General features: G+C 37.5%; 1 protein-coding gene across 1 annotated transcript; it reads left to right on the top strand.

The window, feature by feature from the left end:
- Window positions 1–13,674: 13,674 nt before the first annotated feature.
- Window positions 13,675–120,244, top strand: DNAJC1 (DnaJ heat shock protein family (Hsp40) member C1). Its single transcript, XM_054273810.1, has 12 exons — window positions 13,675–13,839; window positions 49,468–49,569; window positions 50,300–50,346; window positions 56,464–56,629; window positions 57,509–57,606; window positions 58,668–58,761; window positions 68,078–68,168; window positions 78,100–78,266; window positions 104,991–105,110; window positions 117,888–117,936; window positions 118,404–118,864; window positions 120,028–120,244. The coding sequence occupies exons 1-12, from the start codon at window positions 13,675–13,677 to the stop codon at window positions 120,094–120,096; spliced, it is 1,629 nt and encodes a 542-aa protein (XP_054129785.1). The 3' UTR covers window positions 120,097–120,244.
- Window positions 120,245–121,896: the final 1,652 nt, after the last annotated feature.

Consider the following 121,896-nt stretch of genomic DNA (forward strand, 5'->3'; position numbering starts at 1 on the left):
ATTTTAGTCAGGGGGGTAAAAAGAGATGGTAGCCTTTATTAACAGACAGGCATGTGCATCTTTTAGAGTTTGTGCTTTACACTCATCCTAAATACCTTCCCAAGCAGTCTCAGCATTCTCTCTTGGATGGGAGAGTGACTTCCATCAGCTACATGATCCCAGGATGGAGCTCTCTGGCACAACTTTGATACTGTGTCTCTTGCTCCAAGACATAAATTGTCTGCCTAACTCTGTTTGGGTATGAGTGACATTCAACCACATCTCAAAGACAAGGATACAGATAAGCTACCTCTCCTCTGTTACTTCTCTATTCCATTTCATTATGTTCTGCCTTCACTTTATGTTTTTGCTTTCTGGACTTGTGTTTTTCTTCATAATTTGCATTATTATCTAGTATCTGACTTTTCCAGTCCTAAAAAAGATACAGTGTTTCATTTTTAAGCCACTGCAAGTATTAGATTTTCTAAATTTTGCCTTGCCTAGGCTTGCAGTTCACATTTCCCACAGCACAACTCCTATGAGATGAGCTTTGCTTGTTTGTATTCAATATAATTAGAATTTCATTTCAGAAGTATTTCTGGGACTTCAAATATAGTATAGCTTGTGTATGGTGTCCAAATGTAAATCATATGTAGTCTTTTCAAAGTGATAATCCAGTCTTTGCTCTTGCAAAATTTCTGCTACAATTGATTCTTTCTAGCTCTTCTTTGTCTTTCTCCAGCTGTTATCCACAGACTTTTGCAGAATTGTTTTACTACACAAAATAAAATTAAATATAATGGATTTGCCCAGGGGCTGCTTGGGTCTCTGTTTAATTTCAAGCCTTTGTGCAGTCTTCTCTGGCACCTCTTGCAGATCTACTGACTTTATTTTGTGGACTTCTCTACAGAGCCTTCAGTTCAGTTTTGTTTCACAATTGCATCTCTTTATGGATTTACAGTTTAATACATACAAAGCATCACACATCTCCTTTTGAATTTCTTAGAGTAAACCAATCCCTCTGCAGCTTTACCTTTCTGTAACTGAAGAAAACTCTTCATTTATTTAGTGCTGTGGAACAGCTGTCTTGCTCTTTCTCACCTGCACACAGGCTATTGGTCTAATCTGGTGCATCTGAGCCCAGGATGTTTTAGGCCACTTTTTAATCTTCTCAGGAATAGAAAAAAGTTGTTCTGCTTTGCTCAGTTCTCTAGGTTTTTTTCTGGAAAGTCAGATGCATAGTGCAGTTTTTACTGGTTTCTCTAAGACATCCTTTACTCTCTATGAGCTACAAATCAGGACTCAGAGGTACCATAAATCATTATCATAACTAAAGAGAAACTCATGCTGGGGAAAGATCCACATGCTTTACTCCATCAGGTGCTCAGCACTGACTGAGTGTAGGAAAAGCTAATTCAGACCAAAATTCTTCTTAAAGTGCCTTTTACTGTGAGTGTTATTTAATGTTCAGAGGTGTTATGTACTTAAGACTGTCTCTGAAGTTAAATGAGGAAGGAATGAAATGGTATATTTATAAAAGACCAAGATTAAAAATTGGCTTGTAATGCCTTACTATTTAGAAGTTCTTACATCTAGTTAAGTTATTCAATGTTGTTTTTCATGGAGATATTCCAGAAAACTGCTTTCAGTTCTGGAATGACTGATCTCTTTCTAATTGAGTGAAACTTGGCAAGCCTCAGATCGACAAGAAACACAAAGAGTGCAGGTAAAAAACATTACTATAAAAAGATTTAATGAAATACTGTGTTTCTAAAATCATAATAGCTGAGAAACCACCATTTTGTTTTACTTACTGTGAAAAGGCAAAATGTAACCAGAAAACAGTAAGATCCAATTTGCTTATTCCACAGCTACAGAATCTTCTTTCCAAAATAAATCTTTATGCTGCTTCTTTCTCCTTCTAACAAATGTTTTTGTCTCTTACTGGCAAAACTGAAAACAGAAAGAAAGACAATAGTTTGTGAAGAGTCTTTTCACTTGGGAAATACTACTTTATGGTAACTGTAGTATGATCTGTCATAACTCCAAATGTAACAGGCTAGTACAAAAAGAAAGCAACAATGGTAAGTGCCTCCCTGGGTGTTTCATGGTAATTACAGCTCTCTGGCTGAGAGAGCTGATGGCTAAAGGCAATTTAGACATATAAACTGACCAGTCTGATTCCCTTCCTTTTAGGCTGAGATCACTCTATTAACAGGCATGTAGATTGATGGTGTATCCAGGATTTTCTGGAGTGGGGTGCAGTTTCAGGAGACAGCCTTCAAAAATATGGGTAAAAGAGTGATAGAATCAACCACAAGGCATAATTAAACAATAGTCAGGAGAGCATCATGATCACTGTTTTACAGTGACTTTGACTGCCATTGCTATTTTGTACAGTCCTTAATATGGAGGATTTGGTGTGTCTGTATATGGTGTTGTCCTGTACTCATTGTTGTTAATGTTCACTGAATATTCTTTTCCATAAGACAAATATGTTTTTTAATGTAAATTAACAGGCTGTTATCTTCAACAGTGAGCTATGGAGCAACAACAGCAGTAGGTTTCTGATTACAACAGTATTTAATATTTTCTATGAAGACACACAGAAATTCCAGCTCAGGAGGGACCTATTACTGCACTTGTGCCTCTTTCTGGATTGGTTTTGTTTTCAATATTCCTGTACTTTAAAATGACTGCAGAGATGATGGGATTTTGGCACTGCAGGAAGTACTGTAGTTATGGAGGTACTGTCATTTTGGTGAATTTTAGTCCTGTGCCCAGTGGGAACAGGAAAAGCAGTGTGGAGAATGGGGGCAGAATTTGCTACTGGGCCTGAACATGGCACACAGCTGTGGCAAGTTCACTTGCTTGTAATTGCAGAAAGGCCTAGGCTACATTTTTAATACTCCAGGGAAACCGGACAACACTAACAATCACATATGTACCCAAAGGGGTAAGTAAAAATTACTCAAAATCAAAAGAGAGATGAGAAACCCCCACAGTTAATATTTTTAAACATAAAACCTAATTATTTTTTACCTTTTGTGTTTCAATGTACTACATTCTTCAATGTTAAATTTCAGAAAAATACAAGGACTGGTTACATCCTTTTCCTGCCAGCAGCTACAGCATCCAGAGGGCTCTTCATTGCCTGTCAGGTCTCCAGAGGGCAGATGATCACAGATGCACCTCCTGTTCCACTGACCTCTTTTGGCTTGTTTTTGATGTCCAGAGTACTTGATCCATTCTGCTGACAGGACAGGCTGAGTTTGCCCCAAAGTCCTCTAAAGAAAAAGGTAACTTGTTAAGGGAAAGTTGGGAAAGTTGGAATGTATGACTCTTGGCTAAAACTCATCTATTATGACTAGCCTTTGGAAAGTTACCTAGCACTTGTTCCCAAGCTGCATGGTCTAAATCAGTTTTTTTTTCTCCTGGAAAAGTCAGCAGGAGTGGTTGTTGGCACATTACAGGAGCAGGCAGGAGGGGCCCCAGCTCTGGGTGTTGCTCTGCAGGTGCATGTGCCAGAGCAGGACAGATATGCTCAGGTTCCTTCTCCAAGGCTGAGGCTGGCGGGGATGCTGGAGCAGAGGCTGGAGCAGCAGCAGGGGAACACAGAGAATCTGGTGTGGGTGGGAGTGGGAGAGAGAGGGCTGGACAAAGCAGCAGGAAGGGGCTGCATGGCTGCAGGGAGCTGCTGGTGGGTTTTAAGGCTGAAGGACAGGCAGAATGGCAGTTCCTGTGCCCTCAGGAGCTCCCTGCAGACAAACCTCACACCACACAGTGCAGGGAAGGGCAGGTGTCATGCCTTTCCTCAGCCAGAGGACATCCCTTGGAACATGTAGCATCCAGCATAAAAGTTCTGCATCTTGTATGATGGCCACGTGCAACCAGCCCCAGCACAGCAGCTCAGTTTCTGGCTTCTCCTGCTGTGTGTTTGATTTGCTGTGCCTGCACAGAGTGCCCATGCACTGCTGGCAGCTGGGACACTGTGCCCATGCACTGCTGCCAGCTGGGACAGTGTGCACATGCACTGCTGGCAGCTGGGACACTGTGCACATGCACTGCTGCCAGCTGGGACAGTGAGCACATGCACTGCTGGCAGCTGACTGTGCACATGCACTGCTGGCAGCTGGGACAGTGTGCACATGCACTGCAGCCATCTGGGACACTGTGCCCATGCACTGCTGGCAGCTGGGACACTGTGCCCATGCACTGCTGCCAGCTGGGACAGTTGCACATGCACTGCTGGCAGCTGGGACACTGTGCCCATGCACTGCTGCCAGCTGGGACACTGTGCACATGCACTGCTGTCAGCTGACACTCTGTGCCCATGCACTGCTGCCAGCTGGGACACTGTGCACATGCACTGCTGGAAGCTGGGACACTGTGCACATGCACTACTGGCAGCTGGGACAGTGTGCACATGCACTGCTGTCAGCTGGGACACTGTGCCCATGCACTGCTGTCAGCTGGACCCTCCTGCTTTACCCCGACCATCTCCCAGCCCTGGGCTCCACAGGACTGCAGTCAGTGATGCCTGGTGGCATAAATGATCTGTCACTGACATGTGATGCAAGTTTGTCCCTCATGGAGAATTCCTTCTGCCCTTTCCTCTAACGTGCTGCTAGAATAAATCACTGATTCAGCTTAAATGGTGCTTAAGTGATATAAAGGAGCCCTTGGCTGGCCTGTAGACAGAGGTAAAAGCACTTGGATCTAGCACTGATTAAAATTCCGCTAGCCTAGTGTTTGTTTACTGTTTAAAAAATATTTTGCAACAAAAGAAAAGATGAAAAATATCATTTGACTATAAATGCAAATCAGGGATAAGTGGAATAAGGACAAGTGGGCTGTTCTTTGACATTAATATTTATATTCAAGGATATCCTACATGCATGCAAGGGACATCAAATTCCTTTTTATTTGCAGGATAGAAGAGAGTTTTGAAGCTTGCATTATGGTTCAAGAAAGGAGAGAGTATTTGCTTGGCCTCTGCAACACAAGGGAACAAATTAGTGGATCTGTAATTTAACCACTTCCATTAGCACAGCTTTTAAGGATGGTTGCTTTTCCCAGTTTTCATAGATTTGATGTTGGGAAGATTGCCATACCATTGGTGAGATGCTAAATAGGGGTTTTTTGTCTTGTAACTTTTTGATACTTTGTGTTGAAGGTGTAACTCATTAGAACTCCTTACATAACAGTGGATCCAGACAATACCATTGTGTAGGTTCCTACTCTGCGCTCTGCAAGCCTCCTCCTGCTCCTACCAGTGACCAGAAATATGTACCAAGAGCATCCATTAAGTGATTTCTTCCTGTACATGCCACATGGAGGAGAAGTCAATATTTATACCTCTCACTTGATAGAATTCATTAAATATATTTTGCTAAATAACACTCTATATTACATATTCCTTGTCTAATATTTGCCCACAGAAGTATTTGTTATGTGAGTTGAATGCCTAGTTAAGACCTAAATGAGTACAATATATTTAATATTTATTTGCTAGCACAATACAGCAGATACAGGGGAGGTGAGAAAGAATGCAAATAGTGGAGGAAGAAAAAGTGATTTCAGGGCACAGACAGAACATGAAATATTTCTACATGACTGCAGTGATTCTGAAAAAAAGTAAACAGTGAGAGAAGCTCAGTAATTTAGGTTTTAGAATTTAAAAGTAAAAAATTTTAAGAAAAAAATAATGTTTAAGGAGTTTGTAAATGACTATTAACAGCAGTCCTGCTTTATCTAAAAATGTGTTGCTTCAAGAGAGCTCTAGAAATGAGCCACTTCTCATCAGATCTGGACCATCTGGGTTCTCCATATTTAGGGCACCTTTTGTCTTCAATGACAGGTTCTTGGTATGAGAAATCTTTATTTTTACTTTTCTATTGTTTTAGTCTGTGATGTTGTGAATAAAACTCACACCACAGCAAAATCTAGTCACAACAAGGACAACAAAATCCCCATGGGGGTGAGAGCTGTTAAAGCTCTGTTAAAGACTACTTACTAGAGAAATTGTATTGGCTAATGGGATTTTGTGAGAAATTACATTGCAGAATTTTGGCAAAGAAAGCGCTTTAGACGGTAATTTGTTTTTCTGAAAATAATGTTTGGTAATAAGAGTAACATGCCCGGCTCTATTTTCTGAAATGTATTCCTTGAGAGCAAATGGAAATCACAACTGTGTAGGCAGAGGAAGGGTTTTGGCCATTTATGTGATTTGAAGAAATCACAAATATAATCCACCAGCAGCAAGATGCTGTGGCATGTTTAACACTGAACTTTTAATTTAATAAAAGCAAGTGAATCATGAAGTAAATATATCTTTACTTGACGTGATACAAATGTAAGAAAAGCTGCACCAGACATTATAATGCCTTATTTTAGCAGATATGTGTTTGCATCTGTAGCTGTGGGCAGGATTTCAAAGCTGCCCTTTGGTGAATATAACCATGGAATAATCAAACCTCATTTCTTTATATTGGTTTCTACCAATGTACTTTTTCTGCTGTATAGTTGTGATTATTTAATCCAGACTGGTCTTCCTAGGAATTACTTTTCTGTATCTGTATATACTGGAATTTTGTGGATGAGAACTCAATGGATTTTTTTTTTTTCAGTCACAATTAAGTTCACTGTTAAATTTAAAGGGGAATTTTAAGAATTTTAATAGGATCTTTCTTAAAAAGACACTTGTATGCACACATCATAATAATGGTCTTCCTATATTTAGTTCTGCTGGTCTTGCACTGTGTGATCAGAGTATGACTACTTTGTTGATGCAATCCTGAAGTGTGAAAAATATTTTAACTTGAAATTTTACTTTATTTTATGAAGGAAATATTTTCAACATCCTGAGCAAATTTCAAAGCATTATCCTCAATTTTGAACAGGACAGCAATCTACCATCTAAAAAACCCCTATAGTAAGGAAACAGCAGTTTTGAGTAAATAGTGTATTCTATGTTCATCCATCACAGCTTTCAGTTTCCTCTCCAAATGGACTCAATCATTTTATTGAAAAGATATCCCACAAACCAAATGCTGTCCATGATTAATTCCTACATGAGTTTGCTGTAACAGGCTCTTCTGTTACACTGCTGGCATGTTGTGCTGCTGGTTGCACAGACTCTCTATGCATGGTCATACTGGTTTATTTTATGGTGGTTTTGGTTTTGGATTTACCTGGTTCTCTTTATTTTCTCCAATATTTTATGGTGCTAGCTCCTTTCTTGGGAGGGCTCCTTAGGAAATGTCACTAACATACATAGCTACCACATTAATAAATGGGAAATTAGCGTTATGTACTGACAAATGGAATTGTATGATCTTCACAGAAAAAAATCCAGGTGATTTTAAACGTTTTTATCATTTGCAAAATCAAATTCTATTTGAAATTATTCCTAACATCAGCTCATCTCTGGCAAAGTAACAAATAAGAGGGACCAAGCAGAAACAAAACAGTGCTGACAGAATTGAGCAGGGAATTAAAATCAGCTGAAATAGAATGATCCTGTGACAAGTGTTATGATAGTGTGTACAATGCTGAGTTGTTTGTTACCTGGTTTAGTGCCTAGATGGTTGACATTTCTTTCTGCCCAAGACACAGCACCACGTTCTGTGTCCCTGACAGAGGCACAGAACGTGCACAGAGCAGCGCTCATGTCACAGCCATCTTGTAGCATCTCTTCTGGTCTTCCAGCTTGCTCTCTCTCCCAACAATTATCTTAACCTTAGAGCACTCAAAGTTGGCAAAAATGGTAAAGATGTCCCTCTGATGTATTTTTAGGTCTGCACACTTTTTTGTTTTTAATCACTTCTGCAATTACTGTGAAGGAGAAAAGGACCTTGAAAGGGTCACACATGTATAAAACCAATATAAAAACGTTCCCTCTGGAGAAATAGTTCTTTGCCCCCTGGTGGTGAATTAATTTTGAAAAATATTACAAAACACTTTTAGGAAAATTCACTTGAAATGAAAAATAAATGCTAATTGCTTCATTGAATACAAGTAATAATACACTGCTAAGCAACACTTAATGTATCAAACATAATTAGAAAAAATCCTATGAGCAAGCTCCATCAATCTTTGATAGTCACTGTAGAATAGATTTAAAATAGTTTGAAAACTGCATGAAACCTTCAATACTTTAAAATAATGTCTTTTATTTTGCTTTTTTTGGGGGGGAGGTTAACACAAATGTCTTAGGAATGTAATGTAGTCTTGAGAATCCCTAATTTCCACCATTCTTACTGGAAATGAACAATGGAAATTATATTCATCCAAACAGCATCTTTACATTTGCCCATCTCTGTATGTTGTCCATACATTGAGAGCTCCCATTCTGTGCCACTAGAATAACATTCCCTGAATAAAACTTTTAAAATAGCATTACATATTTCTCAAAGTTGTCTAGGGATTTTCTGCTTGCATATGCTGAGCATATCCATCTGGGAATAGACTACCAGCATGTCATTCTTGGAATAGCAATAACAAAATTAACACTGGTAGTCACCCACTTGCAATTTTAGCCACAGATAATTTTGAAAAGTATCAAGAACATGCTGTTTAAAAATATGCCATTAGCCTTCTAATCACTGATTTTGTTCTATCTTTTAATTATTGCGCCTCCAAAACTTCTCCTTGAGAGTGCTTACCCATGTTGATGTTCTTCTTCAGAAAAAATATATATTAAAATTTAATGACAGACTACTGTCATATCATGCAGCAAAACATTATACATTTATGCTGGGAAAAGGCCATTATTAATGATCAGGGCTTTCATATCTTGGCTTTACACTATTAAGATATGGCTCCTAAGGATATGGCTCATATGGAGATGATCTGAGTGTTATTACCATATCTTGTATGATGGTAATGCGGCTTCAGGTAGTTTTAGAGTTTGGAAAACAGCATCAAAGGTATGGCATGCCCAGTAGTCACTATTGGGTTTTGGCACTAATGATGTAACATGAAGAAAAAGAAAAAAACTAAGAGTAATGTAGCTAAAAGAGACGGCTGAGCTGCCCAGACCCAGCACAAATGTGCAATTTCCTAAATAATATTCTTTCATGTTTGATGGACTGCAATAGCTTTCTGTTTTTAGCTCCGTTGCTTTTGCTTCTCTTCCCATTCCCACATTTCTTTCTCATTGCTTTGGCTTATTTCTGACCTAAGGTATCAGCTGGTGCACACAAACAGCGTATTCCTTACAAAGCTTTCCGTGGGCAGGGTTGCTATAAAGTGGTCCTGTCCCTACTGTCCTTCTTTTCCCACTGCCACACTGGATGTCATCTTCTCTCCGTCTCCATTCCATTCGCCTGGTCGCGTGGCTAAACGCTAAACTGCGTCTGCAAAACGCTCTGACTTCAGGAAAAAAGTCCTTAAAAAGGCAATAGCCCGGCCAGTTGCCTATGGGTTCGGAGCGCTGCGGCACCGCTCGGAGCAGGGCTGCTGCTGCTGCTGCTGCTGCTGCTGCTGCTGCTGCTGCTGCCGCCCCGCCGCTTCGGCAGCACAGCCGCCTTCTCTTCCGGGGCGGCGTTCCTGCCAGCTGGGATGTGACAATTCCTGCCAGCTGGGATGTGACAATTCCTGCCTGCGCTCTGCCCTGCTCTGCCCTGCTGCGGGGGGAGCCGCTCCGGCTCCGGTTGTACTGCGGGTTTTTGGCCAGCGGAAAAGCCGCTTTAAGCGGGGCTGTTTCCTGCCTGCTCTGCCCCCTCGTTCTGGCTCGCTGTCCCCGTGATTGTGCGAGTGCAGCTGTTCGTGGGTTGGGCTGTGAACTGGATCACTGAAACATCTGAGTCTTTCTGTGCGGGCGTACGTGCGTGCGCGCGAGCAGTTTTGTGCTGTGTTTTTGGGGTTCTTGGGTTTTGGTTTTGTTTTTCAAAGCTGGATCATCTCACCCATTTGACTTCTAACGTGGCCCGCACGAGTTGAACGAGCGCGGCCGAGGAGGCAGCGAGCAGAGGCGCAGAGGTGGGAGGCAGCGCCTGGGCTGGGAGGAAGGCGCAGGGAACTCCTGAGCCAGCTTTGTGAGCAGAGAGAGGTACCCTGTGCCCTGTGACTGCACAAAACCATGCCCAAAACCGTGCCCAAAACCATGCCCAAAACCATGCCGAGCACCTACGCTAACCAGCCGGAAGAGAGAACTGGAATAGACCGTAGAGCAGTCAGACTCTCCAATTGCTGGAGATAAGGCTTTATCTTTAGGAAGAAAAGGGGTGGTCCCTTAATAAGATCTTTCCCCCAGACGTCTGCTATTCATCTGAGACACCGAGATCGCAGGCTCTTCAGCTATTCACAATATGATCGTGTGAATCCTACTGGGCTCATGAGGCATGTTGGTCTTTCAGTGCTGTTAAAAACGCTAATAATAACTTGTTCACGCCTTGGGCCTTGGGTGCTGCTGTCAATTCGTGTCAGAACAGAGATTTATTTAAACAAATTATTTCTGTAAATGCTCCTTTCCCTTATGCTTTGTAAAGTAGAGCTTCATGACCAAGCAGACCTGTTTCAGTGACACCTGTCTGCCTGTGCAGGCAAATTTGGGGCACAGAAAGGAAATGCTCTCCTTGCCTTCATAGCACTCTGCATCCTTCAGTGAAAGGAGCTGCCCAGCTGCAGAGCTACACACAGGATTAAAAACTCAACTCTGATCTTCTAGCAATTTAAATGTCACGGCTGAGTCACAGGAAAAAAATACTAATACCTCCCAGCAGGAATAATTTTAGACAATGATGAAAAAGCCATGTGTAATCTTTTACTTTCCACTCTACCTTTGTGTCAGAGTTTGCAATAGTGAGATTTAAATCTTCTTCACCAGTCTCCCAACTCAACTGCCTGTGATGTCTCACATGTAGTTGCAGACTCATAGAGAGGCCAAGCATTGCTGAATTTTATTATGTTTGTTCTATAGTTAAAATATTTCTCTGAAGGCAAGAGATGACTGACTTGTATTTTAACTGATTTTTTTTTTTTTATATTGGGGAGGCCTAATGTGACTTTAATTGAAGTGCTGGAGAAGGGGGAAGTACTCTTCATTACTCTCATGACTTTAAAGAAGAAAACTGGAGGAGATTTCATTATTATAAAAGTACTTATAGCATTTTAATAGTATTTTCAGCATTTTCTTCCCAAAATTTCAGTATTTATGCTTGGAGTACAGAACCATTTTAATGGAAACATTTAAACTAATCTCATAGTGTAGAGTTTCTTAAAAATTCCTTTTGGAGATGTTCTGTGCAGGATTAGGCCTTCTGTTACAATGGTTTAAGGAGCAGAATAAAAATGAGTTTCAAATTTCTCCCATTGTTAAAACCAATTGGAATAATTTAACTGTGCTAACTTAAATTAAGAGATCTCTTAAATATGTATTTTAGATAATCATAATCCCATTAACATTAGCACATTTTTTTCCCTATTATTCTTTCCAAATTCACATTCCTCTTGACTAAAAAAACCATAATTTATCTGAAGAATTCTCAGGTATTTCTTTCAAAATATGCATTATCTGCTGTGTTCTCAGAAGCACTGGTGCCACAAGCCACCTGCAATTTGTGATCAGTGTTAGGACAGGTTTCCCTGGTCTCAGTAGTATGGAATAAGTGACTTGTTTTTATCAGGTTTTTTGAAGGCTTTTTTAACAATTTCAGCAAGAGCAGCCAGAGGTGGGTTTTGAAAGGAGTGATTTTTCATAACAAATTTCAAATGCCAAAAAATAAGATCAAAATAACAAATGCTTCTCTTCAAGGTTCATCATCACACAACATCAACTTCACTAAGGAGGCTTAGAAGCTAATGAGGCAAGAGCAAGTAGATATGAAAAATACAGAACAAGGAAAGGAGAATTTGGAAGTATCTGTTAAGGGGAATGAAATATCACTAATCTCACATTTTAAAAAATCTTCCACCTGGTATAGAAATAATGCTACCTTATTGAACTCTTTATTTGCCCCTGGTTTCTGAGGATACTTTGCATTTTTAAACTTTGTTCTACCACCATATGAGTAGGTAATGTTTTGAATCCAAAGGTGGTATTTTTGTGCAATAAACCTTGAGACTTGAAAGGAAGGATAATGTAAATATACATTATTTACAGGGCAACAAATTTACACTGTGGATACTGGCAGGCAAAACGGAACAGATTACCAAATAAGGATGTGGGAAGAAATTTTTCTATACCAGGTTCAGTTGCTCCAGCCAAACAAAGCAGCTGATAAATTAACTAGCTCATGACTTTGTCATTCTCTAAAAAAGGACTTTTTATTTTGGCTTTGTGATCAAGTGGGAAGAACCTTTTTTAAGATTATAAAAACGAACAGTTAAGTGCCCCTTTTTGTGAAGGGTAAGTTAAAAGGGTCTATATAAGGCACTGCTGGCTAAATTATATTTCCTGCCAAATGGGTTTAGGACTCTCTTCAGAAAGCAGAGCCGGAGGCAGAATTGTGATCCTAAAAGCCCAGTGGGCATACATATGGGATATGGAAACATGAGTTTAAATATCAATCTAATTAATATTTAAATAGTTTATACAAAGGGGAACAGTTTCAATAGTAGAGAATATCTAAGACTACTCTATACTTTATGAGTTGGAAAATTGATAATGGTTGTGTTGGTTCAGCTCCTTACTCAGAACTGAGCAGAGTGTACTATAAAGCCACATCCTGGTATTCCCATGGAGCATCCAAGGAAGCACTCTACTGTACAGTGGTTCTCTAAATGGTAGCTTAGGTGAATTCAGGTGCAGATAAGATTGGCATCTGGGATTTTTTTTCTTAAATTGCAAACCCTATTTTTTAAAATTTAGTTCATTAATATTTTTCAGATGAGTGAATCTCTCTTTTCTTAAAAAGATTCCCAGAGTGAGTTATTAGCCAGGCCTGGTTTCGAGAGAGACGAAACAGATGGGGTGTGCCGAGGAGTCTGCCCGTGCCAGAGAAAAGTGATTTAATGCTGATAATTTGTGTTGTTCGGCCATTAAGTTTCCATCTCATTTCTCATCTAGCGTCCTAGGTGAAACATTTCATATTCATTTAAGCTGGGAAAGAACGAAAGGTTCGGGGACAACACCTTAAAAATCGGGCTGATACTGAGAGCAGGGTGGAGCGATTTTAGGGTACAGTGGGTTACAGGAATCACACATGCCCTTAATGAAGACAGAAAATCGAAACACGATTTAGACCGTGGGGGGGCCTCACGGGCACCGCTGGCCCCGCAGGCACCGGGGCTCCACGGCCACGGCGGCAGCCGCGAGGGACCGGAGCCCTCCCCATATGTGTTCCTGTGTCCCTGTCCCCGTCCCTGTGTCCCTGTCCCTGTGTCCCTGTCCCCGTGTCCGTCCCAGCCGTTCCCGGCGGGACGGGGGAAGGGCGGGGCGGGGCGTCCGCGCGCACAGAGCTCGCGCCAGGAGCCGCTCGCGCCCTTCCCCCTCCGGCCTCTCCATTGCGCGAGCGCCGGCGGTTGCCGGGGCGAGTGACGTCACGAGCCGCGGAGGCGGCGATTGGCCGGGCGGGGAGCGCCCTCCCCTCACCCCTCCCCCGCCGTGGGACCGCCGCTGCCGGGGCCGGGCCGGGCCTCGCGCGTCCCCTCTCAGCGGAGCGGCCGCCGCGGCGAGCGCGGCCTCCCCGGAGCCCCCCGGCACGTCCCCGCTCCGCCCGCGCTCCGGTGCCGCCACCGCAGGCGGGGGTCATGGCCCGCCTGCGGCCCACCCCGCGCCCTCGGCTGCTGCCGCTCCTGGCGCTGCTGGCGCTGCTTGCGCCCCGCGCCCGCGCCTGGGACAGCGGCGACCTGGAGCTCTTCGACCTGGTGGAGGAGGTGCCGCGGAACTTCTACGACTTCCTGGGGGTGCAGCAGGTGAGCGAGGGACCGAGCACGCCCGTCGCCCCCTGCCCTAGCCCGTTCCCCGTTCCCGCCGCTCACCGGTGCCCCTGAGCCCAGCGCAGCTGCCCGGCTCCCCCGCTGGCCCTCGGCCCTCGCCTGGCGCTGTCACCCTGCTCTGCCCTGGCCCCGGGCAACGCGCCTGTCCCTTGCCAGCCTCCCCCCTCCCGCTGCGAGGGTACTGCTCTGCTGCTTCTCCTTCCTGCCCCACCAGAAATCAGTCACCCTCTCCCACACCTTTGTGTGCTCCTGCTGCCTGTTGCTTTTCTGAACGTATCTCATTTTCTCCAAATGCATCTACAGCCAGACAAAAGTAGCTTCTGGGGTTTTCACACTTCCATTCATATCGTCGGCATGGCAGTTTCTCACGTTTTTCTCCTCCTGCATAGCTGCTATGTCCTCATCTTAAGATTGTGCATCACCATGTGTTGCGGCTCGTATTTTCTCTCACCGGTGCCATGTGGTAGACTGTGACCCTTTGCTGTGTTAATGGCTTGTAGATGGTTATATTTGTTTACTTTCCATGTACCTTGGTTATTGTGTGTGGTTTTCACCCCTCTCTGATAAGTAACACCTAACATTAGAATTTATTATGCACCTTCAATTAATTTTTCATGCCAGTGTGGTCAAGACAGGAACTCCTGTTAGGAACAGTTTTATCCCATGGTTTGTGTGTACATCTTGGATGTGGTGGCTGGTTTCATTGCTGCTTGGCATCTTCATCTTGTATCACTTCTCTGGGCTCCCTTATGATGCCCTTTCTTTTTTCTAGATGCTCTGCTCTATGTGTGACTCTACATGCACCTTAGCCACTTATTTTACTTTCTTCCAATCAGTGTTTTTTTTCTCAATAATGAAATACACAATTCTTTATATGCTGCTACTTCACGCAGAATCTCTAAAAGACATTTTGCCCTTTCTCTGTCTCCTAGTGCATTCTGTTCCCCTAATAACTTCTCTCTCCAGTGCTGCATTCTGGGGATTGATCCTATTTAAATGGCTTCCCTGCCAACCTTGAAGTTTATTCTGATGTAGTTCTTGTTTTGGGAGTAATGACTGTATTTTCATTACTAAGGTGCATTTCACTAAGGCGGTGTCTAAAAAGAGAGGGAAGATGTCTGCAATGTATAAGTGTCCAGTTTTGGGAACTGCTGGCTGTGGTTGCTCTGATTCTGTTTTATCTCTTTCTTTCCTTGAGTCCTTCTTAAGCACCCAGTGTTAAATACTATGGAATACCATCACTGTACAACCCAGCAAGCACTGCTATTCATGTTTCATTTTCAAGACCCTAAAAATCTAAGTGTTAATTCTCAAAGAAAACTTTAGTGTTAGATAATGTAGATATGCAAAACTTAGTTTCTGTTAGTGATGTTCAGGTCTGATATGCAACTCTTTGTTAACATCTTCCACAGTCCTTTCTTCTAGGGCCAAATCTCTACCTTGCCATGTATGTTTAGCAAAATGTTAATTTTAACAAGCAAATATTCTTCTAGTTCACATTTTTACTCCTAGTCATAATGGCAAACTTGTATCACTTGCAGTGTGGGAGCAAGGAAAAAGTTGGTGGGAGTGCAACACAAATGAAACAGAGTTTTTTGGAGGTTTTTTGTTTAAAGTGTACTTTTGTTTAAAGAGGTCACTCATCTTGTCATTATAGCCAAGACTGGAAATGTACACATGCAGCAGAGTAAACCTGTGAGTGGAATAATGGAGTATGCAGTGTTGGGAGTTGAGCTTCTACAGGAATCTGTAAGATTGGAAAATGCCGTGTGGATTTACAGGTTCTGTCACACTGTATCCTTGGTTCCTGCTGCTTGCTTCTCCAGCTCTGTGTCTGAACTTACCACAGAATCATAACCTCTTGACAAATCTGATGTAATAATAATTTCATTAATCACTTCAATATAGCCAGTTTAAAACCAACAAAGGAATCAGGACCAAATAGTATTCATCTAAAAACTCAGATGGAGCAGCAGAATTAAAGCAGAGGCTATGCAGACTCAGTAATATGATGACCAGTTACCTGAGAATGAGAACACAGAAATGTGATGTTAACATCTTGGAAAAATTCCAGGAAGATCTGAGGAGCTACAAGCTTGTATGGTGGACAAATGAATGGGTCAAGTTAATGTTACAGTTCTTACAGCTTTTAATAGTTGATACCTTCATGAAAATTATATGCTTTGGATAAATTAACTTTGCATCAGTTGAACCTGTGGCTCTTCTTCCCAAAATATGCTTTTGATTACAACTTGTTAAAATGGCTTCAAGGGAATTATTTGTTCCTCTACTTTTTTGACTTGTGGCCAGGAAGGCACTACAAGCCTCTGAGTGTCTTTTGAAATTTGTGATACAGTTCTTAGATACAAAGGATCTGATCAAATTTTTAGATAACAGTTGTTTGTGAAGATGTATTGAATGCATGAGCTGTACTGCTGGGATTGAGCTGTGTGGAGCTGTGTGTTGTGTGTCAGGACAAGGAAGGTCTGCATGAGGCTTTGGCTTCCACTGGTGGTCATGTGAGGGAAGGGTGGGGTGGAAGTTCTGCTGGGCCTGTGCATTGCAGGGAAACAAACTCTCTGAGAGCTCTTGGGGGTACTGGAAGAGGCCCTGGGAGCTCAGGTGCTTGAGGGAGAGGTAACAAGCAGGACTTGCTGTCCAGCATGGTGGATAAGTATGTAACCTGAAAAATGTTGAGAGGGATATTTTCTTCAATATTGGCTTATGCCTTTCTTATGGCACATGAGCTTCCTATTGAACCAGGCTCTAATGTGTTCGTGTGCCTTTACTGTAGAGAGCTGAGAGTGTTATATCCACTGCAGGATGATGACTTTGGTAGATGATGCTGCAGCATGAAGTCAGAACTGTGTGTACAGAGCCTGATTTTGGTCTGAAGCCTGTGAGACGCTGGTATGTGAGCAACTCCACGAAAATGCATGACATGAAAACCAAGGAGTTGGATATCTCTGGCTGTGGGAAACCACAACCTCTGCAGATGAGCTGGATGTGTTGGGCTAACAGGCTGCTTTCAAGAATGCTGGAACAGATGAGCTGTTGTGTACTGTGTCAAGTAGCAGGGTCTGACAGGGTTGTGTCTGTAGAATGCAATGTTTGCAATGTTTGGTGCTGTGGAACTGATGGCTGTACTGTTTACATTTTGGGGATTTTTTTTTTTTTCTTGTTGAACTAACTCCAGGCTGGCTGCATAGACTCAATGCCTGTTTGTGTTGAAACATGCTGTTTGCACTCTTGATTTCACACCTTGTGGTTCAGTTCTCTCTGAAAGGAATCCTGTTCATCCACTCCAGGACTGCTTCATGATATGCAGTCAGCAGGTACAATAAAGCACTTTGATTTACACGTGCACTCCTGGGCTGCACTAAAAGTGTGAGGTAGCTGCACCTTTAAGACTACAGGTTCTAGTAAATTGCTGACATTGAATTGTACCTCTTGGCATTGCTCTGTAAGCCAACATATTCATGAAGGCATCAACTACAGCAAACTGTGTGGCTTTTATGGTATTATCAAGTGTTACTGGAGATGGAAGAAAACTCTCAGTAAGATTTCCACATGGTCTGTTTTATGCAAATGCATCGACTGAGGCATGCAATGCATACATTACCACAGTTCAAAAGTTGTGAATTTGTATGTTATATAAATAAAGTTCGTGGACATATATTCAGTAACCTATTTTTCAGAAATAATGGTGATCTCAGAAGTTGTCAGTGTTGTTTTGTCTGGTCCTGCCGTAGTTCTTTCTGGCTTTGAATGGGTTACTGTCCAGAAAAAAATCTACATTAAACTATTTTTCTTATAGAACTTCTGAGGAACTTTGAGTACATAGGTTGGTCCTTTTGAGTGGGAAGAAACAGCTCTCTCTCCTGTGTATCTGTCCAAGGAATACTCTTAAGTCCTCCCCAAGAACAGCCTACCTGTACCCATGCAGTTCTGTCTTTCCTGGCAGGCAAAGTGCACAGAACTAGAGCAAGGAAGGAGGGAAATAAGGAGGGGTAGCCCAGAAACTCAGTAGTCTGTTTGTTCTTCCCAATGACAAGCTGCATTGCTCTCCATAGACATATTTTGGTTGCTCTTCCACCACTTCAGACTGTTCTCCTTCCTGCTGCTTTTTGAGGTTACAGTATGTGGGTGCACTGTTGCAAAAATCATGGAGTGTGCATCATCTGCAAACGATTTAGCAAAAATCAATAGTTCAGTCTTCCAAGCAATGGAAGTATTTGATCAAGTAAGACAAAACTTCACTTGCATGTGATTATACTGTCACTTCTTCAGATGATTTTGTCAAAACTATGAGCTGTAAACTATTCTTGCTTTGCTTTGTAAGATTATTTTATCTTGCATGACAAATAGGATATTCACTGTGACCTTCAAAAGTGTGCTGTGAAATGTCATGGAGCCATGTAGCACCTTGGTGCCTCACTCATTTCTGACAAAAAAAAAGTTGTGATTAAACATCATGTCTAATGGTCTCAGCCTGTTCTGAGATTGCTTTCTGCTCTTGTTCAAGGGATGTGTTGAGGAGATCTAAATTGGAAGGCATGAGATTGAAATGCACTGTCAATTGCAACATAAGAATTCTCAGTTAGATGAAGTGTTTCCAAGTTTCCAAAAATAATTAACTTCCATAATACACAACTGGGTGATAGTAGTAGCAGACCTTTATTTGAATACTGAGGGATTTTAGAAATTCCTGAAATTGTATTTCTTTTAAGCCCATGAATGTGCTGTCAGCATTGAGGCAGTAAAATGTCCATTGCACTGGTTCAAACAAAAGTATAATCAGAAAATCCAGTTTTGTTTCTGGTGGCTTTAGCTGTAATGTCAGTTCATTCTATAAAAGTAATTGTGTGGTTTTTCTTAGTGCGTTACTGGGACATAGCTTTGCATCCCTTTATGGTTAAAATCTTCCTTTCTGAATATGTTACTTGTAAGTTATACATAGAACTGAGATTTTCAGCAGCTCTGGAAACTCTGCTTGTCCCAGAAGATGTAAATTATTAAGGTTGTGTGAAGTCATCATTGATATTATTCACTTGGATCCTGTAGAACAAAGTTGTTTCAATTTTGAGTAGTTTAATGGCTTCTAAGAGTCACCATAGACAAGTGCTAATGATAACTGCAGCATTTGTAACTGGGGATGGTGCAGGGTACAGGTTTCTGTGTGTTTTGGGATTTTTTTTAAATTGCTGAATTTAGAGGTAAACTGCTGGTAATGTATTCTGTTCTGTAAATGCCCTGCCCTTATCTTTTTGTTCAGTGTTGTTGCATATAAAAGTGATTGAAACATCTAGACATGTAAAGCTTGTATTTTCCATAAAAATGGGTTTTCTGCATTGTTGTCTATTAAATTTCTACTTGGATGTTGTCCAAGAATTTTTTTTCTTTCATTGTTGTCTCCTTTTTTCAAGACACAAAAGTGCTTTGGAATCTACCAGTTTAAGTAGTTTTAAAGACACTTAGTCTTAACTTTTCCTGACAATTCATTCATGTAGTACTCTCCTGATTTCTTTCAGGTTATCTTTTTCTTCTTTTTTGCTGTTTAGAAGAATATACAGCAGTAGGAAATTGTTATGTTTGGGAACCCAAGGGAGCTGACAGTATTCAAAGTGCAGTAAAAAGGATAAAACAAGCAGTCTTGAATTGGTTTGGTTTTGGGTTTTTTTTCTGTCTGTAGCAGCAATAATGTTTCAGCTCTTTCTCTCTATACTTCTTGTTTCACTAATCCTTTAAGGATGTATCCATAATAGTTTGATCTTCCAATTGCAGAAGTAAAAAATGTTTTTAGTTTTTTTTTTTCCCCAAGTAGTTCTGTGTTTGAGCTGTAATTCATTGAAGGGATTGACCAATTCTTAGTGTAGGAGAGTGGGTAACCTGTGCTGGAGGCCTTTGGTGCTTGCAAAAGGCTCTGCATCTTATGGTGGCTCAAAATTCATCTCCTTTGCTGAAGTTCTAGGTATGTGCCCATGTTGGGAACTGACACAGCTATGTAATTGATCTAACATGGAATTTTGTAAACAACTTCCCAGTGGGCCTTTTACTGCTTGACTGCTGTGGATTGATGTGGATATGATGACTTTAGTCATCATATTTGTCTGTAAAGCTGTGTAAAAAAAAAAGAAATCATAGAGGCAGCCCTAATTTCATTCTGTTGAATGATAAAGCTTTTATGCTCCATCTACAGTCATTTTACAATTAAGATTAACATGGTTTTCTAATCAGATCTAGAGAAAACTGTAGCTTCAAGGGAGATATTTGGAGGTATCTGTGGTGCTATTTTAACTTTAAGTATGTGGTAAAATTTAAAAAATAAAATGAGAATTCAGCATATAAGATGTTCCTTAATTGGTTTGGTGCTTCTTGTGCTCTCAGCAGAGCCGGTAACAAAGAGTCTGTGGTGCTGTTGTGCAGCTGGGCCAGTGAGAATGAGAGTATAAGTGATAACAGAGGGGTTTATTTTGTCTCTAAGAATGGGTCTGATACACATTAATTTCCTCCTTTTATTCATTTTAATATCTGAAATGTTTTGGTTTTCCACAGAATCCTGGTGGGCTAACAAAATTCATGCAGCATATGAAAATCTGCAGGTTTGCTTTTGATTTGCTTCTTAGTCTTTGTGCTTTTGCTTAGCTAGCGGCTGTGCAGGTTAGAAATTTGCTTCTCTTTTGGTTTTTTTCCCTTGCAGTGTAAAATTGTTGGGTTTCCCTAAATTATGAGATTTGGGGATTCTGGGTTTCTTTTGTTTATTGTTTGTATGTCAGTCTTGTTTGGATGTTACTGACTCTGTATAAAAGTGATTTGTAAACAGTCTCACATAGGTGATAATGTGTTGTACACACGGTATGTGTTACAGCCCTGCAAACAGTAACAGTTTGAAGCAGGATTCTGTATTCCTGGGCTCTCATCTGAGGCTTTGCTTAAGTGCAGGTTTCCTAAATGACCTGGTTGCAGGCCTTGCAAACTATTCTTACTGATGTCACATGTGGGGTGAGAGGTGAAGAAAGTTCATATGCAATCTCTGATAGATGGGAAATTCATCCTTATCAGTGTTAATCTGGAAAATTTGTGGAAGAAACCAGACGATGCATAGGAGCTGTTGAAATAAAATTGCTTGGTAATCCTTGTATGACTGAAGAGAGAAGGAAGAACTAGAGGGGTCTTTCCACATGGGCTGTAATTCTGAAATGCTGCTGTCTGCAGTACTGTAAAGTACTTGTTGAAGGAAGCATTCAGTGCTGATGAAGACATGAGAAAGCTGTGAAATAGCCTTACTGCACTGATTTGGGTTGAATAGCTTCTCTTTTGAGGGACAATGATTGTTTAGACCTACCCATAAAACTATTGCAAATGATTTTTTTAGTGTGATTGATCAATGCTTTATTATGTTTTATTTATTTATTTAGCCTAAATTGGTTTTATCAAATTGATCAGTTTTAATTCAGTTTTATCAGACTGATTTAGGGTAGCTTTTGTATTCAATAATCACCATTTCAAACTCAGTAATTTCTGTAGTGTTCTTCTGTGGGATATAAATGCTGTGATGGGAGGATGAGAGTTGGTATGCCATTTAACTTTGTGACAGTCTAGGTCATATTATGCTTTACTGGATGTTGTGTCTAAGAGTGGCTGCTAAAATGTTATACTACAAAAAAGTCTGTAAAATTTAATCCTACATGGAAGCCTCTTCCCATTTCCTATTAAGATTTTTATTAAAGCTTATTCAATTAATGCATTTCTTTCAATTGATTAAAAACTTGAAATAGATGTGTTTTCCAGTCTGAGTCTACCTATTTATTGAATAAAATTTATTTCTTCTGTCAAGGTATAACTTGTGTGGCTTGTAGTTTCTGTTTTACTTCTAATTTTCTATTTCTTCTTTAAAAGCCTTTCCACACTCCAAGCTAAGTCAGCAACATTCAAAACAAAGCAAAAAGTTCAAATGTTGGCTTGTGTCTGTTGAGAATGGAGTGTTCATAGTTGAAGTACAGATTGAGGGGATCAACCAATCAGTTGGTTTTTGCAGCTTTCGATGGTGAAAGAACGAACTTCTTCTGTGTAAAAATTGTGTACTGTATTTGAAAAATAATTGTAGCTGATTTATATTTATTGTCACTTCCATGGTACAGAGTTGCCATGCTGGAGGGCACCATTACTCCATGTAGTAAATATTTTTGGTCTTTGAGTTTTCTGTTTGAGTAATACTCGGTGCTTAATTAGAAAGTAGTTGTGTAAGTTTTTTGTTTTGTTTTAAAGGAAAACTAGTTGTTAAACTAGTTGTTAAACTAGCTGTCTGCTAGAGAGATAGACTTAATCTATTTCTGACTTAAGAATTTCATCAATCATGATGAGTTTGGCCTTTCATACACTTACCTCTCTTACCTACAAACAGATATGATCTGTAGACGCCTTAATTTTCTGGAGGAGATGCAGACCTCTGTTTAGTGACCATAGAATAAAGGACAATAGCTGTTATATTAGTTAAAAAATAATGTGATTTTTAGTGCACTTGAGAGTACTAAACAGCCTTGCCTTATCTGGCAGTAGTCTGGACTTGTCTTGAGCAATGCACCCTGATGGTCAGTGGGGGCCTGCTTCCATCCCACAGTGTGGGTTTTGTCTCCAGTTAGGGCATCCCTCCATTCAGCCATAAGCTCCTTGGATACCTTGAAGGAATGCAGTCAATGTGCTGTCTGGTTTCTACTCTTGTTTCTTATTTTTTATGCACTTCTGTATTATCCTTGCACTTCTTTCTTTAATAAAAGCAATGAAACCAGTGGCAATAGATGGTGTCACTGGGGAGCACATGTGAACATAACCATGTTTTGCAGTCCATTTGCCCCCTGTACCTTTCAGCTGCCACAGGATTGGATTAACAATGTTCAGAGTGCATTCCTGGTGGTACCTTTCAGTCTGGTGCTGTGCAGTGGATTTGTAGGACTGTCAGCAGTGTCTTGGATCACTTAGTGATTTATACTTGCCAGCTGCAAGCTCTGCTCTGTGTAGGAAAGGTGTAGTTTAAGGCAGCACTCTTAGCTGCACTGAATCTTATCTCTCCCTTTTTTGCTAGATCACTTGGTTTGGTATTCTCTTGCTTGTGTCTGGTACCTACCCAAAACATTTGGCATCACTGCATGCTTGGCTCTTGAGGTTGTCTTTGAAAATGCTGAATGAAGCCAGTGGCAGCACCAATCCCCCAGCAGGAGACCTTTCAGCTGCCTTTTCTCTGCCCTGAAGACTGGCCACTAGACCTTGCTTTTTGTACCCTGTTCATTAATTTTCTTTTTGTAAGACTTTTTCCTTCTAGCTTGTGTAAAGTTAGTGACTTTAATAGCCTTTGGTATGGAACCTTGTCAAAAGCTTTTTCAAAATTGTCAGGTCCCTGGTGGCATTTTCTTTGCAGCACTGGCTTATCTTCCTCACCTGCAGGTGTGCAGTTTTTTATATACATTTATTTCAGCAGCCTCAGGTGATAGCTATGGTCCTGACTTATTAGCATGTGGTTTGCCTGTTTGGGGTAATATGTCTAATATATATTTCAAGTTGAATTCTCTTCTTTTGACCTGCCAGGAACACAATTGGTGTGAGAATCTCCTGAACACCTCCAACAGAGAAGATTCATTAAGTGAATTATGAAATTACTTGTCTGTAGCTTTGTTCCTAAATGAAACTCTTCATAGTTTTGTCATCAAGCAGTCTCTAACATCTTGGTTTTGATTACATCTGAAGAAATAAAAGGGTTTTGAAAATAAAATAAATTGACACTCTAGTTTGCTTGGACAAATACAGAAGTCCTCAGTAACATGCTGGAAAGAAGTAGCAAAGCATTTTCTTAGCATTGCATTCCATGAATTCTAATGGAACTGGCACAGAAATCCACCACGTTGCTGCTGTGGTTATTTATTGTTGGAAGGAAGAATAACTGCTGTTGTGCCATTTTTCCTGTTTGATTAACTGCTCCACAGGAATGATTGAGCACATTTTCATAGGAACCCAGGCTTTTAACTGAGATATCCATAGGGAGTTCAGGAACATCATCTGCTTCTGGTCACTTTGCTTTGGTTACTGGTTTCGGCTCTGTAGCATCAGTCATGGACAGTAATTCCCATTTCAGGCAGCAAGACAGAGGGTTTGGGCTTGTGTTACTACTGGAGTTAAGACTTGAGCAGAGTTGGTTTGCATCCTCTCATCCCTCCCTCCTTTTTGACTCACAGTGACTTTATACCATAGTAAATCTGTGGATTTATTATTTCTGCAGCAAAGTTCTTAATGTGATGTACTTAAGTATATTGTTTTGGAAACATTAAGAATATTTTAATCCAGTTATTTTAATTCTTGTGGTACCACTTACTTGCTATGTCTTTGCTTATTCCTACTGGTTTTAGGCAAGATTTTGGTATTGCATAAATCACAGTGAAGACTTCAATTTTGTTTTCTATTGGGTGTTGGCATTGTGAAGAGAAACATGATAGGGTTTTATGAAACACCCTCACTTCCAGAAGTTTTTAAAAGGTAGAGACTTGCTGAAATAACTTTTGCAGCAGGGAACTTGTTTGAAATAGAGGAGCTTTAATTGAACATTCTAAAGCTAAAAGTTGTATCAGATAAAGGGTGTTGAATTTCAAATTTTCAGTACAGTTCTTTATTGTATAATCAATTTTCTTATTCTTCTAAATAGAGTTGATCTGTTTATTGTTCAAGGACATAATAAAGTCATAGTTCTAGGTCCTATTTAAAGGAATTAAACCCTGTCTCTAATCCTGAGTGTTGCTTCCATGCTGTGCATGCACCTTGACCATCATCAAGAAATGAGAATTTAGGGTAGACTGTGCTGTTTGCCAGCATCTGCATGTCTGATGTGGTACATTGAGAAGTCAAGTTTGGGAACACAAGGAAACAGTATCTAGAAAAGAGTGTGGGATAATGAAAGATGAAATCAGACTGTTTTCTGGGAACAGTGGTTTTGTAGGTGCAGTGTACTGGGTGCAGAGTTTGGATGGAGGTTTTGTAGCAGAGGTGTTGGTGGTAAATACTTCCTGTTTTAAGTTCCATTTGGGATTGTCTCTCTAGGCTGCAGTTTGTTTTGGTGTGACAGCAAATTGCAATATATAGTTAGCTTTATCTTGATTTTTATGTAAAACTGTAATATTTAATTCTCTCAGTCTCTGAAGATGTATGTTTGAGTGGATTGTTTTTACATTCAAAATGTTTAGGTAATACTATATTCTCCAATAAAAAGGGATAGAGTTGGAGAGAAATCCATTTGAATTGAAAATCATCCCTAACAATAAAGTACTTTAATTTTGATGTTATATTTCCTATTTTAAATCCTGTCTGCACAAAACTTTTGTCAGCATTCATTTCATAATACCTGAAGTCTAAAAAGTAAGTTGGGACACCTGTTTAAAAAGTGCCCTTGCATAGGTTGGCATTGTGCATTGCAGAATGTTGACTTCCCTTGTAAATGTATTTGTGAAAACAAACACTGCTTAACACTGAATATGGATATCCACGTTTGCTTTCTAAGAAAAATTCTTTCATTTGTCTTCTGTGTGTTTGACTTCCTCAAAGTTAAGATTTTTAACACAAAAATATTTTTTTTTTGGAAAAGAAAATATGACTGATATTGAGATAACTGTTAGCAGGTGCATATCTCCTTAAATTTCTGACCAAAAGGAAGCAGAAGGCTGTGAAATGTGTCTTCACTTGTGGAATATGTAAGATGCATTCCTGTAGCTTCTGGGGTCTTTTCCAACAGATTAACTCAAAGACACTGTCATTGAATTAATGGTATCCCATTATTATCAGGGTATTGCTTATCCTGTCTGCTGTCATGAGATATGAGAGCCTTACATGACAGCTGCTTAGACGTGATTGGATTGATACTATGGCCAGGAAAGGCAGTACTGGACTGGGTTGCTTTCTGAAATTGATTTCTCAGTCAAGATAGAATTGTATCTTGATCAAGTATTCAATATTTTGCAATTCAGCTAAGACAAATATACAAACTATTTCCCATTCAGTTACAAGGGTAGAACTTGTCATACAGCCAAACACCCTCCCCACCCCCAATGCACGCCGGGGCTGCTCGTGCAGTCTGAGTGTTTGGCTGCAAGGCTGAAAGGAGTGCACGTCCTGTAGCCATTGCCATGCCTCACCTGGGTATGAGATTCACAGCAGAGTTCAGTAAGATGACTTTTTTACTGTTCTTGAGGGCTAGCTTGCTCAACCAGAGGTTCCTCTTGGACTCTTCATTGCCAAAGGGTGGATGGATAAAAAGATTCACATATCAAAAAATTATCAGTGTTCCTTCTGACAGCTCCCCCCCTCAATCTATTAGCGGATTTAGGCATGAAGGTAAGAATGGCTAAAAAGATGGAGTCTTGTGCGAGTTGACAAAGGTGAAAAATAACAAACTGTCATGATAAAAATCTTTTTTTTTGTCCAGTTAAACAGTGAAACCTGTACTGCCAGTTAAAGATGAGATGGTATGAAGTGGTGGTAAAAAGAAAACTTAAGACTTCATGAACATTGATCTCACAGATACTCTAAAAACATGGAAAAATCCAATGAAATGTGAAAATTAACAGATCTTTCCCCCTGCTTAACTGTTGTGTTTTGTTTTTTTTGTGTGTGTGACTGAATTAATACAAAAGCCATTAGCTTGTGTGCCAGGCTATGGTAAGTGTAATACAGATGAGTTTTCAGTCTAGAAAAGGCTGTTCTGCTTCTCAGCCCAAGGCTTGTGCTCTGGGATTTTGGTAGTAACAGATTCATATATTGGCAGTAGGTACCTTGAAAACAGGATTAGTTTGCCCTAGGATTCTGTCTTGCAATGACTTGGTTAAGGAAAAGCATAGTTGCAAGAGATGAATGAGTGCTCTAGGTGAGCTGTACTAGTGTAAAATCTGTCAGTTCCCCTGATGCACAGTGCAGGGGGGCACTTTGCTGAGCCCAGCACTCTGGCAAGAGGAAGGAGAGCAGAAGAACAGAGTGAGCCAGCATGTGCTTGGGATAGCCAGCTGCTCCAGGGAAGTTTCTTATGCTCAGTCTTACTGGCTGCCTAACAGGCTTGAGGCCTTCTGTATTAAATTTTTAAAATAATTATCTAATTGGTGGTTTTAGCAAGAATTATTGCATGTGCTCTGGTATAACTGCTCTAAAATTGTGTTTCTTTTCAAGCATCAGGAAAAGTGCTGCAGTTTCTAATATGGCCCAAGAAAAGGAGATAATCTTCAAGAGATTCATTGCTGATCTTTTGATGACATTTTGAAGTTGCATCTTGCTTATTATGCTGTCCTTTGTTTTCTTTGTTTAAGTTGAACCTTGGTGGTTTTATTTGGATAAAGTATGGACACCTATCCCATGTTCTGACAAAGCCTGGTTCAGATGGTATTTTGGATGAGTTGAGCTTAAATTTTTAGGCCACAGCCTTTCTTCTAGAGTCCCAATGATAGTAGCATCTTGACAGAGAGGAGCAAAGGCAAGTGTTCTTCTGTTAGCACTAGGATAACACCTGGAGCCCCAGAAAGGAAGATGATGTTTCCTTGTAGACCTCCTGCGTGTTTTGTTTCAGTTGAGCGTTGTTATGTTCTTTACCCAGAAAAGATGCAAACAAAACTTCAAAATTACCTACGCTGATAATTTTTCATTTCTTCAGTTTCTTATTTCTTTCTAGACATTGTAACAGATCTGCCTACAAGGACTTGATTTTCTAGATTAATGTTTGGCAACAGGTTTACAGTTTTTGCTGCCATTAGCTTGCTGGACTTCCCGGTGGTTTTCTTGTTGTTGTTTTGATTTTATCCTTTTTTTGCATCATTTTTCCCCCAAATGAAATCCCTTTCTTCAAACTGTTAATCCTGGAATGATGATGAAGTACGAGACAGTTAAGTAAATGGTTTCTTGTTCTTTGGGATGCCCAAAGGCGTTTTTCAGCCAGCCAGTTGGGAGTGTTTGTTCAATGAGGGCGGTGTCCGGGCTCCCTGCTGGCCGCAGCTGAGAGCTGCTGTGCTGCTCTGATGCCTGAGTGCAGTTACAGCTTTGTGGGTGCATCCAGGAACCTTCTGCAATGCACTTCTGGAGCTAATAACTGCTCTCTGTTCTTTGAGGGCATTTTCCATGGCTTCTGTGCTAGTTGCTTCTTGGTTTTCTTTCACTCTAATTTTTAGAGGCTGCAAGAATGAGCAGTCTGACAGTCCTCTCTGTTCTGCTTGGGTTATACTCTACTTTGCCTTCTGAGTTAATTTCCCTTTTTTATTTGTCCTCTTATTAAGAACTAGTTATCAATCAGGGGTGCTTTAGAGGGAAATCTGTAACTTTTAAAGCACCCTTTCTCTGGTTACTTTTCTTATCAATGTGTTTGACTCTTCCGAGATATCTGCAGTCAGTTCAAACTACATGTAATCATGTTTGGGAGGAAAAACTAAGGGTCTTTTTAATGTCCAATGTCTTCTGTTTGTCACTCCTAATCTTTAAGGTCATCTTTTTTCTTTACTGTGTGGTTGGTTGGTTTGTTTTTAAATGTATTCCTGCTGCCATCAGATTTTACTCTGGCTTTCACTGCTCATCATAAATTCAGTCTGCCCTTTCAGCTTGGGAGCTAAAGTGGTTGCATGCAACCTGGTTAACTTACATTTCAATTACTTCAGGAACACCCTCTTTGTCTAATCCCTATGCTTTCTGTAAGTGACTGGCTAAAATTGGTTTTGGCTTTTCAGTTGGACCTGGAGATGAATTGCCAAGCAACAGGCACTTAGTGTTGCCTTGATATTAAAGCTACATATGCCTTTAGGCTGCATGTTACAGTTGCCCTGTATATTCCCATTTTTATTTTAATCCTTACATAGTTTGGCATTGTTGGTAGTGTTTTTTTATTTATTTGGGTTTTGTCTTTGCCAGTTCACTGATTTCTGTTCAGTTTTTAGTCTCTTCTTCTTCATGTAATTCCTGAAGATCCATTTTCACTTCTGCCTGCCAGAATCAGTTCTATCCCTCCTTTCCCAACACTGTAGAAGAAATAATTGTCCTAACTTTCCCAGTATATACTTTTTTAATTTGTGGCTTTTAAAAGTTATTCTTAAATAAATACTTGATATGTTCTAAATTTCACTATGTAGGTGTTGTACCAATTATTATTTTGAAGGAGGATTTTTTTACAACTGTGTTTGAAAATTTCTGGTCTAGAAATGAAGTGTCTTTGGATGAGCAGGCTGGGTTCCAGGGACAAGCAAACACAGAAGTCAGATCTTTCAGACTGACCTCTTCCAGCTGGAAAGTTTGACTGTCTGGAGGTTGCTTTTTAAATGACACAGATTTAGCAGACTGCCTTGTGTGAACCTTCTTTTCAGCAGAGCTCGTTCTGCTCAGTTAGAAGTAGGTAAGTGGCCACCCAGTACTTACACAGATCAGGTTGAAACTGTGGACTGCTGGACAGAGGATTTGGTAGAATTAATCAAAAAAAAATTTACCAATGAAGTAATGATAAGGCATAGAATATCTCTGCTGTCAAAACTGTTGTTGGTTTTGTTTTTTTTTCCCCTGTTCATTATTCCTTTTTCTGTTTTTAAATTTCTGTGACAGAAGTTGAATTCCTAAGCTCCATTGCATGTGCTGGTCACTGTTTTGTCTAACAGGACAACACCAAGATGTCTTTGTACTTTACCTTCTGCTATGGGCAAAATAACCCAATTGGAATAACTGCTGGGAAGAAAATGTAGTGAGATAAGATTGTGTGCATGCAGGAGCACACAGAAGCTGTTAGTGCAGTGACGCTGGGTGTGCACTGGGAGCTTTATTGCAGTGCTGTTCCTTGGTATTCCACCAAGGTCATGGTGGAGACCCTGTGGGCTTTCTGTAACTCAGAGCACTCCATGTGGGAGTGATGGGCAGCCATGGGAGCAGTTGTACCATAAGTCACCGAGGGGTTGAAATTGAAATAATCAAGGTCTTGCAGCCTGGCTCCGTTCTGCTGTTACTTTGTTAGTTCTTTTTCCTGTTTATTTTATCTGGACAAACCCTCCCAGTTTTTTGGTGTGTTGTGTGCTTGTCTCCCAGTAGGTCACTTGTGATTGTAGAGCATTAAGGCTTCTCCTGACATAACAAATGTCCACAGTTGATTACAGCTGTGGAGCACAAAGAGACTGACATAGCTGCATACTTGCTGCATTAGACACTGCTGGAGACATGAGCTGCTGTTTCACTCTCTCTTTTGAGATGCTGCCAATAGGCAACACAAAGTCTGAGGAGATGTTTGTGCTGTTCCTGCTAATTATGTTATGAAATGCTTCCTAATTGCCAAATTAAATATTATTAGTGTCAAGCATTACATATATTATTCCTTTTAAAGAAATAAATTCTTTTATTGTGAATCCTTTCTTTCTTTTTCAAAATCTAGTGTTGGGGAATATGGATATCGATTTTTATTCTGTACAATTTGAAGTAAAAATAAAGCTTACAAAAAGAGATCTGAAACCATTGCTGAATTTATTGTGTGAGGCACTATAGTGCTCTGGGGTAGATATACCAGAACTTCAATGAGAAGAACCATAAAGATTGTCAGTATTCAGTAATTATAGTTATCTCTCTACCATACTGATCATTTAATCTGATGATTGAGATTTTACATTTTTAAGTTCAGTTTGGGTTTCTTACCACTTGATGGCAGTGAAGGAGCTAGTGTTGCCGGGCAAAGGTTCAGGGCAAGAACCATTATGAATAACAAAAGAGGAGGTACAAAGGAAGCCTCTGACATTTAATATTGTTCACATTTCTAGGTGATATTACATATACCACAAATGACAGTAGATGGAGAAAAGCCTCTAGATGGAGCTTCAGTACTTTCAATGGGGGAGAGATTTTTATACTCAAGTGGCTTCCTCCTATTTATAATAATTGTTTCTAACAACAACTTTTCCATTTAGACCTGGAATGATACCAGACATTATCAATAAGTAATGTCAGTGCTTCTGCTGTTATAAGCATACTACTTGAAGAACATGCAATTCTGGAATTTTTCTCACACCTTCTGTTCAAATCCTACAACTTCTCAAGATTCTTAATAATTCCCAGGTATTGTTAGAAATGTGTTTTGTAGATTAAGGATCAACGTAATTATTCAAGATTTTTTAAAAAGAAGATAGTTGGATTTCACCGGTAACCAAAAAGAGAAACTTGAAAAATACTGTTCACTGGAAACTGCCCTGCAATATTTACTGCTGTGCATGGTCTAGCCCATTGAAGAGGTGTTTGTTGTAACATTACATATTACAATGCACGGATGTGTGTTTGAGGCTCTTTATTAGTGAAGGTTCTTTTGCACTTCCTACACCCATGTACACCTCTTGCCAAGCTGGTATGGGGAAATGAACCATATAATGGCCCTGCTGTAGTAATTGGCTCCACATGGGTGGACTCTAGAGCACAGACAAAACCTTATTTGAAGTAATTGGTGCTTTGTGTAGGTACAAGGGTCTGTACATGCAGATTTATTTTGGATCCTGGGTCAAACCTTGGCATTAGTAAAGGTTTCAATTTCATGCAGTGTCTTTGACGTGTAAGTGATTTTGAATGAGTATCAAAAACATCCATGCAGATGCAACTTGACTGAACTTTTTTGTTAAAATACACATAGCTAATATTTTGCAGTTATATTTTTGATGGGATGATAAGTAAAGAACTTGGTTTGTTAAGTTTTCTATGTGAGCAGCCTGTTACTAATTAAAGAGAATGTCAAAAAGCAAACTCTAAATTTGCATAATTATCAAATATTTTAATCATTATCAGCATTATTCTAGCTCTATAATAGTATTATATAAACTCACAGTTAAAAATAAGTTAAAATTGCCAGAGCTATCAAATATTTATTTTGGTTTCAGATGCCATTCTTATTTTTAAAAGGCATTAAAACATGTTATTCTTCATAATTAGTATTATTCCTCATATTAATGTTAGCAATTCAAATTGATGGACTGCTGCACTGGTTAAGTGCAGTGGCAGCCAGAGCAAACTTACTTGTGAAAATTCAAGTTTATTTTATCAAATAAGTACCAAATAAAAATTCTGTCAAGTGGTAGAAAGAAAAGGTTAGAAGATGGAGTCAAAGATAGTGAGTATTTAGAATGATGGTTTTAGTCAGGGGAGACTCCTTTGCTGGAAATGCCCTTGTGAGACTGTAGCATTTCATCTCTGGCATTAGTTTGTTGTGTGGCATAAAATGGTGTTGGAATGGGTTTCTTGTCAGTGCTGTTTTCAGTAAGATTTGTTAGAAAACAATGTAATTTTACTCCATTACAAGATATGGCTGCATTTATTTAATGTCATTGGAAAATCTTAGCTACTGTGGTGCAATACAATTTTATGATAAGGTGGTGCAAGCTTTTCTAGCTGCAACTGTTCAGTTTGGGGGAATCTGAAATTTGAAAGATACAAGAAAATTATAGCAGCATTTGAAACATGAAATCTGTTTTAAGAGGTTAATGTTGACCTTACTCTGTTTTGCTTGCCAGGATGAACAGCATAAATGCCAAAAATCAGATATGGGAAGAATGCATCTATTTGTGCAAAATAAATTTTATATTTCTAGGTGATTGTTAAGAATTTTAGCAAATGTAACTTAAAAAAAAATCTGGTTGGTTGGTTTGGGTTTTTTTCATCCTAGAGATAAACTTATCTAGCTGATGAGCAACTTATCCAGGGGTGCATGTTATATGACTGCATACAATTGTTAAATATTGTGTGGAAGAAATCACATTTCATAAAAGGGGGAAAAAAGGCTGTGAGTATAATGCAACTCTGGTGCTTCCTAGAGGGTAACTAGTTTGTGCTAAATAGTTTCTATATTAATCAGTGCAGTAGTGGCAATTCCCCAGAAGCAATGTGTTACTTTTATTTCTCCTTATCTGGTAAAGAGTTGCCAATAATAGTAAAGGTCTCAATTTCTAGGTTTTATCTCTGTGGAAGTCAGCAAATTCATATTGATCTTTTAAAAATCCTCTGGCCTTTTTCTGTTACTGTGCTAACACTTGGGATAATTTTTGCCCTGAAACTGTCTCTTAGTTATATCTTTATATTAACTTTATCATTAAAACTTTGAGGTTTGTTGATGGCATTTTTATTTATCCTTGACTGCTGAGCAAATCCCAAATGGTCACTTCCTGTGTGGAAGTCAGTTCTTGGAAAAGGCATAAAATGGAACAAATTACCAACCAGTATCTGGAGTTAATAGCCTTGAATATTCCTATGTTTACTCTGATGTGTATTTTGAACAAAAAATTAATGCCCTTTATGTAGGCAATACTTCACTTTGTAATTTAGAAATAAAAATGCCTTACCAGAACTAAAGATGATTGTGAAGTTCATTTTCACATTTACTTGCTTTTTAATAGTGATAGAGGAAATTCACTATTCAAAGCCACTGAATTACTGAAAATAATCAGAAATTTCCCTTCAATGAAGAGACCTTCTAAACAATTCTAATTTATATTAACAATTATAGAATTCTATAACAATTCTTTGTTATAATTGTAGAATAATAGAAAAAATTATAGAGCTGGTTATAGACAACTGTGTAATGACTAACATTTATTGAAGTGATTAGTGAGAACAGAATAAATATGAAGAATTGAAAATTGCTCGTATAATTAACTCTGTTTTATTTTGCCATAAGACAGCATTTCGGAATTTGAACTTCTGTTGCAATTTATTTATGTGGTGAACAGCAAGTTTTTTGTTGATGTGCCCTTATTCAATACTCATATTTCAGACTCAGCTAAAGATTTCTGTAGGCTCATTTCATAAAGAAAGCAAAATTTTTCAGTTTATAGATATGAGTCTGACTTGAGATCTGTAAATATCATTGAATTAAAGTTCAGCATGCTTGACAGTTTGGGAGCAAAATTCCATCAGTATTTAGGCAGCAGTAGCATTTAACTCCCATGTAAGTATATGCGTGAGTCCTAATATTCCTGAAAACTTGTGTAGCTGGAATTTCAGTATTTAAAACAATGTTGGTTTAATTGCATACAAGTTTTGATTGCCCCATGTGGGAATAGTATGGTTCTATATTTTAAGTTATTATTTTATATAGTGCAGGGAAACTGCATCAGTTATAAAATACATGAAATATTTTATCAAAAATATTACTACAATACTTAGAGTCCTGTGAACTTTTTAAAGGGAAGGCTTGGATTAGTCATATTTGTTCAGCTTAATGGAATTTGTCTTCCAGGGTATATAAAGCTTTTCAACTCTCAGTCAAATATTTTACATTTAATGTGATAAATAGAGATAGAAGCGATATAAAGTATTGCAAGTATGTATTGTATTGATACATGCTAACAACGCCATTCACATAAGTAAAACGGTTCTGGATTATTTATAACTTCTGAAAATGTGCCTCACAAATTATATTTCAGTAAGATTCCAAATAATTTGGTTAAAAAATTGTTGCAGTTATTTGTGATCTAAAAGTAGACATCTCCATTTGTTTTTCTGAGTACCCTCTCATGTAGGGAACTTCTGTTGAATTATTAAGGAGGAACTTCGTTGTACCATAAGAGAATTAGTAATTAAAACACTTTACCACTTTCTCATGTGGCTGCCATTATTTTTAGAATCTCATTATTTTCACTATACTTGAGAGATTTTGGAAGGTGCTGGGACTTGGGCTGCTTTGTCATAGGTGATAAAAATACCTAAGCCTTGCAGAAAGTGCTTGGTAAATACTTCTGAGTCTTTTGAGACAAAAAGTTCATTTTCCTGTAGGAGAGTCATCAGTTGCATGGACATTTTCAGACCTGTCTGTTTGCACCCAGGCTCATCTGCTTTAAACACATGCAGTCTCCTTTCCTTTCCTAATTGATGCACTTGCTGTACCAGTTTCTCCAAACCCTTTTACAATGATATTCTGTGTCTGTGAAGACACCAGTACTACTGTACATCTCACAGAAATGTTCCACTTATAAGGAAAAATCCATTTATGTTCTATTTGTGTCAAGATCTGTAATTTGAAATAGGCAAGTTGTTAACTAGCCAGATTGTTCTGCAGTTTAGTGGAGCCTGTTAGAATCAAAATGATGCTTCAGAGAGCTGGGGTTTATTTGAAGGGAGGAGGGAAAACCCTGCTTGTGAGTTAGTATTATATTGCATTGGATATGCAAATTTTTATTCCTTTCTGAATCTGCTCGTTTCTCTATCTTTTTGTACTGCAGCCATGTACCTTAATATCACTTTTAAAAGAACTAGGAACAAATTTCTAGGGCTGCATGCTCTAAAATTAGGGAATGTCAGTTTTCAGAATGTTTCAAATCTTAATTTGGTTTCTTTGTGCTTGTTCATTGTGATGATTTTTAATTCACTACATTATATTCTACAGGGTCTTTACTTATTCAGGCTCAGGGAGAGATCTGGCCCCAGTGCAGCTTCAGGCTTATGTATTGAAAGAGACTGTTGTCTGTAAAAACTGTTTAACCTGTAGATGTTGAGGGTATGTAGAGAGTGGGGGAGAAGATTGCGGGGGAAATGGTTTCATGGGTAAGCCAGTCAGACGAAAAGTGCCCTTGAGGATTGAATTCTGTTCCTCTTTCTGCCACAGAATTCCTATGTGATGCTCTGCAAGTCGTTTAAACGAAACTTTTCCCAAGTGGTGACTAATTGATTTGAGTGCTCTGCAATTCTGGTTGCATAATTTGAGGTACTAGGGCCTTATATGCAGAAATGCTGAGGGTTTGCAGCTGCAGCTGAAGTCGATTAAAGTCTGTGCCCTGAATGTATGAAATGTTGTTTGATACCGAGCACTTGGAAAAATCATATCTGAGATTACTGATGATTTTACCTTAATCTGTGCCTCATTTTATGATATATTAAAAAACGTAAGTAAAGTCCACTTGTCTCTTAAGAGACTACAGTGGTGAATAACATTGATGAACTCTGATGCCATCAAGATGGGCTTCAAAACAAATAGCCACAGCTTCCAAACATGTCTGAACAGCATGCAGCTCCGAGCAGATGAGGCCACACATGAATAAATGTGTGGAGAAAAATCCTGAATGGCTGCTCGCTGGGTAAGCACTCATCTTCTGCGTGTGGCATAGAGGCAGAGTGGCAGGAGTAACAACAGATTAAAGTTCCTTTTCAGGGAATCACTGAGTTCTTGTTTGGAATATTCATTATTGTTTGTAGGATGTATTCTCTTTATCATATTTCTGTTATCTACTGATTTTTAAATGGTAAGTTTACATTTTAGACAGAAGTAAATTCAAATTAACCTCTTATCTTTTGGCAGTCTCATAATTTTCTAAACCATACATTCTCTTACTGCTTACAGAGTTTCATACTTTCTCTTGATTCAAAGAACAAAAACAGAATTTGACCAAATATTTTTATCCTTTAGGTCTGTTTGCTCTTTGTTGACATTGCCACAGGGTATTCAGCTTCCACTGCTGGCATCTGCTTAAAGTTGGCTCAGGGTCTGTGTGGTACTGATTGGAAGAGGGGAGCTAGATGAGGAAACAGATTAATTTTAGTACTTTCTTCCTTCTTTCTGGTTTCTTCACTTTGAAGTAAATATTTCTGTTATGTTGTCCTGTGGTACTTACTGGGACAGATTTTTTTCAGAGCTGGTTTTGCAGTATTTCTGCCACCACTGTTTTGTGCTTGGGTTTTCTTCCTTCCAAAAAAGACAAGTTATGAGAAGAAGAAATTGCATCTGTTGGGGAAAAAACCTCTCCATGTATTAGATTCCATGGCTGGGATTATGACGCAGAGGGAAATGCAGTTTTGGCATATTATTGTTACTTGCAGGATTGTCAGTAACAGAATGCTTATTTCTGTAGGAGCTGTGCACTTGCAGTCCTTTCCTCTTCCCCTGTGTGAAAAGTTACCTACTAATTATATTTTTATTTGTATGATGATTTTTCTTTTAGCCTTGACTTCGTTACTTGAAAACCTGGATGAGAACCCATGTTAAGATTTATCCTTGCTTCATTTAAATCTTATCTTATGCATTTGAAATATTCTCCATTTCCCAGTGTTTCTACTTGAGGCAGCAGGACCAGAGTTTTATCTCCCAACTTTCACTGTTATCTTTGATGCTGATAATCCTGTAATCCCACGTTGAGAGGCAAGTAATGAATTGGTAGTAGCCACTATCTTCTGCAGTCAGTTGGCTGAAACAGATTTCTGGTAGCACAGTTAATGGGATGCAACCTGTGCCAAGTTTTTATTGCTGCTCACTCAACTGCTGATTCTTCTTTTCCACAGGCATAGAAAAAGGCATACTTTTCCTCTTTATTTTGTTCTTTTTGCCTTTTGCAGTGTTTGTATTGCTACCAGCTCTGCTCACCCAACCAACTTTGTAGGTCCTGCAGTTGGCTCTCTTTTGTGCTCTGTAATCCTGTCAGCCTGAGGAGGTATACTTGAAAGACAGGTGTCAGAAGAAAATTCCTCTTATCTGTTACTTCTGCTTATGATGGCAGGGAAATGAAAATGGAAATGGAGGAAGCAAGAGATTTCTTCAGTAGTTCAGTTTCAACTCTGCTTTCGTGCTTTGAGGACAGGTCTCTATGGGTGGAGGACACATGATGGGAGGCAAATACAATCCATACAGCTGCTACCTGTGAATATCAGTGGCTGAAAAACTGGCCTTGCATTAGCTCCTTTAGTTGTTTTTCTCTTAGGAAGCAGGGAGCATTTCCCAGTCTGTTTCAGTCATGACTTCAGGGTAAGTGTTGAGTATGGGCTGTTACTGTGCCTTTCTCAGTGCTCTGAAGGTGGTGATGAACTATCCAGCTTATCAGCACAAAAGGCTTGTTTTTGCTGAATTATTTTTGTGCATAAGGAGAGAAACAGGCACGTCCATGTGGTTGATAGCCACTGCCTTTTGTAGTGGTGAGGCTGTTGGGTGTTGCCCTCATCTGACTGAAGAATGCTTAAAGCAGATCAGAAGTGTTTCCTTCACTCGTCTTCTCTGCTTCTCTTCCCTGTGCAGACCTGTGCTCTGTCTCTTGTCTTGTCTGTGTTTCAGTGTGTGCTTCGGCTCTTGCAGACCAAAAGAGGAGGAAATTTATGAATCAGCATGAATTACCCCCCTCCTTCCCTGATGCAAAAATGCCCCCAAAGTACTGTAAGAGAAGAGCAATAACTGCTTGCAGGGAGTGGCTTTATGAAAAGCAGGGAAGGGATCTTTCTGCTCCTTGCTTGGACCTGTGTGGTTCGGTTAAAACATTTTGATTTGAAAAACACAGAGGGCAATTCAGGGAACAGCATGCCACTGTGTGTAACAGTATCTGCCCACAGCTGCCATAAATCTTGAGAGGTAATTATCTTCCTTAAGGATTATTTGGCTCATTCTCACTAGAAATAATGTCAGATAAGCATTTTTAGAGACCATAATACCAGTTTTCCTTACAAAATTGCTACTGAATGGGAAAGGCTGTCTTCGAGTCAGTCCCGTCGTAAGTAGTTGCATTTATGTGGCTTTTCACATATGTCCGCAATTTTTAAATTTTAACATTATTTAGGCTTCAGTTGCTTACAAATTAATTTTATGTGTGAATTTTAATTAATGATTTCTAATGTTGAACTTGATTTCTTTATCTGTGTACCTTTGGACATCAGCTCCCTAATTTATAGCTCATAGAGGTTCTGGCAGATTTTGCCAATAACGCTTTGCGATGGTCGTTTCCCCTTCCTCCTACCCTGACCCTTGATCAGATTTGCAATATTTTATGCCATCAAACTGGGAGCTGAAGTGATCAGACAATGCTTATGATTTCAGCTCCTTTTTTTAGTAGGGTGAAAACATTTAGCAACGTGGTGGGCTACACTTACAGTAATCTGTTAAGCTTATTGGAGTTTTACTGAGATGCTTTAAAAGTTTTAGGATGGGATGTGCCTTACATGCAAAAATCCTGCTGATGCTGGCATCTGAACTGAAGACAGTGATGGAGGGCATTCCTATATTCTTTCAAGGAGGCTATGTACTAACTCAGCAGTGAATTACTATATAGGTAGTGGCATGTTACAACCTCCCTGAGGTCTTCTGAGTCCCGAGGTAGTAATAGCTCATTAAAATGGTAGTTAATGAGTATAAAGGGATCATTATACGATCTCCTACATGATGGGTAGGGCTAAATCCTAACTAGCTCAGTAGAAAGTATTCTGAATAAAGAAGGAAAGAATTTGACAAATGCTGCTGGTAGTTCTTTATAAACCTAGTTATTTAAAACAATGTTTTTGAGAAACATACGCAGAGAAATAATTTTTGAATAAATTAATACCTTTTTAGAAATGTCTTTTAGGGCTTTCAGACGCATTACTATTAGTATTTTTAATCTTTGATTAAAAATATGCAGCATTTTGCCACTTCTGATCAGTTGGGTTTGAAGTTAAAAAAAAAAGAGAAAAAATATTTTACCTTATGACTGCTTACATTTGATGTTTTTTTAAGATCACAGAATATTCTGAGTTGGAAGGGCCCCTCAAGGATCAAGTCCAAATCTTAAATGAATGGCCCATAGCTCAGGATTTGTAGACCTTTTCTGTTTTACATGCCAAAAATAAAAAGTGAAACAGTTTTGCCTTGTGGTAGGTGAGTGGCATTCCCCAAATATGGTTTTATTCATGGAAAATAGAATCACCTCACCCATGATGTGGTATTTTCTATTTTTTTTTTTTTTTCATTTAGCAATGGTTATTTTCTGGAAAAAGGTGCTAAGAATTTATTCAAACTGGACAATGTGGATTTTGCACCGTGAGATGAAAAACTACTTGATCTCAGTAAATTCTTCATGTCTTTTTTTAGACTCTAGGATGATAAACAAACAGATGAAAAATTGTGGACTCAGGTACACCTGGATCTCTCAGCTCAGGTTCAGTGGACAGAGCTATTGCTAAGTGTCCTTAACCTAAGAAAAATAACATTGCTTCTACAAAATGAGCCCTTCAGTAATATTATAGGAAAAGTAGGGTGGAAGCAAATATGAAATGTATTAAGTAAAAAAATATAAATATATTGTAAACATATATAATATTTGGAGAGAGAAGCTCCTGCTTTCTGTCTTAAATGAATGAATTATGCCTGCTCTTCATGGATGTGGTTTACTACAGCAGCTCTACCCTATCCTAATTTATGTGGTTTTGTTGCAGCATTTAAGGATGTATTTATAATAACCCAGATACAGAATATTTTTAAAGGAACAGTTAAATTAATTTTTTTAAAAAAAGTTTTACTTGTGGAAATTTCTGCTTGTTTTTCTTGTTCAGCTTAGTCCTTATTTTCATCTGACATTGTCAAGGAATCTCGCTTATCATATCTGTTCATATCTGTATTACCATCTTTCAAGGTTAAAGCTGGTAATGGATGTAAAAGTATTCTAAACTTAAATTATATGGATGCCTTACTTGTGATCATCTGCTACGGGATGACTTTCTTAGTTTGGAGCAGCTGCTGTGTAACAGGACAAATAAGCCTAATGCCTAGTGGTGCAAATCATGGAGTGGGGTCCCATGGGTTTTCACAGCTAAGAAGTGTTTCCTGCCGCCCCTTTTGATTTGCCACTCCTTTCGAAGCCCTTTTAGGTTCTGTGAAATTTCATGGACTCTTCCGGCATGAACATCTGTCATCTTCAGTGTGACAAGAATATTGTCTTTCAGCTAGGACCTTTTAAACTACATAAACAGATGCAGTAAATCCAGTCGGTATATTTTCAGTGTAATTATTAAATTGATCATCAAAAGGGTATTTAAATTCTAAAATATAAGACTGTTAGTGACCTACTGTACCCTGCTGTGACAGAGCTGGTTAAATCGAAGTCCTGCCTGATAAATGTATGCAAGACTTGTTTGTGAAGGAGACTTCAGCAGTCTGTTCCAGTGATATGCTGGTGTTGCTTATGGGATGTTTTCCTGGTACCTGACTTGAATCTTCCTGTGCTGCCAGCTGACTGATAGTGCTTAGCCCCGGGTAGATCAGACAAAGCAATAATTAAAGTTTTCCTTTAAAGCTACCTTTTGCATATTTAAATATGTTATTTTCTTGTGCCAGCTGCCTTTTCTGTAAGCTTAAGTCACTCTTGTTCTTTTGGCTTTTCACTGTTCTATTCTTCTAGACCTCTTATTAGTAAGATTTCTTTGTTTATCATCTGAACATGTTCCTGGCTGTCTTTAATTGTATTGTTTGAACTGGGTGCAGCAATCTGCTGAGGTCTTACAATTGCTGTGTGACATGGCACGGCTGCTTGTTGCCATACTGCTCATGTCACAGTGCTGTGCAGCACAGAAAGGCAGCATCGTGCCTCTGACTCACCCTCAGCTTGTGATTTACTCATCATTTCTGCCTAACTGCTTTCTTCTATCCTGTGTTTTTGTCGTTGATGAATTCTGTCCAGATGTAGACCATTAGTCTTTCATTCAGGAAATAATGTCATATTTTTTAACAGCAATTCTCCGATTTGTCCAGATCTTTTAAAACTCTAGAACTCAGTTCTCTTTGACTGCATCGTGTAGGTTTTTCAGGTTAGTGTTAACTACCCGGTTAATCATGATTCTGTAATTCACTTGCCAGTTAAAATACTGACTGTGAGCTTGGGACACAGGCTTCATAAAATCCTTTTTGATACACCTTTTCATTTTTTACTGTTAGGGCCTTTGAATATTTAAGGTATTATTTATTTTTATTTTCTTTCCATTTTGTTTTGCGCAAGAGAAAGCTGTATGATACCCATGTTTTTGTTTAAAATAAGGTTGTACATTAAAAACATTACTAAAATCAGTGTAGAAAAATGGTCACGCTATTTTTTCCAAACTTATTTAACTCTCTTTTTAAAATGCTTCATGGAGTTGAGCAGCAATTACAAATATAAATTAGAGCATTGTATAAACGTTAAGGGCTGCTGCTGGGGACGTAAGGTTTTTGCACCTTTGTTTTTAAACTACTATGTGTATATATGTGAAAATGTATACGATGGATCTATCTGGGTGTATGGGCATATATATTGGTGTCCTTCACTGCTGATAAGCTGAAGAAGTTGCTAATAAATAGTTAATGTTTATTCTATAAATTAATACCTGTGGGGATTATTCACCTTGTGAGTGTTGTTGATGCATAAGATAATGGGTATATTTTTGAAAACTTTTGTGTTGAAGGTAATTGTGCTTTGTTTGCTTCTTGTATGGCATTATGTTTTCATTCATACCTCCTATATCCTGTCCCTCAAATGCTCTTTCTTCATTTTTTGGCCATCAGAAGGAGGGTAATAAACACCTTTGATAAAAATATGAAAAGTTTCAGCAATTGAAGTTGCAGACACAGAAGTGACAGTAACTGTTTAGGTGACACAGGAATTTGGTAATTCAAAGCTTAAACAATTTTAGGGGGGTTATAATTTATTTTTTAAATAGGTATTTAGTTGTCACTAAGATCTTAGTGTGTAGTTGTTAGAAATCTCCCTGCAAAATTTACCCTTGAACTGAAATCAGGGAAGAGTTTTTTGGGAAGATGTCTAGGTGTGTCAGAGTGTATGGGTCAGTTCTGGTGCAAGGGTGTAATGAGAACAGGAATAGCAAAAGGAGGAAGAGGTAAAGGTGTGGTAGGGATGTAGCCTTGCTGATTTTCTAATTTTCTTTAATTCCTTACCCTAAGAAAAGAAGCTGGAAACGTTCTGAAGCAGAAATGTACCAAGAACACTATATAAACAGTCAAATAGCAGCATATTTTTGGCATTACATCATGGGAAGGGTTGGAACTTGTCAGATGCAACACCCTAAAATCTTTGCTCATGCTCCACAGTGGTGAATGGGGACTGCATGCAGCTGTCCTTGGGTCCAGTGTCACCTCTTGTCAATCAAGGGGCTGTGCTATCTGAGAGCAAAGGCATTGAGCATGAAATGCACTGCAGGAGACACCACATTTTGCTTTCCCTGCCAACCTGGGCTGCAAAAGCAATAGTCTTTCTTTGGAGCAACTTAATTCCTCTGAAAGTGTTGCAGGATCAGGAATTTTGTAGGTAATGTTTTTATGTGAGAGCTGTAGGCTGGAAATCTCAGATGTAATAGGCAGATTTTTAAGAGAACTCACTAAAAACAACTTTCTTTAGTCTATAAGGTATATGCACACATGTATATATAAATATATACAACTATCTATATTATAAAAATATGTAATACATGTAACTGTGTAAACAATAATTTCATGTATCAAATAGAATAAAAATAAATATGTAATAGTGTTCCTAGAAAAGCATGTGAAATAAATAAAGATTGTCTACTAATTCCTTCATTTTGAGCTATCAGAATAGAAAACTAAATGCAAATAAAATACAGCAGTAGGAAGACTCTATCCATTGTGAATTTGAAGAATAATTCTAAAGTGGTTGAGAGTTGATGAGTGTTCTCTGCATCTCAGAGACAAAGTCTCTATTAAAATATATACTTATGGTTGTACATGACACTGTTCTCTTGGACAGTGTAATTTTTCCTAAGTAATTAGTTTCTGAAAATATGCAGAAGGTAAAATAGTTGAAAGGAAGAAAAGAATTATATATAAATACTGTTGTTCAAGTTGGTGAAGAAAACCTAAGCCCATATAATTGTGCACATATGCTGAGGAGAGCACTTTTTTAGGTTTCTCAAGCATGAGGCAGCAGAATTTTCATTCATTTGGCATGCTAGGCTGAAAACAGAGTCTTCTTTCATTTGACACACTCCCCTGGAAACAAACATGCCAGTGAAGGGATTGTGCCAGTTATCAGAAGCTTACAGGAATACATTGTGCTGGTTTGTATTCATTTTCATTTCATGAATTGCTTTAAAACTTAGCAGAATAAAAAAACATTAAAACACCTTTTTAGCATTATTTTTAGTTCCTATGTATTTCCCTGCTGTGCTGTCATTCAGTTTAAATCAATGGAATGTTGTGAGACACATGGCTGGGTTTGCAGCAGAGCACATCTCTCCTCCTCCCTGCGTATGCTCAGAGTATTCATCTGTAGACAAGCAGCAAATTTGAGTTTTACCCATTTTACATCCTTGGAAAAGATGAGTGTCTTAGAAAGAAGTTCAGTAAAAATAAAGGGTAATTGAACAAAGGTTATGCAGCGAGAAATTTAAGCCAAAACTCAGCTGGTATCTATTAACTATGAAAGTTCACAGATAATATTTGGTCTTCTGGGAGACACTTGTTTTCCTTTCCTAGAGTTATATTCTTCAGGATTGCCAGCAGGTCCTTCCCACCTCTGGAATTTTCTACAAGATTCTATTTCCCTCATAAATGTTTTTCCACATGCAGACTTGGCAAAATCAGGTGTACTTCTTGGAACTAATCTGGTCACGGGAGCTTAAATTAAGACCAGGTTGCAGTAAGTATGTGTGAAGTAAATCTGGGAGTGGTATTGAGGGTCTGTGTCAGCCTGTGCTAAAGCAAAGAGGGGTAAGGAATGAGGAAAAAGGGTCTTGGCTATGTGGTTTCCATCCTAAGAGTTACCTGGGGAGGGGTTGTGGAGTCTCAGCTGTGGCTGTTCTGTCTCCGTGTGTTAATGAGGCACTAAGGAGGCAATCACCCACCCGAGTTCCTTGGTGCTGCCTAAGGAGTGACGACAGTGGGTGTTTCATCGTTGACCTGCAGTCACGTTTGTTTGTTCTCTGACACTTAGGGATACTCGTTTTCTGTGGACTTCACATGAACACAAACAAATAGATAGTATCAGTGTTGACACAATGTTTAATAGATGGTGGTAGCTTCTGTCCAGTGATCTGTGCCTGCATGTTGGTGAGTTTTGTGGGACAGGCTGTACATCCTGCAGTTTGAAATCATAGCTGAAAAACAGGTGATTGTAACTTTACAAAGTGTACTTTGTTTCCTCCTATTCTGCTTCAGCTTGTATGGCTGATGCTCACCAGAAGAAAAGTGGTGACTTATACCCTCTCTTCTACACAGAAGTACTGAATGAAATATTTTTATCAAAGAAACCCAATACATTTGAATTGCTCTAGAATTAAAAAAAAAAAAAAAAGAAAAGAAAATTAGAAAATCCAAACACCAAAGCTTCATAGGTTTGATTTATAGTTTGGGAAGGCTGAAAAAGGCCTGCCTGCACTGATGTTGCTAACAAGTTCAGACTCGAAATACAGTCAGCTGGTGCTCTACACAGTTGTCACTTTTTGCCAAATAGCTTCAGTAACATGGCTGTGGAAAATTCCACACAGTCATTCAGTGGCAGTGCAATGACATAGACATACTGATGTCATTTTCCTTTCACCCATTAACTGGTGATTGGACAAACTGCAAGTGAATAGAAATGTGATTTCTATCTGCATAGTTGGTTCTGGGACCATGAGCCTTCCATTGCTAATAAAGATACTGCCACCTATTTGAAGACATTGGCAGACATATTTAAAACCCAAGATGAATTGAGCACATTTAGTGCGTTAGAAGCAGTTGCTAAATTGTGAGTAACTAAGTCTTGTTGTATAACTGCATTGCACTCAAGGGAACAATTTAGGTTTTGAATTGTGTATGTTGGTAAGTGAAAACTATGTAGACATTGATTATTTTTTCCCCTTGACCTAATCACTGTTTGCCTATGGCAATATCTGATATGTTATGTGTTCACCAAGAATTGTCTTGGGAACACAATGAGGCTTTTTTTTAGCTTCATTAGTAATCATAGTTACATTAGGAATGGAAGGCAATGGAGTAATATGCTTGTATTGTGTACTACATCAGTTGGTTGATTTATTGTAAAGGTGGACATGAACTCTGTGGGACTCTGAATTTGTATTGGCAGAGGAGGAGACCAGATTTAAAACTTTGTGCATCTTGAACAGGAATTTAATTTTAAAAGAATGGAAGACAAATGTGCATTTATATATTTTATTTTTTTGTTGTGAAAAATTCCTTTCTGTGTTCCTACTTATATATTTGTAGTATGAGAGAACTTTCCTTGGTAATACTAGAGAATTTGGACATGATGCTGACTAAAATGAAATTTAGTAATGTGTTTTTCATTGTCAGAATTCAACAAGCTGCCAAAAGTACATCATAAACAGGGAGAAGAATGTTTCTTCTTTTGTCCCACTCTTTGAATCTGACATGTATTGCCCTTTAGACAAAAATGTGAAAGTCCAGCAGAAACCTTCAGAAATGTGTTTGACTTTTGACATTCTGTTGATTTATTTAAATGTTAATTGTGTTTCTATGCTAACATACTTGTTTGAAATATAAGGGATTATAAAATAAATGTACAAGATTTAACTTTTAAGTTCTGCCTAGAGGTCATGTAACTAGGCACATGGACACTCTATTTGATCAAATGTTGGGCATTAAAAAATGAACACTTGCGTATTTCCATGCATAAGAAGCCATACTATGGCCTACCTAAGTGTAGACTTGCTGTTTTGTATTTCTGAGAACCGATTGTAGCACAAAACAAAGAGATGTTCAACCTTGGAACCATGATGGGACAATATTGCTTTGGAAGGATATTTATCAGGAAATAAGGTGGTTCTCATGATGTTTGTATCCACCTGAGGGTGACAGTGTGACAGGCTTATTTCCAACAATTGGTGGCAAAACTTGCAAACTTGAAGCAGTGTTGAAGAAATCAGTGAATCAGCAGCACTTGCTGTCTGTGACATTATCAGCTCCTTCTGCTATTAACTGAGGTGCCTCTACAGGTTTTGCTTTTCCCTCCTTAGATGTAACTGAGGTTGAGATTTCTCTAGCAAACAAAGCAACCTAACATGTTGGTTCTTTTAAACAAGCAAAACCTTAGTGTGGTCATGGCTTTCTCTAGTCTCCGGACTTCTGTTGTAATATGTAAAATAATGTCTTAGTCTGCAGAGAACACCAACTCTTAACTCTGTGTCTAAAAGCTTTAGCTTTTATGGAAATGTTACTGAAGATGGCCAGCAGAGTCAGGTCTCTCAGAGCAGCTGGCATCAATGTGGGAGGTGTTTCTTTATTGGTTGGAAAGAATCATTCTTTATAACTTATTTAAAGTCACACACTGGTAGGAAGGAACTTGTGTGGAGATGAGTCGTTTCTCAGAAACTAATGACTTTTGTTCAGGGCGGGTTCTAGAGGATCGGGAACTCTGCCTGAAGATGCCTGACAGTACCTATAGGTAGCATTAATTGGCAAAATATTTCAAATATACAATGGTCCTCTGTGTTGTGTTTGGGGGTATTGTGGGGAATGGGTTAGCAGGCAGGCTTACTGCTTTAGAAATGAATATGTGCCAGGTGTAATGAAATAATTGACAATAATATCCCATTATTTAATTTTTGTTGATATTATAATATGCTCTTCAACCCTTTAGAGGCTTAATTACAATAAGCTGATATGTTGATAAAGATCACTTTCATGGTTTAGATAAAACCATGGCCAGTAAAATATTTCCTGGTTTTTTATTTGCTATAGTAGTGTTTAAATAATTATATTTTGTTTGAAGACAAGCCCATGTTGTTTATGAAGTGGCTGACTGGGTTGGTAGATGAGGGGAAACAAAACAATCTCTGCATTATTTCTGGGAACTAACATGTACCATCTGGTTTTATAAATTTCTAAATTTGTAAGTTTATACACTTATTTCAACTTCTCAAGGTGAAACAACCTAAATATTTTAGCAACTTTATAATTTCAGAGTTGTCTTGGTATCTTTTGCTTTGCTTAAGCATTGAACAGATAAAATACCTTTTATCTTGAGCTCTTACACAAACAATCCTACTGCTCCCAAATAAAACAAAAATTTCAATTCTTCAGATACAACTGAAAACACTGTAACTTCTTTTTTGCTTGTTTGGTGTTTGAAGTAATTGGAAGAATATTGCAGAACAGCCTTTAATATGTTATATTAGGTTTTTAACTGATAAAGCATAATCATGAGTTGTTAATCATGGGTGCTCCAAAAATAATACCCAGCATATCTAAATGTGTGGTAGAGAAGGAATAAGTTGTAGTTTATCCAAAATACAAATCTAGACGTACTCATTTGTCAAGGTTATCATAGTCTCAATCTCTAATTTATAAAAGATATTTTTGCATCTCATTTTCCCATGTATTTCATATAATTCTATTAAGTCCACATCCCAAGAATTTAATAATTCTTTGAACTTAGAATAGATATGTAGTCACTATCTCTTCCTTCCCTTTAGCTGAGAGTTAAAAGTAAACCTGTGAAACAATGGCAATATGAAACAACTCATTGGCAGTAATCAAGCTGGAAGCAAGTTGCTTTTTGAGCAGAGGAATTCTGCTTCAGTGTGCACATGCCTTGGAAGTAGATTTGAAAATGGAAAAATTTAAAAATGGATGTGTGGTATTTTCAGGAGAAATCTTCTTTCAGTAGTAAAAACATTTTCCTTTGACAGAGAAGAGACTATGGAAACTTTGGTCTTTTATTAGGGGAAAACATGAACTTCCTTAAAGATATTTTCTGTGCTGTATTTTCACAAATTCTGCATTTTCCCCTGCTTTTCTCCCTCCCCTAGTTCAGTCTTTTTCTATTATTCACTCTGGGCCCAAACTTGTACACAGCATTTTAATAGCCTGATATTAAAAAACCAAAATTAAAGTAATGATATATAATAAAAAGCCTAGCAGACTAATTACAGTATTGAATTAATTATTATCTTATTTCACTTGGTTATATGGCCAATTCAGGTCTGGGTTTTTAATCCCTGTTTATACTGTAATTTTGAGAGAGAGAATATACTTAGGAATAAAGGAGAAAATACTTCGGAATAGCATATATAAAATCAAGAAATAAAAATTGTCAGATAAGCAGTTGATTTCTCAACTGTTGCCTTGGACATGTTAGCAGTAAAATGCAAGTAGTTCTGTTTAAATGTTGTGCTTTGTGTATCTTCTGGTGAGGATTACACCTATATGATATAGAATACAGCACTTGGTATCTTCATTTCTGGCTATCTTAGCAGCATGTACTAAATAGCAGCCATTATTCAGAAATTTGCATTTGTGCAGCTTAGTGGGTACATCATTCTGTGTTTAATTTTATTTTTTTCCCAAAATGCGTGCAATTCTTGTAATGGTTAAGGTATAGATTGATGTCAGTGCTACAGTATAGCTCCAAGACTGCAATTTAAAGCTACTTTAGAAAAATACAATTCTTTAGACATGGTGAAGCTGAAGTTGAATGGAAGTCCTATTAGGAGTGAATTGCATGTAAATATTAATAAGGGAAGAGTTCCTAGCAAGTCCTGAGTTTGGGAAATTGAGCATGATAATTTGCTGAAATTATGTCTGTCTTGAAGATATGCAGATGCAATAATTTTCAGTTTTCAGTTGAACTTTTAAATGGTGCAGAAGGTGCCTGGGCTAGGTTTTAAGCAAGGAAGTGTTTGCAAGTATTGGCAAATGTCGTTGTAATGGATGTATGGTAATGAAAGGAGTTAAGATGAAAGATGAATTGGACTGAATGGCTGTTAAGTCATTTAGGCTGGGCTGGTTGCAGGTTTGGTTGTTAGATGTCTCAAATTACGTTGCCTTAGTTCCTACACTTGGTTGGCTGCCTACAGATCTTCAAAAAGTTCAGGGAATTGTTTTCTCACAATTTGCTTTGTTTTCCTCTTTTTCAGGATGCTTCATCCGCAGACATTCGGAAAGCGTATCGAAAGCTTTCTCTGGTTCTGCACCCAGACAAGAATAAAGATGAAAATGCAGAAATACAGTTTAGGCAAGTAAGTAAAATGTGTGGCAATGAAACTTCTAGGGGAAAATAGAATTTTTATGTCGATGTTGTTTTAGTAAGGACAGTGGTACACCTTGGAAATTAGTAAGTTAAACATTGAATTACAGTTTTGCTGATGTAGCTAGACTAAAACCAAGTACACTTTTTTGGAATTAACTGTTTCAATAACTTGTATTTCATATTTACCTATATATTAAAAATAATTTGAACATAATGCTTATACACTTAGGAGCTAAATATGTTTTGCACTTCCAAAAGGAGTGGGGAAAATTTCTGATCAGTTCTCAACACAAGTCCTAGATAGGCATAATTTAATGAAAATAATTCATTTTAGTTATTTTTGAATATTTGTGGAGTGAAATAACATGACTTTGTAATTAGCTCTACCTTTAAAAATATACCTCGGGCTGAACTCAGCTTACTTGATTTTAGTGAGATCTTCAGGATCTTCTAACTGAGACAAGGCTTAGTTTGACAGATGTGAGGATGGGGATAAAGTCTTGTATAAGGGTTGCTTGTTTCTGTCTGATGACATTTGTATATGAATATACTTTTGCACACTGAGTTTGCCTCTTAGTGGTGTAGGGAAAAGTGAAAACTAGCCAAGACCATTTGTTGGCAAATGTAGAAATGATACTACTGTTCAAAATTTATAAATTCAGTCATAAAGTAAAATCTTTCTGTGTTTTCTTTTTTGGTGTGGTGTTTGTTTGTTTTAGTTGGTGGCCATCTATGAGGTTTTAAAGGATGAAGAAAGGAGGCAGAGGTGAGTTAAATTGCACAGGTTTTTAAATAAAGCATTCATACCAGTGCTGTATTCAAGCTCTGTTTGACTTAGTTGTAACACTTCAGATTATTCTTTTGCATAATTTCAGTTAGTAAAATCTATGTAATTGTTTAATTAAAGATTGTATATGGCTTAAATGGCAAAATAGTGTTTTTGCATGGCATACTGTTTTTTCTCCTTTAAAATCAGTACTTGAAAACTTTGAAAGCTAGCTGTTATTTCAAGCAATTTTAAAAAATACTTAACAGCCATATCAGCTTTTTTGCTCAGTTGTCAATTTTTAAAAACTGTGATTAAGAAATATTGGCCATTTATTCAAATGTCAGTAATACCTCCCTGTATCAGTAAAAGGCCTGTTGCCTGATATTTAGGGATTATTTTCTTTGTATGCTGTCTTCAGCATTGTTTTCTGTTGCTTAGTTCATAGTTTTTTTTGGTTTTTTTTTTTCAGATGTAATAGTGGAAGCTTTTAAATATTTTTTAATAAATGCTAGTTGTCCTTGCTGGTTCAGGAGCTGTTCCAGCAGTACCTGAAGGGTAGGATAAAGAACTGGAAACCTGGGGCTAATTTACTTTCTGGAAGATTATTTTGAACTCTTTTTCCTGTTTTTAAACAAATAGGAGTTTCAACCAATGATTATCAGAGAAACTGATACACTGAAAGACTTTTGCTTTTGGGTTGGTGTTTTAGTAGATCATCTTTCAGCTTACAAGTCTTTAAACGGGGTTTTATGAGACATTTCTTGAAGGGATTTTGGCTTTGTAGATGTCTTGGCAGGAGTCCAGGGTTTATAGTACAGATTATCTACTTTTTTGATAATCCCCCTTTCAAGTGTCATGAAAATATACTTCATGGAAGCACTTCTGGAAATTTGTGGGGTTTTTTATTGCATCCTTCTAAAGAGAATTTAATTGTGAAGTTACACTTAACAAAAGTTTAAAAAATGTTAGCTAAATGATTTCAGGCCACTAAAAGTGAATTATCCCCCAGCTCTTCCCAACTTTTTGTTAGTAGCATTGTTGGCATGCACTTCAGATTGTTGTTTCTCTGAAACTTAGTTCCATCATGGAACTTGTAGGAATTTCCTTGCAGCTGTAATAGAAGCTTTTTGCACGAAACTGTGATGCAGAAGCTTGCAAAAACTATGGCTTAAGCCTTGCATACATTACAAACGTGACTAACTTACTCAAATATTGTTAATTAGTGCATCAGTGATTAAAAGAAAAGTTAAAGCAGCAGCAGATTGTTCTGTCTTAGATTGATTTGTCACTAACTTATTTTGTAAATAGACAATGTCTTATTTTTCTTGCTCAATGTGGATGTATGGTTGATACTGATTTTATAGTTGAATTAATAGAAATGTGGTGGATTAAGCAGTGTTTACTTCTGGAGAATTTTCTGTAAATAATATGCAGAGTTTAGAAATAACCTGTAGAGCAGAGCTGTATGGTCTCATTGCTTGCAAAGCCCTGTATTGATCAGGTTTATTGCACAGTGTAATGATAATCTCTCAGCTGAGCATGTAAATGGAGGGTGGCCTGTAAGGCGTTGTTGTAGCACGTTTCTAATACAGGTCTTCAGCAAGTGTGATAGGAGCTGCTCTCCCTGTTGTATTGGTTCTGGTGTAAGGCAACTCGAGCCTTACTTGCAGCTGCACAGCAAAGGAAAGGGTGGGAGTTGCTACTCTTTGGAATCTTTGTACTTTAAATGTTGATATTTGGTTTGAATTGCGTGAGGCGATGGGCAGAGTGGGATAGGCTCAGAGCTGGCTCAGGGCCCTGCACTGGGCAGAAGCCACTGGAGCCTCATGCTGGCACTTGGGTGGGAATCCCTTCCCTGCCCCTGAATGCTTTGGGACAGGGTTTGTACCACTGAGAGGAGAGCCAGCTGCAGGCTCCTGCTCTGTGCAGTGAAGGCAGCTGTACCTGGCTCTTACTGTTCCTCTCGAAGGTGGTGTAATCATTCCTGGTGAGTGTGCAGGGAGTGGAGCCAGCAAGAGCAAGAATAAGGTCCTGCACTGTACAGGGGAGTGATGAACTCATTTTGAAACAATAAAACCCCTTCTCCGTGAATGTCATTCTTGGTGAAAGTCAGAGGTGTTGTTCGTCTGTGTCACAACAGAAACAGTGTTTAAAAAGCAGATCTGTTGGCCAGCTACACGTAATTATTTTTCTAAAGCCTTTGCATTTTCTTATTTATCAGTGAATTGTTACTTTATCTGATGGCAGAAGCCTTTGTTAAAATATTACAGTTACTCTACTGACAGTGATATGACTGGGCTTTAAAACATGGTTTTCTTTTTGGAGAAAGTCATTTAGTTGCTCATGAAATATACCAGTATCATTATTAGTACTGCATAGTATGGTAATACTGCCATGTTAGGACTTATCTCCTACACACTTTTGAATGAAACATGATCAAAGCATTCAAATATTCTGACACTAAACATACATGCAGCATCATTTAATGTAGCACTGTTTACCATTAAATTACCAAATTAAACATTATTAAATTAAACATATATGCAGCAGAACACAATATTTTATGTTTTGTATACATGCACCAGTGTGAAATTCTACAGAAAATTTTATCTTTAGGGTATGTAGAGATGGGTGCATTTCCTGCCATACACTTCACCTTTAGGGCATTTGTTGGTAAATCAATTTGACAGTGATAAATTTTATTAGCCTTTGATTATCTTAGTTTATGAAAAATAATTTCATGCGCTTTGGTTAATTGTAATTAGATGTAAAAAAAATCTTAGGTCTTAATTTCATTGTTTGTTACCTTTTTAAGGAGCTTTTTTTACCTACCAGGCCTGTCCTCTGTAACAATGTTGGCTTGATTACAGGAAACAAAACATTTGCAAAGAGATCAAAATACACTTGTGTAGAGTAAGAAAGGTGTCTATCTTAGTTCTCATTAATAATTAAATATCTGTATTTGTAGGTATAATTGTTCTGGCTGATGTTGTGCTGGATGTCTTTGACAGCTTGAGGAAAATAGGCCTCCCAAAATAAAAACCACCAGGGCAATCTTTCTGTAGTTCAGAATGGTCCTCATTAATTCAAGGTTATAGTATATAAACTATATCAGATCTCTGAAATTATTTGAAATATGAAATGCAGTGGCTCTCTTAAAGGGAAAAGTAAATTATAATTACATTAAGATGGATGATACTGTAATTAGTTACTACAGTTAATGGATTTTTTTACTTGCAATGTAATTGATTCACAAAGAACTCTAAAAAGTATTTTATGAAATAAAATAGAAAAAAAAGAAATGTTAATCATCTTGCAATTTGTTACTTTTAGTACAGGACTACCAAGTCTTTCATAGACTGCTGAGTTTTAAAATAAATACTCAGCATGGTTTTAAATGGGGAATGTGTTTGGCTTTCTATTTCTGTACCGGTGCTTTGGGGTTTTTGTAGCTTGTTGACTGCTACATTTCAGAGACAACTGGTAGGCATACTCATATGGGAAAATTTGCTGTATTCTGTGTGCATATGTTTGTGAAAGATATCCTGCAAATTATCTTTTCTTTTCAGCTTGTTTTTTTTCCTACATAGAGTTACAATTAATATAGGTTGCCAAAAGAATGCTTTGTAATTAAATTCCAAATGTAGTTCTTGATGCACACGGATTATCTGTCTTTCATAGTTAATATAAGTGTCTATACAGGAAATCTTTAATGAGCAACTTACCTTTAATTGAATCGCATTTGAAATTTGAAAATTAAGATTTAAAAATTATGGGAGCTACTGAGTTTCAGTAGGATCATTTTCCAGTTGAAAACCTAAAAATCATTGATATCTTTATTTTTCAAATACAGAGCTTAATTACTATTGAAAGCAGTGATTTATCTTTTAACAGTATATATTCTAAAAAGTGGCTTATAATAGAAGTGATCTTCCCTTAAAATGGCCAGTCGTGTGAGCCATAATGCTCATTGATAGTAAAATCAATAGAGCATTGATTCCGAGCCTTAATCCGTGCGGGCTGTTGTTCACAGCAGCCACGTAGCCTGGTAAATACCCAGGGCTGTTTAAAGCACTTAATGCAAGAGGCTCTGCTGTCTTCATTTATTTTTTCTTAACAGATAATTTATAACAGAACATGGTTGCCAAATGTTAGTTTGAAACCTTGGTTTACATATTACTGCATTGTTACCATCAGTATATATGGACTTTATTTCATCGGTAGCCACTTTTTCAGTGCATCAATTAACAACCCTTAGTACATAAGAAAGCAACTGCTTAATAAATGTATATCGAATTAGGTTGTACATGTATTTCTCTGAAGATTTCACAGGAAGAACATCTTATGTAAAACCTTGTTATCAACCTAATTTGTTTTAAAGATGGTTCTGTTTCTAAAATATTCTCTTCTATTATCATTAAAGTCTTGCAAATGTCGTAATATTTTTAAAGGCTAAAACAGTTATTTCTTAAACAAAAGTTAAGTAGAAATTTTAATTTTAAAATAACATCATAAGCAAATTTTCTGAGCAGAGTTTGTATTAAGGTGTCAGTAGTTAATTTGTTTTGACTTACTGGGAAAGGGAAGAAGTTATTAGTTCAAATTTTACAATATTAGATCTTAACTTTAGTATTCTCATTGTTTTAATGGAAGATAGAATTTTGTAATATGAATTTTACTTCTTGTATCATTCAGAACACAGCAGAATCTTGAGGTGTTAAATCTTTTATGCAGACATAATGGTGCCAACTTGAACAAATGTTTTATCAGAAGTTAGCTTTTCAGATATGCACTATAGTAAGGTATATTTTTTTAATTGAAAATCACTGCTTCTCTTTCTGCTTAAAATGAATTTGCTTTTGGAAATAATTTTTTTAGTACATCTCCAAGGTATCAATTTAATAACTATCAAAGTAGCTAGTGCAGTTGTTGCATTTAAATTGATTTACATGTCAAGACTGGCAGTTTAGCAGCTGCGCTATTATTCCTGGATTGGTCAATTTACTTGAGAAAAACCTACTACTGAGTTCTACTGACCTGCATGACAATATAGGCCCTATTTCTATTCCTGTAATTAGGCCTGCGACTAACTCAGAATATTTTTAATTAAAATATTTTGGTCAATGTGTTGCACCAAATTAGGCCTTTCAGTGCAGATTTAATTCTGGAAATGGTGTGATTAGAATATGTAATGAGTTGTGTTCAATTTAAGATTAACAGGTTGTGCATCTTGAACATACAGATTTATGAGTTTACTGTAGAGATTTTTTGTTTGAAACTTTATTCTGAAGAGTTAATTAAAAAAATTGATTTGCATGTTTGTGGTTTATTTTTAAATTGTTAAAATACTGCAAATAAAACACCTCAGACATTTCAAGATACTTCAAGACATTTGTGTGAAGGAAAAGAGATTGTCATAAAATAGTTTCTGTGCAGTTGGTAGGGTTAGTAATTAAAAAGTTTTAAAATAGATTAATTTTTCAAGACAATGTTTCAAATAGAAAATAAAAAACTGGTGAACTTTGTTTTCAAACATCAATATCAAGCCTCTAATTTAAGCTCTTATCTTACAAAGAAGGTATGATAAGTCTGGCGTGTTTTTACCTAATGGATTTTGTGGTACTGAAGGACAAAAACAAAAAGCAGAGATGCTTCTCCCCTCCCCCCAGCACTTGTGCATTTAATTTGTAAAAGAAAAAAGGGTTTCTAATGTTTGAGACATTTGTTCTTGGCTACCTATTTAGTTGTTCATGGGTTATTACTTACTTCGATCACGGAGACGTGCCCACTGATTACGGAGCGCGTAGAACACATTTCTGGAAGTCTCTTACTTCAAAAGTGAATGAACTTGGGAGGGGAGGGGGGAAAGGGTTACAGGAACATTGGAATTTTTTTTTTCCCTGTGCCCCAGTGTTTGGAGCCTGTTTGTTTCCACATGCAAGCCTATCTGCTGACAAAACAAGGCATTACTCTCTTAAAAAAAAATTTACTAAATGATCTTTTGTGTGTGTATTATTCAAGCACTCTGTGGATTATCTTTTGTTTTATAATTGGATGGTTTGGCTTATTTCATTTTTAGCTCTCCATGAAAGCCTGTTATGTTTGCTACTGTAGGTATGATGATATTCTGATCAATGGACTACCAGATTGGCGACAGCCTGTGTTCTACTACAGGCGGGTGAGAAAAATGAGCAATGCTGAGCTGGCATTACTCTTGTTCATTATACTCACAGTGGGTCATTATGCTGTGGTGTGGTCAATCTACCTGGAAAAACAGCTGGTAAGTATTGGTAATAAATCAAACTTGCTTCAATTATTAGTACTGAATTTCCTGTGGAAGTTCGCATATATAGATAGATACCTCTGCCACTTGCCCTGGTTTTAATTTGGACTTTTCATATTTTAAAAATATTATATTTAAAATGATAATAATTACAGAAGGAGATATTCAGTATTTCAGAAATGGTAATCTAAAAACTACTTAATTTTTCTAGAATTGGTAATAAATTGCAAGAGCTGGTCCTGGGTTTTTATCTGGTAGGAAGAAGAGAAAAACTCTATAATTTGTTGATGGAGAATCATATGCTACTGTAGTCATATCTAAGATTTAACAGTAAACAGGCTTTATTTGTTTAAAAGTCATATTTGATTTGCCTTTGTTCTAAGCTAAATGCTTTTTTGTTTTGGGTTTTTTTTAATAGGGTGGTAATTGGTAAGCAGTATAAATCACATTTTTTTAAATAGTTTTATTTTTTGTCATATAAAAGTCTGTTGCACTTAGTAGACTAAGAAAAAAAACTTACCATAACTTGAGAAATATTCATACATTAGCATCTATTTACTTTTTTTTTTATTTTCCACTGCATTATTGAAGTTGATGAATGAGAAAGGAGGCAAGTTGAATGCTTTCTGCTCTTAGAAAACTTTGATTGCTATGGAGATACACATGAGTGACAGAACTGGACTTCATGTGTGTTTAAAGACTGGATACCATGGCAACAGTTATTGTTAAGATAGATCATTTTACTTAATCATGTAGGACCCCAGATACATTTGCATAAATGCTACTCTAGTGTTTACCCTTCACAGAAGAGTCCCAGTAACATTTGTGGTTTACATGCTAATGATAACCTGTAACCGTAGTTCTTTCTACATCAAGGATGAACTGCTTAGCAGAAAAAAGAGGGAAAAGAAGAAAAAAACAGGCAGCAGGAGTACAGATGAAGCCAAACTTGCTGCTCTAGACAAAAATGAAAGGTGGGAAAGAACTCTCTCGTTTTGTGCATTTTAAAACGTTCTGTCAGCTACTGATTCCGTTCTCTTATTTTCTTTTTGCATATTTGAAATACTCTGTGAGAAAAACAACTGTATTTGTAGTAACAGCCATTGCTGATGTAAAGTGTGCCAGTGTAGATGTGTTTTCAAGTTTGGATTTGTAAATAAACACATGGTGTTTATTCAGCAGGTCAATAATCATTGAAAGATTAAGACTGCATTAAAGGCTTCTCTGTTATAAAAAGGGTATTCTTTTTACAGGTTGATTTTAGGAGATTTTAGAACTTTTTGCCTCGTTAAGGGTTTTTGCCTTTGATTACAGTTAACAAATTTCAATTTATTTGAGCTTCAATTTATTCCTTTCCAAGCAAGGAGTTCTTATGGGGTTTTGTCTGATGCTTGTCTGATTAAATGCTTTTTATCTGATTAACTTAAAAATGAGTGTGTTGGTAAAAGCTTCTAACACATTGTTTGTCAAGGAACACATAAGGAAATAGTGACTTTCAGGACACTCCAAAAGATACCACTATTTCTTCTATTGATTCATAGAAAGAAATAAAGGGTTTAAATAGTTCACACAGCAGGGGCATGAACTGGATCAATGAGGGATGGAGATCAGAGACCATTCTGCCTGTCGTCTTTCTTGATGACATCAGTGAGTAATGCTCCAGTGAACTGCAAATGACATTAATTTTTATGTATTGTTTTGTTTATGCTACAGTCTTCATATCTGGTTGTCAGCACCCGTGAACACTTGGTTGAAGCTTGAGTGGTTTTTTGGTTTGGTTTTTTATTTAAACTGAAGTGATTATGTGGCTTATGAATTTGTTTTCTTGAAGAAAAGTCCTTTTAGAAGATCAAAATAGAGAAATTATTCTAAGTTAGCTGTTAGATATTTTGAATTAAATGTTTAAAATGTATCTTTATTATTATGTAGTCAGACATTTTATGGGAGTTGACGAGAGCTTAAAGGATAATGGGAAAGTTCTGGCTTTGAGATTGTGTGGCAATAATGAAAAACCTACCATTTTATTTGACTGCAGGGTACTGGACAAACCACAGTGGCATGACTTACTTCCATGCAAGCTGGGAATATGGTTCTGTCTCACAGTGAAAGCTTTACCTCAGTTATTCCAGGTAACAGTAATGATGTTAAATTGTGTTACTTAATTTTTCTTGATGGTGTTATTATGCATAATCAGATGTGTAGCACTTGTTCTTAATTAATTTTTTGGCTCAAACGCATAGCATATATATACATATATATATATATATATATATATATATATATATATATATAAAGAAATTACTCTTTGGAGGCAAATTTGATATCAAAAGTTCATGGAAATATGAATGTATTTTAAATGCATATTAAGCTTAACGAGCTAGGGAAGCAGTTTCTGTTAGGCAAAACTACAGAATAAATGATGGGAGAGGGTTGAGGGGGAGATGGATATATATCCATCTAATTAGGAATACCAATATTTAAGTGATGTTAACAAAAGTACTTTAATCTCAAATCAGCAAATGCTGTGCTTTCATAGCAAATTTTAATATGCCATTTAAATTTGGGATAACAGTGAAATTACTTTTTTTAATGGAGTTTCTTTCTTTAATTCATTGGATAATGATACAAATTGATACCTGAAATTGCTGAAGTAAAATAAAGGTATGGTTGTCATTTAGAAACATCAATGTGGCAGCCTTGCTCATAGTTATTGTGTTTTAATCAAATACTATCAACAGTAAAATCTAGCTGGCATTCAACCAATGGAAGTATTGTCAGATTAGTTACCAGAATAACTTTTTTAATATCACTTGCTCTTTCTTGGCATCTTCCTTAAATACAGTATTTTGTTTTTAATACCTTTGTCACTGGTAATAAGGATCAGGCAATGTGAGATGGATTTTTCTTTGATTTACAGAAATATTGAGTATTGTTTTAAAAGTATAAGTAGTACAAATGGCATCAGTATTTAGGGTTTGTCTCTGTTCAAGCTAAAAAAGACTATAGTTATACTTCCTACTCTCTTATTTAAACCCTTCTAAAAGTTACAAATACAATAATACCTGGTCTTCCAGCATCCATTTTTATAGCTTTTAACTTTTCCTACAAACAGAGGCAAAGTTAATCTCTCTCTCGCTCTTAAAATTTTCATCGGAACTTTGGGGCTGTTTTATTAAAAAACCCTTTATTTTTACAAGTTTGTAAAGCAAGTTGATTATGCTTAATCAACTGTTGTGTCCAAATTAAGCTTTGATGTTTGTTGCTCATCAAGGTGAGTCAGATAGAAAATAATTAGGATCAGCAAACTTTGTTGCTGCATTTTTGAAACTTTATTCATAATTATAGTACTTCTCCTTTTGCTTTAATTGCAAAATTTTTTAAAAATCACACAATATAGTAAGATTAGTGAATAATTGAAAATTAGAACTTTTTATGGCTTATTATAATTTTTATTATATTAAAATAGTGTTATGTCAGTATAGTAGGTTTCAGGTTTGTTCAAAAAGCAGCCCCTATGCCTGTCAGAATTGGCAGAAAATAAATAGAACAAAATGATATTTCATGCTTTGTTGGACTTAGCCCTTGTTTGGATTCCTATTCCATTGACATAATAGTAGGGAAAAAAGCTGTCCAGTAACTCCTGGAATATTTGAGACCATTAAGCAGGAATTTGGTAGCAGGGAAAGCATGTTGTAGAGGAATTCAGAGCAGGAAGGCTTTGAAGCAAAGAGGAAGGAGAGAGACAGGGGTTCTAGAGTAAAATGGCCCATATAGAAATGACACTACTGCTGAACTGCAGGGTTTGTTTTGTTGTTGTTTAATGTGACCTACTAGTTACATGAGTTAAAATGTACCAAACTATAAATAATCTTCAATGTTAAAACTATTCAGGACTTCAGGTGACTGAAATAAATTATTCTGGCTTATTATTTATTAATTAGTTAACAATGCTTAAAGAAGTATCACCTTTTCTGAAGAGCATAAGAGCAGCTGGAGCTATGTTCTGAAATGACAGTTGAAAAGATATCTGGTGTGTTGTAACCACCTTGACAGAGAGACCTCTGGGTTCTTTTTGATTTTGATGTATATTTAACATTTTGGCAAGATCTGCCTTAATGACCAACATGGAGCTAAAAGTTATCTGTACTTGTAAGATTATACCCTGGTACAGAGGTCCTGTTTTAAATCTGAGTGCTTTATTCTTCAGTAATACACAGGCTTGAGATTTCAGGGTACTTAATACTTTTAATAAAAGTAAAATCACTAAGGCAGAAGATGAAGGATCCTACAGATACTGAGTAGTGTTACATGTCATGTTGCAAGTGGTTGACATCAGGATGGATGCCACAGATTTTAGTTGTTTATTGTTTTAATCTAAATTATTTCTCCAGTCATTTAAGAGCCAACAAATAATTTTCAAAATCTGTCATTCAGTTGCAACAAATCCAATTGTAGATGAATTTGTGAAAATGCATCCATATTTAAAGGAACCATGTTTGGGACAGAAAAGGGGAAAAGTTAGCAATGCTTTTAGGTGAATGTTGCTCTGCCACTGAGTTTTTCAAAGCCCTGCCAGTAAAACAGCTGAACTGTTTCCTCAAACTAACAAAACAGAAGCACATGCCTGTAACAGACACAAGTTCTTCCTCAGAGGAGACTTTATTAAAAAAATCCCAAAACTAATCAAACATAACAGCATAACAACAATAGCAACAAATAAAACTTTTTAGCCCTTCTTGTATTGATTTTTTTTTTTTTTTTGCCTAGCATCCATCTCTCCCCCTATTAGTTAATGTGAATATTCTTCTTGCAACAGCTGTGTCTGAGGATTCAGGCTGCTGAGCTTCTGCTCATGCCTGGCTCTCATTTATCCAATTGAGTGTCTTTCTCCTACTTCCCTTCCTCCTTCAAAATGTCAGATTTCAGAAGGAGGCACTTAAAATAATTAAGGTGGGCCTTCACTAAAGAAAAATGCTTTGTTTGCATGCCCTTGTGATGGCCTATGCCATTTTATTGTAGCCTGCATTTTATGTCAAGAAATTGGAAGAAAAATGTGTGAGGGGAGGATGAGAGAAACTAAGAAAATGAGCAGGTTTTTTAAACTGTTGAAAATTGTATTTTGAGAGAAACTACATAGATTTTTATATCCACACACTGAGTTTAGTTAAATTTAGGAGTGAAAACAGCATTTTAAAGTTTGTTTGAAGAACCGAAGAGAGAAAAATACATAAAATGTATCATAAATCAAATATGTGTGCTGTGAAGGAAACATTAAGTGGAGTATAAATTACATTGCCTATTACCAAGTTTAATTCTTATAATGTAGGATAAGAAAAAGAATGAAAATTGTTTCTAAGGCCGTCTTGGCTAATGCTTTTATGAGAATGAAAAAAACAATGTATTTAAAAAAAAAGAGAGATCAAAAACCCCCAAAAACTCAATTAAAATGCTTGTTGAAACAGAAATTTCTTCTTGGAATGAAATAAACCAGCTACATGTGGTGTGCAAGAATTTCAGTTCAAATTGTGTATGTAATACAGTTGTGTTAAGTGTACGTATGTTTTGAGGGAGAGCTGCCATAAGTAAATTGCAGTTTATTCCAAAAGCAGCTGACTAGAGGATGGGTTATTTTGGATGTCTGGACATATAGCTTTAGAAAAGTGGTCTTTTTGAAAAATGTTTTTAATTATTCTTCACAAAATTTTTCCTTCAGAAAACAGAAGATAGGCATGTTTCTTAGTGGTCCTGCCGACTTTACTTCCACACTGGTGTGGTGAAGTTTAGCAGTGAATGTCTTTATTTTTACACTGACTGAATTGTGAGCCTGCTGTTGTCCTGAGGGTAATGGAGCAGAAAGCATTTTTATTTGTTTCAACAGAAATGATTTCTTGTTAAGAAAATAAAGTTTCCTTCTTCTATTGTAATCCTGTAGGTGCAGAGCACACACCCTCACAGTGAGCTGGTGGGAGAACTGGTGGCTCACCAGTAATGAGAAGCCAGTTTGAGCTCAGTACATAGTTGCACTGGATATTATAACCTAGTGAGATTATCAACAAAGCTTTCAATTACAATTGAAACTTGTGTTTATAAAGACCTTTGTGTAGCTCAAAGTGAATTAAAACAAAAAAGCCAGTAATTTATTTTTATGTAGACTACCAGATGGTAATTACTGTAGCAGATTTAGTAGTCTGGAATAGATTCAAACTAGTGACCCAGAGGTGTTTAATTTCTTGGCATTTTTTCCTCAGGTTTTCTTTTAATCCATGATCACAATTCAACACCTGTTTAGAGATGGTTCAGCTTTGGCCTTAAACGGATTGGCAATGTGTCATTAAACTCAAGAAGCTTTGCCAGCAGGGCATCTCCTTTGGCAAGTTAGCTTCCAAGCAAGATTTGATTAGGTCAGCAAATGTATTTGTGAGTTGTTTCTGTCTTCACATGTAGTCGACTTTATATGAAATTGTGTGAGATTAAAACAAAATCTATTGCATTTAATAACATATGCCTTAAAAAAAAAAATTATTCAAGTCAGTAAGGTTAAATATCTCTCTATTTCCCAGCTTTACTGGGTTTTGAGGGTTTTGACATGTTCCAATTTACTGTAGAGCACCAGTGTTGGTATAATTTGTGGGGAGCGAGCAATTGCAGGATGTGTGGCACGAGTGATTGCCCATTTGCTCTGTTTCTTGCTATTTCACAGCTGTTGGGAGAACCAAAGTAAGGATGAAGCTCTTGACCCTGAGGTCAATTAGAAGCTTAGAAGCAGGTCAGAGGAGAGTGGATGATGAAACAAGTATTCTGGATATATGCAAGTGAGCAAAAATAATATGTGTCTAACAGGGTACTGCTTGAGGCTCTGGAGGAAGAATGTGCTGCAAAAATACTAAAAGTTTTAAATAAATGTAAGAGAGTGAAGAAATTTTATTTTAATTGCCTGCTGTGCTGTGGCAACTTCTTTATATCACTGAAAGTCCACGTCCTACCACATGAGCTGGTGTGTAGGAGGCAATACTGGCTCTCAATTATTGCTGCTGGTCTGCTGCGGTATGAGGCTTCATGGGGTGTGAAATGGGTCCCAGAGAGGCCTTGCAGCACTGACCACTGTTTCCCCTTCTGGCTGCCTTTGTCTCCCCACTGGGCACATGGAGTTCCCAGCAGAGCCTGCAGTGGCACAGCCAGCTGCTGGTCACACGGTGCCACAACTGCCCACGGCTGCACACAGCTGAGGAGCCTCCCCACACCTGGGATCATTCTGCAGGCAAAGCAGGGTTTTTTGATTATAAAGGAGGAAGTAATGCAATTCCTATTTGTTTATTGGATTGCCTTTGGGCAAAAAGGTAAAAATGCCAAAGAAAAGTATAAATGATAATGTTCAACTCTTTTTAAAGCATTATTTCTTACCATAACACATTAATATCACTAGTACAGAATCCTATCCAAAGAGAATTTTTGCTTTGGTGTAATGGCTGGAATTTTTATTGCATAGAAATAGTAAATTGAAGGAGGGCTGGTGGAGTAAATTTAATTTAAATCTCTTTTTCTCTCTTTTCAATACAAATTGCTTATAATAATACTGTGCTCAAAAAGAAAAAAAATTTGGTTCAATAGCTCCATTAAAGTATTTTTTTATGTAATAAAAATTAGTCCAAAGAAAATTATTTCAGTATACTGACTTTAAGTATGCTTGTGAGAAATTTTTTTTTCAGTTAAGTGTGCATTTTGTTTGTATCAGTCTCATACCCAAATAACTAAAATGTGAACTATTTCTATCACAAAATCTGAAATTAAGATTCTCATACAGCAAATTGTTTCAAATTGTTTGCTTCTTTTTCCTAATCTCCAGTTTCTTTTGAAGTAGACCAGAAAGCCAGGAGAACTTAATATTTACTGGAGAGGAAAATACCCAAACAACAAAAACCCAAAAACCACAAAGCAAACAAACCAACAAAGCCTCGTCACCCTCCCCAAAAATCAAGGAGAAACCAAAATGACTGAATCTTACTCAGAATGGAAGTTTTTACTTATAGAATTAGTACAGTTTGAATAAACACTGTATCTTTTGATTTAAAAGCAACAAACAAAAAAACACCTAAAACCCCAACCAAGACCTCAAACCCTAAAACAAACAAATGAAAGAAACCCTTCAAAGTTCAGAATCAGCAATTTCTGTATTTCTGCATAACTCAGGCTCAGCTTTGGACGATCTCAATTTAATAACATGAGATGATACTGATATAAAGGGAGAAACTATATTTTCAAGAATTTTTCCGTATTCTTCATTCTTATTTGTGATTAAATATGACAGTAATCACAGGACTTTCCTATATGTGACAGTTTGAATATAATTTCGAAAAATAGCAGAATTTTGCATTTCAAATACATTCTTTTTTTCATTCTGTTCTTTTTTGGAAAGTATATATATAATAAACTAGCATATATCAGCCCTCTTCATGTTATACTGCTTTAGTGATGAGAAGAAATAATGTATTTTTTTTGGTGAGATTTTTGAAAATGTCTTAAACTCCTGCAAATGAGAACATATTTCTGATTAGGTGAGATGGAGTTTTAGTTAGAGCTTTGTATTTGTTTCTCTTTTCTCTGTATCTTTCCACCCCAGGAGTACGAAATTATTACTTTTCTTACCTGTATAATGTCTTGAAGGTGAAGTATACATTAATGTTAAATGTTGATGTTTTGAGATACAAAATTGTTACTGAATCATGGGGAAGGAATATTAGATTGGAAGAGACTATATCTGTATTGTCAGTGTCTTTAGGGCCCTAAAATGCTTGTATTGGGACAAAATGACTGCTTATATATATCTCTTCGGAAAAGTAAAAAATCTGAGCATAAATCTATTTTGAAATACTTACACTACCAAAACTGAATATTCTTGAAAATTAATATTCCTGTTTAGACTCATTGAAAGCTAATGAAGTATGAATTGAAAGGGGCTTATTCACATTAAGGCAGAACTTTTCTTCAAAGAACTTCCTATGTTAAATGTTTTTCCAGTGGTTTTTCATTTTGACCTATAAGGTCTAATTCACATAAAATTTGTGTCTGTGATTACAGTCTTTACTCAGGTATGCCTTTTAATTGTTTACAACCTGTAGAGCCATTCTTATTTTTATGGGATGAATTTGATTTTCAAATCTTCAAAATCCATTTTGAGTTAAGTTTTTTGTTATTTTTTTTCCTTTGCTTTTCTTTATATGTATACATTTGCGTATGCTTCAAAGTGTGTACTTTCCCCTTTTTTTGTTATTGTAGTCACAGCCATAATGATCTTACTGATAAGATAAAAGACTGATGCTGCCTTTGTTACCTGCATATTACTCCATTTGTAGTGATAATCCATTCTATATCTATAAAGCAACAATTCCACCATATTTCATTTACGTGCTTCTGACTAGTTTTCTTTGTTGTTCAGCTATTGTGTCTCATTTTCATCTGAGCCACATTTCCAATTGTTCTGTGATTGACATGCTGGAGAGATTGACAGTTACCCCCTAGTGCCTGCTGTCTGGAGATCCCACAAGCAATAATGGATTTTACACCAGAATTTAGCATCAAATATTGGCTTTCAGTGTCAAATGGGTTAAATTTAAATGCCAGTTAATTGTAGCCATTTTGAAATCATAGCCTTAAACAAAAGTGGTTTTTGGATATCCATAAGTCTGAGTCCTGTGTATGCCACGCAACCCAAATGTCTCAAACTCAGCAGAAATGAACTATTGCATTTATGGCTGTTTCTGTTTCTTAACTTTTTGAGTGGGCCAAACCTTGACAGTACCAGGAAAGTTTTCAGTGTGGTAGGGAATTCTTATTTCAGGTAAACCAAAAAGAGAGCCAGTGCTGATACTAATTTTGTGATTCAAATATGTCTCTGTTAATGCTAATCCTGCTTTAACTACACCTTTTTTTAGCCACAAATCTACTTCAAAAAAAAAACAAAAACGTTTTTTTCCAATCCTAAAAGTATTAGCCTGTGAAACAGTCTCTTCTGTTATGTTCCACAAGCAAAAAGTTATGTAAACCTTTAAAATTATTTTTGTGCAGAGATTTCCTACATAAAACTGGCAAAAAACCCCAATACTTGCTATTTCCTGTTCCCAGGAAAAAAAAAAAAAAGAAAAGAAAAAAAATAATGAGAGGTGTTTTGGAAGGAGGTGGAACTTTACTGAACTTTTGTGGGAATTTGTCAGAGTTGGTCTTCAAGCATCTTGACCTTATCAATGAGATATCTCCAAACCACTACAAAGTTCTGCTCAGAGCTTGGTCATGATTCCTGTCATGTGCTCTCCTTCAAGTAGCTTTGAAAGGGTAGATGCAAGTGTAACATAAAGAAAAACTTTGCAGGGAGAGTGGGATGATTTCTACCATTAGGGTCAGTGATAATGACTGCTTAGCTCAGATTTTTCTTTTCAAGATTTCTTAAGGAGTCTTTTTCATGTTGATGATATCAGGTTTTGTTTAAAAATAGTTGAAATTATAAAAAAATGTTTACTACCATTTTACAATACATTCTGCATTCAAATTTAAGTTACCCTTTATCTGTAAAAAGCGGTACTGTTAGTGTAATAATACCAAAAATTATTTTTGGGTAAAAAGATCTAAGATTAGTTCTATCTAATACTATAATTAATATTTGTGTAATACAATAGACATTCTGCGTGTTTGATAAAGATAAATAACAATTTCTCTATTTCAGCTTTTCTATTATGGATTCCTTGTTTTTGAACGAGTATAGAACCCTCTTAAACTGGTGAGAGTAAGGAAACTTTTCAGCAATCTGGTTGTTCATATTGGAAAGCTTTCAACAGAAATCTATAATAACTCATTCATCAGATTTTGGAAAGGTGTACATTATTGTGGTGTATGTGTGACAGGACTTCTAGTTTTATGTGTATATTTGCTTTATAGATTTCAGATTAGAATCTAATCCTTGGAGGAAAAAAAAAGTATATTTTCAACACTTTAATAGCAATGTAGAAGTTGTTGTAAAAAAAAAGGGGGGGGGGACAAGTTGGCACATGCAGTTAGTGTTACCTTAATGAGTTCGCATTAAGGTGATTGCTGCACAGCACTTGCCTTTGTCCCTGCACACACTACTCTAATTAAAAACATCTTTTTCTGCCTTGAACTTCCAGATTGCTGATTTGAGCAAAGTGGGTGCATGCTCTCTGCAAAGCTGAGGTAGTTTCTCCAACCATTTTGCTTTTCAGGTTGTCAATGAGCATCAGAGTCTATAATATCAACGCTATTACATTTGAACCTTTATTACCCAAATTCTATGTTTTAGACTGAAAATTGCTGTAACTCAAGGAAACAAATATATCTTAATTTTTTTTTTCTGTGAGGTTAAGTGAGAACTTAAAACAGAGCCATTGCAATTACTTGTTTGTATAAGGATGCTAATGCCATTGCAACGTTTTCTTAAAGGATGCCAGACAATTATATGTAGAATATAAAGAAACAAAAATGAAGGAGAAAGAAGATGCCCTGGCTAAGGCTGAACTTGAAACACTTCAGAGTGAGTTTTTACCACTGTCTTAATAAACAAAGATGTAATACAATATACCTTCTACATTGGATGTATATGAACACTTTTCTAATCTTCTAAAATACATGCTTTATATATTTCTCTACTGCTGTTAATGTTAAATAAGCTTTTAATTTTGTGGCTGATTTTGCAGAAGGCTGCTGGTTTGCTCCTATAGAAACATACAACTCAGGTGATCAGTTAGATTATAGCAAGAAGAACATACCTTGCTAGAAATGTTGCTTTATGGGAGGGGAAGATAGCAAATGTACTGGACATTTTCAGAAGTGACCTCCTGGGTTTTTGAGCATTTTTCTATTCTCATTGTTTGTAAATTTTTTTTTAAATAATGTGTTTAATAATTCTTTTGTTTATTTTGAGTTGATGTTTGTGATAGAAAGTGACAATTATTTGAATTTCCAAAAGGATGGATGCAGACTTCAGAGGTGGATTTGTGCTATTGTTCAAATAAATATTTAAAGTTTTTATACTCTTATAAAATAAAAGACCAGAGAAGGCAATTAACATTTTCTTTAATGAAGCATTCAGAATAATTATAGGTGGCTTTTCCTTTTCTTCTTTCAGTTATTTGCTTTTCACAATGATTAAACCTACCCTCTTCTGAAGACAGTTTTAACAGTTTTTTGTCTGTGTTTGTATATGCATGCTTGCTTTATTTACTGTACTTAAGTGCATGCTTTTAAGTTCCTTTATTCTGACAAGTGCATTGAGTGCTTTGTGATAATTTAGTAGCTTGGAGTAAGACTCAGCCTTTAGGTACTTAAAATACAGCTGCATTATTTATATTTACAAAGTAGCTAAATTTTGTAGAATCAGCGAAGAGATCCAGTTCCAGCAATAATTCCCAACTTATCAGTAGCTGAATCTATTTTGGGAAAATGGATAACATTCAGCATCTCAGTGAGCATCATGGACCCTGGCCAAATCGAGCAAAATAGTGCATATAATGCTTGTTAGGAAGGCCTGCCATGATGTTCGAGATACCTACCACAAAATGGGTCCTTGAAAAGGGTCTTGACTCCGGTTATTAAAAACTTGTTAAATTGTCAGATAGTAATGTATTACCATTGTTCAAAATAGCTGGCATGCATTCCTCATTGAAACCTGGGAACTACTGTGAGTTTAAAAAGGACTAGTTCTTGAAAACAAAAGTGCAAATGAAAGTGTAACATTATTAACATCATATTGTGCACGTTCCTGTGTGTCACTGAAAGGCCACATGTGAAGTTTTAAGTATTTCCCTGCTGCCAGGTGTGTTGTGAGAGTCACTTTTTTAATTGTTACCTCCATTAGCAGTGCCCATCCGTGAGAGGCACAAGTTTGGCCTTCCAAGTCACCCCTGACCTCTCCTAAAAGCACCACCCTGTCCCCTGTCACGCTGCTGGGTGCCCCACGGCGTGACTGCCATGTCTGCCAGGGGACCCAGTGTCACTGGTGTGACTGCCATGTCTGCCAGGTGACCCAGTGTCACTGGTGTGCGTGACTGCCATGTCTGCCAACTGACCCAGTGTCACTGGTGTGACTGCCATGTCTGCCAGGTGACCCAGTGTCACTGGTGTGCGTGACTGCCATGTCTGCCAGGTGACCCAGTGTCACTGGTGTGACTGCCATGTCTGCCAACTGACCCAGTGTCACTGGTGTGACTGCCATGTATGCCAGGTGACCCAGTGTCACTGGTGTGGCTGCCATGTCTGCCAGGGGACCCAGTGTCACTGGTGTGAGCAGGGGCCAGGCCTCACTGGTGTCACTGGCATCCTGCCCTCCCCTTGTAGGCTTGCTGGCAGGGAGCAGGCAGGATTGAGAATCACCACCTGTAATCAGCAGAGTTTGAGATTTGGCATGGAATTATTTGGTCAGCCATAGCAGTGCTATAGCTGGGCAGCAGAATGAGCTGTCGGTTACTTTTTTTTCTAATAAGTAAGATTCCCAAGAGAGAAACAAGAGATGCATCCATGTTACTGTAGGCAAAAAAAAATTACATCGTTTTTAACTGAAGCTTGCAAAGCATCTGCTAAATTTGCTTATTTCATTATGTTGCTCTGCATTGTCATATCACAATTAGCATAGAAAGGTTATAAATCACCAAATGTGCATTTTGTTTGCCCCCATTCTTCTTAATTTTAGACACTATCTCTGGGATGCGAGGTCATAATAAAGGTTCTGTCTATTTAATTGAGTAAACATATATCTCATGCTGATTAGCAATAGCTGTTTTACAGTGCTTGGTTTTTTTCATGCCCTGACTGCTGGTTTGCCCCCTTGTCTGTCTGCTTTCCTGCTGAAACTGTGCAGTATTCTATAGGCAGCTTGAACTAAAACCAGAGTAAGGAAGAAAATGTAGTTTGCTGAACAGGACAGAGAGGACAGTATTGAGATGTCATTTAAGTTCTATTTTTGGGAAGGAGTGTGAAAAAATAATTTCTTGGTAAGTTAATATTATGCACTTTTGTTTTATTTTTCTGGCACTTTTGCAGTGTTTCTTATCACTTCTCAATCCATCCAAAACTGTCATTACTATCTTAATAAAATATAGCAACTTTACCTTACAAAAATAGAGCAACTTATAATACAGTCTTAGGTTTCTAGGAAATAGGGTGTTGTAGGAATTACAGGGATCTGTATATTTTAGACACAAAAGTAGAAATTGTTTGCATTACACTTTCTGATGCATTTTTCACATTTAGATGGAAGAACACAAAGTTTTATTTTTAAATGGAATTCCTTTAATTAATAAACCTTCTTCCAACTTTTCCCTCTTCTGTGGTGCCACGTGTGTGATCCCTGCATCAGGGAGTGGTTCTCTCTCTCCCAATGGATAGCCCTGTTCCTCATAGTCATGGCATGCAAAGTACAGTAGGTGTCAGCTGCACTGAATAGCATTATTAAACTGAGATGACATAGGCATACAATCTGGATAGATCACTCAGTTTTTAAATTTAAATTGCAAGGTTTGAGTAGTTATCAGGACAAATTCTAGCAGCTCTCAAGCTGTTTTTGCATGGAGTACTTCTTTCAATTATGTCCATTTTGGGGGAAACACATCTATTTTTCTTTCTTTATACTTAGCCTTGGCAGTTCTCTTACTTTTCTTCTGAGTTTGTTTTCCCTGACATTCAGCAGGAAAACTTAAATTTATTTTTAAAATATGTCTTTTTAAGAAAAGGGTGCCTGCTAAGTATTGCAGGTGAACTCTTCACTGGCATCCCAGTTAGGAAATATATTTGCATTGTAAACCCAGAATTCTTGCCATGATGTACAAGGCATCTGGAACAATCTATGGCAGGAAACTGTTTTGTTTCTAGTTCTAAACCATGTTGAATGGTATGTGGGGTTTTCTGCTTTTTTCTTACCCCCATCTTTCAAACTTTAACTCAAGTACGAAATGACAAGCCCTGTGGCTGCTTGATGAGCTGCCTTTCTGTGTCAGGCTTTTATGATGTGGTAGTCTCTCCACAGAGTCTTACAGCACCCTTACCCAAGTGCCTGCCACCAAACATCCAGAGCTGTAATGAAACCTTTAATGCATTTGATTAGGTTTGGTTAGGCTTGGTTGGTCACCCTTTTCTGACAGCTTGGAATGCAGCATGCTGCTTGCATAGCTTTGTATATTGTTTCATGAAACCTAGGGATAGGAAACATCATTAGGTCATTTAGTACAATGGGTTTATTTCAGACTCTTACAGGTGAAAATCAGTGGAAAATACTGATTCTCCTGACTTGTCTTACTGGACTTGTACCAATGGTGCACTTCAGCATTGCACTTCCTTGTTACTCAAGATACAGCACTGATCAGTAAACTTTGAGATGCCTTTTGTTCTTCATGAGTTGTTCAGATAATTAATTTTGCTATTGTATAGTTATATCCTAACTTCAGTATGAATTTCTCCAGATTTGGCTTTCAGTTGTACATTACTACCTTGTCTGTGCCTAAAAAAAATTTATTTATGTGCAGGTTTTCTTAACATAAAGCCTTTCTTGATCCCTTGATTTCTGTGGATCTTCTGTACTTGATCTAGTTTTGCACTGTATCTAGAAGTATTAGACCCTGGGTTTGTTATCTTCTGATTATGAAATCATGTTTCTTCTGTGGTTATTACAGAATCACAGGTTGTGTTATTTCCTATTGCTCTGATTGCTCATTTCAGGTTGCTTGTTCATCATAAGTGCAAGCCCTGATATCAGAAGTTCCTTGCCCAAAGTCCCTTCTAAGTACAGATGTGGCATAAGGCCCTCAACTGTGTAATTTTCAAAAACACTTTTGATTTGATTGGTCCCAGACTACCAGCCAGTCCATGTTCCTACTTCTTGTGCTTTCCTCTTCACTGTGAACCGTTTGGAATAAATTTGTAGAATCTAGCACTCTGCTGAAGGTTACTCTCCTTCCAAAGAATTGATAAATATATTGGATAATTGTGTTTAGTATTAATCTCTGCCAAAATGCAGTGTTGACATGGCTGCTGAGTAATGATTTGCTGACAGGCAGGTTCAGAGAAAATTAATTTATGCAATGCACGCTTTTTTGGTTGGTGTGGGTGTGAATGTTCTGATCACTTAATTGTTACCTCTGAAGCCTAATTATGGCAAACTATGTATCATCCATTTCACTGATTGTTTTGGCAGGCCTGCTGAAAGAATTTTGAACTTTTAAGCTTGTGTATTTCTCCCAGTTGTTTCAACTAGGCTTGTGTGATACCTCTCCCCACAAAACTTGCTTTAGACTTTATGGAAAATATTCTGCAAAAATACAGTGCATGAGGTCCATTTGAGAGAGGCATGCATGCTTCATTGTATGTTTGTTGGAAGGCAAATTAATGCTCAAATATTGGAGCCTTGTTTCTAACCCTTTTATATTTTGGGGGAATTGGAAGGTTTGGGAAGGGTAGATCTTCAGAAAAAAAGATAGAAGTCATCAAAAGCTGTAGCTTGAGAAGTCTTTTGTAGCTGAGGATGCATTCATCCCTGAGCATGTCTTCAGTCAGTTTGCTCAAAAATAAACTAGCTTGCATGTCCCAGTACAGAAGATGGATATATCTGTCTATAATTCTTGATATGTTCATATAATCCCATTGACTTTGAGTGTAGAAATGTGTACCTTTTTTTAAGCATATGTGTGTTTGCCCTGTATTTACATTGATATTGAACATAATTTGCTCCATTTTCTCAATATACTGTCAAAACTTTAGTACAATTTTTTTCCCAGACTTCTGGGTTCTTTGTGTTTTGTCTGACTGTGTTACTGTATGTATAAGTGAATTTTTCTCTTGTCATGTTTTCAACAAATTTTAATGTTACAAATGCTTTGGTTGTCTTTCATAGTTGCATAGGTAAGTGAACTGTGTTGAAAAACAGAGATCTCAGTGCAGTATCTTACTGATTTGCCCAAAAGATGTTTGCTGTCTGCCTTTTTGTGTGGTCATATTTCTTGCTTACTAATGCATGAGGTATCAAGCAGTTTGTCCCTCTGATTTTCAAGATATCACTGTCTTTTTTTGACTGTATTTTCTGTGAATTCTTTCTCATGCTTAAGCTTAGAAGCCTTACAGAGAGCTACAATTTGATGTGTCAAAATTTCTTTGCAGAAGTTCAGTGCTTAGTTTTGGTTTTATTTCTTCCTTTGTGAAGCAGTTGCTTTTTTTTGTGGAAAAATTCTCTGAGTTCTTTATTTTGAGATCAGCTAATGTGTATAATCAATATAATTTTTTCTGAAAACTTCAAAATGCAGGACCTCTGATACTTGTTATGGGAAAAGGATCACTGTTTTATTACATGGCACTTGATCCATAAAGTCTAGCAGATTCCTTATCTGACAGTATCTTAATGCATGATGTATCTTAAATAACCATTAGCTAGATACTATTAATTCTGCCAGTGATAAAATTGATGTAGTAACAAGATGGAAGAACTAATGAGGAAGTGTCTGATTATGTGCAAGTGATTCATTAGACTTCAAAACTCTGATCATGGCACCATAAACTAGTAAAATGTAGAGCCAGTAGAAGAATAGCATTGGAGGCCTTTAGAAAGATAAAATTTTGTACTTTAGGAGAGTTAACTAATTATCTGTAATGTCTGGGGATCCCAGTGATAGGTCTGTTTATATGCTGTTCAAACATAGGGGATGTAACTGCATTTCTCTTTTTTAAACTCTTAAGTTTTTAACTACACATTCGATTTTATTCTTCTGATAAAGAACTTGATAGTTCTTAGTAGGTGGAAAATACTTGTAGAAAATTAGATTTTTGCAGTATGAATTCAGGAAATTATAAAACAAAATCCCTTCTGGTAAAAAAGACTAGAACTCTGTAAAAGTTATGAGTCATGTAAAATACTGATCAATTGACATTGGACTGGTAGATATCAAACAATTTCCATTATGTTTATGATCTTGGATTCCATATGCACAAAAACCAAATTCCATTTGTTTTTTTAAATTCTGTTTAATAGACTAAAAAAGTTACTACACTGTAATTTGGCAATTAAAGTACATTATCTTCCCAGAAAATAGTAATGAGAGTAAGTTTTTAATTTACCCTGTTGAAGTCAGACTCTGTTTTACCAAGATTGTTTTGTCTCCCCTGTGTTTAGTTGCATGAGTGCCAGTAACTCTGGTTATAGTGAAGATTTGCTGGATATGGGTGCCACTGTGGTCTGACTGGGTCTCCAGCAGATACTGAGCTCACTGTCACAGAATTGAGAGGAACCTAGGAAATCTTTACTGTATGTTTCTCCTGCATTTTGATTAGGTTTGTGTGTAACAATATTAAAACAATATTTGAGACTGGAGGAAAAAAATGTCTTTTTAAAGCCTGTTCTGTTATAGTAGATGGCCTAAAACCAGCAGCATTAGAAAATGACACTAAATATTAAGGGTACACTTGTGTTTCAAAACTCGGAATCACAGCTGCAGTTGTCACTGCTGTCAGCATGATCAAACACATCCTTACTTTAGGTCCTGGTGGTGGGCAGCTGCACCAACTTCCTGGCTGTCTGTCAGGCCTCAGCAGATCCAGGATTCAGCTGTCTAGGCATCATCAGTATTTGGAAAACCTGATCCATATTCTCTTCAGGGCAAAGTGCCTGGTCACGTCGGAAGTGTCTTTTAGGCTGCCAACTGGATTGCTGATAGTGAAAAGATAACATGAAGAAGGGAGGTTTTCTTCCTGAGTATCTCCTGTGGACTTCTGTTGTTTGGCTGAAGTAGTTCCAGTGCTCTGTTTTGCTTTCTCAATATTCACCTGAAAGAGCGCCAGGGCTTGGCTGCCTTAATTTGAGGCTTCATGCCCCTAAACATAACTTCTGAAATTCCTCTGTCTAAAATACTTTAAGATATTACCATTGAACTGCTTTTATGTTCTTTCCTGTTCTAAAAAGTGGCTTTGAAAATTCTGAGGTGAAACTGTTCTTGATAGGTTATTGGGAGCCCTGTGTCAAAGGTGCTGTGACTTCAATTTTATTTATTTATTTTTTTAATTCAATATGACAGCCATTGTGGTATCAAGAGATATGCTGAACTCCTTCATCTTTCTGTATATGCATGGGAGACAGTAGAGATAAGGTTTTTTTAATTCTGGCTGAGTGCTTGTTTGAGGTTGTACAGCCATCTTCTCTAGGTGGGATTTCTCATTCCTTTGATAGTCAGCAAACAGCAGGGTGTCTTATCTATGTTAGGTCTTCCTCTGTCACTTAACTGCCTGAAGAAAGCCTAGATACTGTCTTTGATACCTCATTTTAAAGTGGAGCACAGTATTCTCTGGAAGTAGTTACAGAATTACTTCCAAAACTACAGCAAGGGTGTAGATGACCTATTCCAAGCTATGCTCTTCATTTTTAAATGTTGGTTAGAAGCATTCAGGCTTTAACTATTTGCATATTTTGATGGGGAAAATTAATAAGCAATAGGTGATGGGGTGCAAGATTCAGGAAAAGCCAACTGTCATGGGTTGTCTCCACTGTTGACTAATTCCAAGTGAACACATAGAGTGTACTTGATTATTTTGAGGGATTGAAATAAGGTGGTGAAAATTGTCATTGAAGTTAACTTCCTAGAGTATTTTTGCTGGTATCAGTGTTTGCAATGAAGAGATGGTAAACCATTGTTACTTATCCATACAAATCTTAACAGATTCTAGAAGCTGTTAAGTAAAATGAGAGTATATTGGATTAAAATGAGATAATATTTAATATATGTGATTTGATTATAAAAATTACCTTTTGAAATAAACAAAAAATTGTACCTGTGTTGTCTTTACTAATATCTGCATAGTGAGACAAATGCTGCTTTTACACTTCTGGATTTTCACTTAATTTTGAGGAGTATCTGTCATTTCATTATATTTTCTACACATCTCTGTAGAAGGCTGCTAAAAAAATCCAAATTTTAACTTAATATTTCATATATTGAAATTTGACAGGTAAAGTTAAAGATTCTTTATGAAAAAAGGTCTCTGAACAATGTACAGGGAAACTCTGAAGAGTGAAATGTTTAAAAGCTCATTTGTCATCCTGTTAACTTTCAAGATCTGTATGACTTTTCTGTTCATTTTGGACTTGGAACAGTTGTCTATCCCTTTGTTGTTTTCTTAAATACTCAGTTCCTAGGGTTTGTCAAATCTGTGGAGTCTTTTCACTGCGCTGTTTCTGCACGTATACTATTAGGAAAAGAAATTCTGCTTCAGAGTCTGCTTCAGAGTCTGCAGGGAATAGTCTTCTGTCCTCTTTAGGAATTTTTTCAAGGTTTCCATGAAAAACAGATTTTTCTCCTCTGAAGAATTAGGGCATGGTTAAAAAGGCAGATAAGCTGATCAGACAAGTGTGGTTCTTCTTTTCCTTACCCACCACCTTTAAATGACTTGGACCTTTTTCTATTTGTATGAGTATTAAGAGCAGTTTTCTACTTGCTTAGTAAATTGAAGTAGCTTGCTGAGTGATTGGGTGGTTGTAGAAACACAGTAGGAGGGAGAGGAGCACAAAGTTATGCAGTGGAGAGTGAAAAGGGGAATCAAGTGTAGAACTTCCTTCTTGGTTGCAGTGGAGTATTAAATCAGCTCTTTCAGTTTAGGAACATTTAGTCATTGTCAATACAGCATATTTTGAAAACAAGAGGAAAAACCAGAAGAGTCCCACTGGGCACACCTGAGGTTTCTGGGTGCTTTCTGAGTGTTCAAGCATCTTTCTGCTCCTCATCTTGTTCTTCCTAAGGTTCTGTCAATTGTCCATTTTAAATCTTGCTTTTGAGATCATTTTATATAGTGGAGGCATTTTTAGGTGCTGAGTTTAGGTTATTGTGGTCCTTCCTTCCTTTCTTTCCCATAAGTTTGCTGCTCTCATTTAATACCATTTGAAGGGCAGAGAGAGCAGAAAACAGTAATAATCAGTGTTAGAAATGAGGTCCAACATTTAAATCTTCTTAAATGTGTAAGTGCTAGAACAGAGCTATTTGTGGTTTGAGAAATCTGAGAATAGAGAAGCCATCTGTTGACTCAGAAGCTTCTACTTAGCATAGCTGACCATAAAGTAGTACAGAATTGTCTAAAATTCACCTTTCTAACTCTGCCAATTTCTCTGAAGCTGGCTGGACTTCAGAATCTTTTAACAGCTCCTGTGCTTTTGCCTGTACTAATCTTCTTTGCCAAGTGGTGTAGCAGTAACGAGAGCTAACTCATCTGGCCCTTTCCAGCATAGTTCAGATGGAAGAGGAACTAAGTGGGTGCATTGCCATTTACTTCTAATAAAAATAAAATTATTATGCAAAACTCTGATTCTCTTTTTAACAAAGAAATTGAAGGCACTTCCTCAGTGGAAATTTTAAGATAGGATTAAGAAATGGGGAGCTAAACCTGCTTCTGAATTATGCCTGCAGTACTAGTAGCATTACTTTTTCTTATTTTTTACTTTTGTATAGAAGAGAAGAAGCCTAAAGTCAAGAAACCAAAATTGGAATTCCCTGTATACACAGCCCTGGAATCAAGTGGGTATATACCATCTTATGATCATGGAGCTTCAATCGAAGAGATTGAGGAACAGATGGATGATTGGTTGGGAGGCAGGAACAGAACCCAGAAAAAGAAGGTAGGTTCAAAATCTTTCATGTTGTTATATATTTTAAATGTTGATTCATTTGCTTGCCTCTCAGGAAAACAGAATATTTTGTGTATACCACCTCAATATTCATATACCATTTAAGTGTGGAGAGGTATTAATTGTCTGACAGAGATATAACAGAAAAAATTATATTAATGTTCAGTGTAATTTGTGTAATGATACTGGAAATGTTGTTATAATAAGATGTCGATGATTAAGCCATATGAAAGCTCTCTTTGGTTTCTAATATAAATACTATTCTTGTTCACTGGAAATTAGTAGAACATAATGCTGTCAAGTTGTATGAGGCTTGGTTCTTTCTCTTAATTGCAGTTAATAACATTTTGCTTGCAAAGAATAGATTTTTCTCTGTTAAAAGGAAAAAGAGGAAACCTTCTCTTTGTAAAATGCAGTTGTATTGTCTTTTGATTGTAGAACCGATTACGTACTTTGTGTATTTTGTCTGATGCATGGAACAGTTCTAACAATTCAATTTAGGCCTATTGTTAAGGTTCTTTCTACTCAGAGATAAGGGTTCTTAGTGGCAGTTAGTATAATTGTGTTCTGGTAAGTTTTAGTGAATCATACTAACTTGAAAATGTATAATCTTCACGTTGGAACTGAGAATAACCGTTGTAAATGAGTCTGCTGTCTTGGAAAGTCTGCCTTCCTTGGAAAACAGGTGAGGAGGGTGTGTTTGAAGCAAAGTTGGGTTGCTTACATGCTTGATCATCTACATCCCCAAACTCATCTTCTCCTCTGACACAAATTGAGTCTGTCTTTGAATTTCCATGAAATGCAGAAATTGAATAAGACTGGGCCTATTCCATCTATAAATTTATACTTCCTCACAAAATATATAGAAGTTGTGTCTTCAGAGACACTGCTAGGAGAACTGGTTGTAGGTCCTTCCAGATGTTTTCAACAAAACCAACTTGCTTTTCTACACTTTTATCTGGATGTTCAGTATTGCATCTCATTGCTTTGATAAATTAGTGTCCTTTTCTAAGCATTCTGTTACAAAAGGGGTTAACCTTTTAGGGACAACCAGGCAGTTTGTAGGTATGCTGTCTGGGTAAAATGTTTCACCGGAACAAACTATGATTCTGCTTCCTTTGCTTGACAGCTAATATGTTATCACGATGCAACATCAACATTTAATACAGCTGTGGAGGAAAACAGATTTATAAACTGCAAAAAGAAATGGAGAATATATGTCACTGGCTCCAGAAGCCTATAGAAGCCATTTGTATCTAATAGGAGAAGGGCTGTGTCATATGATTTGTAATAAGCTCACTGGGAAAATGATTGTACCACAAGTGAATTGTTCCTAACTGTCATTTGACACATTTTCCATTTCAGAAATACATATTGTTCATCACATCATGGATGTGAACTGGGTCAGCATCCCTTTTCTGCCTCTAGCACGGACGTGAAACCAAGCGGTCTGTAACGTCCCCCTCTCAGTTCTGCTTGCTTTAGGAGAAAGTTACTCTGTCATAAATCATTTTGCTATCAGACCTTTTCGTGTGTCATTCTTCACTCATAAGGAAGCCTGTTAGCTTCTTTATTCTGTTGTCTTCTGTGGTAGCTCAGGGATGTGGACTGTGTACCAGACAACATCAAAGGAGCTTGATAAAGTAGTACGTTACTTTGTCATCCTTCCAGGAGTAAGAAGTGGAGTTGCTTTCCCTGCTATTGGCATCCCAAATGTAGACAATTGCAGTAATTGAGTATTGCTCATCAACTGCTCTGCACTGTTGATATTTGTACTTTAGAGGTGCCTGCAATCCATGAAGTAGTGTTTTTGAAATACTGTACTGTGCAAAGTGCCTAATTTGACAGAAAGATTAGATTATGTTCAGTTCTTAGGTAATTTATTCTTTCCTTGTGATTTATTCTTTTCCGTTACTGCTTCCGTAGGATTTAAGAATTGAAGTAAATAAAGAATAGGCTATAGAGAAGAGCAGTTTCCTTATTAGGCATTGTAAAATGATCTGCCAAGGGAAGGAGAAAGAGAAATGTTTTCCCTTTTTTTTCCATAAGGTTACATAGCTGGAGGAAGACGTGCTTATAGCATTGTAAAGTTATTCTGCCCAAATTTCAGAATGCACTGAGCTTATGTCCATAAGGAGCTAATCTTGCCATGTTGTTACTTTTTCGTTAGAAACGAAAATGAAATTAAATAATAAAAGAAGGCAAACTGTTGGGAGGTAGTCAGATAATATCAGTATTGCAGAACAGAGAGGTAATTTTTCTGTATTTCTGTGTAGCAGTGATCCATCCACCTTTAGTAACTTTTTTGTATGGTTTTAATTATACTTAAAAAAAAAAAGAATACTTAACAGAAGGACTAGGTCAACAGTAAAAATAAATTAGGAAAATCATATTTATGAGGGAAGGTTAAATAGTTGGAATTTTAGATCACAGAAAAGGGGGACTGTGTGGGAATAATGGGATACAATGCTTTTCCAGTCCATTCTGTTTTTGTTTTAGGTAAAATTATAATAATTTACTATGACCTACCTTTCATAAATTCAGAGAGAAAGAAATACTCAATTTGCTTTGCAGCCAGGATGCTTAAATTCAGATTTGGGAACACATGTAGGTGGAGGCACATACCAAGAGCATGTTACCTATATCATTTATGAAACCTTTCCATCTATCCTGTTCTTGAACTTGATCTGTTGGAAATAGTGTGAGCTGACTCAGTTGTATTTGAGAGCATGGAAATGAAGTAATGGGACTCTAGAGGGGATTTTTTTTGCTATATGGAAAATCATATGCTTGCCTAGGACTAAATGGCATATTCATATAGTGCTGGCTATACTATTCATGCAAACTGCATATGACTGAGAACCTGGGAGGAATTGCTAAAAGCTCTTCTCATGCTGATCAACAAAACTCTTCAAAGCAAAACAAGTGAAGTTTATTTCTAAGATTCTTTTTATTTTATAACTGAATGTTGGTGGTTTCTGAGAAGGTGATCTGCAAGATCTGACAGGTTGTTGAGATCTTAGTTCACTTAGCAAAAGTTTCTGATTTTTTTTTTCCTGTATCTCACTAAAAGGTGATTGGAAAATTTGTTCTATATATGCTTATTAGTCATTAAGGGAAATTTAGAGGGAATGGACTTCCTTTGAGATGTACTATTTTGTAGCCTGAATAAGTTGTTAAGCGACTAGTTAGTAACCATTTAACCCTTTACTTCCCTGTTGAGGAACCTATTATGTGGAACTGGAAGAAAGAAAAGGAACTTCCTAGAGGACATATTTCATTACATCTGATCTTGTTCAGTCATTTCTGCAAATATTCCTGCAAGAATTTATGTCTTCACTGTTTTTGGAATCATGCTATTGATGAATCATTTCTCTCAGTGGGATTTCCCTCATACTTTGTTCTGATTTGATTTTATGTGATTCGTAACACATGTTGTTTTCATGAGCGTTCATTGCTTATGTGAAGAATATTGTTGTTGCATGAAAATCTTGGCCCTTAAGAAATCATTGGGAGATTTATCATTGTCTTGAGTGGGACCAGGATTATAATTCCTTTTGGTTTACAGATTCCTCATAGTCTCCACTGGAATCTCAATTTCGTATCATTATTTCACTCATTCATCTGTGAAGATAGAGTTCCAAGTTCTGTCTCAATGACTGGTGAATACTTTTGACCTTTTGATATTTGCTTGCTCTGTAAAGAGGAGATAAAGGTGGAGAAAGACAGTGCCTGATCCCTTCCAGCTGGACCAGATGTATGGATAGAAAATGATGTTTCTCATTATTTTTGTTTTTCATGTTATCTGCAGCACTTCTTGGCATTTGGGTGTTTTTGATACTGCAGGAGCACCTGGCTTGATTTTACTAAAGCAGGAGTAGTAAAAACTTTTTGTGCACATAGCATACAACACTTGCATTTGATATACTGTTAACCTTTTAATTAAGATTATTTAAAATACTGTGAAATAAAAGTATACGTAAGTATACTTTTATTAAGTATACTTTTGTATAAGTATACTTTTATACACAAGCATTGTTTTTATACAGGTTATTGTAGATGCTGGAAACATGGTAGTTACCATTTTTCCTAATTATTGAACTGTAGACTGTGATCATTCTGGTGCTGAGCTCCTTTCTGGTTAAAATGCATTTTGTGCCTTTGTTTTTCTGAGCCTGGGCCATCAAAGCACTGTGTTTCAGATATAGGGTATTGATAACTGAGTGAGCTTTTTAATCATGAAGGTTTTATTTGAAAGCTGGCTGTGGAACAGTGATGTAAGTGTAAATGTACAGAAGAGATCGCTCTGCTTTCTAACATTAAAAGGCAAAATTCTGTACAAATACTAAATTAATATTTTGTTAGCTTAAAACGTATAGATTTGACAATTAAGTCTTAGTCATTTTATAACCTTGTACATTTTGTAATTGCCAGCTAGCCTGCCACCTGCTCTCTTCTGCCTTGGATCTTCCCACATCTGTGCTGCTTTGAAATTTGAGTATGCTTTTTCATTAGTAGCAAATAATGTGGTTCTTGTTCTAATCAGATGTCATATGACAGATTACCTGAATACAGTTTCCAGGCTTTTAAAAAATGTTAATTTCTTAAGCAAGCAGTTTGTATCTTAGCAGGATTAAGGTGCTGTGTAAACCAGATGTTTTAATAAATTGGTCTTTGAGGGGAAGGGTTATTCTGTTCTGGTGTGCAGCCTGAGGTCATCTAGTTTTGAAATAATTTATTTTCTTTTTCTAAGCAATGAAGCAAATATGCTACTTGAGAAGTGTCTGTGTTCCAATGTTCTTTTATTCTTGGGACAGGTACAAATAAGCAGCTAACAGTCTGAAATTCCTCAGAGTGCGAGCTACTGGGCCTTAATCCTGCCTCAGAAGGATTGCTGTAGGTCCAGAAAGTAAATCCCTCTGTGTTCCCAGTGAATTTAAGCCTCTGTATTGAGACTGCCAGCAACCATACATGTTAGTGTCAGTTATGAAGCTATTCACTGGAGTAGTCTAAGTTCATAATACATTTTAACCTGAGCTCCAAATTCTCATCAAATGGTGATGACTTTGAGTTGCTATTGATCTGGGCCATATTGAATTTAGTAACCCTGAGGTGAAAATCTCAGTATTCTATTACCAAACTCTTAAAAATGTAGTGTTACTGAAAAAGTGCTTAATTTAAAAAAAAATGAAATCTGCATTAGAGTGTTACTGAAAGTGTTAAGAGTTCAGACTTTCCTGGGGTTTTTTATGCTTAGTGTCACTGCAAATATTGCAGACTCAGCCTGAGCTGACTTGTGCTCCAGACCCTTCCCCAGCTCCATTGCCTTTCTCTGGACTCTCTTCAGCACCTCAACGTCATATTGGAATTGGGGGGAACAGAATTGAACCCAGAATTCAAGGTGGCCTCACCGGTGCTGAGTGAGGATGATCAGGGGGATGATCTCTGCCCTGGCCCTGCTGCCACTCCATTGCTGAGCCAGGCCAGGATGCCATTGGCCTCGTGGCCACCTGGGCACTCTGTGCCTCATGTTCAGCTGCTGTTGAGCAGCACCCCCAGCACCTTTCCCTCCAGGCATCTTGGCAGCCACTCTGCGCAGGCTGGAGCTGCAGGGCTTGTTGTGAGGCAGGGGCAGGAGCAGGCCCAGGCCCTTGGCCTTGTTGGGCCTCAGAGCTCTGGGCTCTCCCCATCAGCGCAGCCTGTGCAGATCCCCCTGCAGAGCCTTGCTGCCCTCCAGCAGCTCAACACTCCCAGCCAGCTCAGTGTGTCTGCAGGGCCTGAGGGTGCCCTGGATCCCCTCCTGTGGATCATTGACAGAGACATTGAACAGAGCTGTGGCAGCACTGAGCCCTGGGCAGCACTGCTGGCTGCAGTTCCATTCAGCAGCAGCCTCTGGGCCCGGCCATGCCAACAGCTTCCCACCCATGCAACAGAGCCCCAGGCAAGCCCTGAGCAGCCAGTTCCTGCAGGAGATGCTGTGGGCAATGGTGGCAAAGGCTTTCCTGAAGTCCAGGTGGGCACATCCACAGCCTTTCACCCATCCACTGAGTGGTCATCTTATCACAGAAAAGGAGATGAGGTCAGTCAAACAGGACCTGCCTTTCACAAACCTGTGCTGGCTGGGCCTGATCCCCTGGCTGTCCTGCACATATACATGATGGTACTCCAGAGGATCTGCTCCATGGCCTTCCCAGGGAGAGTGTGGAGAAGGCATCCTTTTGTTACACTTCATGTTGGTGATATAGAGAACAGGATATACCAATAAAATAGCTTGACACCTTGGTTATTCTAAAATGTTTATGTATTTACATATTAGTGATTCTATTCCTCTTTCTTTTCCTCTTTGCTAGCCACCAACTCAGCCAGCCTAATGAACAGAAGAAAACAACCAGAAAGATTTTTTCAATTTTTCAAGCATTATAACTGCCAGCCAAGTTTTTGTTGGTTTTTCTGGGTAATTTGTTTGTTCCTTTATGTGACTGTTGAACCAGAGCAGTCTGTTTCTAGGAAATTAATGTATTTAGCATATTTCTATGCAGTTGGTGTAGTTTTTATTTTGTTTAGAAACAATAAATTTATTTACTTTTATGTACTCCTTGAGTCATCTTTCCTTAAATGGGACAATAACCTTCTTTTCAGGCTTCTATCTTGAGTATTTAAGCCTCTAAGTACTTCACTTTGGACTTGAATAGCTTTAAGGAGAGAATAAGTGTGATTCTAAAAAAAAATAATTTTTAATTATTGAGTTTTCCTTGGAGAGGATGACCCATATATTTAAATCTAGAATAAGGCTTGTCTGCTTTTGAGCTGTGAATATCAAATCATTAGGGTCAGGAATCTAATTTAATCTGCAGTATTAAACATGCAAGGCTTTTTAGTCCTCAGGTTTTCTTAAGGAAGAATAAAATGATAGGATGATATATTCTTTAACTAGCAACTCAAGTTGGTGATGTCAATGTTATGGCAAATATACATCAAAGAACAAATGATATTTGTAAATACATAATGAAGTAATTAATTTATCCTAGCGTTGGATTCAGAGAAGATATTTTTTATGACTGAGAGAAATGCCACAAGTAGTAAGCATTAAACCAAGAGTTACAGAGTTTTGCCTGAAATAGGTCATGAATGTGTAAAGACTATGAATAAACACAAACTGAATAGCTGCTGTATAAGTATGTGTAATTTATGTATTTTCTTTTTTTGCCTTTCTCTCTTTGACCTTTAGTTAGGTTAGGTTAACAAAGCACAGGAGACTTTATTTCTTTATTTGTTCTTGTATATATAGAAAGTAATGGTGTGTTGTTAGACTATACATAATTCAATAATATCCTGCTTTCAATAATACCATGCTCAGGCTAGCTAGAACTGCAAGCAACAAAGTCATGCTATGAACATTTAAAGATAATATTCAAATTTATCTAAATTATATAGAGAAATTCTTTTATGTGACAGCCAGAAAAAGAAGGGGGTTTGGAAATGGTATGTTTCACAGCACAACCAAAATTAAGTCTAGATTGCAAAGGAAACAAAGAGCCAAAATATATATTTCCCTAAGGACATTTCCTAAAGATAGTAACAATGTGTTATATAAACACTTATGCACTAGTTAAAACATAAATCAACCATGCATATGTGTTGAATTAAGGCCATACAGTTGACATTTGCCTGATATTTCCTGATTTTGATTGAGTTGTTAAAACTTTCCTTCTAATTAAATATAGTAGCATGGATTCTTGTCTTATACAGACAAGAAGAGTAATACACTGATTTCAACACCGTGCTATAGATGTTGTGGTGTCAAATTTTAGCTTTCAGTAGTATTCGAACTGAATCTCTGTTCCAGAAGAAGTGATTGATGTGACTTACTGCCATAATTCAGTCTGACTAGTTTCACACATGTACTTTCCGTATGTAGTCCTCAGGTTGTGAGTCTGTCTGTTGAAAACTACCAAAGAGCTCCAGTTAATTGTGCTAAGTATTAACCTGTGGGGAAAACACACAGTGTTTTTAAAATGCAGCTCTGTTTCTGCACTGGGCAGTACTATAATCTCAGTTCAGGCACCTGCCTGGGTCAGGTTAGGGCTGGATAGCTTTTGGCATTAACTTTTTTAGCTCTGGTTGGACTTGTTAATGTGCCTCAGGTCTTGAATCCTGTTGCACTTCTGAGATTATATGGTAGTTGTCTATCACAGAAAAACATGGCAATTGACAGAAGAGAAACCTCATTCCTGTGAGGAGAAACTGGAAATTGATCTTGCCCAGTCCATCCTTGAAGATCTGACTTTAATCATTGTTGGTGTCTCTTCTGTCCTGAAGGTCATGTCCATTTTACATACATTTGCAAGAAATTGTGCTGTGGTTCTGTAATGAATACTTTTTTGTTTTCCTCTCAGCCTGGGAGAGATGTAGAAAAATATCTGCTGTGATTGCTCTGATTTAGTCCAGTTGGAGTCAGGGGGTGCTGGACATCCTAGTTTCCTAGGTAGAGTTCCTCACTACTTCCCAAAACAAAGCCACTCCTAGCTCAACTACAAAAGGAAGAGTAAAGAAGCAGAAAGGAGTAAGTGCACATATCAGGGATAGGAGCTGGAAAAAGATGTGAAAGCTGGTTAATCACTGTAACCTTGCCCCATTTGCCTGCCCATCCAAGAGAAAGGAGAGAACAATTCAACAATCCCAGTATCCTCACAATTTTGGCAACAAATGAGAGGCAAGGATGTTAAATATCCCTGAAATGAGATTTTGCAGGAACCACAACTTAGAGATCAGAAAGAATTTGCAGTGTATAGCACTGACTTCTGTAGTTCAATTCACTGCTGCTCTTTTTGGCTTTTTAACATGAATTTGAAAAGTGCAAACTGTTGCAAAATACTTACTTACTTTTCTTCATATGATTTTAGTTATCTTTAAGTTGGAGAAAGAAGTTAGCTTCAAATAAAACCATAGTGATGTTTCTGTATAATATTTTCCAGACAAACCAATTAAAATCTGGTTAGATTCAGCATCTTACCTTCTTTCGCAGTGTATAGGCTGCTGCTTTCCTTTCCTTTTCTTCCTGGGGCCATGACTATAATGAGGTTTGGTCAAATTTATTTATAGAAATTACCTAGAAACTATAATCTATGGTAAACTCCAATTACTAAAAATAAACTGAACAGTGGGAGAGATTTGGCTTTTGTTGTTGTTGTAAAGATAAATATGTAATCCTGCCTTGCCAAGGAGCAATTTAATGCTTCTGACATAAGCTTTTTGTCACTTCAGAATTTTCAGAGAATCTCAATCCAGTTAATTAGCCATTTTCTGTATGGGTTTCTTCAGGCAGGATGCAATCTCGAAAAGATCACCTTTAGTCTTCAGACTCTCAGTTCAGCACACTTGAGCATGCAATTGCATTCCATTTAAAGGAATGGGAGTTGTGTTCATAACCATTCTTCTGAAATGCTACTGGATAATATGTTACTTACCCAAACCTGTGAAAGAGGAGAGCACTCTTAAACTTGGCACAGTATGAGAAATGGTACACTGTAGTGGGGTTATATTATGTTGATGGCATTTTCTGTCATTTCCAAAATGCAGATTTTTTTCATACAGTGACTTGAGATGCAAATTGTGAAGGAGGGGATGTTCCTGCATCATTTGCAGTTGAGTATTATGGAAAGCTTGTGGTTTTTTGCAATCCCCAGACTTTCCCAAAGTAAGCATGCATTAACAATGTGCATTTACCTGATGTGTTGTATAGCATCAAATTTTTTTACACAAACCTCTTTAGGGAACATCAGCAGTCTGACCATCCAAAGTTCTCTTGGTGGTCTTCTTTTTAAGCATAAAGTTAACTGTGTGCCTGGGTTTGAGTTTTTTTAAGAAACATACAAACAAGAACGTGAAAAACATAATACTTCCATTTTTACTGTTTACTAAGTGATATTTGTAATTTACATTGGAAATGTGATTTGGAATAGGTTTAGAAAGAAAATATATCAGCAGAGGATCTAAGTTTGTAACTTGTAGTGTATGAGTGTGTTTGAGGTTTTTTCAATGATGCTGGTCTCAATGACTGGGTATATACCAGTACATGCAATATATCACTGCCTTGGATCTTTTTTTATTGTCCTTGGTTGGAAAACTTGCCTGGTAATGGGAAAGTGAGTGCAGGAAGAATGAGACTGACGTTAATGGTACATTTTCAAGTGGCCACAAATTATGGGAAGGAAAATCTATCCATATGAAAAAAAGGCTACCTTTGATTTTTAATTAGCCCAAACTTTGTGGTTATATTTGGGAATTTGACAGGCAGGTTCACTGTTTACATGTTTTAACTAGTTTTACTTGTGTTTCCCTTATTCTCAATTACATGTATTTCATGACAATTAACAATTTTGAATTTTGGGAGGTTTTTGGAAGTGCTCTTCTTGAGGTTGTTATCAAAGATCTTTGGATATCTTGTCCCTTTGTAGAAGGGTGCTGAATTTTTCCTTTGGGTTTTAGCATACCAATAGACTTGAGTCATACTTATACTGTGGAATCCAGTACTATATGTCTACACACTTTGGGGATGCAAGTACCTCTTGCATTTAAGTTAAAAATTAAGAGATCAGAATATTCAGGCTGGTTTGGGCATTAGAGCAAGATAGCACTGCTAGTAAAAGAATTTAGTTGAATTTTTTGTGAAAGAAAGAACATTATTTAGACATTATCTGTGGTAGTATACTTCAGAGGGAGACAGTTAAAACGATATTTGAAAGAAGTCAAGGGACACAAAAACCCCCTGTTTTTGGATAAGCTATTTAAAATGAATGAAGGTAGGAGAAATATGTTGCCAGCAACAGAGCAATGTAAAAAAAAACCCAGAAAACAAACAAATCCAAATGTTATTGAAGTAAGATCTTTATCTTATGATAAATTGTGCCAGGAAGCCTGACAGAAAAGCTGGACAAAGGATAGAAGAGGGAGAGGAGGACAGCACTGCAGAGCAGTCAGCAGGATTAGCTGTGTAATAGTACCTTGGTTATTATGACACCATCCCAGGACAGTTTAGTGTATTGAATGGTATTTAAATACTATATGGTAATGTTGTCAGAACACCCATAACATGTCATGTTGTACTGAAGTTGATAAAGTAAGAGTATACAGCCTGATGCTGTAAGATATTTGACACTTTTGTGAATCAGATAATAACCTTGCATTAAAAACAGTCCTTATTAGTAAGGACTAATCATATGCTTTAATGTATGTGCATGCCCTTGGGCTTGTCTTCTCCTGTGAATTTAGCATGGCTAAAGACTTTTAATGTGTCAAGTAATTATGAAATGAGTTGCCACATGTGATCTGTTGAGACTTATTACCCAATGCACTTATTGAAGTTTATGAAATTTACAGAATTCTCCTGAAGAATTCATTGACCTATGTACTATAGAAGATTTTCAATTTCATGTTTTCTATCAAATGAAAATACTTTTCAAACTGCATTTAAGAATCCAAATAGAGTGGTGTTTGAGAGAGAATGAAATGAAAAACATTCATTCCCTTTCTTTTGGAATTTGTCTCCACATTAATGTATCACAGGCCAAACCTAATTACCTATTCAACCTATATTTTATTTGATCTACATGCCTGAGTGTCCTACAATCAAATTTACTGAAGAGCTTCTCACTTTTTTCTGCATTAAAACAATTGCCTTGAAGCAGCTAACAATTAAAAAATAAATGAGTTAACACTTTCTGCTAAGTGCTACCATTTAAGTTGTAATATGCAATTAAAAACTACATTTTAATTTCTGTTCAATTACATTGACTTAAATAGTAATTTTAGTGTTATACTTATGAACCATTTAATTGTGACATTTTTCCTCTGGCATGCATGATGCAAAAGTAGATTTGATTTTGAGAATGTGGAAAGAAGTAACCCTTTCTGTGGGATCTCAGCCTCTCAGGACTGAGGTGCAGAGTGACCGAGACCACCCCTGGGGGGCTCGGGAGTCCTGGAATGTTGCCAGAAATGTCTGGTGGCTGGATGTTGATCCTACACAGGAGACGACATCTGTATGAGGATAGGAGGATTTCACTGGGGTGAATGGTGAAGGGATAAGTTAATTGGAGTGTGAGATACAGGGTTTAAGATTTTTGTACAGGGGGGTCTAAAGAAGTAAGATGGAGGAATTGGGGCGTGCCCTTCTCCTTCTTCTTCTTCTTCTTCTTGGCCTCCATCTTCTGTGGTGATGTTGGCACTTTAAGATTGTTCTTTACTAAAAGTGCACTAGTTAATAAGGGTAGAGGGTATTGGAGAAAAATGATAAATATTGTATACGTAACTCCAAGTATAAAGATAAGTGACCGCCCCGGGGGCTTTCAGTGTGTGCCCATAGCTGACAGCTGAGCAGAACTCTGTCAGGCCAAGAGAAAATCTTTTAGATAAGCAATTAATAAACACCGAGACGGAGAAAAGATCTGAAGTCCCTTCTCATCCTTTGGAGCGCGGGCTGTCCAAGGCCACCCCGGGCCTTTCCAGACCATCTAAACAGCCGGGAATCCGACACTTTTCCCTCCTCATGGTTGCTGTAATGACAAAAAGAAAAAGACAGAATTACCTGGGCGTTGTGTAAATATGATGGAACAATTTAATTTCAAAAGCCATATAAATATGTTGGAATTCAAATTAATTTTCATGTTTTTAAAAACTATCTATTTAATAGAAGGAATACTCAGATTGCTTTATGGTAATATAGATGGGCATTTGAAACATCCATGCATGTACTTGGTCATGTTAACAGCTATAGGGTAGAGGAAGCTTTGTGTTAAGTCTAAACCCAAAGCCTGGCAGAACCTGAAGTGTGAAAAATTGCATTGTAGAGCAGTGGCCTTTTTCAGGTGTGTATTGCTAGAGACAGATGCTTTATTTCTCTGGCTTTAGCTCCTTCTTTTAAAAAGAAAACTATCTATGAGTTGATGCACTGCGAACAGCTAGTTAACACATTTTTATGTTAGTGCCAGAGAGAACTTGCTATGGAACAAGGTCCTCATCAGAATTTTCTTTTTCCCCTCTGAACCTTCCAAGTCCTTTTAGCATGCTGAAAATCACATTGAAGCATTTTCTTATGTCCAGAATAAACTTCTGGTAAATACTAAGCCAAGTGCTCATGTTCCTCTTCTGTGATGTGTTACTCTGTTCTGTTCAGGTTACTGGCTGTAGGGATGTGAACATAATCAGAAAATTCTGATTAAGCAAAACAAAACCTGGCCTAAAAAGATGTTATATTTTCTCAAATGAGATTCTGTGACTCTGGAAGGACCTTTTTTCCATTTGATAGTATCTTCTGTGGTTTTGATCTCTGAATAACCGTGGAAGTTTATAGTGACCCTTCTACCAGTAAACCTGGTTCTATATCACTTGCAGTTGAGGAGTTTCCAGCTTATGTATAAATTGAAAGTATCATGCGCTTTATTTAATGCCGTCCCAATTATATTACCAGATTCATAAAGTTCTTAAGATACGCTGGTCTTTGCAAAGAACCAGGATTTTAGAGTATCATTTCTTCTTGTGTTCAATCCTGTTTCATGAAAAATTGTGTCTTAGGACTGAGATGGACCTGAAGACATGTAGTTGTATTTCTTTCTGTTACACAAGTCCAGGTATTGTCATGAACTGTGTCCCAATTAGATGCTGTGGTGAGGACACAGCAGCTTCACCACCAAGAAGGGCTCTTAGTGTCATTTAAAGAGACTGTTGCTGGTGAGGGTATCACAGAACAGTGTTGTGTGTTTGGAATCCTATTTCCCACTTATGATACACTCCAAACCATGTGCTGCTACTTGATCTCTCCCCCTCTCCCTGTGATGGGCTGCAGAGGAGAATTGGAGGCACAAAAATATAAAGATCATGGGTTGAGATAGGAGCAATTTACTGGAAACAGCAATGAGATAAGAAAGAACAGCAAGAGTAGTAATGATAGTTTACAGGAAAAGGTGAAGATTCTCATGTCATTGCTCAACTCCCACAGAAACCCCCTGGCAATACCTGACCTCTGTCCCTGGCACCCATAAGGGAGCCCTTCCCTAGAAGATGGCACGAGGTGGTACAGAACAACCTCTGGGTCCTAACTGTGCTTCCTTCTGGCTACTGCAAAAATTAACCCTGTTCTGGCCAGAACCAGAACAGTCTTTCAGTTCCAGTCCCAACCTCATAACTTAGTGTCTTCAAACAGCAGTGTCGTTGTGACTGGTGGATCTGCTTAAGAAAGGAGAAAGAGTACAATGTAAGAAAACTGTGTTGAATTTTAAGAAGTATAACTTAGAGAAATATTTTATTTTTTCTTAACAATTTCCTAATTGATAAATAACTTGCACCTTCACCCAAATTCAGCTGTTCTAAGGGCTTTGTGGCTCAGGATACAAGAGTGGTTGCAAATGTGAGTGTCCTTCTGAACATCAGGAATGCTCTCTTATTGTGAGAGTGGCAGACCACTGGCACAGGTAGCCCAGAGAGGTTGTGGAGTCTCCCTCCTTGGAGACAGACATTAAAAAACTCTCTGGTCATGATCCATTGCAGCTGGCTCTAGTGGACCTGCTTGAGGCAAGTGTTGACCTCCAGAGGTGCCTTCCAACCTCAGCTGCTTTGCAGTTCTGTACTGTATTAAGTGGTGTGTATTTACTCATGGACTTTATTCCTAGTCTCAAACACTTCCAGGGTGATGCCAGTTTTAATTGACTGTAAGAAAGTATTCAGAGAGAAACATTCATCAGATATAAGTGATGTCTTGTATCTTCCTGATCAAGTAAAACTGAAATAGAAGTGATTCTTCCAAACAGCGCTAGTTAAAGAAAACCAGGGGTAGAAAGTTCATTAGTTAATTTAGGCTTCTATTTGAGGACTGTGTAGGGAGTAATTGTTCTCTAACTTTAAATTAAGACAGTTATAGTCCAGCAACTTCTTTTTTGGTTGTGTGTCCTTTTCATATGTGCTCATTTTATCTGCGTTTTACAGAATTGTAATTTTTATCTGTAATTTCTTTGAACCTTTGTGATCATGGAAGGGCTTCAGCATAGAAGTCAACTAGTATGTTCTGCCACTTAAAAGGGGTGACAATAACATTTTTAGGATATAGGCATCCATGGAAGATTTTCCTTTTTTATAAGGTAGTAAGTAAAAAAAAAAAAAAGAGAAAAAAAGAGAAAATTGTAGATAATTTTTTTCCAGAAGCACCTAAATCACTGAGGAAGTAACTTTTTATTAAAAATATCATTAGTTGGTATAGGAAATTCAACCAATTTGTTAGAATATATCAATAAGTAATAATTTTTTTTAATATTTATTTCTTACAGAGGTAGTTTTATTGCTAGGAGAGTTTTACTTTAAAATGTGGTGTTTGTTCTGTTGCAACTAACAGCAGCAATTGTAGATGCTGGTAATCTCCTGTAGTTTTCAGGGGATATCACCAAAACCTTCTTCCCCAGAACTTCTCCTAGATACAAACCATTTATTTTGGTACTTCATAATTCTTTAGTGGGTGTTCTGAGGCTGCTGCCAGGTCCTTACCCAGCCACTCTTTTACTCCTTATTCTCAACACAACTGACTGAGAAAATAAGATGAAAAAGCTCATGGGTTGAGGTAAAGGTATGGAGATCAAGTAATCCATAGGTGCCACGGACAAAATAGACTTGACTTGGGAACAATTCAATTTATGGCCAGAGTTGGATTGTGAGAAATCAAGACAAAATCTAGAACACCTTTCTCCCACTCCCCTTGAAGTCAAAGTCTCAACTTCACTCTCTTCCCAATTTTTCTCCCTCCTCCCTGCTCCCAGGGGCCCAGAGGGTTGGGGTAGGGAGTATTTGGTCAGTCTGTAGCAGTTCCTCTCTGTCACTCCTTCCTTCTCCCACTTTTTCCTGCTCCAGTGTGGGTCCTCCATAGACAGCAGCACGGTGTATTCCACAGGCTGCCAGGGACTCTGTGCTCTCCTCTGACCTTGGTGCCTGCAGGGCTGTTCCTCACCCTTCCCCTCGCTCTGCTGGGCAGCACTTTGCCCATTCCTGAATGTGGTGCCACCAGATGTTCCCAGAGGTGCCACCAGCTTGGCTCATGGGCTTAGTTGTGTCCTGCAGTGCCCAACACAGGGCAGCCCCTCACCTCTGTTCAGAGATGCTGCCTCAGCTATCAAAATTCTGCCCACAGTCAGCTGATAAAAATGTCTCAATTTTTCTGTGATATTTCTAAAGATTTTTGCAATGAAATACAAAGTGTTTTCATTATTTTACTTCCTGTTTTTCCAGGATGTAGCTTTAACCAGATTACTTCGTATCAATGACTAGGCATTAACAAGTCGTTGTTTTTGAGCACTTTCAGCTCTATTGACAAGAAAATATTTTTATTAAAGTAATATAAAGTAGTTTTTGAGGTATTCTTCTTCTGCAAAACCTAAGAATTACTGCTTAGCTGTGCCTTCCTCTACAGATTATTGATGAAGAACTGGAACATTTTTAAAGTCAATATTAAAAACTCCTCTTGGCTCTGAATTCTTGAAGTAAGAATAAATAATGAGTAGGAAAAGGGAAGGAAAATCAGCTCTGAATGGTTTTTTGTCATTTAGAGATTTACATTAAAAAAAGGTGTAAAATAGATATAAAGAAAATCTAGGAATTACTGAAAGATTGGAAATGATGTCTACTGATACTTGGAGAAGGACCTTTATGGGAGAAAATACTTGTTATTAAAGCTTTGCTTGGTCTGGGAGGAAGACAGAGAAAGGCCAGTGACTAGAAGGGAAAGCCAAAGATGTTGGAATGAATGTAGAATTATAGCACACATCATCTGAGTGTACAGCACATCTTGTGCTTCTTTTCCAAGTCTGCTTGCCACCTTTTTGTAAGATGCTGGATTAATACTGGTTTTCAAGTATCTGCAACTTTCTGAATATAGTCATAAATTTAAAAAAATTTAATTCTCCTCTTCCTCCCCTCATTTTTGTCTGTCTTTCTGAAAACAAATTCTTCAGTCTTAAGGTACGGCTTATTCCAAATCTGGGAATATCCTGGCAGCACCAAATAATACTGCTGAAGGTGGTGGTGGGAGAATCTCTTATTCATTACAGCTTCCTGCTGAGGTTAAGTAAGATACATGTGGATATATATATGTATAGAGAGAGAGGCAATTCTCAGGAATGAGAGCTGACTAGTAATTACTTTTTGACCTGCATTAGCTGTGAAGTGTACTTGTGAATAAATACTGTAGTTGTTGTTTCTGAATAGATGGCAACTGGTTTTGTTTTCCCAAAGATATATGGGATTTGTTGAATGGGATTTGTTGTATTAGCATTATGTGTTTATGGACATATTTGCATTTTGGTTTGTAATATGCTCAAACTCTCAGAGTTGAATTTTGGTTTTGTTTTATTTTGGATGGAGGGGATTGGTTTTTTTGTTTTGCTTGCTTCAGTGCTTACAGATCATCTGTTGACGTGCAGTTAGGATGGGTTAACATATAGCTTGAAGGTAAAACAAAATTGTCAGAATTGTGAATGATTAATATCGTAGCCAGAGGAGGAATCACAAATACAAACATTTTACTGGAATTAAGTTATTCTTGTCTCAGACTAAAAAGTGAAGATAGCTGCTTTGGGGGTCAGCGTGGTGAGGAACTTGAAAAAGGGAAAGGCTTATGCTAATCCAGAATAAGGTAAACCCAAGAACAAAAAATTACAACTTTTTGTTTTCCCAAGAAACAGAGAAAGGAACACTATCAAGGACTTAGATGAAATATTGGATGATCAAAATATAAAGCAGTTTCTAGAAGATGCTAGGGCCAAAAGTCCTTTTAGCCCATGTTTACTCCAAGGAAGTTTTAGAGACTTTTGACATCATATATTGAAGACAAGTGAGAAGGGAATGTTTTAGATTGAAGTCATCTGAGGATGATAAATAACAAATTGCTTGGAACAATGGTCTTCACCATTCGTTGACCTGAAAATAACTCTAATATCAAATCCATTTAATACTGCTGTTAATATTTTAGCAATTACTTAAATGAGCCTTGAAATGAAAGATAGAAATAGGATACCAATTTTTGAGCTTGCTTGAGGATTCTGGGAAGTACAGACTGGTTAGCATGAATTCCATACTGTGTAATTTTTTGAAGTTATGAAACGAATTGTACTATTAGGAGTGCCAATTTAAAAATAATAGTAAGAAGACAGTGTGATTTTAAAGAAAAGTTATGCCTTACTATTAGAGCTTTACAATGCATTTGGATTTTATAAAGGTTTTGACAGGTTCTGTCAGCAAGACTTCTTATAGTTACAAAGTAATGTTAAGATGGAAAGGAAAATCTTTAGAGTAATGCTTGTCAAGAACAGGAAACAGATACATTTTTGTTATTGCAAAGTGTCACTAGAGGAGTTTCATAGAAATCTGCAAGAATCTGTTCAGTGCTGGAAATGATCTCTAATGCAATGAATTGCAAGGGGTAACAGAGTTATTCAGGGCACCACTGATCGAAGCGTCTGTGAAATCCTCCTTCTCAAACAGGCAAGGTCTAAAAAATCTCTCCTAGGAGTACGGTCTTTTCCTATGGACTCCCTTCAGCTGTAGGTTTAGAAAGTAAATAGCTTCCTTGTAGTGGGGATTTTGGTGGGTTTTATTTTTTAATGTGAGGCTTTTTTTCCTTCTCTCTCCTATATTATATCTGAAGCTGTAGAGCACAGCAGAAATATATGGGACAGAGAAACGAAAAAGCAGCAGGGTATGGTAAGAAGTGAGAAACTGAATGTATAGAAAGCCAGCTTATGATGTTGGTTTAGAGTGGACAACTTCATCATTGGCTTTATAAGCAAAATGGATTCAACTTTATGCTTAGGAAATCGCTAATCCATGTTGGGGACAGCTATGAGAAAGGAAAGAATCTCTGTCCTAAAACATTTGTATCTGCATGGGGTAGAAGACCTGAGACTGAGGCAGATGAAACTTCATGCTTCTGTTCTTAGGTTCTCGCTCTTCTCTAAGAGATGTTGTCTACTTATATATATTGTTTAATATTTTAATGCTTTTAATGCCAAAGGCAGTCCTGTTTGAGGAATAGTATAAACAAAAAATGGTTATGATTAGGTTATTATTTTGACAACTTTATAAGAGAAGACAGTTACTTATATCTTCATGTTTACATGTAGTTGCTTTGAAAAATTCTAAAATTAATGTTCTTTCAAACCTCTGTAATATATTGTTTAAGATTAAATTATTTAAGTTACTGGGACCAGAGGATGTGCAATACAGAGTTCAAAGAAAATTTAAGGATTAAATAATTCAAGTAACTGTTTATATTCGTGGATGCCTAGGGACTGAAATGGCAAATGTGTCATTCTGTGTATTTATTAGGTTGTTAGTGGAATTCAGGGACCTTTACAGGCCTGTACTTTCAACAACTCTTTAGAGAAAACTAACAAAAAACTGATAGAAAGAGAAGAATTCGTGAGCATCGGATAAATATGACCTGCAGGGAGTCCTGAACATTGCTTCTATAATGGGAAGTCCTGCCTTAAACCCTTTGTGCTTCATAGAAAGATTAACAAATAGGCAGGGAGAAGGTGATCTGATTGATAGTCTCTGCTTGATTTTCCAGAAGGGTCTAACAAGGCTGGTAGGTTTCTAAGGAAAGAAAACAGTCATGGAATAAGAGAAAGGCTATTTCCCAAACAAATCATTAATTAAAAGATAGGAAGTGGAGGTTAGAAATAAATACCTCTTTCAATAGAGCAAGGTTAGCAGTGTAGTTTGGCTGAATTTCTGCTAGGAATTTTGCTGTTCAGTGTATTCATATAATGGAGATGGTAATATGGTAAAAAGATGATTCTTGAGGTGAGAAAATTTGTCAATGGTAGTATTGTGTGGAACAGTGAACATGAGAGCAAACACTGAAGAACTGCAGAGTGATCTTAGGAGTTTGACTGCTTGGGCAGTAAAGCAGCAGCAAGGTTTCCCAGTATATAAATACAAGGTGATGCAAAGATTGATACAGTGCATGACTTCCAAACTTGATGTGCAAGATACTGAGCTCTGAGCTGACCTTGATCCTTGAGGAGTTATCAGTGCTGGCTTCATTGAGAATATCAGCTCAGGATCATGCCAAAAACCCATACAAATTGTTAGAAATTATTAAGAAAAGAATAGAGAACAGAACAGAAGAATCCTTATTTCAGTGTTAACTTATGATTAATCCTGCTCTGTGCAGTTTGATACCTCATTTTAAAGAGGTTGGTTACAATGGAATTCCAGGTGCTTTAGAAAAAGGCATCATGGGAACTATTATGTGTAACATGGCTTTACAGCTGAGTAGATCAGAGCTCTTGAGCCAGAAAGAGAAAACTTACAGAGAAATACTCTTGGGGGGTGTTTTGAACAAATGTGTAAGTGACATGGAAGTCAGTAGATGCAGACTATTTGGAGTTGACTCTCTGAAAGCCAAGAGCCAGATGTCATCAAAGCTGGTGGGAACCAGGTTCAAACACAATATAAGCTGAATTCTTGTATAGTGAGTAGCAGATATGTGCAGCTCCTCATGAGCATGATGTTGCAAATCCAGAAAGTTTACATAGGTTCATGGGTAACTGGAAAAAATGGAAAAACAGATTAATTGAGATAAGTAAATCTAAATAGATAAAATATATCAGGCTAGAAAAATTGCTTGAGATGAAAATAACTGGAGGTGGGAGAATATTAGGGGGATAGTAGGTAACCTATATGCTTGCCTTCATCTAACTCCTGTATGTGCATATGGTTCATGTTTTTTTCAGAGCGGGGTGGGACTGAAAAGAATGAATGATAAACATAATCTTTCTTGTTATCACAAAGTTTGCTGCTGCTGCACTCCCTGAGCACAAATGATGTGCTTACTGACCTGCTCTGACCATTGCTCTGAAACAGCATAGCTGGCTTTGTTTTTGTTGGCTCACCTAATAAAAACAGTACTAGTGAAAGTAGGATGTGAGTAAGAGCTTTGAAGGACCAAAGGGTTATATATGAACATGTGGCTTTGAATATGATGAGTTCAGATGATTAATACCCTTTAGCTGATCTTGAGAGCTTCACAAGAGATCTTTAGAACTGGAGCAAGACCCTTTGTGTTCAGCAACAGCAAGATCACAATGCCAAATATGTATTAGAGTAGATAAAACAAGACTGACTTCAGACTTCTTGTAGGTAAAGCAAGAGATTGTGACAATATAGAAGATTATTGTAATAAAAATAAGACATTATGAGCAAAAAACTAAATCTGAAAACTTTTTCACATTCTGTTCCTTAGTTACTAAACCAGAACACCACCATCTTGTAGGTTAAATGATTTCTGGTTTGCAGAATTGTCCACAGTTTTACTAGGACCCTTGGTCTAAAAATATTTGTACAGGTATTTTTAAACAGATGCTGCCACATGCTTTATTTGCAAGATCTGGGACTAGATGTGCTCAAAATCAGTGAATCACCAAAATTAAATTAAGTGTAGCGCAAAGTTCTAAAGAGATTGAAACTTTAGCCACACTTCCATACAGTGATTTTAATTATACAGTGTGTGTGTATATTTTTAATTATACAGAACATACAGTATATTGATATCAGAAAGAAATTATTTAAAGCTAAAATTTAATCTAGAAAAATCAAATTATTTCAATGTCAAGGTACTGTAAATTACTCTGAAAGTTTCCTTTGAAACTCTCAAATACCAGCCACTTTCCCATTTTATCAATAAAAGCATATATAGTTTTATACTTATTAACAGGATTAAATGAGTCAGACTTATCTTGACAAGAAATGCTTTGTTGTCTAAAAACTTCCTTTTAATGTAATTGAAAATAGTGTTGCTCACATTTTAAAAAAATCTTAGTAGTGTAAAGCTGTCATGCTGAAAGAGGTGGGATGGAATTGCCAAGTGCAGATGCCCATGTAAGAGTGATGCTGAACAATAAACCACATTCATATTTCTTTTCTATAGAAAGTGCATGGTGGTTTGGGTGAACTAATCCCTCAATATTGCCAGCTATGTACAATAAATCATGCTAAAGGACTATTATTTATGGGAATGCTATGAATTTTTTTGTATCTACACTTGTAGCTTATTTTCATTTTAAAGACTTTAGACCATAACTCTGTACTTTTAATTTTGTATTCAGTATGGGGAATTAATCCCAGAATGGGGCTTTTTGGATGCAAAATCTGAATGCTTGTGTAGTAACAACAGCTGTCCCCTCACCATGTGGTGTCTTCCATTGCTTTACTGTAGAGATGAATTTTGGCCCAGTGTTTCAGTGATATTGGACACACATGGTTTTAGGTGACAAAGCAGTATGTTTATGCATTCATTTGACTCTTGCAGTTACAGTTGGCTACAGATTAGAACAGGGGGAATACATTCACACCATGACCACCCTCGTAGCTGCTTGTAGTACTTGGATCACAGTAGGCGCTGTTGCATCTAAAGACACAATTAACTGTTGCTGAGGAATTGCAAATTCACAAAAGCTCCTTTACAGCTTTTGCTGTTGAGAGCGGATTTTCTAAAAAAAAAAAAAAAAAAAAACAACCAAACTTTTTCAGAGATTTTCCAGATTTATAAATGTTTTAGATCTTCACATTCTAAAATTATTGTCAGCTTGAAATAAGATTAAGAAGTTGATATTTTAATGTAGCTAATGAATTCATGTGCCCTGAATTAGCTATGTAATTAACTACAGATCTGCTGAATGATTGTAGTTTTGTCTATTATTTAGGAAGATAACCTCAAGAATTCTGTCATATTTACAAGTGGCTAGTAAAACTGTGAGCACAAATCAAAGCTTACAGAAAAGTCTGAAAATAAAACTTAGCAGAAAGCTTCTGACATCTGTATATCACTGAAAAGATCATCTTGATTTCCGTGTGTAATTGTTTAGATATGCTTTGGATATGGTAAGAGAGACTAGCTGTGAATGTAGCTGTGAATCTATTATAAATACCCCACAAACAAACAAACCACCAAGTTTTAGTACAAATTAAATAGAAAATTACAGTAAAACCACATATTAACCCTAATTTTGAAGTATGAAATTTGATTTTTAAACAAAAGGCTTTTAACCAGAACTCTTTAAAAGAATTCATTATTTAGATTACAGTGATAAATTTTTTTATAAGTAGAACATTCAGCACTAGAAATCTTTCTTTACAAAAATCCCTGAGAAATATTTTAATTTAAAATATCTATATGGAGTATAATGTAATAAAGGTATATAGTACATTGACATGTTTAAACCAGTCAAAATAATAAGGCTATTTTGCAATGTGGAGATTTTTCCATGTATGTAATTTCTTCTGTAGGCTAGGATGTAATTGTGTAATGCAAGCAATATATGAGGTCTCTCACATATACACACGTTACTTAAGCGCCTTGTGTTTGAATCATCAGAGATAATTCATTTTATTCTTGTATTAAAAACTATGAATGTTTGAGGCTTTCAGCATTGAATAAAGGACTACATGGATCCAAACCAGGACGATTGATAAAATCCTTGCTACTATTGGCTATTATTTACTGTCTTTTAAGTGGCAGGTTGTATTTATGCCAATTTATCTGCTTCAGGGAACACTCTTGATAGCAGAACAAAGTGAATAAAAGTAGTTTGCTTTGCAAATGAATGCAAATGGTGAAGCCTTTCGGGAAGCCCTTTAACGGGAGCAATGCACTTTGATTATGAGTGAAGCTGCCATTTGGACATGGTGAAAAGAGCACGCTTGAACCATTGATTGGGGGAGACAGTAAAAAGTCAGGAAGGGCCCCGTTAAGCTTGCAGTGCAGCGGGCGGATGTCAGTGTGGTTAGAGCACAGTGGGAGAATGACAGGCAGGATTAGTGTCAGGGAGAAGCTTTGCTGTAGTTGTGGAGATGGTCCCTGGGGTCACTCACCTCTGACTGTTGTTCTGTGCTGATGGCTCTGTAATGCAAACCGCTTGATATGTGCCTGTTCATTATCGGAAATGGTGATTAGAAGAGGTATGTCATAAAGGATTCCTTTAAAATAAATAAAATAGCAAACCACTGATGATAACAAAGATTTGGCTCTGCAGTCGTTGCCAAAGATGCTGCAAACGTCAAAGACGGTTACTGCATTTTGCCTTCTGAGGCAAACGCGATTTCATGCCTTAAACTGCTCTAATTGTGTGTTCCTTGCTTTGTTCACTTTTATTTGGCCATTATGAAGACAGTCATTGTTAACAGCTTGGCATGTAGTTAGAGTAAAACATTTTTATATCTTTTGGTTATTGAGTAGGGGAAGCATCCAGTCTGGTTTTGTGGCATAACTGCATTTTAGGGAGGGGGGAGGGGTGTTGTTTAATCGTCTTGATGGAATATTAGAGTCAACAGATTTCATTCCTGGTTCATGCTAGAGTGCTAAAACACTCTAGCATGGTAACAGTGACAAGAAGCTAAGATAACTGTTCTGTTCCATTTAGAGGCTTTTTTAATATGTCAAAATGGAGATACTCTTTGTTGAAAAAATATTAGATAAGCAATTAAGTAAATGCTTAAAACGTTGTGTCTTAAACCGTGATTTAATCATGGAATCATTTAGGTTGGGAAAGGCCATTCAGATCATTGACTCTAACCATTAATCCAGCTCTATGAAGCCCACCAAGTGTCACATCCACACATGGTCTTTTAAATACCTCCAGGGATGGCAACTCCACCACTTCCCTGGGCTGCCTGTTACAATGCTTGAAAACCCTTTTGCTGAAGAAACTTTTCCTGATACGTAATATAAAACTCCCCTGGCACAACTTGAGGCCATTTCCTCTTTTCTAGATCTTATTACCTGGGAAAGAGGGCCAGTCCCCACCTCACCACAGCTTCCTATCTCAGGGAGCTGTAGAGAGCAATAAGGTCTCCTCTGAGCCTCCCCTTCTCCAGGCTAAACATCCCCAGCTCCCTCAGCTGCTCCTCATCAGACACGTGCTTCAGACCCTTCCCCAGCTCCATTGCCCTCCTCTGGACTCTCTTCAGCACCTCAACGTCATATTGGAATTGAGGGGCACAAAACTGAACCCAGAATTCAAGGTGGCCTCACCAGTGCTGAGTGAGGATGATCAGGGGGATGATCTCTGCCCTGGCCCTGCTGCCACTCCATTGCTGAGCCAGGCCAGGATGCCATTGGCCTCTTGGCCACCTGGGCACTCTGTGCCTCATGTTCAGCTGCTGTTGAGCAGCACCCCCAGCACCTTTCCCTCCAGGCATCTTGGCAGCCACTCTGCCCAGGCTGGAGCTGCAGGGCTTGTTGTGAGGCAGGGGCAGGAGCAGGCCCAGGCCCTTGGCCTTGTTGGGCCTCAGAGCTCTGGGCTCTCCCCATCAGCGCAGCCTGTGCAGATCCCCCTGCAGAGCCTTGCTGCCCTCCAGCAGCTCAACACTCCCAGCCAGCTCAGTGTGTCTGCAGGGCCTGAGGGTGCCCTGGATCCCCTCCTGTGGATCATTGACAGAGACACTGAACAGAGCTGTGGCAGCACTGAGCCCTGGGCAGCACTGCTGGCTGCAGTTCCATTCAGCAGCAGCCTCTGGGCCCGGCCATGCCAACAGCTTCCCACCCATGCAACAGAGCCCCAGGCAAGCCCTGAGCAGCCAGTTCCTGCAGGAGATGCTGTGGGCAATGGTGGCAAAGGCTTTCCTGAAGTCCAGGTGGGCACATCCACAGCCTTTCACCCATCCACTGAGTGGTCATCTCATCACAGAAAAGGAGATGAGGTTAGGCAAGCAGGACCTGCCTTTCACAAACCTGTGCTGGCTGGGCCTGTTCCCCTGGCTGTCCTGTGTGTGCTGTGTGGTGGCACTCCAGAGGATCTGCTCCGTGACCTTCCCTGGCACCAAGGTCAGACTGACAGGCCTGTACTTCCCTGGATCTTCCTTCTAACTCCTCTTCTCAATGGGTGTTGCATTTGCAAAGCTCTTGTGAACTGAGACCTCCCCAGTCAGCTGGGTGTGCTGGTAAATGTTTGAAAGTTACTCAGTGAGCACTTCGTTCAGCTCCCTCAGTTCCTGTGGCTGGACCCCATCCAGCCCCATGGACCTGTGTGTGTCAGGTGACTGGCCATTTTTCCTTGGATTATGGGGGCTTCACTGTGCTCTGTCTTCCAGGTCAGGGACTGGGTACATGGAGACCAATGGGTCTTTCCATTAAAGGCTGAGGCAAAGGGGAGGTATGAAATACCTCAACCTTTTCCTCATCCTGTATCATTGTTTCTGCCTATGTCTGTTAAAAGCTGGTGTTTCTCCTTAGCTCTCCTTTTGTTGCTCATGGATTTGCAGAAACATTTTTTGTGTTCTATGGCAGTAGTCAGATTAAGTTCTTATTGGACTTAGGCTCATCTAATTTTTGCATAACTCCATTATCTAATAAAAGTATTGTTGAATATTATCTTTACTGCATTTTGTAGTGTTGTGTTATGTATGTTGTATTAAATAATAGAAATTAAATGTGTTAGTCTACATAATAGACAAAGTGCAATTTTTGAGTGTTCAGGATTTTTAGTATCTTACTGTTGGTCAGTATTTACTTTTGTTTTTATCCATTTTCAGCAACAAGACACAGAGAAGATACCCACATTAATTTTTTTTTTACCTTATTAGATTAATTTGTTTAAAGATTTTTTTTTGTCCATATATTACCTTGCAAATAAATGTCCAATATTCCAGTGTAATGAATGTTTTACAAATGTTTTACAGGCACCTGAATGGACAGAGGAGGACCTGAGCCAGCTGACAAGAAGTATGGTTAAGTTCCCAGGGGGGACCCCCGGTCGATGGGAAAAGATTGCTCACGAATTGGGTCGATCAGTGGCAGATGTGAGTGCACTCAGATTTGCATTGTGTAGAGGATGACAAACCAGAACAAGACAGGCAGTGTAGAAGGCAGATATGGGGGCTGACATTGTCTTTTGAGAGAAGCTACAATCCTTTTAGGACCTGGAAGTGAACCATTAACTAACTATGCAAGAAGCAGATGTCAGCCAATATCTCCCTCCACAATTAACAGCTGTAACTGATCAGCTGGATGGGGGATTCTGGTGCTTGCAAACTTCAGCTACTGTAACCCAATAACAGAAAAACAATGAACTGCAGGTTTTGTAGTAACCTTCTTTCACTGCAAGTGAATGTTTGTGTGACTTGGTTAAAGATTACATCTCTGTTTCAAGCCAGTCCTTAAAAAATGCATATGAGCTAATGGTGTTTTGACAGGTGGTTTCCATTAATTAAGCAGAAATATCTTTACAAATTTTAAAACTGTGTAATATGCATGATACAATTTCAGTGCCTTTTTCAGTATTATAGCATGCTTTAAAATTATATTATGTAAAATAATGTCTTTGTTGATTCATATTTTGTAGTATATACCAGATACCAAGCTTGTACTTATGTTTTTTAAGCGTTATGATCTTAAAACCCTTAGGGGCTAGGCTGTAAAAGACTTTGCCTTTTCAAGCAATAGATCACTAGAACATGTTGTAGTGTCTACTTAGGACCATTTGAAAGCCCTTTCAGCTGACCCTGTTTTATAGGCTCTGTAGGGGTTAATGAGAATAACATTTAAATCTGTTCATGTACATTTTGAGATTAGATGTTCTTTATTTATCATATTTCAGGAATTATCTTAAATAATGGAAAACAAAGCCACTGACTACAGTGAAATATTATATCCCTCTGGGAAATTTGTGTACTTCTTAATTTTTTTTTTCATTGTTAATATAAACACAAAAAGATATTTTGAGAACTTAGTTTTCAAGTTTTAATGCACATATACTGTTCTGATACATATACTAAAAAATAAGTCTTTTGCACTATTCTAATTTTAGAACAAAACATTATTTACAAAATAGTGTATGTAAACAAGAAGTTACCAACATGCTAATCAAATGAAATTAGGGTTTTTAAGGTTTATTGTGTTCATACTTGAAGTATTCATACTACTGAACTGACTGAATGGAATAATACAAATACTAAACTTTATGAATAATAATAATAATAAACTTTATAATAATAATACTAATACTGAAAATCATTAAAAAGATACATTTTACTGATCTTAACAGCAGAAATACTTCACATATGTTGGTAGTGTACAGTGTTCATGACAAAGAGCTTTTGAGATGGGTTTGGAAAATTTGATTATCTTGATACAGATAGTAGAGACATGTGGAATGGTTCTACATACATCCATCACAAAACTAACACTATCCTCAGATTGCCTTTTGCACCCACTGCCTGCTTTATTCCTTGACTTGGGTGTATTAAGAATCCTTTGCATAATACATTTGGCCATTGTACTTGCACAGATCCAGTACTGAAAAGAAAAAAACAAAGCTCACTTGTTTCTTCCATTAGATGAGAGGTCCTCAGCAACTTGCTGTTTTGTTTCAGTGAGTAGGAAAGAGAAATGAAAGACATGTGATTGTTCTAAGAGCTGTCATTTTCTTGTATGAAAAAAGGAATTTCCAGGATTTTTATGTGTGGAGAAAGGTCTGAGTGTAATCCTTTTTACTTCTAGTAACCTCCAGCTATATGATTAATGTAATTATTATCCACACAAGTTTTTACTTCTCTAAAAATTTTCAACTGCTGCTAATGCTAGGTCACTTTCCTGACACAAACTAAATATTAGAGTTTCTGCTACTTTTATCATTGCATTACACAGAATTGCAGCAGTTAGGTATTATGAGGAAACAGAAATGAGTATTTTACAAAATGAGTGTTTTAAACAAAAGCTTCATGGGAACTTCTTTGGGTCTCAGATTGTTACTGATCAGTACTAGAAATGGTGAAACTGGAAACTACTTCAGATATATCCATTCAGTAAGATTTCAGTATTCAATAACAAATACAACTTATCCTGTATATTTCTTGAAGATAACATAGAATCTAAATTTACAGCAAAGACTCTATTTTTTTTTGGGCATCACCACATCACCATAGTTAGATAAGAAATGTTAGGTAAAGCTGCAGGAGAAACTTCTGGGTTGTTAACTTTGTGTGCAGTAAAAAGGTGCAGGCAGCACCAGCTTGCATGTGCAGGCAGCATTTGCTGCCCAGACAGCTGCTCCCTGTGTCTGCTGGGAGCAGGGCAAGGGGATGAGTTCTGGTGTACAAGGTGCTGCTTTGAAACAGCTTGTGTAGCAGAGCTTGGGGATGCCTTGCTTACAGCTGGTTTGACAGGAGCCAACCAGAGAGGGTTGGAAGTATGTACTGTCTAGCAAATGTACTGTGTCCTGAAAAACATTCAAGGATGAATTTGAATTTGGTTTTCTAATATTTTCTAGTACAGGAAGTACTTTGTAAGAACTTGAGATTTGTGTCTGCTTCTTTCTTCTCCTGCAAAGCATCAAGAGCAGTAATGCTCAGTTTTCCTTTCACTGTTAGAGAATTATGATAGAAAGGATTGATACGGTACAGTGTGCTTGCTTCTGAGTGATTTTATGCATTCAGACCTTATTTAATAGTAGATTAGCTAAATAGGTATTCCTAAAAATAGCTCAGAGTAATCCAGTCCAAACTGCTGTCTCTATTGTTGCTTCTGTCTCAAAGCTTTCTTCCCCAGAAAAAAAACAGTTAGAAAAAAATCTCAAAACTTTTTAAAGAATAAACTGAAACCATTCATATATATCAGAAGAGCATCAGTGAAATTCAGTCCCTCTAATCACCCCAAAGAAATTCTGTCTTAAATTTATTCTTTTTTTAAAAGAAATAAATTCCTACTACGTCCAACTGTGTTTCACTAGCAATTTTTAGGCAGTGGGAAGCAGTGACTTGAGGAGAGTGTTCCTGACTTTTTTGAACTTTACAGCTTCATGGTGTTGTTTTAACTTACTGCATCCTTAGTTTGTGTCTAGTTTTCAGTATTGCAAACATGCTGTTTGATAGCAAGAGTCCAGATGAGAATAATAGGTTCCTATAATGTTGTCTACAAGGGAAGATTGTGAAGGAATTCATGTTGATGAACTTAAAAAAAAAAAATTAACAGAGAATGTAAGTATTCAACTGCATAAAAAGAAAACCATAATGAGGAAGGGTCTTGTCCGCTGTAATAGTCTTACAGGGCAAGAAATTTTTGCCTCGATTTAATCAGAGGCTGCAGAGTTAGACACTGAAGGACAAAGAATTGCAGTGGAGGTGATAAAGCAGTGAAATAATCTGCTCTATATTTATGGAGTCTCCATATTTGTGGACCTTTAAGAGCAGGTTACACAAACGTCTGCAAGAAACATCAATGCAGTGGTTCTGCCTGCAGTAGGTCCTTCTCTTCCTATGGTCTGTGATTACTAGCAAGTGCAAGCTATCTGGGAGGAAAAGGGAGGAAAAAAACCTTCCCTACAATTGGAAGCATGTGTGAATTCACTTTTAAAAATGTAGAATTAAAGCCAGATAGTCACCACAGTTGGTCAGTAATCACTGCATATACCTTAGCTTGACTTACTTAATTCAGTAATTCCTAATAGTGTTCCTTCAATGTTTTTCTTGTCTACTGCTACCCAGGTTAGTGTTTTGTAGACATTTAGTTTGTTAATTGTTATTTCCCAAAGCACAGCCCAAATAAGGATTACTGTAAGGCCCATTATATGGATATGTCTAGCAGATTCCTTGTGCAAACGAGTACATCCACCCTACAAGTGATGCAGGCTGCTGGGAAAGTGCCAGCCAAACTCCATCAATAAACAGCTACAGCCATGCTGTAGTGCCCCTGAGCTCATTCAGCTCTCCTGTTTCTGTTTGTGCTGCCTCATGTGATACCAGAATAAACATCTTTGCAGCATATTCTGTGCTTTTCACCTCAGGGCAAGGGCAGGCTTGTAGCTGTGGTACAGACATACTGGAGGAAGGATTTCTACTTCACTTCTGGCATGGTAAATGTTTATCTTGTCTCTCTTTGGGAAGACATCTTTTAACAGCCAGTGAATGATCATCCCAAAATAGATGAGGTTAAGTTGTGCTCACTTTATCAGTATGTTTAATGATTTAAATTGCTAATTGTCACTTCAGTATGTGCATATAGGGAATTTAGCAATCTTTTCCTGTAAAGATGGTTTTCAGCTGGCTTAGTATAATGAAATCTTATTGCTTTCACAACTGAAAGCTTCTGCAGCTTTTTAAGTCATTTTTATTGCAATTGGCTGTTATTGTAAATTAGGTTTTCAAGTATTTTGATTATGAAAGGGAAATGGAGTTCAGTTAACTCTAATCAGGATTCCTGCCTGCTGACCTGGTTACCTGTACCACTGCTCTCTGTCATCCTCCAAACATCTGTTCTTTGACCCATTTTCCTTGCTGAATTTGTTGCCCCAGGGTTAGTTCTCATTCCTGTCTGCCAATACTTAAGGAAATAATTGACCTTTTAAAACAAAATAAAAAAGTTATGCTTGAATTTCCTAAGCACTGCGAACACTCTACAACATAGTATAAATAATGAATGGAGTGGAGTTGCAATACTATTATTTCTGCAAAAATGATATTGTTTGATTTGACAAATGCTAAGCCTTATGAAGATTTGTAGTAATGATTGTCAGCTTTTGCTGAATTCAAAAATTGAGAAAAAGCACTTAGATGTGAAATTATAGAAGTATATTGTACTTGACAATACCAACCTTTATAGATAAAAAGTTTAAAAAAAATATTTGCTGAAAGGCATAAATTAATTTCAGTAACTACAAAGGACGTTCAAATTGTAAAAATAATAGAGGAAGTAAAAGCTGTCTGGCATGCCAAACAGACTTTAATGTGATTATTAGGTACAGGTTTTTTAAATTAAAGGCAAAGAGATCTCAGATTTCATACTTGTGAAGTAATATCATTCAGTTGTCTTACAGGATTTAAACTGATTCTGTTTGCTCCTGCAGTCACTAATCTCATGCATTTGTGTTGCAAAAACAGACTGATTGGGATTTGCTGCTTGTATAGAAGAACACTGAGGTAGACAGCAAAACAATAGCCAGGTGGCAGACATTCTGAATTACCATGAAACCTGAAAGCATAAGGTTTGAGGGGGTGGGTGCATATTTTGTGATATCTCTTGTATGCCCAAGCAACAGTTTCAGCCTGTAAGTCTGGTTGTGTGAGTTCATACTCATTACACTTCATATGCCATTGTAAAGTAGATTTCTTATTTTTGACAAATGCAGGCTCATTACTTTGCCAGCAAGAAAACATCTATATGAGAAATGGTCCATATGTAGAAGCTCATGAATTTATTAGGTCTTTTGCTTCTGGAGATTAACTGTTTTCCTAAGACTGTTTTATATTTCATTTTGTGTACTGTGTCTGTGTTAACTCAATTACAGTGCAATCCAGTTGTGGATGTTCTGAAACACTCACCCTTAGCAGTTTGCATATATTTATGTAATCAATAGTTCTCCCAGTTGCTTATTGAAGTATAAAGACCTAGATCGAGGTCCGAGAGAAGTTATGAATATCTGAGATGGGGTTTAGATAATACATAGTCCAAGTAGACCCCTCAGTCTGAGAGTGAAGTCTTCAAAACACCTGGCTAATCCCACAGACACACCAGAGTGATTCTCTTGATACTTGGAGGGAGGAAAAGGTGGTTGCTGTTCACAGCACTCTCACTGTACAGTTTTATTCTGTGCACGCCTACAGTTGTCCCTGCCATTTTTACAAGATTGGGCAGAGCAATGCCCCTTATAAACAAAATGGATTTTCATCTCATAAAGCATGACCAGAGCATTCTTTCACTTAAAGGAAAAAGTTTTTTTACAGAAGGCAGTGGGACAGCAATTTTTGGTCCAAATAGATGGTTTGTGAAGGGGTTAAGCCAGTGATGCTGCAGCTTTTTATAGAGTGGCATAAATTAATGTAATGTCTCACAAAGCTCACAGTGAGCTGAGTTTGAATTTCTTTGCAGAATTCAAATTTCTGACAGTCAAGAAAGGTAGTGCATTTTGCATCATTAGTAACAAAATAAGATGTCCAAGTAGTTGTTGCAGTGGGCATTTGAGTCAAATTCCTCTCCTGCATGAGTGCCCATAGGTTGAGCTAAAGACTCTCTCATGGATTTTAACTGACAAAAAGCAAGCACAGTATGAAGTCTCCAGCATTATCACAAGTTTAATTGCAAAGTTCTTCCTCTTGTGTCCTGAAAAAAGGAGCAATTCTTTTGCTGCTTTAAATTTAACTGGGGACTTAAACTGGAAAAAGTTCTACATCTGCTGATTTAGGTCAAATTTGCCTTTTTTGCAGGCCGCATTTTAAACTGCCTCATAATAAAACTTGTGGTTGTTTTGGAGATTTCTGTTGCTGTGGCAAAGTTCAGAATCACACATGGCTTCAAAGTCCATAAGCATAATAAATTGCATTGTTGCTGGCTGCAACTGTTGGTTCTAAGCAAATTCATTTAAGTTCATAACATGTTTTGTAGTTCTTTCAAGAATGTTATCCTTAAAATACTCATTTGCTGTGTTAGTATGAAATTTAACCTACACAGTGGCTAGAGATTAGTTGCGTTACCAACTTTTGGGAAAGTTTGGAACACTCTACTAAGCTGTTTCAAGCAGTGCCAAAACAAAGGTACATCTGATTTGAAAGACTTATTTCAAGTGGTCTTGTAAGTTGCAAATGAGGATACTTGGAAAATGGAGAATCATTTGGCTCAGTATCTCAGGATTTGAAGTTTCCACACTCTGGTAAAACTGAAAGACCATTTTAGAAGCTCTTTTAGTGTCTAAAAGGGAAGTCAGTGTATAAAGCAACAAATTTTCAGTCAAATGGAAATAAAAGAATGAGTCATTATTGGTTTGTCTGACTTGTGTCAAACAGTGCTTGATACACTTTTGACTAATATGGAAAAAGCTGTTTAGGTCTAGGCTGGAAGAAGATTCAGCACAGCAGGTAGTATTTTGGTTATAAGAGGAGAACTTTAAATTTGGCAAGTTATTCTGTGTGGTTCTGGAAGGTTAGATCTGTAAAAACCTACTACTTTGACAAAGCCACGAAGGCATTAAAATCCTGCTGTATCTGGCTTTCCCTTGTAAGAAAAAATGTGATTACAACTCAAATTAGCCTTAAAGATTCAAGAAATTTCTTATTGCTTCATGGTAACCTCAAGTACTCACAGGCTCTCTCCACAATAATTTTTTCCATAATTACACAAATCTTGACATTTTTTTCATGACATAACTAGATGGGGAGCATGCAGGAAGATAACTGGGTGCAGAAGACTGCTACTGGAAGAGCAAATTTGTTAGTTAATGCTAAGAAACCATTGCATCTTTAGTAAATACTTGAAGAACTTCTGCTCAGGAAGATGCTGGGAGTAACAAAAAATGTTACCGGCCTCTCTGGTGTTCAGTAGCACCATCCTTCTTTGCAAGAAATTCATATATGTTTGGAAAGCCAAGAGATGTAGATTTTCTTCCTCTACAAATCCCACATTATTTCCTTAAAATGTCATTAGAACCCAAGAGGTTTGTACTTCTGTGACTATCTGCTGCAATCCTAATCAAAATACTCTCCCAGAGGAGGATGGAAGGAAGGTTGTGGCCCAGGGGATTCCCAGGAGACAGAGAACGGTGAAGGTTCGGTGGCACATTGGGGTGTGCCCTGCAGGGCTGGGCTGGGGGCGCTGCTGGAGGGCTCAGCTGAGCTCCTGGGCCAGTGCCTGCTGCTGTGGGAATGGGGAATTGCTCTTCATCTTCTGCCAAAGGGTTCTGGGTGTCTGTTCTGCACCAGTAGGATCACTGTACCTGACTTTACACGGTTTTCCCTCTAGGTGTGTCATAGTTCTGTGCTTTTTTATGTCTGCCATCCCTGCAGAGCGAAAAGTACCCTCTCATTCATGTGATAGCAAAATTTGCTTTTGCCTATGCATCTGAGAGTTTTTTAAGCTGATTCTGATTTTTTTCCCTATATATCTCTGAAGTATCAATTGTCCCATCTGAAAGAGGTGGCAGGTGTCCAGGGTAATAAGAGAGTTAACATCTGGATGGTCATGATGAGGAATGCTTTTACTGCTAGGTGTCTTGTTAAGTAGCAACTAGTCTTTGTGATCTGGACTAATTGTTAGCAGTACAGGAGGAAACCAGCTCTGTCTGGCTTTCATCACATAAAATCATCCCACTAATCCCACTTGCTTTTGATAGAATCTTTTTATAGCTGAAGAGCTATTGAAACTGAGTTCAGAAGGGAGTTCTCAGAAGCAAATTGTTCCTGTGGTTTCTTTCTGTAGGTCCCATAGTAAGATAGTTTGATTTCTACTCCAGCAATTTGATTGCTTGCATCCAGTTTTTTTTGTCATCTTTATCTGTCTAAGGAAATCTGTTTCACTATGCATGATATTACCTGACTTTATTTGTGACTTCTGTTATCCCTGGTGGACTACAACATTTAAAGTTGATTCCTATAAAATAATGCAGTGTGTCTGTTCAGCAGTACAAATACTTACAGGAATATGAGATCTTCTGTCTTCTGTTTTAAATCAATTTCACAGTCTTGATCCTTATTATTTAAGGTGTCCCCAGACCCAGGATTTCTTAAGGGGGTTGGCTAATACTCTGGTGAAAGCTGTTGTCAGTAACAGCAGGCTAAAAGCACACCTTCTCACAGTCAGGATAAAACTCATAATTTATTATACATGAAAACTGTAATTTTAAAGCATTATGCAGGAACAAATAGCAGTAATAACTACAAGAGTATTCTGCAACTGCTTCATACTTTGAATAAGTTTTTCCAGTGTGTTATCTGTTCACTAATGAAAAAGTAATAATATCATATAAGCAAGCTATGATAAGTAATTAGGCAGAGAAAGAATGGAGCAACTTATGTTGCATAACTTAGTGAATTTTTTATGAATCTGTTAGGAACTAGCTAGTAAATAACACTATTCACCCCTGGAGAGGAAATTTAAAGTGATATTAAGGATGTCAAAAAGCATGGAGGAATGGGCAACAGAAGAGTCTGCAGATTTGAGTGGCAAGAACAATGATTAAACTCCAACAGATCAAATTGCAATACAATTTCAGATGTTCCATAGGCTGGATTCCTAATAATCCTCAGCAGTTTAATACTGACATGTTAACGATTCTTGCCCTGTGTCAGCATCTGGAATGCCAATGACAGCTGAGGCTGATGGACACAAATCTGAAGGCTAAATAAGTGATACCTGAACTCTCAATGAAAAGAGCTGGAGTAAACCTGAACTGTGCATAGCACCTGGAAAAGGACTGCTGTGTGAGGAAGAAAGCTGACAAAAATAATAATAGACAAATAATCTTCCCCTGTAACCTGTAAATGATGATAGCGAAGCTGTGGGAAGCTTGATGAGTTGTCAAACTTACATCAACTCAAAGTGCTTGTTCAATGTTTGAAATGGTAGATTTTCAGTATCTAAAGCATACACGCAGTTGTTATTTCCAGCTTACCTGGTGAATGTTCAAATTGAAAGTCCATCAAAACATGAACAAATATTCTAAAGCCTTCAAAAGATAAAGTCTTGGAAATATTAGATGTGATGAATGAAGTAACTTAATACTTGTTTCACCAAGCTGTAATGAGTGAAGTTGGCCAACATAAGATAACCTGTGGAAAGGCTCTTACTCCAGAATTTTCTGCATGTAAGGGGAAATACTAAATGCAGTTGGGATCTGGGAATAAGTCAAAATCCTTCACTGGTCAAGTGGAGAGGTATGGTTTAGATTTCAGTCCAAATAGATGTAATATGCAGCAAAATTTATATCTGTGATGGAATACATATACTAATTGAATCTGGGGACACCTGTCTTGTAAAGGAAACTGAAATTCAGCTGATTTGCACCACTTCCAAAGCAAAGTTTGTGTTGCTTGTGTAGTCTCAGCTTGAAAGATAAAATGATAATTGCTGACCTGTGGAAACATCAGAGGTTCAGCAGAGAGAAAACTGAGCTCAGTTGGCACTGAGGCAGCAGCTCATGGTACCTGTCTTTGCTGGCAGCTCATTCTGTTCTGTTTTATTCAGGGAATCTTTTCTGCTCTCTTTCTCTTGCCTTTGTGTCCTTATGAGCAGGCTGTAAATCTCTGACAGATCTACTTTAAAGATAGCAAAATGGTTTAGGGACAGTTTTCTGGAATCCACAGAGATAGATAGGGCCTTGTCATATTTACAATGAATCCACTGCATCATTGCAGGAAGCTCTAAAAGCTACTTGTTTGCATGGCAAATTCTTCTCCCTCTTTTGAAAATAATCTATTATAATCCAGTTTATATAACATGGTTTCTATTTAAGAGATGCATAGCAGGACACCACTAGGGATCCATTCTGTTCAGCAGTCAAGAATGGTTTCTGCTCCTCTCAGCCTTTTAAATTATTAATACTGTAGAGACACTGCTAAAGATGGAACACAAACATTTTAATTTTATTATTTTAGATTTTTTTAGAATACAATTTTTTTTAAGGAAGGCAATTTCTGTTAATGGATCATATTTTTCAAGGAAGATCCCTTCTATTCTTTCAAAATTGGGACCACAGAGGTCCCAGAACTGTTAGTGCCACTTAAAATTATCTGTTCATATTACAGTATCCTGACATTTTTCTTTGAACAATTAAAACTTTATCGTACTGCAACAGTAGAAACTGGAGTTTTCTGTGCCAGATGTCTACCTCTGGATAAAGGTTTTGGTTAATTAGAGTTGGGATTTCATTGTTCAGAGTTTTCATTTGAACTTAATCATCCCAGAAAATGAGGCTTAATTTGTAGGGAAAATAGACCACTTTGCCTTGTTAAGTCTTGCTGTCATTTCCTTAAGGAGATCCAGCACCAGCCTATTTTTACAGCAAACTGCTGCAATTTTGTGGGCAGAAAGGTGGGTGGGAGGAAGCAAACAGACCAGACTAGAAGCAGATGGTACCAAGGTATTTTTGCTATTGGGGTGCTCCCTTATCAATCTTGTCATAGAACAAAAATCCTGAATCTTAAAGTTTAATTCTTCTCACAGGAAATGGCTTTACAACCCTCTGGCAAGTTTGCTCTCTAGTGCTGCTCTGAGTAGGGAATAATTGTTATTGTTAACATTAGGTAGCTAAAACAGCAGAAGTCTGTGCTGTGGCTAAATGATTCCTGTTGTGGCTAAATCCCACAAATCCCACACAGAGGAATTCCTGACTTTGTAAGTGATGTATTTTTTATTTTTGGTCTGAGCAGCACACTGCCACAGACCTTATACTGAAGGGATGTTAACATCTGAGGTCCCAGGTTCAGAGAGCAGGGAGCACAGGGAACCCATCCCATGTAGTAGCAAGTTTGATTCACTGCCTTGCCTGTTCTCATTTTAAGTTCTGTTTGAGTGGCTCAGACTACTGGATTTCAATTTCTGGCTTTTTAATAAATTCCTCACGATCAAAAAGAAAACCAAGAAATTTATATATAGTATTGCTAAAACATTTTCAGCAATTGAAAAGATTGTATAATTCTTTGAGTACTATATTTTAAAATGGTTTTTGTGGTACCTGAATTTGGGGCTGTAGGCTGCTACCTAAAAGGAGCTACAAGAGAGCTGGAGAGGGACTTTTTGCAAGAGCCTGCAGTGATAGGACAAGGGGCAATAGCTTTAAACTGACAGGAAGTAGATTTAGATGAGAGGTTAGGAAGAATTTTTTTTTTCCTGTGAGGGTGGTGGGGCACTGGAAAAGGTTGCCCAGAGAAGTCATGGATGCCTGGAAGCATTCAAGTTTGTTTGGTCCAGTGGAAGGTGTCTTCATTGCAGGAGGGTTGGAACCACATGATCCTTAAGGTCCCTTTCAACCCAAGCCATTCTATAATTCTGTGGTCATTTTATAACAAAGATAATAATTAAAGAATCTTTCTTAATCTTAAGTGAAGCCTAGCTTCTTATCTGAGGTCTAGAAATTTGGGATGAGGAAGCTCCTTGTTCTGGATTGGGAGAAAGGCTGTTTGTTTGCTTACAAACAGAACAAAATTTGAAACAATCACTTTTTACTCCAAAAAATCCAAAAATGCTAAAATTAGTGTTATTTTTCTCCCAGGACAGAGATTTCATTATACATGGAGAGGTTGAATCAAGCAGCTCTATATCCTCTGGACTATCAGTAATAACTTTTGCTGCAGTACCAGGACTTAGGAGATGTCTTGGCTGATCTTTGGCAGTCAAACTGTTACCTTTCATTTGGGGACTGAATGCCTGTCCACTTGTGTGCTCCACCATCTGGACCTATGTGGGTCATTCTGTTCTTTGGTTCAGTATTGAGAAACTAATGTATAGAAGATAACTCATTTGGTTTTTTTCCCCCTATCCTTGTGGTATTTTTAGGCCAGAAAATGAGGGTTTAACAAGGAAAGAAAATAAAATTAAAGTATCAACTGTGGTGTATTATTATGATAGTAATAGAAATGTATAGCATCATTTATATTATTTTAATGAGCCAGGAATTATGTAGAAAGAACAAAGTCTAGAAGGTTACTTTAAGGCAGTTTGAACTCTACATATGAACAAAGGCAGCTAAAGAACAACAGCCTTACCATATTTATTGTGTCTTCAATGCAGGTGTTTTGTGGTAAGCTAAAAATGAATTCTTCAATAGCCTAAATGATTACATTTTTTAATAGTCCTTCACTTTTGTTGTCTTCATGCAGGTTACCCTGAAAGCCAAACAGGTGAAGGATTCTGTTACATATACACCAGGTGTGTGCTTCTGGAAATGGCTGGGTTTGGGTGATAGCTGTGCCTTTCAGTCTGCTCTGCAGAGAGATTTTTGCAACCTTGCCTTGCTTTGAGAAAAAAGAACTGCTGGGTATTCTGAGGGAACATTTCCCTTTAGCTACATCCTCCTGGATGTATTCCTGGATGTATTCCTTTCTTATTCCATTTATTGTGGGGTTTGGTCATTTATTCAGCTTGCTGTCTTTGTTTCTATCAGTGTGGGAATTTAGTAGCACTTCCTGTAGATCAGATAAGCTCCTAATTGGTGAAGTTCATCACCTTGATGATCAAGTGAATGCCTTGATTTTTCAGTTTTTCCTTAAGCTGTCAGTCCAGAAAAACTTTTTGTCCATTCTGCACTATTCTGAGAACCTTTAATTTGTGGGCAGTTTCCTGCTTGTTTGTGGGGTGTTTTACTTTTCAGAGTTTAACAGCAGTGCTTCTAACAGGTATCATTCGGCTCTCAGAGCTTAAAACACTGGCACACAATTCCAAAAATTACAAAGTCAACATGAATCTGCCAGATCACATAATCACCCAGAGAGAGAGGGAAGAGGAGGTGGAGGAGGAGGGGAACTACAATCTTACATCAGAGCAGATGGATACCCAGGCGGATCCAAAGGAGACCCTAGCAAGTGAAACCAGACACCGAAGGCGGAAAATTGTCAAAGCACCTGAAACGGCGGGACAGGAAGAGAAGGGCAGAGGGAGACGCCAGAAAGATTTTGATAACACTGAGCAAGAGGAAGAGAGTGATGATGAAAGCAGAAGAAGGGAGAAAAGCCGTGCACCAGAAGAACCGTGGACTCAAAATCAACAGAAACTTCTGGAAATGGCCTTGCAGCAGTATCCAAAGGGAACATCAGATCGCTGGGATAAAATAGCAAAATGCGTTCCTGGAAAAAGCAAGGTATGACTTGTTTTGACTGAACTGTAGTATAAACTGAGGGGAAACACATTTGCTACCAATTTATAATTATCTTAAGAATGAGGGTCCATATAGAAAGGTGAGGCCTGTACATGGTCTCAGTCCAGACTCAGGTGACCTACAGAGTGTCACTGTCATGTTTGTTGCTTCATTTAAAACATTTTTTTCATTTATGTCAGCTTGTTTGGTCTAACACAGAAAATGTTGAAATACCTCCTGTTTCATTTAAAATACCTACCTCTCCTCTGCCTTTCAGATCTTGAATTGCAGGACAAAATTAGATTTTAAAACTAATTTTGATTCAAAGTTAGTAACCAAACATTGATAAGCTGCTTTGCTTACATGTTCACAATGCCTTTCTCAACCCATCTTAATGAACAAACAAAATAAATAATCCATCTGCAAGTGTTAAATGCTCAATAATCAATCTAATGTTCTTTTTGTAAGTATAATTTTTCAAAATAGCATTAATTGTCATTGATATAGATGGTGTGTACTAGGTTTCCTAATAGTTGTGATAGCTTAGTTTGCTTGCTTCAGCCATTGTATCTGCAGAAAAGCCCTGTAATATTTGTGGCAAGCACAGTGAGGGAGCAGGAAATGCCTGGGGAAGGATTTGGGTGTCTCTGGCTCGGGAGCTGTTCTGCAGTTTCTGGTGCCAGCAGGTGCTGAGTTAGTGACCTTGGAGGCTCAGCTTAACCTGTCTGCAGTGTGGCTCACACCAGAGGAACTGTTCAAAGCAGACCCTGCAATAAAGCTGCTCCATAACTGCTCTTGCAGTCACTGTCAACAAGTACTGTAACTGTTTCTTGGGTTTGTGTGCTCTTCAAACAGATAAATGAGCCACTAAGAAATGTAAATTGCAAGTTCATTTTTCTAATCCCCACTTCACTAGATGTTGAATCTCCTTCTCAAATTCAGTATGCAACTTTAAAACCACAAGAAAACAACCAATCAACCAAGAAAAAACCCAACAGAAAACCCACAACAAAAAAAAGCCCCACAAACAAAACCAGACCCAAACAAAAAAAACTCCTAGACAATCCCCAGAACACAGCTCTTCTTCTAGAATGAGGTAGTGTGTATAGAGTTAAAGCAGTACTGAAATACCAACCTTTGAATAACACTTTTGTGTTTCCTTTCAGGAGGAGTGTATAGCAAGATACAAGTTGCTTGTTGAACTGGTACAGAAGAAAAAAATGGCTAAAAGCTGAATGTTGTGAGCAAGAAGAGATGTAGTTCATCTTTGTCAAAATGGGGTTTTAAATCTCATATGCAGGAAACTGCATTTTTGTACCTCAGTATTTCTATATGTCATGTGCCTTAGTAAAAGAAAATATTAATAAATCTTATACCATCTTACCTGGTTTGTGTGTTGAAGAATGAAGGTGTGTTTGTATTGAAGAGCTGCTTATGCAGATGTGTGATCACAGTGTCTGAAAGTGAGCAGAGCTGCAGGAAAACCCCCTCTGATAATCACATACTGAATCTGGTAGGTTTGCAGCCAGTGGATATACAACTAACTTGCATTTGTTTTGAAAAATAGAATTGACCTGAAACTGTTAAGCAAGCATGAGAGTAATGAAACACTGTACTCAAAATATATTTTTCTTTCTTGCACCTCTAAATCCAAAACCATATGCTTATAAATTCCTTATTCTTAGAAATATTTAGTAATATTTTGAAATAAGTAGTATTTCTAATATTAACTTCCACATATATTTATATGTGTCTGCAATATATTATTGGCAAATTATTTTGCCAACCCTACAGTGGTATTTGATAGCATGGTTGATTTAGTAAAGTTGAAATGGGTAAAAACACTAAAGGCCTTCATGCTTTAATTAGAAATTAAGAGATAGAGTACTTCAGGACTACTTTTTAAGTACAGAATGGCTAACAGTCTTGGGCTAAGAGTTCTCATTTTGGGGATGGTTGTATACCCCGGATTCAATTTGAAGACTAGGTAATAAGGGTTATATTATTCCATATTTGTAATTTTGTTTTGTATAACTTTTCCAAAATTGTGAAAAGCTTAAAATGCTGGAACAAAGGGTACTTAATGGGCTGTAAATGACAGCAATAAATCAGAGCAGTGATCAGAGTCTGGTGCAAGAAACATTAAAGACTTGCATTTTTTAAAGCACAATTTACCATTAAAATTGTGATTTCATAACAGGATTCTAAAAATTGTTTTAGCTTTAATACAAAATCAGAATGAAAACTCAGAAAATCACGTATCTGAACTCAGAATTGAAACTTGGTAGCTGAAAGTCTCTGTTAGCTTCCTGCCATTCCCACTGCTGATTTCCCCAGTAACTGGCAATTGTGCTCCTCCTGTCAGATCAGCACTTCACAACATTTCATCCCATTTCCATAAAACTTTAAATTTAGGGAATATAACAGCATTCCATATGTGTTCCCCTTCCAGCTGGAGCTTTTTCTTTTTTTTTTTTTTTTGTCTCATATAAAAAAATCTTAGTTGGTAGAAATAATGATATTATGGAAACATAGCCAGATACAAAATAATGCATTGAATTTCTTTTTGTTTTCACAGAGACCTTCACAGCTTAACTGTACTGGAAGTTAAAGATATTTAGAAGCTGTGATCTGTCTGCTAATCAGTGGAACAGGAATTCTGTGCTACTTTGAAGGAAGAATCTTAGTGAGATCAAGTGAGGTATTTTCAAGAGGTATCAGGAAAACTTAACTTTTAAAAGCTTTTAGTCATCCAGAACACTCAATGAGAGATGACTAGATGGTAAGCAAGGTAGTTGAAATGGCTGCAAAGAAAAGCTGCTAAAATGGTGAATTGGTGAAAATTAATGGGTGGAGCTGGGATAGAATATGAGGAAATGGAGATGTACTGTTCATGAAAAAAACAGACTGGTAATGGGAATATTTCTGCAGTTTCTAAAAGAGAAAGCAAGTAATGGAAGAGTTTAGCCTGTGAGGAGGAGAGAATTGTCTTTTCTTTTCCACTGTGGATTTACAGGACTTTACCTGGGATGGTG

The sequence above is a fragment of the Melozone crissalis genome, unplaced genomic scaffold (genome assembly GCF_028551555.1).
Source record: "Melozone crissalis strain CALT ecotype California unplaced genomic scaffold, PUWL_Pcris_2 ptg000016l_1, whole genome shotgun sequence".
NCBI lineage: Eukaryota > Metazoa > Chordata > Aves > Passeriformes > Passerellidae > Melozone > Melozone crissalis.

Excerpts from the sequence above, each read along its gene's own strand:
- DNAJC1 (XM_054273810.1), top strand. The coding sequence starts at position 13,675 with ATGGCCCGCCTGCGGCCCACCCCGCGCCCTCGGCTGCTGCCGCTCCTG. Across the intron at positions 57,607-58,667 it reads GCTCTAGACAAAAATGAAAG|GGTACTGGACAAACCACAGT; the intron begins GTGGGAAAGAAC and ends ATTTGACTGCAG. Across the intron at positions 68,169-78,099 it reads TGAACTTGAAACACTTCAGA|AAGAGAAGAAGCCTAAAGTC; the intron begins GTGAGTTTTTAC and ends ACTTTTGTATAG.